This window comes from Schistocerca piceifrons, chromosome 1, assembly GCF_021461385.2.
Source record: "Schistocerca piceifrons isolate TAMUIC-IGC-003096 chromosome 1, iqSchPice1.1, whole genome shotgun sequence".
NCBI lineage: Eukaryota > Metazoa > Arthropoda > Insecta > Orthoptera > Acrididae > Schistocerca > Schistocerca piceifrons.
In genome coordinates, this window is record NC_060138.1 from 171,844,464 (window position 1) to 171,966,359 (window position 121,896).

General features: G+C 39.9%; 1 protein-coding gene across 1 annotated transcript; it reads right to left on the bottom strand.

The window, feature by feature from the left end:
• Positions 1-22,979: 22,979 nt before the first annotated feature.
• LOC124798045 (cell division cycle 5-like protein) lies at positions 22,980-121,324 on the bottom strand. The gene is made up of 15 exons (XM_047261270.1): positions 121,190-121,324; positions 112,370-112,635; positions 95,154-95,284; positions 75,148-75,263; positions 70,311-70,523; positions 70,095-70,229; positions 62,816-63,152; positions 54,117-54,289; positions 46,671-46,839; positions 46,444-46,565; positions 41,567-41,743; positions 28,694-28,801; positions 28,449-28,622; positions 27,514-27,642; positions 22,980-23,541 (listed from the first exon to the last, which is right to left on the bottom strand). Exons 1-15 carry the CDS (start codon positions 121,232-121,234, stop codon positions 23,434-23,436), a joined length of 2,403 nt encoding a protein of 800 aa, XP_047117226.1. The 5' UTR covers positions 121,235-121,324; the 3' UTR covers positions 22,980-23,433.
• Between the last annotated feature and the right edge of the window lie 572 nt (positions 121,325-121,896).

The following is a 121,896-nucleotide window of genomic DNA, read 5'->3' on the forward strand; positions in this document are numbered from 1 at the left end:
TTATTAAGAACGTAGAAGGTATAAGCATTGAAGCGGATAGTGGTTTATTTAGATGAAATGTGGTTTCATACATACTATTCAGTAACTGATAATAGCAGTGTGGTTATTGTCAAACAAAAGTGCTGGTCTACGTTAGATTACTGCGTTACGTAGAGCATTGTGTGAGGATCCTGAAATGTATGCTGGTACTACCTCTTCCTCCTTGTTCCTCAGGCATAAATAAAAAGGTGTTGCTGAGTAATAATTAAGTATCTAAAATGTAAATCGGGTAAAATAATGAACAAAACATAAACTAATTGTGTTGTCTGTCAATTTTTGCGACTTCTACTATAATATCTCCTTTTTATTATTCTCCCTACATTGATGCCTTTTGCCTCCTAATTAAGCCCTTTAACTATGCCTTTCTTCACTCTACTTGACTACCCCATCTGTGCTTTCCTTCAGTTAATTGCTCTTAATCTTCTTCTTTGAATCTCCTTCTATGACCGAATTTTCTGTGTTGTTTGATTTCGTCATACTTAATGGAAATTCTCGATTGTGTTTGTGTGTATTCAGAACAATTTAGTATTGTCATTCTCATCTTGCCATTCAAATTAATGTAGATGTAGATGGTTGAGGTACTCCCTTTCTCAACATATGAGTGCTTCTCATCTTTAATCCCCTGCATCATAAGAAAGTTGATTATACTACATTTTTCAAATTTCTTGCAAAATACTACTCTGATTTTCAGTACAGTCCTGCTCCGTACTATTCTGGCAATTTTGACGTACAAGAAAGTACCACTTGATGCACAGTGCTTTACTGTTTGGTAGAATATTGAAGTCCTGATATAAATTGGAATACCAATACATGAAGGCTGACTCTAGTGAGTAAAATGAAGAACAATGTGTTAATTAAAAAATTTCCTGTTTAAAGCAGATTCAAAACTGTTAGCTTTCTATAAGAATGATTTTATCACTTACCTGCAAGAAAACAATGTGTGTGATATTTTACTGAAAGATGATGTCAATTTGTCTTTCAGTTGAGGCATTTAGCATAAAAGTGGTTGAATGATACTAATTTATTACTGATGGTACCAATTAGTATTGATCAAATATAACATCTGTTGCCTCACATCCACCAAATTCATAATTCAGTTTTAAACATGACTATGAAACAGCAAGAATACAAGAATCTGACAGGTATAAAATAGCCAACCAGTTGTAGCAAACTTTTACCTTTGCCAGATTTCGACACATTATGGGTGTCTTCCTCAGAAAATCCACAAATACATGTAGATCTGATGAACAAATTTAAGAGCAATAATGCTCTCTACACATAAAAGACTTCATTAAGACATCAATATTAAAACCACATAAAATTAAAGACACTGTAACCGACTTCCTCATTGTCACTGTCGTATACTCTGTCTCTCAATATCAGTGCCCCCCTCCCCTGCAGTCGTGTCTCCTTCACTTTTTCTATAACACAACCGTTGTCTACTATCTTCCAGTATTTATTACTTTTCCTTCTCTTTGCCACTGCCAATGTCTTCTCTCTCGGCATAAAAAAGTGCAATATGTTTGCCTGCCAAACTTCATGGTAAAATTTTTAAAGGTCCTGGGAAAGGTAGGAGAGGCAGCTGGTACCTCACTTTTCGGTCTCAGTCTTTTAAATAAACAGGAACATATTCACATTTTTTGTGCTCCAATAGGAGCACTTTTAAATATGGTCTCCCTTTGTTCCATTAGTGACCCCATTTCAGTGGCCAACGTGGTTTCGACCGGAGCATCTCGGGGCTTTGCCAAGTACGTGTATTTTGAAAATGACTGATCTGTGATCACAACACATAGCTTATTGGCAATGGTTCAACATTCTGCACAACAATCCCAGTACTGACGCCAACACAATTCAATCCTGGGTTTGGCAGTTGGAGGAAGCTGGTAGCACACTATGAAGAGATACACATGACCACTGCAGAACCGTAACCAGGAAATGTGCAGCTGGTGAGAGCAGCAGTTGAGCAATCACTAAGACATGCTACTCGAAGGCTTGCTGTTGCATTGGAGATCTCAGACCACAGTTTGACGAGGATTCTGCATTTCAATTTCAATTTCCATTCCTTCAAAAACGATGGTTCAAGAATTGAGCCCACCAGACTACACCAACTGCCAAAACCTGTGTCGGCAATCCTTGCACAGATCCGTCTGAAGGCAGCTTTCTCCACTAATGACAAGGCACATTTTCACCTCAGTGGGATAGTAAACAAACAAAGTTTTCTCTACCTGACTTAAAATAACCCCCAAATTATTCATAAAATACCACTAAATTCCACAAAACTAATGGAAGGTGTGATCAAAATGTTGACTGTGACATGAATTTCAAATGTTGTCTTTCAATATGTTGCAAAACCTTGTGCACCCTAGAATGGAAAATACTGTTGAAGAAGAGGGAGTAGGGGACTTGTGCTCCACCAGGATAAGCTAGAAATCACATGGTCTGAAACTAATTTAATGTTTTGAGAGAAATGTTTCTAAGACGTCTCGTCTCTTTGAGGGGTGATGTGGGGTGTATCATGCTGTAACCCGATTTGAGTATTTGTTACTAATTTCTCTGGGGATATCTGAAAGAAAAGGTGTTAAAATGTTGCTATCATACCCTAACAGAGGTAAGAGTGCAAATTATTGAGGAAGCAAATGTCATACCCCGTGATATGTGTAAATGTGAGCTGCTCAAAGCTTCAGGGATTACCTCCAGATCAGTATTGCTTCTAAGAGCCATCATCTTGAGGACGTTATTTTCACCACTGAATGAATATAAACTGGTAGGAACTACCAACTTTGAAAACAAAAACATTTTTTCCTCTGTATGCCCAAATTTCTTTTTTAACAAAGAGATAGAGGGGCTGGCCAGTACTTAGCTCAGTACAGCCGATAGATACACACAAAACAGAACTGAAAATTTACATTCCTAGCTTTCGGAACTTTGTTCCTTCATCAGGGAGGAGAGAGGGGAAAAAAGGGAAGAAGGGAAAGTGGATTCAGTTACTCACAACCCAGGTTATGAAGCAGCAGGGAAAGGTAAACAGGGAGGGTAGCAAGGATGGAGGCATGGTTGTCAGAGGGAAGCCAAAGATATTCTACTGTAAGTACTGTGCCAGCTTCAAACCAAAGAGGATGCATACAGAAGTAAAGAGGTATATAGTATAAAGATAAACACAACTATGTAGGATGAAAAGATGCGTGAATGGCTAAAGAGGAAAGGGAAAGAGGAGAAGACTGAAGAGTGAATGGGAGTGAGGTTGTCTAACGTAGGTTCAGTCCAGGGGGATGGCGGGATGAAAGGATGTGTTGGAGTGCGAGTTCCCATCTCCGCAGTTCAGAGGGACTGGTGTTGGGTGGGAGAAGCCAAATGGCACATACGGTGTAGCAGGTTCCTAGGTCCCTAGAATTATGCTGGAGGGCATGCTCCGCTACTGGGTATTGGGCATCTCCTAGGCGGACAGTTCGTCTGTGTCCATTCATGCGCTCAGCCAGTTTAGTTGTTGTCATGCCGATGTAAAAGGCTGTGCAGTGCAGGCATGTCAGTTGATAAATGACATGTGTAGTTTCACACGTAGCCCTGCCTTTAATTGTGTATGTTTTACCAGTAGCGGGGCTGGAGTAGGTGGTTGTGGGGGGATGCATGGGGCAGGTTTTGCAGCGGGGTCGGTTACAGGGGTAGGAACCGCTGGGTAGAGAAGGTAGTCTGGGAATATTGTAGGGTTTAACAAGGATGTTGCAGAGGTTAGGGGGGCGGCGAAAGGCAACTCTGGGTGGTGTGGGTTCCTACCCCTGTAACCGACCCCGCTGCAAAACCTGCCCCATGCATCCCCCCACAACCACCTACTCCAGCCCCGCTACTGGTAAAACATACACAATTCAAGGCAGGGCTACATGTGAAACTACACACGTCATTTATCAACTGACATGCCTGCACTGCACAGCCTTTTACATCGGCATGACAACAACTAAACTGGCTGAGCGCATGAACGGACACAGACGAACTGTCCGCCTAGGAGATGCCCAATACCTAGTAGCGGAGCATGCCCTCCAGCATAATTCTAGGGACCTAGGAACCTGCTACACCGTATGTGCCATTTGGCTTCTCCCACCCAACACCAGTCCCTCTGAACTGCGGAGATGGGAACTTGCACTCCAACACATCCTTTCATCCCGCCATCCCCCTGGACTGAACCTACGTTAAACCTCACTCCCATTCACTCTTCAGTCTTCTCCTCTTTCCCTTTCCTCTTTAGCCATTCACGCATCTTTTCATCCTACATAGTTGTGTTTATCTTTATACTATATACCTCTTTACTTCTGTATGCATCCTCTTTGGTTTGAAGCTGGCACAGTACTTACAGTAGAATATCTTTGGCTTCCCTCTGACAACCATGCCTCCATCCTTGCTACCCTCCCTGTTTACCTTTCCCTGCTGCTTCATAACCTGGGTTGTGAGTAACTGAATCCACTTTCCCTTCTTCCCTTTTTTCCCCTCTCTCCTCCCTGATGAATAACAAAGTTCCGAAAGCTAGGAATGTAAATTTTCAGTTCTGTTTTATGTGTATCTATCGGCTGTACTGAGCTGAGGTAAGTATTGGCCAGCCCCTCTATCTCTTTGTTAGTATTTGTTTCACATCTTATATGAGATTTTCCATTAATCATTCAAATTTCTAATTCCTCAAAATTGCTTAATTCGTTCTGACACACCCTGTTAATTGTCGTGTGCAGCTGAGGTATCGAGAGGTCTTCTGAAAACCATATGGCACAGTGTGATGTGTTTGGCACTTTAGTTGTGTTGCCTATATTCTCTATTGGTGCTGAGGTGACCTCTCTTACTGGAGTGAGGCTTTATCTGTGCCAGTGTAGCAGAAGGAGGATGAGAGTGACTCGGGACAGTGATTTCAAGCAAGCAACAAGTGTGCATGTAGATGTATGGAAGGTCAGTTCAGACAACTTGTTTACTTACAAGAAATGTATTTTCAGTTGAGAATGTGGACAACCATCAGGTGTACAAGGGATTGATAACAATGTTAATCTGTGCCAGACTGGGAGTTCAACATGGATTTCCCACTTATCGCTAGCAGATAAATATGATATACATGTCCAGAGAAAGTTTGCATAGTAATTTGGAATAAGATAGGCACTGCAATCAAACAATGGAAAATCCAGGATAGAATGTAACAATATTAGAGAAGGAAAGTTGCTACTCACCATATAGAAGATGAAGAGTCACGTTAGGCACAACAAAAAGATTCACACAATTACAACTTTTGGCCATTAAGGCCTGTATCAGCAATACACACACACACACACACACACACACACACACACACACACACAATATGTGTAAATGTGAGCTGCTCAAAACTCACACTCATCTTGAGTGTGTTCCTGCATTGTTGCCTGGTTCATGAAATCCCCCCTAATGGCCTTACCATCAACTCTCACATATTTGGGTGTATTTTTGTGCGTTATCTCCCACACCTTTCCAGTGCTACACAATCTGGTATCTCTACCTATGAACCTCTCCCCACACCCCACACTTTCTCCATTCTATCCCTGTTCACACCCACTAAATCCACCTCATCCAGTCACATCTGCTGTCCCCCTTCTGAACACTTATCTGCCCATAAACCTGCTATCCACAGTAATATACATATATTTATTAATTGTTAGTTGTTCTCTACTTTGATCCTTGTGACTTCTCGCCAATTTTAGGGAGTTTTCACCTTCCGCTATCATCGTATTCCTCAGATTTTATCTCATTTTTTCCCGTTGTGCATCCACTTCATCCTTTTCGTGATTTTTCACACGGATTTGGGTGTTTTTTTCACACACAATTCTACTTTTTTACGTAATTTTTCTCATTTTTTGCACCGCCATGGATCCTTCCTCCTTTCATCTGTGTCAATACAGAAAAGTTTCCTTTTCCCTAGCCAGAGCCCAGTCCCACATACTGTTCCTGTGTTGTTTCTTGGCTCACGAAATCCCCCCTAATGCCTTACGATCAAATTACTCATCTCTGATTGCCACCCCTCCTTCCACAATGACCTCCACCTGTTCAGATTCCACCAATCCTTAGCCCTCTCGAACATAGTCCTGCAAAACCATATCAACCAAGCCCAAACCACCTTGCAGTACCTTCTCTCCATCTGCAAAATTCCCCTGCTATGTAATCCGAAATTCCTGGAACCCATAACACACACTGAAACTCTTGCCCTGCAGGAACTTGAGCGACGTGCATAACGCCTCTCACAGACCTACTACACTTACACCACCCTACAAAACTCCCTCCCACCACCACACAGAACCAAAATTCTAAACAGACCTGCAACACAGTCATGAAGCTTTCCTCCAGAAGTCTTAGTCCCACAGAAATATCAGTCCTTTCCAAAGGCCTCACCTTTTGTCCCACTCCCAAATTCAGTCATGCAAGACTTGTTAAAGACCTTCTCTCCTTCTCCTGGTCCCTACAGTGGAAACACTTTTTCGCCACCAATCCAACCAATCTGACTCAACCAAAGACCAATATTGAACCTTATCTACCTCAGTTCACTCCACTGTCCAACTGTGATCCACCCCCACTGCCTCCAACCCCCCCCCCCCCCCCCCGCCCCTGTTAACTTTCCAGAATTTCTTAAGCTCAAACCTTGCCTCACCATCATTCTCCAAATCCCTCAACATGCAAACTAACCTTACATCCACAGAAAGAACCGCAGTCCACCACCTAAAAACTCATCCCAACCTTATAATCCTACCTGCAGACAAAGGCTCCACCAATGTTGTTTTGAACCGCAAGCATTACCTGGCAGGACGACTCCATCAGCTGTCAGATACTTCCACCTACAAACCGTGCTACAGTGACCCCATTCCAATAATCCAGCAGGATTTCCAGTCACTAATCAAATCCTTAGGCCCATCCCAGAACCTCTCCCCAGAGTCCATCTCTCTACTTTCCCCTAACACTCCCCAGACTCCCACCTTCTACATGCTTCCTAAGTCCATAAACTCAACCACCCAGGATGACCCATTGTGGCCGGTTACTGTGCCCCCCAATGAGAGAGTCTCTGCTCTCGTAGACCAACACCTTCAACCTATTACCCGGAACCTATCCTCTTATATAAAAGATACCAACCATTTCGTCCACAGACTCTCCACAGTTCCTGTCCCTTTACCACATGGTGCCCTGCTTGTCACTATTGATGCCACCTCCCTCTACACTAACATTGCTAATACCCATGGCCTTACTGCTATTGAACACTACCTTTCCAGACGCCCTATGGATTCCAAACCAACAACCTCCTTCCTAGTCACCACTTTTCCCCCATTTTCTTCACCTGGTCCTACTCATCCCAACAAGGGACCTTCCTAGATGTTGACCTCCACCTCAGAGATGGCTACATCAGTACATCCATATCAAACCCACTAACCACCAGCAATACCACCACTTCGACAGTTGCCACCCATTCCATACCAAGAAGTCCCTTCCGTACAGCCTAGCCACCCACGGCCGTCGCATCTGCAGTCCCTCTAAAAATATACCAAGGCTCTCACTGAAGCCTTTAGTGACCGTAATTATCCTTCCAACCTTGTACAAAAACATATCTCCCGTGCCTTATGTTTTCAGTCTCCCACCACCTCCCAAAGTCCCACAGTCCGGTCACAGAGGAGGATTCCCCTCCTAACTCAGTGCCATCCAGGACTAGAGCAACTGAATTACATTCTCTGCCAGGGTTTCGATTACCTCTTGTCGTGCCCTGAAATGAGAACTTTCCTGACCACTATCCTTCCCACCCCTCATACAGTGGTATTCCACCATCCACTGAACCCACACAATATACTCGTCCATCTTTACACAACCCCTGCTCCCAATCCTTTACCTCATTGCTCATACCCCTGTAATAGGCCTAGATGCAAGACCTGTCCTATACATCCTCCTACCACCACCTACTCCTGTCTGGTCACGAACATCACCTATCCCATAAAAGGCAGGGCTACCTGTGAAACCAGTCATGTGATTTACGAGCTAAGCTGCAACCACTGTGCTGCATTCTATGTAGGCATGACAACCAACAAGCTCTCTGTCCGGATGAACGGCCACCAACAAACTGTGGCCAAAAAACAAGTAGACCACCCTGTTGCAGAACACGCTGCCAAACATTATATCCCTCATCTCAATAACTGCTTCACAGCCTGTGTCATATGGATCCTTACCACCAATAACAGTTGTTCTGAATTGCGCAGGTGGGAACTTTCCCTGCAATACATCCTACGTTCCTGTAACCCTCCTGGCCTCAACCTTCGTTAATCACTGTCCTCACCCATCCAGCCCCCTCCCTGTTCACATTCCAGCACTACACAGCCATCATTTCACTGCCACCCCCCCCCCCCCCTCCTTCCCCACCACCACTTTCTCTCCTGCCCTCCGTCTAAACTGCAGCACTTCACAGTCCGCCACCCCCACTATACTATCCCTGCCCCAGCCTCCTCCTTACCCCCACCCAGTCACCACTCCCGTCATGCACTGGTGCTGCTGCTTGCAATGTGGTTTCAGATGTCTGAGACTGCAGACGAGTGTCCAAGTTGTGTGTGTGTGTATATATACATATATATACATAAAAACAAAGATGATGTGACTTACCATACGAAAGCGCTGGCAGGTCGATTGACACACAAACAAACACAAACATACACACAAAATTCAAGCTTTCGCAACAAACCGTTGCCTCATCAGGAAAGAGGGAAGGAGAGGGAAAGACGAAAGGATGTGGGTTTTAAGGAAGATGGTAAGGAGTCATTCCAATCCCGGGAGCGGAAAGACTTACCTTGGGGGAAAAAAGGACAGGTATACACTCGCACACACACACATATCCATCCACACATATACAGCCACAAGCAGACATATTTAAAGACAAAGAGTTTGGACAGAGATGTCAGTCGAGGCGGAAGTGCAGAGGCGAAGATGTTGTTGAATGACAGGTGAGGTATGAGTGGCGGCAACTTGAAATTAGCGGAGATTGAGACCTGGTGGGTAACGGGAAGAGAGGATATATTGAAGAGCAAGTTCCCATCTCCGGAGTTCGGATAGGTTGGTGTTGGTGGGAAGTATCCAGATAACCCGGACGATGTAACACTGTGCCAAGATGTGCTGGCAGTGCACCAAGGCATGTTTAGCCACAGGGTGATCCTCATTACCAACAAACACTGTCTGCCTGTGTCCATTCATGCGAATGGACAGTTTGTTGCTGCTCATTCCCACATAGAATGCATCACAGTGTAGGCAGGTCAGTTGGTAAATCACGTGGGTGCTTTCACACATGGCTCTGCCTTTGATCGTGTACACCTTCCGGGTTACAGGACTGGAGTAGGTGGTGGTGGGAGGGTGCATGGGACAGGTTTTACACCGGGGGCAGTTACAAGGATAGGAGTCAAAGGGTAGGGAAGGTGGTTTGGGGATTTCATAGGGATGAACTAACAGGTTGCCGCCACTCATACCTCACCTGTCATTCAACAACATCTTTGCCTCTGCACTTCCGCCTCGACTGACATCTCTGCCCAAACTCTTTGTCTTTAAATATGTCTGCTTGTGTCTGTATATGTGTGGATGGATATGTGTGTGTGTGCGAGTGTATACCCGTCCTTTTTTCCCCCAAGGTAAGTCTTTCCACTCCCGGGATTGGAATGACTCCTTACCCTCTCCCTTGAAAAAACCCACATCCTTTCGTCTTTCCCTCCCCTTCCCTCTCTCCTGATGAGGCAACAGTTTGTTGCGAAAGCTTGAATTTTGTGTGTATGTTTGTGTTTGTTTGTGTGTCTATCGACCTGCTAGCACTTTCGTTTGGTAAGTCACATCATCTTTGTTTTTAGATATATTTTTCCCCACGTGGAATGTTTCCCTCTATATATATATTTAAAAACAAAGATGATGTGACTTACCATACGAAAGCGCTGGCAGGTCGATAGAAACACAAACACACACATACATACACACAAAATTCAAGCTTTCGCAACAAACTGCTGCCTCATCAGAAAAGAGGGAAGGAGAGGGAAAGACGGAAGGAACTGGGTCTTAAGGGAGAGGGTAAGGAGTCATTCCAATCCCGGGAGCGGAAAGACTTACCTTAGGGGGAAAAAAGGACGGGTATACACTCGCACACACACACACACATATCCATCCACACATATACAGACACAAATATGTCTGCTTCTGTCTGTATATGTGTGGATGGATATGTGTGTGTGTGCGAGTGTATACCCGTCCTTTTTTCCCCCTAAGGCAAGTCTTTCCGCTCCCGGGATTGGAATGACTCCTTACCCTCTCCCTTAAGACCCAGTTCCTTTCGTCTTTCCCTCTCCTTCCCTCTTTCCTGATGAGGCAACAGTTTGTTGCGAAAGCTTGAATTTTGTGTGTATGTATGTGTGTGTTTGTGTTTCTATCGACCTGCCAGCGCTTTCGTATGGTAAGTCACATCATCTTTGTTTTTAAATATATTTTTCCCGCGTGGAATGTTTCCCTCTATTATATTGATATATATATAAACAAAGATGATGTGACTTACCAAACGAAAGCGCTAGCAGGTCGATAGACACACAAACAAACACAAACATACACACAAAATTCAAGCTTTCGCAACAAACTGTTGCCTCATCAGGAAAGAGGGAAAGAGAGGGAAAGACAAAAGGATGTGGGTTTTAAGAGAGAGGGTAAGGAGTCATTCCAATCCCGGGAGCGGAAAGACTTACCTTAGGGGGAAAAAAGGACGGGTATACACTCACACACACACACACACACACACACACACACATATCCATCCACACATATACAGACACAAGCAGACATTATGTGTATTGCGGATGGCTATGTGAGTGTATACCTGTCCTTTTTTCCCCCTAAGGTAAGTCTTTCCGCGCCCGGGATTGGAATAACTCCTTACCCTCTCCCTTAAAACCCACATCCTTTCGTCCTTCCCTCTTTCCTGATGAAGCAACCGTTGGTTGTGAAAGCTAGAATTTTGTGTGTATGTTTGTGTTTGTTTGTGTTTCTATTGAACTGGTACTTTTCATGCAATGGGAGGCATCATGTGTGTTACTCCTCATGATGCATTGCTTCCTCAGAAAAATATTAAAAAGTTGAATCATCATCCCTCAGCTCAACTTGTTAGTGAAGCCGGAAAAAATGACATACAGACATTCCACAGAACACAAGTTGGAGGATTGAAGGCTATAAAAATTGAAGATTTGGACATAATTGCTCTTCACATTGTTTCATGCTCATGCAAGCTGAACTGTGGCGGAGCGTGCTCCTGCAGAAAAGTGGGTTTGAAATGTTCTTCAATTTGCAAGAAATGTATTGGGGTCAACTGTGAAAACGTGCCAAAATTTTTATATGAAGACAGTGAAGAAGATGTTATGGAGGATGTTGAGGAAACCGCTGACGAAATCAACAAACTTGCTGAGGCTGACTCGCTGTTTAAAGAGGAGGTCAATCTGGGATCAACTATATGTACAGACCCTGAATCCGTAACTCAAGGTATTTTTGGTGACACTGAGGAACCTGGCCCATCAAAACGTTGGAAGTGATGCTCGTATCTGTCTCAATTGCGCTAAAGTGTGATATTACCAGTATTACACACCCAGAACTGTCAACATTTTTTAGTAACTGACAATGCATTTTAATTGTAATAAAGCTACTTATTTTGGCTTTTATACACAAGAATAATTACCTACCTAATTAAGTTGCCTATTGCAGTTAATAATAGTTCAGTTTCCTGAGACCATTTATTTTGTGTGTGTGTGCGTGTGTGTGTGTGTGTGTGTGTGTGTGTGTGTGTGTGTGTGTGTGTGTGTATGTCTGTTAATGATGTATTTTTATACACTCCTGGAAATGGAAAAAAGAACACATTGACACCGGTGTGTCAGACCCACCATACTTGCTCCGGACACTGCGGGAGGGCTGTACAAGCAATGATCACACGCACGGCACAGCGGACACACCAGGAACCGCGGTGTTGGCCGTCGAATGGCGCTAGCTGCGCAGCATTTGTGCACCGCCGCCGTCAGTGTCAGCCAGTTTGCCGTGGCATACGAAGCTCCATCGCAGTCTTTAACACTGGTAGCATGCCGCGACAGCATGGACGTGAACCGTATGTGCAGTTGACGGACTTTGAGCGAGGGCGTATAGTGGGCATGCGGGAGGCCGGGTGGACGTACCGCCGAATTGCTCAACACGTGGGGCGTGAGGTCTCCACAGTACATCGATGTTGTCGCCAGTGGTCGGCGGAAGGTGCACGTGCCCGTCGACGTGGGACCGGACCGCAGCGACGCACGGATGCACGCCAAGACCGTAGGATCCTACACAGTGCCGTAGGGGACCGCACCGCCACTTCCCAGCAAATTAGGGACACTGTTGCTCCTGGGGTATCGGCGAGGACCATTCGCAACCGTCTCCATGAAGCTGGGCTACGGTCCCGCACACCGTTAGGCCGTCTTCCGCTCACGCCCCAACATCGTGCAGCCCGCCTCCAGTGGTGTCGCGACAGGCGTGAATGGAGGGACGAATGGAGATGTGTCGTCTTCAGTGATGAGAGTCGCTTCTGCCTTGGTGCCAATGATGGTCGTATGCGTGTTTGGCGCCGTGCAGGTGAGCGCCACAATCAGGACTGCATACGACCGAGGCACACAGGGCCAACACCCGGCATCATGGTGTGGGGAGCGATCTCCTACACTGGCCGTACACCACTGGTGATCGTCGAGGGGACACTGAATAGTGCACGGTACATCCAGACCGTCATCGAACCCATCGTTCTACCATTCCTAGACCGGCAAGGGAACTTGCTGTGTCAACAGGACAATGCACGTCCGCATGTATCCCGTGCCACCCAACGTGCTCTAGAAGGTGTAAGTCAACTACCCTGGCCAGCAAGATCTCCGGATCTGTCCCCCATTGAGCATGTTTGGGACTGGATGAAGCGTCGTCTCACGCGGTCTGCACGTCCAGCACGAACGCTGGTCCAACTGAGGTGCCAGGTGGAAATGGCATGGCAAGCCGTTCCACAGGACTACATCCAGCATCTCTACGATCGTCTCCATGGGAGAATAGCAGCCTGCATTGCTGCGAAAGGTGGATGTACACTGTACTAGTGCCGACATTGTGCATGCTCTGTTGCCTGTGTCTATGTGCCTGTGGTTCTGTCAGTGTGATCATGTGATGTATCTGACCCCAGGAATGTGTCAATAAAGTTTCCCCTTCCTGTGACAATGAATTCACGGTGTTCTTATTTCAATTTCCAGGAGTGTATTTATAGTTTTACAAATACCAGGGCTGAGGTGGCCCATACTGAACTTCATGTAGTGATGTAAGAATCACAATAGTTGGGTGCCCAGCAATCCTCATGTTGCATACAGAGAAATTGAATACCTGGAAGTGAGGTGGTAAATGTATAATGTATTTATACTACACAAACAGAAACTGAAAAAATAGTGTTCAAAAATAAGGTATCTTGCCACTATGCTCAAAATTTGAAAAATTGGTATTTTTTGAGGTGCTGTAGTGCCTTAGATATTGGGGGTAGAAAAAAATGGCAAGAATCAAATTTGTAGAGAATTTTGTGCTCTTTAAAAAAATAGACATTAAAGTGATAGGAGCAAAAACAACTGAGATATTTTGAAAAAACTGAAAAAATGCCAAAATTTTCCAAGTTATTTGACTGCAGGAAGTTATCCCAAGCGAAATTTTGTTGGCAAAACTCGGTTTTCTAATCTTTCCAACCATATGAACGAGTTGAAAAAATAAACTCTTCTACCCCACCTTTTGCAAGGTATATCTGCAATTTGACTGGACTATGGGAGCTATCCTTACGGCACATCCTTTGCTCCCATAACCTCCCTGCCTAAACCTAAGGTAACTTGCTGCCCCCCACCCACACCAAATAGTGAATATGTGTGTGTGTGTGTGTGTGTGTGTGTGTGTGTGTGTGTGTGTGTGTGTACACACACAACAACTTTCCCATTATCCCCACCCAATAAGTATCAGCTAGCTGTATGCTGCCATCTCACACCCTAATCTGTGAAATCAAGTGCTCAGCAATCTGCCACATGGCCCCTCTACCTGCACCCCTAGCTAGCGCACAGACATCTCCTCACTCTCCCACGAGCAGCTAGATGCTTTCTCCCAAGCCTGTTACCTGCCTTCTGCCTCTCTCCATCCCTCACCCCACACCACACTCCACCCCCACCTCACCTCATTGTGAGCCAGGAACCAGCCGAATGAGCACAGGCATATGCATGTGAGTGAGTGATGGAATGTGTGTGTGTGTGTGTGTGTGTGTGTGTGTGTGTGTGTGTGTGTGTTGAAGGGGGGGGGGGGGATGGGTGCACATGTTTTTCCTACAGCTTGAGAAAGGGATTCCATCCTGAAGGCTAACAAAGTAAGACTCCGTACCTTTTCTGTGTGTGTGTGTATCTGTCGACGGTGCAGCACTTCTGCCTTTAGGTGAGTTGTCTCCTTTAGTCCTAAAAAATTTGTTATTCTCAACCAGAACTGTGTTGTTCCAGGTATACTATGACATATTTTGTATACTGTATGGTTCTCATTGATTATTTGGGGATTTCAAGGCTACCATCAATGCTCAATTGCTGGTATCAACTTATCTTATACCCTGGACAGATGACCTCCTTGCAAAACTTGCTCGTGGGAAATACTACTCAAGATTGACATGGCTGATCCATACCTTCAGTTGCCATTAGATGAGGAATCTCAGAACACTGTTGCCGTCAAGGGACTCCCATTTGGCATTCCCTCAGACCCAGCAATTTTCCAGAGGTATTTGGAACAACTGATGCAGCACATTTCAGCTTGTGTGAATTACCTGGATGATCTCATGGTTACAGGACCCTCTCGTCAGGAGAATTTGTAAAATCTCCACACGCTCTGTCACCCTGCAGGATGAAGGTCAGAGTTGTCATTTGAAGAAGTATCAATGTTTTTCAAAGATGGAATCGGGCCTACTTATTGAAGTGTCGCCACTATTGATTCTCTTGCCCACTTAAAGGACCTAACCAAACTGCAGGTGTTTGTGGGCAGCGGCAATTATTATTCCAAGATCCTCCAACAGGCAGCCCACATTTCACAACCCCTCAATCATTTGCGTAAGGAAAGAGTACCCTACAACTGGACCCCTCCTTTGGCTGGGCTTTTAACCAATTAAAGACCATGCTGAAATCCACCCCTTGTCTCGTGCCTTTTTCTCCCGGGTATCCGCTAGTTGTGATAGCCAATACATCTGCCTCTGGCATTGGGGCTGTTCTGGTAAGCAGGACTGAGGATGGCTCTGAACAGCCAATCACTTATGCATTCACGACACTGACCCCTGCACAATGCAACTACTCGCAGAACAAAAAGGAGGTGACAGTGTTTGCCGTTAAAAAATTTTGTAACTATCTTTTTGAGGCAAAGTTGTCTCCCATTATGGATCAAATCCCTTGGTTACCTTATTCGGACCTCGTTCAAACCTTCCAGAGTTAACAACTCAATGCTTACAGTGCTAGTCACTGTTCCTGAATGCTTATAATATTACAATTATACCATCCAGTTGGGGCGTATGACACAACATTCTAACACCATACCTTGTTGGGTCTACATGCTGGACCGGATCCTGATTTTGACCAACAGGATGTCCTCTGCTTCCATACTGGTATTACATTATCACAAACATTGGATGGTTTCCCAATAATGGCTGCAAGTGTCCCTGCCACCATGTGCCACAAACCCAGCCTCCAGCAGGTCCTCTGATATGTGACCATGGATGGCCAACCTACCTCACCCACCAAGTGGCGACCAAATTCAAACCCTGGAAATTAATCTCTCACAGGCTCTCAGTTGTCGATGATGTTCTTCTCTTGGATACTGAGACTGACACACATTGCATTGTCATTTCTGCCAAACTGTGGCAACAAGTCCTGTGCCTGCTCCACCAGTGACGTTGGGGGATGTCCCGCACACAGGCTTTGGCTCGCCAACATGTGTACTGGATGGGTATCATTAGTAATGTCGGTCGAGTGAATGGTCTGTGGCTGCTGAGTGTGCACCCAGCAGCACTCCCTCAGTCATTTGTACCATGGCCAACAATCCCCCCTCCCCGGAACTGCATTCACCTCAATTTCACAGGGCCATCTTGGGGGTTGATGTGGTTGCTCACTGTGAATGCGTACTCCAAATAGCCATATATGGTACACGTGGCTTTCACCATCATGACCATTGCCTTGTACCACGGTAAGGCCATAAAAGGTTCACCTCACACCTTGGTTTCTGATAACAGCCCCAAATTCACAGCATCTGCTTTCAAGCAGTTCTGCGTGGCCAGTGGCATAAAACACGTTCTCAGCCCTGCGTTCCATCCTTCCTCAAATGGTGAAGCAGAATTTCTAGTTTGGACCTTTATGCAACAAATGACAAAGGTTGTCAAGTCTTCTGCCACTACTTTAGCCTCCACCCTATTTTTCGGCACCTGTCACACCACACTGACTGGCAGTCATAGCACAATCGAGCTGCTTCATGGGCAGCAATGATGGACACTTCGGTACCCAGTTCTTGGCCGTCCCAGGATTATGCACCTAGTGCGGCTGTGTGTGTCTGCTCCTAAAGGAGTCTTGCAGCTTGGACACCGGCAACAGTAGTAGAGACCCACGAGTGTCGAGTTACATCTATTCAAGCATGGAAGGCAAGCACCACAACCAGCTTGGCCTCAAGAACAGATGAATCACCCATCACCACTCCCTTCCCGTTCATCTCCACCTTCCAGTGACTACGAGGCCCCAGGGCCAGCACCGCTATTGTCTGCAGGCAACTCCCCATACACTCTCCAGCACTGCCTTCTGCTTCTGTGGGAATCAGAGGAACCCTTCAGCACCCTCACCTCCAGCAACACCACAATAGATGCTACCAACCCCCATCCCTTTTCCCATGCATTAGTCAAATGATCTGCATCATCACTAGACCTTGGAATTTTAGGTTCTAAAAACCTTAAATTAGGTACCTAAAATAAGTTCTATCAATTACAAAAATAGGTTATAAAAATCAGAAAATATGTGACCAAAATCTGACATTTCATTGCCTAGAAATATAAATACATTGACAAAAATCCACATTGCATTATTTTCCATGTCCATAATTACAGTCACAGTAAATAACTAACACTTTCCTCAGATTTTCCGTTGAGAAACTGCATCTCTTGTCTGTTAATAGCATCTTATATGCTGAGAATGAGCATTCTGCGTCAACAGATGTCACCGGAGCATATTTAAATGACGATATTAGGTGTAATGGAACGCACACTCACATTCTACTGATTTACCTGATAAGATGTCAGCCACTGTGCAGAGGGTGGTCAGCCTTTTTTTAAAAAAAAAAAGCACTGTCCTCAGTTTCTCACTAACCTTCATACCAATAGAGCCTGGGACCAAGTTGATTTTTTCTGTCACCTCTTCTATTAATCACAGTTGCATGTACACTGGTTTCCCTGTGCACCTTAGAGCTTTAATAATAGGGACCAAAAATGCGTAATGAGATTTTGTGTGTGCAATGGCATTGGAAACTGCTGGGTCCTTTAGAAGATCTTCAGCTGAAGTAATGCTCATTGCCTCTCCCCGCAATTTAAGAACAATGTTCTTAATGTCTTCCAAATGCTCGCTGTAATATTCCACAGCCTCTAGCCACGTTGCCAAGAAAGTAAGTATGGGTTTTGGTGGAAGTGGTACAGGGAAGATCCTCTTGAAATAACTGGATTCCTGTAGGTGCTCTTTGATGGTTGAAACTAGCTTATTTACACGTGGAAATTTGAGATGTATTGTCTCAACTACACCTTTCATGGCATGGGCAAGACATGTGATATGGGGCAAGGCTGGGTAATATACTTTCAAAAATTTAACAGCAGCAATCATGTTTTCAGCTACATCAGTGTAGATTACAAGTACTTTATTTTCATCAAGACTGTTGGGGAAAAGTAATTTGAAGGCTTTATTAATAAAGTGAGCAATTGTTTCCTGGTTAGTATTTTTTAGCTCCTTGCTGCAGATCAGATGATTTTCAGAACCAGTGTCAGGATCTAACTTGCCAGCAATCACATTAGTTGTCTCATCGGCAGAGATCGACGTGTATGAATCGCTTTTATCTTACCTTATCCTGCTCAATGTATTTTCATATAAAGTATCTGAATCGTTCTTTCTCAGTGTGGATTCTGATGGCATGCTGCAGTGACAGTATTTCTCAAGAAAACTTTTGAACTGACTATTTTCAACTGCACTGAATGGTATGGTTGCTGCAACAATGGCTCAACACGGGTCAAGATGAAATTCGTTTTTGTTTGTTGCATTTGGTTTAGTTACAAATGTTTGTTTCAAGTTTGATTTATTTTTTTAAATTTGCCTGGTGTTTAATCCCTGCAACACGCTGACTTAAATGTGACCTCTGTTCATAACATACCTAAAAACAAAAAGAAATGAGAAATACTTTGTGGAAGAATTTACGTACGAGATCTACTTAGCAAAATTAACCTACACATTAAGGGTTTAGAAACAATATTTTTGCATTCGCATGTGTCTGGTCCAAGTTAACTTGGGAAAAACCGTGGCAGTTCTCTGAGTTTGGCATAGCCGATAAAAGGTTATCATTTTACTTACATCTTTGTTGCACAAATGGTTCAAATGGCTCTGAGCACTATGCGACTTAACTTCTGAGGTCATCAGTCACCTAGAACTTAGAACTAATTAAACCTAACTAACCTAAGGACATCACACACACCCATGCCCGAGGCAGGATTCGAACCTGTGACCGTAGCGGTCGCTCAGCTCCAGACTGTAGCGCCTAGAACCGCAAGGTCACTCAGGCTGGCTTTGTTGCACACTTTGCAGTGAAAAACTCTTCTGTCTGTACACAAAGAGGAAACTCTTGTAACCACTGATGAATCAGAGATGATTTGGAACTTGTTACTTTCAGCATCTTTGACTTTCCACAAATACACTGTTGCTTCAAAATATGTCACCTCATCCAAGCAGCATGCTGACTGACTGAATGAAGACAGGGCACTGTAAGCAGATCACAAGGTACCTCCGTGCCCTGATGGTCCATTAGATGTTTCACAGCAAGCAACAACACTCTGCGGAGCAGGAAAGGGTGGAACAACCTGGCTTCTGCTGTCGTCGTCTGACTCACGACTGTCGTTCACGCATGCAAACAAACCAGTTATCATTCAATTACTGTTTTCTAAATAGCCGGGAAGACCAGAAGAATAGTTTTAGTCATACAAATTTTAAATGACTGGATTTTTTAAAAAATTAGACACAGTCAGGTTCTAACATGAAATTAGGTATTTTTAGGATTTTTAAAAATTAGATACAGTCAGGTTCTAACATTAAAAAATCCGAGGTCTAGTCATCACCAATACCTTCTTTCTACCCCCCATGGTGCCGTATCACCAGAGGGAGTGCTTCTGCCTGCACACGCCTGTTTCAGGTGGGGTAGAGGGAATAGTATTGGGTACCACAGATGTTGAATGCCTGTTTGAGGACATAGACCTCAATAGCTGATAGAGAATACTGCGGCCGCACTGGGCTCACATGGTGAGTGCACCACCATATCGCCACACGAGTGTGCCAGCTAATATCGTTCCATAGGGGATTTAGGCAGCTGTACAGAAAATAGCCAGTCAGTTTAGTGTTTGTGCTCAATACCTATGGATCGATCTTTGCTTTACTAGACCTGTTGGATAAATACATTGCAAGTCACCCAGTTATTCTCTTTAGTTGCATCTTGGATTTGTCCCTCCGCTGCTCATGATCTTGTCATTGTTGTAGCAACTGCTTTGCATAGGACCTAGTTGTCATAAGGTAGTTTGTCCTTGTCCTGATCTGTTGTCTTGCCTGTAGTCTGTCTGTTACATTTCGTTCTCCGTACCGTTGGTTTGGGATACTATTCTGTAGGCAGCTTCCTCTGTTTCTGCATTCGCCAGTGTGAACACTGATATCTGATTACCAAGGATATAACAAGTATAGGCACAGTAATTTACATGATCCATACCATTGGGAGTAAATCTGTAATCCATATTTCACCAAAGACGCATAACAGATGTTGTAATGCCTATGTGGTAAATGTCATCAAACCTTAGGGAAGTGTTATGGAGTTTGCTTCACTGCATGTTGAAGTCCTCTCATTGTAATGATGGTGTATAGAGAAAAGAAACAAGAGAGGGGGAGGGAATGACCCTTCACTTTGAGATCATGGGAATTTCTTGAAGGTTAAGAGATGGTGTGATTATTTTGTGCGCGAAGTTTTCTATCCAGCATGTGGCCACCTCTAATGTTGTCAGCATCCTTTCTGTTTCTTAGTCTCTTGCCATTCTACTGTATACCCATCCTATTAGAACTGCCAGCTAATGAGGCGCAAAATGATTGTCAAGCATTACTTTTGCAAGGTTTCAACATTCACTTCACCCTGGCATCAATATCTATGTATTTCAGACACTTCTCTCAATTCTTTCAGTACTAACTGTCTTAAAACAATTGGTTGAGAGCCACCGTCAGAGTGGGAAGTAGTCACTTCCTCTTTTGCTTATATTGAGTTTCCCAGCAGCATCCCACAATTTTGTCTGTAGTGAAAGTGATCAGGGTGAGATAAAATCTGGTTCCATAGTGTCTTTCAAAGCTTATCAAAGATTATAGTGATTATGTTGTAAGTCTGTCAAGTCAAAGACAAAAATGCATTCAGCAGGTGACTTCCATAACGAATAGACTTGTGTTTTCTGGATGAGGGGGTGAAAGGGACAGACGACAAAGCACGAAATGATTTCAAAACTTATAAGTCCACTGGGCATAGAATGAGCATCAGATGCGGGGTTGTGGAAGCCATTCAAACACTAGATAATATCAGATACCTAACAAAAGCAATCTGTTACATACTGTCTGTAACTCAGCTGTCCTTTGCCAATTATCGTCTGAATCACAAACACACCGATCAAGGCAAGGACGAAGATGTCAGTGATGCTAGATCCATGCCACAGCTGCAATATGGGAATAGAGGGACTTTGCGCTTGAAGAAGGCATGTGTCCCACATATTATGTCTCTTGTTTGCTTAAGTAGAATATGTCACGCATGTGTCACACATATTATGTCTCTTGTTTGCTTATGTAGAATATGTCACTTACCACTATCAGCCATGACACTTCACAATAAATGGAATAGAAATTCACTGAATAACTCACTAGGATCATGTTTAATACTCCAATGGCTGTGAGGTTCACAGTGAAGTGCTGTGAACACTACTGAACTCTCAGAGAATACAAAACATCAGTTGCGCAGAATGAGTATAAACTTGATGGCCATTGTTCATGACTCACAACAGGTGATCATTTTGGATATATATCAATAGTTTTAGTTGAGTACGGGAAGAAAATCCCCCAATGGGCATCTCACACACACTAGTAAAACTCACGCCTTTCAGATGCAAAAGCACTGAAAAATAATTAATATTTACACTGAGGTGACAAAAGTCATGGGATACCTCCTAGTATCATGTCAGATCATCTTTTGCCCAGCACAGTGCAGCAACTCGACTTGGCATGGACTCAACAAGTCACTGGAAGTCCACTGGAGAACTATTGAGCCATGCTGCCTCTACAGCTGTTCATAATGCCAAAAGTGTTGTCAGTGCAGGATTTTGTGCACGGATGACTTCTCCATTATGTCCTGTAAATGTTTGATGGGATTCATATTGGGCAATCAGGGTGGCGAAATCATTCGTTCAAACTGTCAAGAGTGTTCTTCAAACCAATCGCAAACAATTGTGGCTCGGAGACATGGCACACTTCATCCAGTAGAACGAGCATCAAATGTAGGGTTGTGGAAGCCCTTAGAACACAAGATGATGTAGATACTTGACAAAAGCACTCTGCTACATACTGCCTGCAATTCAGCTGTCATTTGCCATCGTTGTTTGGGAACATGAAGTCCATGAATAGATGCAAACGGTCTCCAAGTAGCTAAACATAGCTATTTCCAGTCAATGACCAGTTCACTTTGACCAGAGGACCCAGTCCAATCCCCGTAATCAAATGGCTCCATGGGGTCTGTACCATACTTGAACCCTACCGTCAGCTCTTACCAACTGAAATTGGGACTCACCTGACCAGACCACAGTTTTCCAGTCATCTAGTATCCAACGGATAAGGTCATGAACCCAGGAGAGCCGTTGTAGGCAATACGTTGCTGCTAGCAAAGGCACTCGCGTTGGTTATTTGCTGCCACAGCCAATTAACACCAAATGTCGCCACAACCTCCAAATGGATACATTCATCGTACATCTCGCATTGATTTCTATGGTTTTTTTTTCCCACAGTGTTGCTTATTGTTAGCACCGACAACTCTACACAAATGCCACAGCTCCTGTCATTAAGTGACGGCTGTCAGACACAGCAATGTCCATGATGAGAGGAAATGCCTGAAATTTGTTATTCTTGATACTATGGATTTCAGAATATTGAATTCCCTAACAATTTCCAAAATGCATCTAGCTCCAACTACAATTCCATGTTCGAAGTCTGTTAATTCCTGTCGTGTGGCTATAATCACATCAGAAATCTTTTCACGTGAATCACCTGAGTACAAATGACAACTCTGCCAATGCACTGCTCTTTTATACCTTGGGTATGCAATATTACTGCCATTCACATATGTCTGTATCACTATCCCATGATTTCTGTCACCTCAGTGTACCAACAAAGAAGTCACCATCTCACATTGAAATGTATGACGAAGGGCAATGTCCACTGGTTCTTATTCTCTGGTCCTGTCACAACAAGGAATTATAGTAGATTTTTATTTTTTACTTATCATAATTTAATCAAACTAGAATACAATGGGCAGTGTTTTAAGATATTTACAACAAATCAATTCTTTCCGCATCAATGTCATTTTATTACACGTGATCGTCAATGATAGTGCAAATACAATTCGAATTAAGAAAATATTCTTACATGTAAGATACAATGTGCCACATCTGGCAGAAATATATTTTGGGAAATTTAGAAAGGAAGTGTACTACATGATTAGGTAAGTTGTTAGTTAACTACTGACTGTTGCAAGACATGATTTATTCAAACTGCTGAGATTAAACTGATGACTTTTTACCTCTGTATTTATCTCTTCCTTTTCTACATGATCTGAAAGCCAAGACTTCAGTAATATATTTTGCACTTTACCTCTAGCTGCGTAATTAACATCATGTCATAGAATAAGCATATTATAATGATTTTCTAATATACATGCCTTTGTGGAAGAACCTATTTTTCCTTATTGTCTGGCAATGAACAAGTAACTCTACCTTTAACGAAAATCATAATTTCAATACAAATATACAGTGACTTAGCCTTGAGCTGAACGAAGCTGTTCAAGAGTTTCTTGAAGTTCACCATACTTTTTTTGTAGTGCCTTCTCTCTTTCTGTTTGCCTGTTCACATCCTCCGTTAGAGACTGAAAAAAATCATAAAATATAAAATTTACAAATAACAGAAAACATAAATAAATTCTAAACACTGTATAAACAAATACCCAATCAATTTCAACAGCTCTCCAATGAGGGAAAAACTCTCACTTTCCTAAAGTTATTTTCATACACTATAAAAGGACGAGTTCTTTCAATTACCACACACAGGCTGCTTAGAGTGCCCCTTCAGATATTAACTGCATTCATTTAAAGACAATGACTATAATAATATGTTTGCAGACAAGAACACTTGTTTATAAAGAAGAATAGTGTGTTGCGACTTCTAATTATTGTTTTAACATTGCTATCACCAATACAAAACTCCGTCCATAAAGACACTTTTGCTGTAATGATTAACATGTGAGGAAATTAACTCCTTTCTCATCTATGAAGGACAACAAATAAATTCAACAGCTAATACAGACAAACAACTTTTAACCTCCTATGGTATCTTTCTTTTCCAGTATGTTATTAAATATTTTATTATTTATTTCACAGAAAATGTTTTAAAAACTTTCCAATTCTATTTTTCTTACCTCATTTAATGTTCAAAAATCACAGAACTGGTTAATCATATAAGATATACAACTATGCTTCTGCCATTTAGCAATAGATGGCAGTAGCAGCAAGTGGTTGTGCAGGTGGTAGGTCGTAACTGTCATACAATAAGCTTTGGAATTTCTAAACCGAACGCCATCAACACAATATTCAATTTATGATTACATCATAAAGTTATTCTCGATTGAATATGTCAACTTCCGAGCCCAGTTTTCGTAATTTGTGAGAAGTTTTAAATTTCTGCTTTAACATGAAGAAATCTGCCACTGAGACTCATAAAATGCTGGGTTAGACCTATGGTGAGCCTTCAATTAGTGAAAGAATGTGCAGAGAATGGCTTCAATGCTTCAAGAATGGTGATTTTGGTCGAAGATTGGCACAGCATTAGAAGAGACATTTTTGAAGCTATTGGCACTGATGGAAACAATCACAGATTGGTATCAAAAGCAACTGATGTGTCTGAGCCGAGCACTGAAAGACAAATGGTCACAACACAGTGATAGACATGAAAAGGTGATTCTGCAGCATGACACTGCTCTACCCCATATTGCAAAACCCATCAAAACATACTTGGAAATGTTGAACTGAATAGTCCTACATGTGAGTTAACAAGCATTTCGTCCTCATTTAAATATGTGGCCAAAGGATTCAGCCTTCAGGAATTGTGAAACAAACCCTGTCGTCAAGGACCAAGTGCCACAAAGAGCGCAGATTCACCACAAGATGGGAAATTCACAGGCATCTATTGCGCTGGATGAGGCCTAAGAGCTGTAGTGTGCTAGTGAGACAGATGAGAACCTACATCACAGGGAAAACCCCTTAGGAGCCATTTGTGGACAGGGAGATATGTTTATGTTGTTGTTGTTGTTGTTGTGGTCTTCAGTCCTGAAACTGGTTTGATGCAGCTCCCCATGCTACTCTATCCTGTGAAAGTTTCTTCATCTCCCAGTACCTACTGCAACCTACATCCTTCTGAATCTGCTTAGTGTATTCATATCTTGGTCTCCCTCTACGATTTTTACCCTCCACACTGCCCTCCAATGCTAAATTTGTGATCCCTTGATGCCTCAGAACATGTCCTACCAACCGGTCCCTTCTTCTCGTCAAGTTGTGCCACAAACTTCTCTTCTCCCCAATTCTATTCAATACCTCCTCATTAGTTATGTGATCTACCCATCTAATCTTCAGCATTCTTCTGTAGCACCACATTTCGAAAGCTTCTATTCTCTTCCTGTCCAAACTATTTATCGTCCATGTTTCACTTCCATACATGGCTACACGCCATACGAATACTTTCAGAAACGACATCTATACTCGATGTTAACAAATTTCTCTTCTTCAGAAACGCTTTCCTTCCCATTGCCAGTCTACATTTTATATCTTCTCTACTTCGACCATCATCAGTTATTTTGCTCCCCAAATAGCAAAACTCCTTTATTTAAGTGTCCCATTTCCTAATCTAATTCCCTCAGCATCACCCGACTTAATTCGACTACATTCCATTATCCTCGTTTTGCTTTTGTTGATATTCATCTTATATCCTCCTTTCAAGACATAGCAGTGTTAAATATGGTGGATGGTGGACCTAAGATCAGCCTTAAAGGGAAACATTCATGAAAACTATTTAAATTCTGTAGCAATTCAGGGAATGAAGCCACAGTAATTTTAATCTACCATCCTTCATAAATTTTCATGGTGATCCCAATAAAACTTGAATATTGATCATATCTATAATAATTTAGGATTTACTGTTAAAGTGAAATTAACAAGTTCTGTAACAAAGACCTGAATGCTAAAATCTAAACGCTTTAGTCGATCTCAACGATCAACATTTCATATAGAAGTGCATCATTAAAATGACAAAAGTTGGAAATATCAACTCTGTAACTTTATTTATTTAAAAGATACAGTAAATTTATATTATCAGTATTTTCAGTTAAGCATCATATCATTATTTCCTCCACACAAAACACGTTGAATGATGACAGCATGACACCTTATTGAATCATTAGGTTATAGAATATTTGTTGTAAAGTTTAGTGCATAATAGTTACTTTTATTCTTTATTTATTTATCAGAAAGCGCATTGGTGCATGGCTACTGGCCGTGACATACAAAGTTGAGAAGGAAATTGTATTGGTTTTATGGAAAAGAATTTGCCATTTATTATGAAATGGATATTATTGTTACTTTATTTAGAATGTGAAAGTGGTCACACTTTCATTACTTAAATATGTTAAAATGTAAAATAATGTAGAGTAAGCTGTAGCCAATCAGTTGCATGGCTTCAGGGAAGGGAACTGCACTTGAGTTGAACGATGATGTCTGGCACGCGGGGGATGCGGCCTGAGACGGGCAGACAGACAGTTCTGATCTAGACACCAAAGAGAACAGTGCTGGTGGAGACGGGAAAGTGGACAGTCAGTCTTTAGGTAGCTAGGAACTGAAACAACTTAGAAAATTTCGTGTTGTGTGGTATTGTGGGACTTAGTCTCTCAGTGCTGAGCAGCCATGTGCCTCGTGTGGACTCTTAACTTTTCGCGTGGTTAACGAGGTGGAGTATTGGACCTGTAATTCACCATGAGATTGTGAATGATTTAACAGTGTCAAATGGATATACATTCGAGTGTAACAGTAATTCTAAATACAACCACTTTCGCTATTAGTTTGCTTTCTGAATAAACATTATTCTAACCAAATCACAACTCTGTGGCCTACATCATTTATGGGTCGTTAATTTAGCTCCTGATATTATTATTACTGTTGTTATATGTTATATTAACAGTGTATGTTTATACAATTTTGCAAACTTACCATCAGCCACACAATTTAACCAAAAGGTCACAAATGTCTAATTTAGGGTGTGTAATGTGACATGTGCGGTTCAAGCCCTAGACAAGTTTGAGCCAAGACATTTCGACGAAGAGGAACCACAAGTGAGCCCGAACATCTTTGGGATGTTAGCTCACATACCCCACCCGCTGTATTCTTCTAATATTATTCCCTCTGACTACCACCTTTTTTTTATCAACAGCATACAGCCTGTCTGACCAGCACTTCTGGTCATATGAACAAGTACAAAATCGGATTGATTCTTGGATCTCCTCAAAAGATGCTCAGTTCTTCTGCTGTGGGATTCGTATGCTATCCGAATGGTGGGAGGAAGTATTGGCCAGCGATAGCCAATACTTTGAATCATAAGCTTTTTTGTTAAGTTTTTCACAATAAAACTTCAATCTATGAGAAAAAAATGGCAGAAGTACAGTAGTAGACCAAATAATAAAAGGAAGAAACAGTAAATCAAGGTGCAGACATTAACTGAATAAAACAAGAGGGTCCTTTCTTTAAATAAAAATTAAATTAGTGCAAAATAAAATGGAGCAAAACTTCTCTCAACATACCTCTAATCTCCGTGGTATGGCAGCCATTTCTTGCTGCTGCAGGAATTTGAAAGTTGAAAGCTCGAGATACGACTGTTCCATTTGATCGTACAGGTCATGCAGCTGCTTTATAAGAGCTTGTGCACGAGACTGAAATACAATAATTAAAGACAATGCTTATGTATTGTGTTAGCATTCTAACTAAACTGCACACTTTCATAAGTTCTCTCTGCAAGCAGATGTACAGTGTACTGACAATTAACCCCACAATTCTCAAAGTGACATTACTGATCACAAGGCAGTTATCTAAGCTCTGTAATATATTACTCAAATGTCCTCTCTCATCAAATAGGATAACAATGTTTCCCTGGTTTTCTCATGTGCAGTAACATCTCTTTCATTTTAAATCTGCTTGCAAAATTTTCTGTACAATATACATCTTTCTTTCAGTATAAATACTTTTTTCTTGCTTAAAGAGAGCAGTAGATGTTCATGGTAGTTAAATTTTGCTATTAATTCCAAATATGAGAATGAAGCTGTTGCATTTTAATTCTGCAAGTTGGCTTAATTCACAGAAGAGCGAGGGTCATCTTTGTTCCAGAATGTTGGCAACAGTGTTATTTACTGTGCAGGCCTACAATGATCATGTAAGAAAATGACCTCACACTGCCTTCTTGTCAATATAATCATTACACTAAAAAAAATTATAATGAATATCTGAACGTTAAACTAGCAAAATTAGGAGCTGTTCACTCTGCAGTAAAATTAGTAATTAACAGCAATTGTGGAGCATTGAGGCAAACATAAATTCACTGAAACTTGTAGGGGGACGGACTGATGTTCAATTTACATAAAAATGTTACATGAAAGCATTCAGCAAAACACACGTACAACCATGTTAATTAGGAATCAGAATTCTGATATACCAATGGATAGTACACGTCTCTGTTGAATACCTGATATCCGCCAGTAAGTATTTTCAATTTCTTCTCCATTTTGGCAGCTCGCTTTGCTTCTCTTGTCATATGACCTCGATTTTGTTCAAGTCTCTTTTCCAATGATTCAAGACGATCTTTTTTACTTGCAAGATTTGCTCGTGTATATCTGTTTTGTGTGGGCAAGAATAATACCTGCAAATAACCATTTCATTATTACAGAATGTCACACTGAAAACCATTAGGAAAATATTTCTCGTATTTACCTGAGCAAGACATTCTTCCCACACTTGGGTATATGATTCTAGTGACAGTTCTCCATGGCCCATACCCTGCTTGACCACTTCCATTTCTCTCTTAAGAATCTCACGTGCCTGAAAATAAAAATAACTATAAATGAGCACCATCACCTATATCATGCAATAATAATATCACTGATACAAGGATAAAAAAGTATTAACTTCTATAAATGGGCAAAGGTGAATCTAAATATTTCATACACTACACCACCTCTTCCTCACTGATGGACACAATACAATTTGTCTATAGTACACAATACACACGTTTCTTTCCAAATTGACAATTCCTTGATGCCTCAGAATGGGTCCAATCAACTGATGATCCCTTCTTTTTCTTGACATGTACCATAAATTTATTTTTCCTTCAATTCAATTTAGCACCTCCTAGTTATCTGGTTTACCTACCTAATCTTCAGCATTCGTCTGTAGCATTGCATTTCAAAAGCTTCTGTTCTCTTCTTGCCTGAACTGTTTCTCATCAACACTTCACTTCCATACAAGGTGACATTCCAGACAAAAATACTTTCAGTGCTTTATCAAGTTCTTCTCACAATATCATATCACCCTATTTACAACCTTCTCTACGTATTCCTTCCACATTTGATGCAGTATCTCCTCATTACTGAATCTACCCATCTAATTTACAATATTCTTCCGTAGCACCACATTTCAAAAGCTTCTAATCCCAAATTTCGGTTCTGTACCGGGCTACACATCAGAAATGACTTCCTAACATTTAAATTTATAATAGAAGTTAACAATTTTTTTTTTTTTTTTTAATACACACCCTCTCTCATAGTCGTTATTTTGGGGTCAAAATAGTTAAACTCACTGATGATCTTTTTTTTGTGGATATTCATCTTATAACCTCTTCTCAAGACACTATCCACTGCATTAAACTGCTTTTGCAGGTCCTTTGCTGTCCCTGATAGACTCACAATGACACCAACAAATTACAAAGATTTTATTTCACCTCCTGAATTTTTACTCCTTTTCCAAATTTCTCCTTGGTTTTCTTTACTGTCTGCTCAATGTACAGACTGAATAACACCAGAGTATGGATGCAACACTATCTCACACTCTTCTCAATTACTGCTTCTCTTTCTTGCCCTCTTACTCTTATGATTGCAGTCTGGTTTCTGTATGAAATATAGAAAAACTTGTCACTCACTGTATTTTACCCCTGTTACTTTCAAAATTTCAAAAAATGTATACCAGTCAAAACTGTCAAAACCTCTCTCTATATGTCTACAAATACTACTAACATAGTTTTGCCTTCCTTTAACATATCCTCTATGCAAGTTGTACATTCCTCGAGAACCCAAACTGATCTTTCCTGAGGTCAGCTTCTGCCAGTTTGTCCGTTCTTCTGTAAGTAATTCATGTCACTACTTTGCAACAAGTAATTATTAAATTGGTGGTTTAATGACATTCTCACCTGTAAACATAAGCCTTCTTTGGAACTGGAATTATTACATCTTTTTGAAGATGACAATATTTTGCCTGACAATATTTTCCTGCACATGCTCTCAAAAAGAACTCAATAATTCTCTGGAAACGTTGTCTACTCCAGACACCTTGTCTCAACTTAGGTGTGTCAGAGCTTTCTCAAATTATTCTTGCAGTATCATATCTCCTATTTCATCTTTAATTACAAATCTCCCCTTTCTCTAATATTGTTTTAAGTTTTAGCTGCTTTTCTTTTCTCCAGACGTCTGTTTAATTTTCCTGTCCTCAGCATCTATCTTCCCCACAGTCATGCACACTTCTACAGCCTATCATTTATTGTCTAGTTATTCCCACTATGCACTTCCTGTCAATCTCATTTCTTAGACTTCTTAATTTTATCTCTCGTATTTTACCCCATTACTTTCAGAATTTCGAAACATATATTCCTGTCAACAGTGTCAAAAGTTTATTCTAAATCTATAAAAGCTAAAAACATATGTTTGCCTTTCCTCACTATCTTCTGAGACCATTCACACATTTCTCCAAAAGCCACGCCAATCTTCCCCATGGTTCATTTGCTGCATTTTTGTCTTTCATCAATTAGATTCAATATCTTGTGCATTATCTAGTGATTCCTACTTGGCTTTCTATTTTTTCCTATTTGATCCTCTGCTGCTTTGACTATTTCATCTCTCAGGGCAACCCATATTCTATTGTGTTCCTTACCCCTATATCAATTGTTGGCTAACAGTTCAAAACTCGCTATCAAAACTTCTGTCTTACTATGTAATCTCCAGGTCTCTATCACAGAAATTTTTCTTTCACCATTTTTGAACCGGTATTACCAATGATTAAAATGTGCTCAGACAAAAATTCTACCATGCAGCTTCCCCTTCCATTCTTCTCCCCTAGTCTGTGTTTCCTACTTTTTTACTACTGAATTCCAGTCCCCTATCACAATTATATTTTGGTTTCACTTAACTACTTGAACAATTTCTTTTATCTCCTCATCCATTCTTTCAATCTTCTTATCATCTGCAGAACTAAAACTTGCACTACTATGGTGGGTGTTGGCTTCATGTCTTACCTTGGCTACTACTGTGGGTTAACTATGCTTTTGATAGTAGTTTACCATACTCCCATTTTCTTGTTCATTATCAGACCTACTCCTGCATTAACTCTAATTTATTTTGTGTTGATAACACTGTGTTGACCTCAACAGAGGCCCTCTTATTCCTTCCACCACACTTCACTAATTCCTATTATGTTTAACTACATCCTATTCAATTTCTTTTTTAAATTTTCTAACATATTAACCCAATTAGTGATCTATTACTCCATGCTCTGACCCATACAACACCAGGTTTTGTTTCTCCTGACGACAACATCCTCTTGAGTAGACCCTGCCTGGTGATACAATCTGGGGACTATTTTACCTCCAGAATTGTTGTGACTCGCCGATCTTTCAAAGTGCCACCACGCAGTTACACGCGTCCTCTACATGTGGCGCTGTCTGCCAGCCATGCAGCAGCAGCTCCACCTAAGTGCCCAGCCAGCCAGCGGCCGCTAGACTTGGACTCAGTTATGATTTGACTGTTAAAGTGTACACGTCTTACTCTGTTTACTTGATCTGTGACTTTCATGTATTGCGTCTTCCTTGAAATATATTTGTTCAACTTGAAGTTATTACAAGAATATTTCACCCATGAAAATGTCATCATCATTAAGCCATACAGTACAGCTGTATGCCCTTGGGAAAAAATAATTTTTATAGTTTCCCCTTGCTTTCATCACAGCATGGCCATGATAGCCCTGCAACTACAGTAAAGGCTGCTGTCTCACTTTCGTATATGTTTTCTGGCCTCTCCACAGATATCCCTCCAGTGTGGTGGTAGCTACGGTATGGCTACCTGTATTGTAGAGGCAAGAAAGCTTCGCCACCTCGGCAACAGCCATGGTTCGTTTATTGATTACAATTCACTTACTTTCACATATATTTATCAACTGATAATAATTCCCAAATTCATTTCATTCCCTACAACTTACTATCCTGCTGACAAGGTCATTGGTCAAAATAATGACTGCTTTCAGGGCATAAACTTCAAAGCAGACTTCAATGCCCTTATTAATGACACTATAATGTCATATCCAAACTGTTTAAAACATGATACTTCCAGTAATGTACTGTAAGTACTTTGCCCCAGGTGCACCAAGAGGGGAGAGTTTTGGACATTTGACTATGGCTGCCACATGGCAAGGGCATGTGGACATCTGCACCCCGGCCAGGGCACAACTAGCGAATGAGTTTGGCTCTCTTGAGAAAAGCTACCTTGCCATGAATCCTGGCAGACAATGAGGATAACACCACTATCACGGACCTAGCAGGCACTGGGATAAGAGATATGCACAAGAACCCCCAGACCACACACAGAGATGGAATGTGAAACTTTGGAATTGCTTGAGGACTGTTGACCTGCACAAAAAAGTTTGGCAGTGAGAAATAGTCTTACAAAATCATGAACACCAGCAGACTATTAAACAAAGACATAAGACTATCCAGGCCTCAAGTAGAGATGGCTGCTAGAAACAAGTGAGTCTGTTGTTGTGTGGCTGCTTTCACAATAACTTGGAACACAATCAACAATGTACTTGAGTGATTACAGCCAAACACTGGGAACAACCATGGCAGAGAACATGTGAGAAGTTCTCGAATCACATACCAGCCCACAAAAGATCAGAAAATTTAACGCTGTATTGAGAGCCATAATCACAAAATGGTGGTCAGTCAATGTAAATTTGATCTGCCAATCAGAACACTGAGATGATGAAAAATTCAGGCAGCTGTGAGCTAACAGAAAAGCCAGGAGATGTGAAGAGCCCAGACGGTTGGACAGCTGAAAAGCAAGGGGACATGGAGGCATGTCAACGCATTACCTATTCAGTCTGTTAACTTTCATTCCAATCCTTAAGCCCATCTAACTGTTTGTAATTTTGTAACTTATTCTTTTCATGTTCCATGTTGAGTGGATGAATCCATGTGGTCCACTGCTTGGCACACTTGATCATTCAATTTAACATTGTAATTTCCTTGTCTGACATCTGCCTCCCAAAGCTGTGATAAAGTTGCTTCTGTGACAACTACCACAGCCAATCAACGTGGGAACTGTACCACCCCTCATCACATAGCTGCTAAACATAGAAGATGAAAGCCGCCGATTGCCAACGCATTGCCGTATTGTTACAAGGCGCTCTGCGCATCATGCCTGCCTTGCATCTAGCACACATACTGTCATGCGACTGACTATGTCCTACCTCTCAATAAGCGAGTCGTGTCCATGCCCAGTCAAATCAGACCTGAGATTTGTATTTGTATACAAGATATTGTAATAAATGTAAACATTCTATGTTTAAACCCTTTAATTAATCTGTTTTATTTGCTTATCAATCCTTTAAACTCATAATATTTTGGTATGCAATGTGGATGATCTCGTTGGTAATTTGCAATTTACTGCATTATGTTCCTGTTCTAATTAAATACATAGATTTTACTCTACTCTGTCCTCCCTGGTTTTCGTAAATTGAGATAACATACTTCATCTCTATTCTTCCTGTCAGATCAGTAGCTTACAGTTTGTTATGCATGGTAAGTAGGTCTGTACAGTGGTACTTCTACCTGACAGGAGTTTATCTCTTACAACTATGCCAAACAAAACTGCATAATTATCTGTCCGAAACGGCTGTTCATTATATGTTTGTTTGTGACATTACCATCATATAAGAAAGGTTAAACAACTTTCATTTCACACAACCACATTTTCAGCTTGATGTTTGTTGAGACATCAGCATGTACACCATGATTTTTGTGGGAAAAAATTCATAGACTGGTCAGACATTTGCTATGTGCAAAATTGTATTTGTGACCTTTAGCTCATCTAATCTTACTTGACAACTCCAGTGCCTACTATATTTTAACAAAAAAGCACGAAAAGCCAGCTAAATATAAACTGAAACATTTCTGAAGACATAATATTCATTATTCACTGGAATACAGTTCAATCATTCAGTACTTTAACACATTATGTAGCTATCATCAAGAAGGAGAACCTTCAAAGATGTGGAATGAGTCATGTTATACATTAATAAAAGACAATCACAGACACTTAACCCGTATAATGTGTTAACAATAAACTATCACTGTACTGCTTGAGGCTATTCATTCTGATGACAGCTTAATCTGATCTAGTAATTAGATGGAAAGCTACAATCTTTAAAAAAGTTGCTCCCTTCTCAGGTATATTAAACAGCTGCTGTTTATCTGCTATTCATCATCACTTAATATTTACATGACCACAAAAGTATTTTTCAAAGAAAATATTTACCTGCATCTGTAAATACTGAGTCTATTAACAGTTAATTACGATCTGTCATGTAGCTTTAGAAGGAACACTACTACTCGAGAAACCACTAACAGAACTTTTCAATCCCTGAACATTAAGTGAAAATATGCAGAATGAGGCAATGCTCTCATCTTTAGGTTAGTGCAATGAGAGATGCTTCTTAATGCAAAACATGCCGAACTGGGTTTATTGATTCCGTTTCATGTGTTTATATCCAGTTGGACCCCAATGAATTTTACACACTGTGTTTTATTTAATTTATGACCATAACCTAGAGCAAACAGATAATTACTATTTGCTTGAAAGCTGTATGATATGGGTCTTTGAAAGAGTCCTGATTAGTATGATTGTGCCATAAGCAACATTGCATTGCAACATGACATTTTGTTCAGAAGTGCCATGGTACACTCTTCGGTTCTTAGGGAAATGAAAGATGTAAATATCTTTGCTATGTGCAAAATTGTATTTGTGACCTTTAGCTCATCTAGGCTTACTTGACAACTCCAAAGCCTACTACATTTTAACAAACAAAAAAAACCAGGAAAAGCCAGCTAAATAAAAACTGAAACATTTCTGAAGACATAATATTCATTATTCACTGGAAAACAGTTCAATCATTCAGTCCTTTACCACATTACGTAGCTATCATCAAGAAGGAGAACCTTCAAAGATGTGGAATGAGTCATGTTATAGCCTTAACAGTATTACTGAATACTGCTACTCACAAAACTGTAGCAAGAAAGACTATTATTTTATTTGACTGAACTAGAGTAGAGCAAAACATGGTCATTAGGCTTCCGTTTATGCAAAGCTAAGAATATGCGCAGGTGTTGCACCTCCCATGGGCATTAGTGGTGAACGGAAGACATCACTTGCTGTGGTGGATATGTTATTCTGTGCAGCCACTGCATTCTTGGTGACAGCTGTGGACGGTGCTTCCTTTCTTCAAGAAAGGAGACGTTAATATCACTCTGTTCAAAGGAGAGTAAATTATGCATCAAATTAGACTGTTTCAGTAGTAATCGTAGTGAGAGACTAAGGAGGTGCGAACTTAGAAGCACGAAATGTGGCTGGTGAAAGTATCTACCAGCCACACACCGCGAAACAATTCATATATTTGCACCTCCCTTATGTGCCAGTGCTTAAATACTACTGTATCTCCAAAACAATGATGTTATTGGAGCGAGCTATGTTGAAGTTATCAGACTAGTGGACCTCCTAGATCTTTTCACTAATTTGGAATGTTTGGTTGCAATGCAGTGTTCTGATGTAGCCTTAACAGTATTACTGAATACTGCTACTCACAAAACTGCTTACTCTTCTTGAATGCTGCTAAATCAGCATCAGGTTTAACGATAAGGTGTTCTTTTTCTAGTATTGTGTAATGATAGTAATAATCACTGTATTTTCAGGGGTGACCAGCATCATTCATTGTGTAGGTTGTACAGGTGGCACACAAAACACTGGGCCCGAGTACTAGCCTGCTCATTGTCATCTGCGAATAGTCATCTATTGTTTTGAAGGTGTTGCAACTACATTTTGTACTGTCAATATGAAATCCACTGTGACTTGATCAAGAAGTGTGAAGTAAATATCTCTGTAAGATGTATTCTATGTAAGACAGAGTTGTCTTCAGTCCTGAGACTGGTCTGATGCAGCTCTCCATGCTACTCTATCCTGTGCAAGCTTCTTCATCTCCCAGTACCTACTGCAACCTACATCCTTCTGAATCTGCTTAGTGTATCCATCTCTTGGTCTCCCTCTACGATTTTTACCCTCCACACTGCCCTCCAATGCTAAATTTGTGATCCCTTGATGCCTCAGAACATGTCCTACCAACCGGTCCCTTCTTCTCGTCAAGTTGTGCCACGAACTCCTCTTCTCCCCAATTCTATTCAATACCTCCTCATTAGTTATGTGATCTACCCATCTAATCTTCAGCATTCTTCTGTAGCACCACATTTCGAAAGCTTCTATTCTCTTCTCGTCCAAACTATTTATTGTCCATGTTTCACTTCCATACATGGCTACACTCCATAACCTCAGGTGTTACACACACACACACACACACACACACACACACACACACACACACACACTCACAAATATATATCTGAGCATGAATGATCCAGAGTCCACAGATGTCGACACGTAAACTGTCACAACACGTGAATGTTTCAAGTAGTTCTTCTCACTGTGTTTTACACCATATAGGGATGATGCCCTAGATGTCCAAGAACTCAAGGGGGAAGATAAGGCAAAATGTGACTATGTCAAAAAATTCAAAGTGGAATGTTGGATCTGCTGTTGTATTTCATGACTGATGAAGCCTGGTTCCACCTGACACGACATGTGAGCTCCCAGGACACAAGATACTGGCCAACAAACAATGATTAATGAGGAATCTCTTCACAGTGAAAAAATCAGAGTGTGGTGTGTTGTGTCAGCACGTCAGATAGTGGATTCCATTTTTTTTAAACAACAGTAAAAACTGCTGTGTATATGCAAATCGTTGAGGGATTTTATGCACAGTTGACCCACACAAATGTACGAATGCTGCCATTCAAGAGGGTGGGGTGACTTGTCACCATTCATGCATGCCAGCCTTATGAATTCATGAAAGATTCACAGAAGAAAGAAGAAGGAAGCAGTGGCCCTATCGCCCGCCCTTCTTAAATAACCTGATTTCTGAAACCGAGACGAGAATACAAAACCGGGTGGATAAACTGGTGATGACCTTTGGCATGAAAAGGAAAACGAAAATTGCCTTTCGTAATATATGAAAGGCCTTTACATATGTCTGCTTGTGTCTGTATATGTGTGGATGGATATGTGTGTGTACCTGTCCCTTTCTCCCCCTAAGGTAAGTCTTTCGCTCCCGGTATTGGAATGACTCCTTACCCTCTTCCTTAAAACCCACATCCTTTCGTCTTTCCCTCTCCTTCCCTCTTTCCTGATGAAGCAACCATGGGTTGCAAAAGCTTGATATTTGTGTGTGTGTTTGTGTGTTTTTATTGTGTCTATCTACCAGCGCTTTCCCGTTTGGTAAGTCACAGCATCTTTTTTTAATATATTTTTCCCATGTGGAATGTTTCACAAACACACAAATATCAAGCTTTCGCAACCCACAGTTGCTTCATCAGGAAAGAGGAAAGGAGAGGGAAAGACGAAAGGATGTGGGTTTTAAGGGAGAGGGTAAGGAGTCATTCCAACCCCGGGAGCGGAAAGACTTACCTTAGGGGGAAAAAGGGACAGGTGTACACTCGCGCGCGCACGCACACACACACACACACACATATCCATCCGCACATATACAGACACAAGCAGACATATGTAAAGGCAAAGAGTTTGGGCAGAGATGTCAGTCGAGGTGGAAGTACAGAGGCAAAGATGTTGTTGAGTGACAAGTGATGTACGAGAGGCAGCAACTCGAAATTAGCAGAGGTTGAGGCCAGATGTGTAACGGGAAGAGAGGATATATTGAAGGGCAAGTTCCCATCTTCGGAGTTCTGATAGGTTGGTGTCAGCGGGCTTTTGCCAACACTATTTGGTTTTCGTGTTGGACCATGTGACAAAGAGAATGATGTGGGGATGGAAGAAAGGTGCACAATGGGGTATGTGGGATAGGCTCGAAGATCTAGATTTCGCAAACGACATCTGCTTAATGGCACAATGATTATATATATGTGTGTGTGTGTGTGTGTGTGTGTGTGTGTGTGTGTGTGTGTGTGTGTGTGTGTGTGTGTGTGTGACACCTGAGGTGCTGAAAACAGACTTGAACACCACTGTTGAGTTACTGTACATTCTCTTACAGAAGATATGGAGAGAGGAGAAACTGCCAACAGATTGGAAATGGGGTATTATCATGAAAATACCCAAAAAAGGAGACGTTACTAACAGCAACAACTGACAGGGCATTACCCTATTGTCAGTATCGAGTAAAGTACTTTCGAGGATCATTTTAAACCACACTAAGGATTCTATGGAAGCACAGCTGAGGAGACAGAGCACGTGGGTTTTAGAAAACATCGAAACTGTGTTGTTATCAATACTCTTAGAATTATCCTGGAACAAAGGGTAGAGTGACAACACACCCTCTACCATAGCTTCATTGACTTTCAAAAGGCTTTCGACTCTATCAATCAAAGAGTCACGTGGGATATACTTGCAAAATAAGGCAGTCTAACGAAGATTATTAACATCATCAAGGAAATGTATGAAGACTATGAACGCCAAGTACTACATAATGGAGAACTAACAGAGCATTTCCAAGTTAATTCAGGAGTATGACAAGAGTGTATTCTTTCGTCAACACTATTTGGTTTTCGTGTTGGACCATGCGATAAAGAGAATGATGTGGGGAGACAAAGAGAATGATGTGGGGACGGAAGAAAGGTGCGCAATGGGGGATGTGGGATAGGCTCGAAGATCTAGATTTCGCAGACGACATCTGCTTAATGGCACAACGATATCGAGACATCGAAGAGAAACTGGCCACGTTACGGAGAGAGGCAGAAGTTGCAAGCCTCAAGATAAATGTTTGCAAAATCAAAGCAATGCAGATAAATTCGACCATCACAACTAGGCTGGTCATTAATGGAGAGGACGTAGAACAGGTCCAATATTTCCTCTATCTCAGAAGTATAGTCAAGACTACAGGAGGCGCTGAGGACGATGCCCGTAGTCACATCTGCAAAGCATATGGTGCGTTTGTACAATTGTACCCTGTTTGGAGAAATAGGAACATATCAAAGAAGACCAAACTCCGGCTTTTCATAGCAATGTGAAGGCTGTTCTGTTGTATGGTTGCAAAACTTGGAAGGTGACTGACAACATCAAAAACCAGCTCCAAGTTTTTATCAACCGCTGTCTTCAGCTTATTTTAAATTTGAGATGGCCAGATGTAATGACAAATGAAGATGTTTGGAGGGAGACAAATCAGCAACCAATCAATATAAAAATCAAGGAAAGAAAATGGAACTGGATTGGGCATACATTGAGAAAACCAGATGGAGTCGTTGAAAGGGTGACTTTGGACTGGAACTCTCAAGGAGTTAGAAAATTTGGTCATCCCAAACAGACCTGGAAAAGGACAATCAAGAGAGAAGCTGCAGAGGATGGGAAAACCTAGAGTGAAGAGACGAGACTTGCTAGAAATCGTACCAGATGGAGGAATTTTGTCATGGCCCTATGTTCCAGAGGGAATAACAGCAACTACATCAGTCAGTCAAGTCAGTCCAACAACAAGTGTCAGCGTGTGAACCATTCAACGAAACATCATCTTGATGTGGGCTTTTGAAGCCAAAGCCACTACCCATGATGACTGCACGGCACAAAGCTTTACTCCTTGCCTGGGCCCGTCAACACCAACATTGGACTGTTAATGATTGGAAACATGTTTCCTGCTCGGATGAGTCTTGTTTCAAATTGTTTGGAGCAGATGGACATGTATGGGTATGGAGACAACCTTAAGAATCAATGGACCCTGCATGTCAGCAGGCTCTGTTCAAGCTGGTAGAGACTGTAGTGATGTGGGGCATGTGCAGTTGGAGTGATATGGGACCTCTGATATGTCTAGATACGACTCTGATAGGTGACATATATGTAAGCATCCTGTCTGATCACCTGTATGCATTTGTGTGCATTGTGCATTCCGACGGACTGGGGCAATACCAGCAGGAAAATGCGACATCCCACATGTCCAGAATTGCTACAGAGTGGCTCTAGGAATACTCTTCTGAGTTTAAATACTTCTGCTGGCCACCAAATTACCCAGATGTGAATATTACTGAACATATCTGGAATGCCTTGGAACATGCTGTTCAGAAGGATATCCACCCCTCGTAGTCTTAGGGATTTATGGACAGCCCTGCAGGATTCAAGGTTTCAATTCCTTCCAGCACTACTTCAGACATTACTTGAGTCCATGTCACGTCATGTTGCAGCACTTCTGTGTGCCCTTGGGAGCTGCTCTACACGATATTAGGCAGGTGTATCGGTTTCTTTGGCTCTTCAGTATACTATCACAGTAAGGATCGTATCCAGAAAATGTGACAGATGTAGTTAACATATAACAAAACTATTCGATGATGAACTGTTTTGGTTCAGAATATGTTGAATGCCATCACACATTTTCATCTAATAGGTATGCAAAGAAACCATTCCTTCAGAAGCATGCAGTTTTGTTCCAATTAACTTGCAGTTTCTAGACGGTAGTATAACACATGCACCTGTAACTACACAAACCAGTATATCTACCTACTTCTCTCAAAAATAAAGATATATATCGAATATCTCTATGATGATTTCACTAACTGCGGCACATACAGATGGAAATACTTCTGATGTCAGGCATCTTAAATAACCGTAAAAAAGTTCCAATCAAAATTGTACAACGAAGCATGGGGTGTACTAAAGACAATGCAGACAGTAACGATTATCCTGCAACAACTATAAGAAAAACTAATCTCAATTGGAAGATTGGGTTGAACATCGTCGTGCTTTACTACACAAGGTCCTACTGGAGATAGTATGGATATTGTCCTCAAACTGACATAACTATCCGGTTATAGAATGATCTTAAGTGAAATGTTGAGTCTAGGATCTGGTACATTTTGGATTTTTTCTCATTTACAAATCACTGCTGAGGACAGCAGGTGTTACAAGTGACAGAAAAAATACATGGAGTGATTGGGGATCGAATCCCAACTTCTGTATTTGTCATCTTACTGTTACGCACTCGGCCACCAAACCAACACAATTGCTGGATTCTAATAATGTTCATCACAGTGACTCTGTATGGCTGTTGCTTTTCATTAAACTCTGCACAGCTGATTCTGAGACAAAATCCAATACTATAAGTTATACTTCAGGAGGCAAAAGATTCCCCCACCCACTTTGTTGACTTACCCCTACATTCTGTAGTTAACTCAGATAAAAGACACAAGAATAACTGTAAAATTTAAATTTCAATAAATCAAGGAAGTATTACTACCTGTGCTACTTGGTCCTGAGAATAATTTGAATACGGGTGTTGCTCAAGGTATGCAAGATGTTGTGCCTGTGTCATAATCTGTCCTCTCTTCTTGGCTTCCTGCTGACTGGTGACGGGGGAGTAGACAGCATCATAGTGAAGCATTGTTATCATTTCACTTTTGATCAGCTCTTCAGCCTGAAAATTTATGCTATTATACAATCATCTTGAAGAAACTTTATTCCTTAAACTATTACATACACCTTACTGAAACACTTTTAACAAGGAGATACTCATTTGACACAACATAGTTTTATGGAAGGTTTTCACTTGGATGAGGTCAGAATCTTTAATTCTGTAGACATGGTGTACTGCCAGAATTGGAAACAACATAGTTATAACATGTTATAACTTCACCATAAATGCTTTTACAGTTACACTCAATAGATAATCAAATACAGTGTAAGCGAAACACGTTCAGCTTATGGTTTGCTAGTAACAGTGGCCATCATCACAAACAAAAAGAAACATCATACTTCAACAAATTCCAAACAACCCAGTCTTTTAACTTTTTATGTCTGGCAGACTGACTGTCACTTGCGATAGTAATACTTTTGTTTGCTTACTGCACCTGTTAGCTTTAAAGAGGAGCTAATATGGAAGAGCTAAGTGATGTGTAAGAGAAAGTCTGCTCTCGTAACCTATGACCAACAGTAAAATTGAAATAGGAAATAAAGATCAGAGATCAAAGCCTATGACTGATGAAGAAAAGATGAAAGTCAGAAAGCAATGAGCAAAAGTTTACAGAAAACTGTGAAAGTACATAATAAAAAGAATGAACATTGGAAGGAAAACAATCCAGTCTGTTTCTCACCAAATATCCGCATTATTGCATAGGAAATAACAACAGATGAGTGACAAGCCTATTACCAGGAATAATTTTAAGATAAACAACTTACCCCACAAAACTCTAAAAGATGATGCATAACCACAAATTTTATTACAACACCGAGTCCACACATGTGATGAGACTTCATAATTCACAGAACTTTCACCTACTGTATGATAATAAAAAGTTGACATTTGCTTATGACCTCAAAGATATTTGCTCCAGGAGACACATGGCTACAGATAGGTTTATTTAATGTACTACTTAAAAATATTTCTGGGGATGACCCCTGCCAGAATGTGTCAAGTTCAAAAATGTGTCTGAAATACAAAAGGCAATTCTTGATATAACCATTCTTCCTCAGAAATATTACAGATCAAAAAAGATCTCTTTGTCTGCTTCATAGGCTACAATAACGTGCTTCTCTGAAATCAAATTCAATGAGAATAGCAGTACAGAGGGCACCACTGGAAGAGAAAACATGCCACAGTCAACTCAAACTACGTCAGATAGATGGTGCAGCCACCGTATATCAAAGTTAAATCATGTCACTCCTGTTGTTCAACTTCTTCTTGGACAATACTCAACAGACCATCTCAAAACGCCATTTTTTTAAACTTAATGTCTCCCTCCAAAATACAATAAGGTATTCAATTAATAATCCCATAACGTGCAACACTTGTGAAGAACTTCCAAAATTATCAAAATGATTTAATAAATCAACTCACTGTCAAATTCTGTGGAGTTAAATTTAAGTATTCAGTTGAAATCTCTGAAAAAAATTTTAGTTTTTACAACATGTCCCAGAAAATCTAGGAGCAGAAACACCAGTTGAATGTGAAAACAAAGATAAAAGATCACCAAATATGAATATGCTGCTGCAAAAATAGTCTTAAATACTGAGTAAAAACAGGAAATGCATTCCAATTTCACTTGAATAATTCTTTTAAAAGAAATTAAATAATGCACCTCGAAAACAAGTTAAGTGAATTACCTACAGATTTTAGAAATGTGAATTCATTCATAATGTTATCTCTTTGTATAGATAATGAAGTTTATAAATGAGCTTTGGTAGAGGAAGGACTACTTTTAATGTTCAAGCAAATACACACACACACACACACACACACACACACACACACACACAAAACACTGGAACAAGTACCACTAACTCAATCTGATACCGTACAGAAAGACTGAAAGCAGGAATGGCACAGCAATTCCTATACTTGGATATCATAAAGTAATCAGTGTCTGCCGAACCATCCATATTTTGGAGAAAACAAATGCAGCTGCAGTTCCATACCTGAATTTGGCAAAGTATTTCAGTTCCTTTTCAGTCATTATTTACAATCATCTATAACTTAAGATATTTTAAGATACATTTCAACACAACTTACAGAAGAAAAACTTCACTAATGAAACAGCCCTAACACTGGAGCACAGGTGGCAGAAAAACATACCGATGCTTGCAGATCCTCACGCTATGGTGCTTGGAGATGAATGGAATAAAGAAACAGACATGGTGCGGCAAGATAGGAAATCATATGATAAACCATGTCGGCCCTTGAGCAATAGGTATGATGGTGAGGTATTACAGAGAAATGACATGTTGTGCATCGTCATGTTTTTGCAGCATAAAGACTGTTACATAACAGTTCGGTGTGCAACCGCATAAAATCAGCTTCTTCTTCTGGAGTGTTAGTCACCTCGGCTCACTCTGAAGATAGCTGGACGGTATTCAGCCAAAGTATTAGAAGAAGAAGCTGAATTTATGTGGCTGCACGCCCAAAATTTTATGGAACAGAAATAGCATGTTGTTATTCATACTGAAGGTATCGTATTTAATTTGTCTGCTCTATACTAAAATTGAATTGCTTATCACACAATTCTGACAGTATGAAATGTTACGGGGCTACAAAAATTAAAAAAGATATGATCCCTACTGAGAATGTTGTGACATCCATGTTAGAACGAGCTTGGGCACCGAATCCTTTTGTTTAGGAACACATGAGGAAAATCTGGAACAATATGAACAAGTATAAAGTGCTAACCTATATGGTGATATGACATCCCACGGTCCAGATTAGGCAAACTACAAATTCTTAAATATTTTTCCACAATACTGAGCAATTATATTTGTCATATGTACAAGAAACTCTACTGAAAGTCAAGGAATAATGCTATTACAAAGAAAAACTATTATCTGTAAGATAGGTATTATTATTGTCTTTGTTCTTTTTGGTATGGGAGGGGGGGGGGGGGGGGGGAGGGGGAAATGCGACACACTCTTGCTTGTTCTTGTTTGGATACGATGCCATTTTGTGCAATCAACATAATAAGCTGTGGACATGTTTTATTATTTGAGCAGTGAGATCCAATATACGAGGGTTATTCCAAAAGTAAGGTCCGATTGATTGCCAAATTGAAACCACAGTGAACATCAGAAATGTTTTACTTGTAACAATTAGCTACACCTTTCAGCTACTTCTCTACGCAGTCGCCGTTCTGACTTAAGACTTTTGTCATAGCGTTGTACCAACTTTTCAATAGCCTCATCATAGAAGGCAGCCGCCAGTGCTTTCCGCCAATTCTCCACGCTGGCCTACACCTCGTTGTCTGTGTCAAAATGTTGTCTTCAAAGACAGCGGTTCATGTGACCAGAGATGAAACTCAGGGGGAGACAATTGCGGACTGTATTGTGGGTAATCTCACATTTCCATTTGAAAACGATGCAGGAGCATCTTCATTGCCCCTGCAGAATGCGGCTGAGAATTGTCGTGAAGACGAAACAGCACGACAGTTATGTAATGTTGGCTGCATAGCTTCAGGCGAAATTTCTCACCAGGCCCTCGTACTTGGCGGCAGACACTATTTTCTAGACATCTTTACGCACTCACTGCGAGCTCAGAAATGAGAAGAGCGACGTGATGCTAACTGGGGTTATACTAGAGACACTACCCAACACATCTGTGCAAAGCTTTATCGGATTTTCATAGTCGTTTCCATTTCGCGACCGATCGGACCTTACTTTTGGAATAACCCTCGTATGTATAAAATATCGCTGTTAATTTTAACCATAACCTGCACCACATATCCCATTTGCTTATTCCATCATTTTTAAAAGAATTTCAGACGCTGCGCCAGTAGCAAGCTGAACATTGCTAGGCGGCGACAACTGGCTGCCATTAAGCGGCAATTTCAAATTATTGTAAGTATTATCCTGTTCCTTCCACAGGTGATGCTGGAGATCGGCGATATTATTTATTCCATCTATGATCTTTAGGAAACTGGCATTTTCAAACTACTTGACGATTTATTCACACAATTTATGTTACACAGACTTGGCCTGCATTAAGATGTAATTAAATCACACATAGGTCCTTACGTATTGAAAACGGTGAAATACTTTTTTGGTATGTGTCTACAGGTTATAACAATCAGCTGTTTTTGAGCATGGATTTGTCTAAATGATTTCAATAATTATTCAGGATCCCACACAACATTATATTGTCAGTAAAATCTATGAACGATCAGTGCCTTTGCATATCTTTGCAGTGGAACCCAAAATCAAATTAAAAATATCAATACAAACTAAATTAAATAAAATAAAGAAAACAAACACATTAATAGGTTATAGATAGATACATGACAGTGAGTAGCAATCTATTCTTCTCACAAGTAAAATAAGGGAAAAGCAGAGACTCATCTCACTAAAGCAAGCACGTACATTTGGGTGTCGTGTGTGTGTGTGTGTGTGTGTGTGTGTGTGAGTGAGAGAGAGAGAGAGAGAGAGAGAGAGAGCTTGAAAGCTAGTGTTATTACGCGTTGCTGCATCACACACTAGTCTTCACAGGTAAGTGGTGGTCTGTCCCTCATTTCACGTACTTTTCCATCTAGGAACATTGCTGTTATCCTTTTCATACAGTTGTTACACACAACACACACACACACACACACACACACACACACACACACACCTGGTGAGACATAGCACAGTTCCACTCACCTTTTGTAACTCTGTGAGAGGTGGGTCAGTGTGAGGCGGTCTTAACACCGCTGTGTTTATTTCTTGAGGACGAGGTAAGTCCCTCTGTACAGCCTGAGATCGTGCACGCATTTCTTCCTCACCTACCACACAAGATCCACTATTAGCTTTAATTTCATTAGCAAATGCATTAATATCAGGAAATATTCATTAGTTATCCTTAGATAAAAAATTAATTCTGAACTTACGTTTGGCCTGCAACTCAGCTGCATACCGAGCATCAACATCTGCCTGGTCTTCGATTGAATTTGTTGCTTCTGGTGCAACTTCATGCTCCTCTTCTTCAGGCACAACAATTTCATAGTCATTGCGTGGTGCAGGGAGTGACCCCAAACTCTGCCGAAGTTGCTCCTTCAGCTGAACAAGCAGCGTAATTTCACCTACAGGATGCTTTTACATATCTCACGCAAACAAAACTTTTACTAAACTATGAGCAGAAACAAGTTCAGAGTGGAAAAGCTTCGACAAAAACATAAATTCTTATAATAAATATATATCTCCTACCACAATATTTACATGTAGTTTTGGTACTGGATCTTTAATGATTTCTGAGACAAAGACTATCCCATTGACTTGTAATAAAAAACTAGGAAATTTTTCCTCTTCTCTTCTCTTCTTGTGCAGTTTATTTTTGAATGTGGCTTTAATTCCTTGTACCACAAATTAAATTTTTATCACCATCAATTAATACAACTCTTGATTTTAGGCTTTAATTCTTGATTCTCATCTGTTCACGCATTTCCAAAACAGAGATGCAATAACAGTATTCAATCAATTCCATTCTAGCAAGTTTCAACAATGTGTGACTATTCGACGTGGTGGAAGAACTTACACTACTGCACTTTATGAGGTATTCAGTCACTGTTACCCATGCAGCTGAAGTAGGTGAATTTCAATGTGAGCTTTATTAAATTTTCAAAGTGACTGAATAAACGTCAGTATCTGGAGTAATTTCCACCATATACTTTGCACAATCCAATGAACATCGAGGATGTCTTCATCTCCTACCACAACATTAAGTGAACTTTTGGTACGATCTGTAGTTATTAAGTTGAGAATCTTCATCTCAAGGTGCTCACAGGCATTGGACACCCTTCTATCTAACCCAGAAGGCTCAGCACTTGGAAATAAAGTGTGCACGCTGTTCACTGCACATGAATACACAATCAGTCTTGAAGAAAGTAGGAACAGTAGCTGTAAACTAACAAAGGATTATGCTATACTGAGCACCCTGAAGAAAGTGGTTCAATGATTGTCTGTATCAGCTCTTGTAGCATAATGTGAATGTGCCGTACCACACAAAAAACATTAATGTTTCTAGAAAAGTACTGAATTCAGACATTTACATATTCAGCTTAAACCCAGATCTGGTTTTATATGGTTTCTGTCTCTTCCCAAAAATGCCAGTATTGTTTTGAGGCACCTGCAGCAGTATGTTGCCTTATTAAGTGTATTGTAAATATGCTCACAAGGAAACTTATTCCATAACCTTTACAAAAGCTTGAGGCCTTCCCAAATTGTGATGCCATGGGCAGTGTCCACAGCTGCATTAGTTTGCATACAGGTTTCAATACAAACAATTCATTTGAAGCTGTACAAGTAATATACAGACATCACATCAGAATGAATGTTTTACATTCTCACATTGTAGTGCTCAATCCATAAAATTGCTCAATATCAGCCATAACCAAACTTTAGTCTGCTCACCGGTGTAATATTTTCGCTGTAAACCATTTGATCATCTTCAGGGTGCGCTGGAATGACAATGTTTCTGAACTGCTCTGAAGATGGCAAAATTATTTATAGGCGAAATATTAGCAGCAGACATGGTTTGGTTTTTCATTAGCGAAATCAAGCCAACAATGATGCAAAACTACTGAAATGTGTCATAACAGGTTGACAAAACACGGGTGTAGGTGTATGACGTCGAAATTAAAGGCTCAATCGTCCCAGTGAAGGCATTCTGGATCATCAAGACTGAAAAAAGTTCAGCAAGTGTGATTGAATGTGAAGGTTCTGCTCAATGATTTCTTTCACTTTAACAGCACAATGCATCATGAGTAAAAGGTCAAACAATCAATCACGAGTTCTACCTGAAAGTTTAATGCTGTTTGAGGGAAGCAATCCAAAAATACGCCAGGATTTGTGAGAAACAATTCATGGCTTTTGTGTCATGATAGTGCATCTGCTTACAGTTCATTTCTTGTTTGTGAATGTTTGATGAAAAACAACACTGTTATGATGCCCCAACCTCCATATTCACCAGATATGGTCCCATGTGACTTCCTTATGTTTCCAAAAATAAAGAGAACCTTAAAGAGCCATCATTTTACAAGCTTGGAAGAGGTTAAAAGCACATCGCTGAAAGAGGTGGGGGCTATAATATCTAAGGGGGGACTGCTTTGAAGGAGATAACATTGATGTAGATGAGCAGATAAAATTATTTCAAAAAAATGAAAATTCTTGATACTTTTTGAACACACCTCTGATACATGGTACTTACTTGAATTAAGGAAAACGTGGAAGGGAGGACCCACCAATATAAAATTCTTTTCACACAACCTGTTTATTTAACAATACATAACCATAAAATTTTCTTTAACAAAATAAACAAATTTACAAAATTCTTTTGACCTTAAACCTTAAGTTGAACAAGCTTTTGCAAAAGAAATCTGGAGTGCTGTATAGCAAAACAGCAAACAATATGACAATGATTACAAGACGGCCGGACCTGCAGCCCGCCCGTTATCGAGTGAAACAGTGGTGTTTTCTACCGCGCTGAACACAATCTGTCTTATTAAATGCCCTTCTGCAACACATAAAAACTATATAAGCACCATTGATGAGAAGAGTGATTCAACAGATGATGTAGCTTTTAATTTAAAAGCTGTATGTCGAAAGGGTCAGAGTTACGATGCACACCTGTGCTTAAAGGTTAAATAGATTAGGAAACAATATGACAATGATAAGGCTCACTTCAAAGCAACCAACTTCTTAATTTCAATTGGCAACCATGGTGTGACTGGATCCCATCTGATCCCCTCTGACAATTTCATTTTGACTAAAGCCCTGGTGACAGTTGGCTGTTGATATTTTCAAAGTTAACTCTGATTGTCAGTTATTAATGCTGCTCTCAAGGAACATCTTAAAACATTGTTCAAACAACTTTCGGGCTTGCAGCCGGTCGTCATTCAATACTTCGCACGATATTTCAACTGGGCACCTGCCAGTCATCTTCAGGTGAGCCGTCGCAGACTGGCGAAAACGTCCCCCGTTCCGCAATATATAGCATACTGTAACTATAAGAAGAATATAATAATTCCAATCCCAAAGAAAGCAGGTGTTGACAGATGTGAAAATTACCAAATTATCAGTTTAATAAGTCATAGCTGCAAAATACTAACACGAATTCTTTACAGACGAATGGAAAAACTAGTAGAAGCCAACCTCGGGGAAGATCAGTTTGGATTCAGTAGAAACACTGGAACACGTGAGGCAATACTGACCTTACGACTTATCTTAGAAGAAAGATTAAGGAAAGGCAAACCTACGTTTCTAGCATTTGTAGACTTAGAGAAAGCGTTTGACAATGTTGACTGGAATACTCTCTTTCAAATTCTAAAGGTGGCAGGGGTAAAATACAGGGAGCGAAAGGCTATTTACAATTTGTACAGAAACCAGATGGCAGTTATAAGAGTCGAGGGACATGAAAGGGAAGCAGTGGTTGGGAAGGGAGTAAGACAAGGTTGTAGCCTCTCCCCGATGTTGTTCAATCTGTATATTGAGCAAGCAGTAAAGGAAACAAAAGAAAAATTCGGAGTAGGTATTAAAATTCATGGAGAAGAAATAAAAACTTTGAGGTTCGCCGATGACATTGTAATTCTGTCAGAGACAGCAAAGGACTTGGAAGAGCAGTTGAATGGAATGGACAGTGTCTTGAAAAGAGGATATAAGATGAACATCAACAAAAGCAAAACAAGGATAATGGAATGTAGTCTAATTAAGTCGGGTGATGCTGAGGGAATTAGATTAGGAAATGAGACACTTAAAGTAGTAAAGGAGTTTTGCTATTTGTGGAGCAAAATAACTGATGATGGTCGAAGTAGAGAGGATATAAAATGTAGACTGGCAATGGCAAGGAAAGCGTTTCTGAAGAAGAGAAATTTGTTAACATCGAGTATAGATTTAAGTGTCAGGAAGTCATTTCTGAAAGTATTTGTATGGAGTGTAGCCATGTATGGAAGTGAAACATGGACGATAAATAGTTTGGACAAGAAGAGAATAGAAGCTTTCGAAATGTGGTGCTACAGAAGAATGCTGAAGATTAGATGGGTAGATCACATAACTAATGAGGAAGTATTGAATAGGATTGGGGAGAAGAGAAGTTTGTGGCACAACTTGACCAGAAGAAGGGATCGGTTGGTAGGACATGTTCTGAGGCCTCAAGGGATCACCAATTTAGTATTGGAGGAGAGTGTGGAGGGTAAAAATCGTAGAGGGAGACCAAGAGATGAACACACTAAGCAGATTCAGAAGGATGTAGGTTGCACTAGGTACTGGGAGGTGAAAAAGCTTGCACAGGATAGAGTAGCATGGAGAGCTGCATCAAACCAGTCTCAGGACTGAAGACCACAACAACAACAACTGTAACTATTCTGCGCATGCGTCGAAAACTTGATAGTTGAACCACACTGCCCGCCGGCAGCGCCCTCGCTGGTGGAATAGCGGAACTCAGTCGCCTTCTGCGTTGCTGTTTGCCACGGCCATCGACACACTCTGTCGTCTTCGATTTGAGCAAATCGTGGAGATGATGGGATTCCATGCACTGTCCAGCTGGTAGCCGCTGTCATGGTTTAACAGATTTTCCGCCAGTCATATTTCTACAGATTTCTAAGTATTGAACGATGACTGGCTGCAAGCCCAAAATTTGTTTGAACAGTCAATTTGCCAGGAAAATTTTAAAATTCACATCTTAAAACATTACTTGTGGACACTTATTACAAGAGAATTCACTCGGCAGAACCACAAGATCCCGCTAAAATACACCAATAATGATCCGGTCTTTCAAACACAGCAACGTACAGCTTAATACAACAGGTTGTTCAGATTATAGCTAATGACTGAGAAATGCAATTACAATCAAAGAATTGAACCAGTTAACATCTAAATCTAACCAAAAGGTCTCTCTTTTGTTTAACAGCAACCTGTGCCTTAGTACAACTGTTCCGGCTGTATTTACGACCAGGAGCTGAATCATTAGAACATAATGATTGGGTACAAACCAGAAAGGAAAGGCAATGTAATAGTGGGACAAATTTTCAAATGATAATTAGTGTCTTAGTGCAATACTAAGGCCTATATTTATGACCAAAGAGCCGACCGAGTAAAACTCTGAGGGTCGGGTACAAACCAGAAAATAATAAGGAGGGCACACAGACAATGACACAAATCACCATGAGGATTACAAAATGTAACTCCCCTTTGTCAGCAAGCAGTTCCATGGATCCATGGTGCGTCACAGTGGTTGCTAGTGGTGCTGATGAAACCCATGTAGAAAGGACAGCCAGGCCATGAGCGGTCGTCCAACACGAATGTGTCCAACCAATCGGCGGTATGTTGGTCTGCTGCTTGTAGTCAACACTGACCACGGTGAAGTACACCAGTATCTTTGCTCTGCGCAGGCCCTCCTTGGGCAGCTGATGGCTTTGGCCGCTCAGACCTCGTGACCAACTCTTGTTTGCGATGCTACCACCAATCCCCAAACCTTGTGCTTCCATCTTGGGCCAGCGAACCCCGTATATATATCGGCAAGCAAAGACTTTCTAAGGACACAATCCACAGATACCATCTCTTCCTCACAGATATTGGCAATGGGGCCACAAGATAGATAGTCGATACTACACCTGAGCCAGTGGCGCCAGACAGAAGAGTCTACTAACTCAAAGGCTCATCTTCGTATGAAGCCAAGACATTGTTAGCAAAAATCTTTAAAAGTTCTTGACTGATTTACTTTAAATTTTTACAACATATTCCAATAAACATTCAGTCAGAAGTGTAGGCTATATATTAAAAAAAATATTGTACAGGTTTTCTGTTAACAATGACTGCAAGAAAGAAAATGCTGTGCTCTGCTGTCCTGTGAAAATATATAGTTTTGATTTCTTTGATACAGTAAGTTATAACTACGATACCATGCCATTAAACTATTAGAGCATTTTTTCTCATTATATCATATTAAATAAAATTTTATATACATAAATGTGCTGTTTTGTTTTCTTCCTCACATTCAGTTTTAACGGAAAACAAGAAATGACTTATGATTAGAATATTACTATGGACTATGAATTGTCTGAATCTTTGTGATCCTACCTATTCACTGATTAAAACTGTGTTAAATACTGTCATTGAAGCTACTATTCTCACAGATCCAGCAACTCAAGAAGTCTCTCTCATACCCCATACTCCAATGATCCCAACTAACTTACCCATTTATTTTAAGCAATTGTAATTCCCAATCCATGTTTCATTTTCAATAACAATAAACACAGCCCCAAGGTCAGAGAGGGGGGGAAGAGGAGATGGACAGAGAGGGGGGGGGGGGGGGAGGAAGAGATGAACACAGAGAAGAGGGGGATTAGGATGTATATCCAGTTCCATACATATTTAGCAATTGCAAAGCTTGCCAGGTTTGCTAGTATACATACACATGAGTCCTCACACATACTTGTAACTCGAGTACCCACTCTCCTTTCTGTGCGCCTGACAACAACAGAGTCAAGTGACAATTTTTCGGTTAAATGGAATAATGGCGAGACTCATGAGTTACCCTAAGCATTTGGAGATGGCTATTTTGCAGATGATGTCATAGTACACATTGGCGAGCTTAAAGTTAGTATATGGAACCCATTTCTAATCTCTAGTTATGTATATAATTCAATCATTATGTGACATTATTCACTGTAAAATCCCAAATGAATTGTCTCCATTTAAAATGGAGCAAAAATGCTCCAAAACCCATCTGCAAACTAAACATATTTAGTTACCCCTTGTGCATATCTCTACTAAACGGTTTGAGATGAAAGCATACAATCAGTGAAGGGGAGCGAGTTGGGCACGGGGAAGGGAGGAGGGAGGGAGGGATTGGGGGTGAACAACTGTGAGACAATCATTTTTTACAGTATTGAAGCAGTTGCCTCACAAATGAGTTGCATATTCCTGATCTCTGTTCTTTGCATAAATGTTCAAACTACCACAATACTTAAATATACTATTCTAGCATGTAGCTGAATGTCAACGTTCCTCATTTGTCCTACACATTCATCTCTCAAATCTTTGTAGGTTAAAGAAGTAATCTGTCGTTTTTTTCTCAAGGACATCTGCCTCACATGATGACAGAGCGTACTATTTTATTAGTGTAAGCACAAGAACTTTGGACAAGGCATTTCACCAGCTCCTTACGCAAATTTTCACTGAGGTTAAAGAAGCTTAACATAAAGCAATTTTACTTTACAATTCGACAAGCATAGTACATTACAGTTTGCTCTCGCATGCAAGTGTCAAAGTTGTTGACACTTGCATATGAGAGGAAACTGTAATGCACGCTGCGGGCAACAGAACTTTCTCAATTGACATACCTGCCTTTGATAGTCACGGAAGGCCTGTGGTGTATCCCCAACATCCAAACCATCCTCTGGGTTAATACTGAGTTTGTCACGAACTGGTGTAGGGTTGGTTCGTGAACTCCCTAAGAGAGCAACTTCTGAACGTGGTGTGTTGAAACCCCCAGTTACAGATCCTGGAGTATGAACTGTTACAAAGATACTCTACATTAAACACAAGCTTGCTTACTAATTATTAGTTGATAAAAATATTGTGTGTATGTGTGGGGGGGGGGGGGAGGTCTTTTTTTCTTTCTTCATGCATTACTCGTTAATATTTTAGTATTTTATATGAAATAAAACAAGCAAACTCAACAAAATAGTTTCCTGCTTCTCTTCAATACTTGTAATAATAGGTACTGCAGATGTTGCTATGCTAAGTCATTTCTTTTATTTCCCTTTACCATGATTTCCTTAACTCAAAGTCAAGATAAGAACATAGTTCCATAAAACAGAATTTTCTTCCAATGTTACTATCTGCAGGAAATATCTGTGTTTAATATTTGCCAATGCTACCTTCTTTATGTGTGAATGGAAAGACTTATAAGAGAAAATTACTTATGACAGTATTTTGTACAGTTTTGTGTGTTGATATATCTGTTTAAAAACAATAATAGTTTTTCATACTTCATAAAAATTACTGCTTTGTTCCTCAATAAAAGTGTGATATTCACATTCAAACAGGAAAAGCAGATGCCCTATGACTATCACATTACCTCACCCCGCTACCTTCCAAAGCACCTGCAATCCAAGGCAGTAAAAATGAAAAAAACTTACTCCAGTTTGCAGGTGCAGTTAATGTCAATGGGCCTGCAGTCTTTAAAACTCATTTTCTATCCGGTTTCTGACCGCAAAAAGTGTCAGCAATGTTCTTACTTTTGGGTGGGTCCCTGATTTGTTTGGGTACTGGGAACAGTGGGAGGATGACACAATGCTAAGACAGAGGTAAGGAGTAATAAAAACATAAGATACGTTCTGAAATCAGAATTGAGTAGAATATGAGGCCTGTTCAAAAATTTTCAGAACATTCGCAACTTTGCACCAATCGTGTGTTGGAGAGAAATGCACTCTTCGACATCTACTGAAGGGTTTCATGTCAGGAGTGTCAACAAAATTGTGCATGCCAATCGAAGACAGACTGTCCAAGAGACTGCAGAAGAATGTAATGTTTCAGTTGGATCACGTCATGAAATCCTAACACAGCATCTTGGAACGCACCTTGTTGCCACCTAGTTCGTCCCACGGCTCACAAGTCAAGACCAGAAAGACCGTCACCTTGCAATATGTAAAGAGCTCGTACTGTCTCACTCGCCATGCTCTCCAGACCTGGTCCCTGCAGACTTTTATTTATTTCCAAAGTTGAAAATCCCTTTGAAAGGACAAAGATTTGCAATTATAAATGGGATAGAAGAACATTCACAGACAGTGCTTCACACAATCCAGTAAGAGGCGTAACGAGACTGCTTCCACAAGCTGAGATGGCATTGGGAGTGGAGTATCAATTATGGAGATATTTTGAAGGAGACCATGCACAATAAGTAAGAGTTAAGCACAGAAAAAATTTTTGGACAGAGTTCTGGAATTTTTTGAACACATCTCGTACATTATTGAGCCAAGGGCAGCCTTCACTGCTGTTACGCAATGATAAGCAGTAGAGAAGATGTATTGAATCATATCATAGTTAGATACACAGGTCGACAATCAAATCAGAGGAAATGCTGAACTATGAAAAGCAGACCAAGGTGACAAAGGACAATCTTACCACAGGGTTGGTACTGTAGGTTTGAAATTGTAGTGTGAGCCACTCGAGCTTGGCAAGCGATCGAGTCAGCGAGTGAACTCCAACAACATTGCTGTGATTTGTTGAACGTAATGACCTGCTAACCTGCTACTACTGCATGGTGGTAAGTGCCTATAGCAAGACATGGTCATGAACAGTGACAAGGTGTAGCTACTCGTCCTTCTTAAAGCTCAAATTGATTAAGGCAAACATGACAACAGTCAGTCCTTTTATGAGCCGACTGGCACCACAGTCTGGCAGTCTGTTTTTTTTTTAAAAAAAAAGAGCCTGTGAACTGCGTGAAGGCCAACGGACCAACCCTGCATCCTGAGACATGGCAATTGATCACATCCTTTTTCAGGTATAAGTTTCCTACATTGGCACAGACCCAACCATTGAAATGTGTGTTTTCACTGTATCATGCCCCATATGAAGAAGAATATGACTGCTGACGACATGAGCAGTTTCTAACAGCTGCTATCATTTGAGTACGTCCTCTCAAAATGACAGCAGCCAGAAACTTTCCAAATTTCAGTTCCTCAATACGCTAGTAATCATTATCATACAGTTACTTTTCTCTTCGAAGTTTTGTTAATGGTTTAAATCAGAACTGAATTTTTAGGTAACTTGAAATAAGTTGATAGGGAAATTATGCATACATCAGAAGGTTGTTCATTGGCAAAGGGTACTGAACCTGTCTCCTGACTGAGTGAAAATAAATCCCACTCACCTCTTACTTTGTTTGCGAATGCCCACAGGTGTGTCTCTGCATCTAGTTGTGTCGTGGGAAGGCTCATACTACATGGTGTTACACCACATCCTTTTGAATTCCCCTACAATTCTACTGATGTACAAAAATTTGATTCAAGCTGGAAGTTTTCTTTTACATTAAACACACTAGAAACCACTTGCGCTATTAATTCCATAAGAGATCAGCTTGCATCATGCACCAAAAAAGTATAGAATGAGTAAGTTACTCAGAGTTAGAATATCTAGAAAAAGAGAAGACAATATTGTGAAAAGGATAGATTGCTGCTCAATCTATCGAGGAGATGTTAACTTGCACACAGGCAAAAGATAAAGACTGCAGAACAAGTAAGCTTTCGGTCAAAAGGCCTCCTCCTAAAGTAGACAAAACACACACACACACACACACACACACACACACACACACACACACACAAAACACATTCACATAAATATAATGCAACACACACATAACCACTGTCTCTGGCCACCAAAAACAGACTGTGGGCAACTATGCATGACTGGAGAAGCAATCTGGGTGGTGGGGCTATGTTGGAGGCTGGGACAGTGAGAGGGAGGGATGGCAGTGTAGGGTGTGAGAAACAGTAAAGGGCAAGGGATGCTTGTGGGAGCGTACAGGGCCATGGTGGGGAGAGGGCAGGGCAGCTAGGTGCTCTCAGGAGGTTAGACAGATGGCAGAGGAGGGGGGGGGGGGGTCATGGGGGTTAGTTGGGAGAGGGATAAGAGGGGGGGGGGGGGGGGGAGTGGAAAAGTAAAGAAGTAAAACGACTGTGGGCGTGTTGGTGGAATAGAAAGCTGTGTAGTGCTGGAGTGGGAAAGGGGATTACTGGGTGAAGGATAGTGACTAACAAACATTGAGACCAGGGGTATTATGAGAACATAGGGATATTTTGTAAGGAGAGTTCCCACTTGCACAACTCTGAAAAGCTGGTGTTAGTAGGAAGGAACCAGATTGTACAGGATGTGAATCAGTCATTGAAGTGAAGAATGCCATGTTGGATAGTGTGTTCAGCATCTGAGCAGTCAGGTGTTTCTTGGCCACAGCTTGTAGGTAGCCATTCATGCAGGTACACAGCGTGTCGTTTGTCATGCCCATGTAGAATGCACTACAGTGGTTGCTGCTTAGTTTGTAGACCACATGACTGCTTTCACAAGTATTCCTACCTTTGATGGTATAGGTGATGCTTGTGATCAGACTGGAGTAGATGTATGGGGCAGGTATTGCATCTTGGTCTATCACAGCAGTACGAACCATGACTTATGGCGTTTTGGAGCAAGCTTTGTGTGGAGATGGGCAAGGATACTGTGTAGGCTCAGAGGGCCGCAGATTACCACTGTGGAAGAGGTGGGAATGACAGTGTTTAGGACATTCCTCATTTCAGGGCACAATGAGAGGTAGCTGAAACCCTGGCGGAGAATGTGATTCAACTGCTCCAGTTCTGGTTGGTACTGAGTCATGAGGGGAATACTCCTCTGTGGCCAGACAGTAGGTCTTTGAGAGTTACAGTAGGTCTTTGAGAGTTGGTGGGTGATGAGAGATAAGGCATGGGAGATTTGTTTCTGTATGGGGTTGGGAGGTCTTAGAAGACCTCAGAGAGACCCCTGGTATATTTCAGCAGGGACTGCTCGTCACTACAGATGCAATGTACACAGGCAGCTAGGTTGTACGGAAGTGACTTCTTGGTATGGAAATGGTGGCAGAGCCATCTTTGAGGTGGAGGTCAACACCAAAGAAGGTGGCTTGTTGGGTTGAGGAGGACTAGGTGAAGAGAGAGAGAGAGAGAGAGAGAGAGAGAGAGAAGGTGTTGAGGTTCTGGAGGAGCATGGATAGGGTACCCTCACCCTTGATATGGATCATGAAGATGTCACTAATGAATCTGAACCAGGTGAGGGATTTGGGATTTTGGATGGTTAAGAAGGATTCCTTTAGGATGGCCCACGAGCAGGTTGGCATGGATGGTGCCAGATGTAATTGTGTGTGAGGATATAGTTGCTCATGGTGACCAGGAAGGAGGTTGTAGGTTTGAAATCCATGGGTGTTGGGAAAGGTAGTGTTCAGCAGTGGCAAGGTCATGGGCATTGGGAACGTCGGTGTAATGGGAGGTTGCATCAACTGGTATGAGCAAGGCACCATGTGGTAAAGGAACGGGAACTGTTGAGAGTTGGTAGAGAAAATGTTTAGTGTCTTTTCATATAAGAGGGAATGTTGCTGGTAGTAAGCTGAAGACTTTGGTCTACCAGAGCAGAGATTCTCTTGGGGGAAGGAGGGGGGAGGGGGGGGGAGGGGGGGGCATGTTGAGAGAGTTCGGGAATGATGGTGAGGCAAGGTACAAGGTTAAGAAATTCCGGTAAGTTAGCAGGAATGAATAGGTGGCAGTGGGGGTAAATCACAGTAGGATGGAGGAGTGAGATGAGTCTGGCAGGGTTCAACATTGGCTTTGGGTTGAGTCCGATTGGTAGGCTTGATGACGAAAAAGTGTTTCCACAATAGGAACCAGGAGAAGGAGAGAACATCTGTAGTTAAGTCCAGCATACTGAATTCTGAGTGGGGCAAATGGTATGGCCTTTGATGAGGACTAATACTTCTGTGGGACTAAGGCTTTTGGACTAAAGTTCCATGATTGTTTTTTGGGTTTGTTCAGTTTCTGGATTCTCTATGGTGGTGGGAGGATACGGTGAATGTAGTACATTTGTGGGGCTGTGTTTGTAAGCTATGAGGGGATGTTTGGGAGGTTTGGAGGCTGCTGTACAGGAGATAGAGAGTAGGTGCACAGATTGGAGAGTTTTTTTATATTGTGGTGTTCACGTTGTTCTAGTTCCTGGAGAGCAAAAGTTTCAATGTGACAGACAGGATACAGGAATTTGAGATTGCAGTGCAGGAGCATTTTACAGACTGAGAGGAGACATTGTATGGATGTTTTGGGCTAATTTGTATGGTTTTACAGGATCCAGATCGCACAGGCTGTGAAGCAATCATTTGGTGAGAGCTAAGGACTGATGGAATCTAAATACCTGAAGCTTATTATGGAAAGAGGAGTTGCAGCCAGACATGAGTTATTTGGTGGTAAGGCCATTTGGAGGGATTGCACAAGCCAATCAATAATGCAGGAACTGGAAAAGAGAAGCTAATGTAGATCTAAACTTAAAACAATAAATGAATAATGCTTTTTAAATGCCTGTGATGCATTGATTACAACAAAATGTCACTTTCACATGTCAAATCTAGAGAGACAACAGAAAAAACAAATTTCTTTAGGCTTCCTGTGACTTAAATATTTCCATGACTTATCAATAGTTGCAATATCTGGATAGTAAATAAAGGGTGAAAAATACAGAAAGAGTGAAGAAAGAGAAACAGTACAATTTCTAATTCCCTAAATGAAGAAAGCCTCGAAGAAAAGCTAAGAGGCAATGGAATAAACCAACATAAAAGGCATCAAACAAGGCTCCACTCTCTCTCTCTCTCTCTCTCTCTCTCTCTCTCTCTCTCTCTCTCCTTCTCTCTCTTCCACACCAACAACCAGCTTATGTAGAGATAACAGAGTGGCACTGTCATCACTGGCACTCCTTGAAGACCGATAAGTGAACACTGTGATCAAACCAGAAGTGTTATGGATAATGTGATATACCAAAGTACAAGAAGAAGACTTGGTGAAAGCACAGCATTTAGTGCAGTTCTGAGGGGCAAACATCAGTTTGTCAGAGTCAGTGTGTCATGATGCCCCAAGTAGTTATTACACTGTTGAAATAACAACATGTTGCTCAACAGGTGGACATATAAAACGCTGGTATCTCCTGATTGGATCAGCTAACTAACTAAAGCATTTGCACAATTTTCTTTCCAAAGCTGACCAAGGCTAATAAAGCATTTCATTTTTCTTGGAGGAACTTCAAAAACAATGCAATAGAGCTCTGTAATGATTTCCTGAGAGCACTTTGCTGGGGTGTATTGGCAGACAATATTTCTAAATTAGTGAATTGTGACATCACAAAGGAGCACAACACTGATTCAGTAAAGTTAAAAAGGAATCTTCAGTCCTACGTTGTCCTGATGTTGGTGCTGTAGTCAGTAGCCAAAAGACAGGTTTGATGCAGCTACCTATGCTGGTTACCTTGTGCAATTCCTTTGCTATTGTCAAAACTACTGAATGTTACATGTAGTTGAACCTGCTTACTTTAGTCAAGCCTTGGCCTCCTTCCATAATTTTTACCCCCTTACACTTCCTTCCATTACCATGTGAACTACTATTCATTGCCTCTAGATGTGACTTGCCAACCTATCATTTAATTTAATCAAGGTGTGCTATAAAGTTCTCTTGTCCCCAATTCTATCCGGTACCTCTCTGACAGGTACTCAATCTTCCACATCACAACATTTCAAAAAATTCTGCTCTCATATTGTCTGTACTGTACCATTCATTGTCCACATTTCATTATAATATACTCCCACACTCCACAACACCTACACCTATCAGACATCAGCAAATAGACCTTTGTAAATAGTGAGATCAAGTAGTGCACCTCAGGCCTGTGATTCTGCATCATGTCCATCCCTAAGGCATATATGTCACATTTTGAGCAGTGTAATGTGGAGTGCCACATGGGACTAAGAGCCATCTGAAGGACCCTTCATGTTCGGCAGTACCTTGACTGCATCCTCCAGCTCTTCACTGACATGTCAGTCAATATTTCATACTTCAGGATGACAATGGGCACTACATATGGCTTCCTAACCACCTTGTCTACACTGCACGTAGAACATGCATGGAATGGTTGGCAATGGCTGCAGAGGTGAACTGAATTGTGAATTCCTGAGACATCCTGAGAGTGAAAGTGCACTAGTGGAGGAACCTGCCTCACCTCCGCTACTGACTTTGATACGGCTGCTGCCACTCCACAACCTTGATAGCATGTCATAAAGACTGAAATAATGTTGCATCATATTAGATGGCAGAACATTATATTGAGTCAAGGGGCAAACAATATACTGTACAGTTCAATGTAATAACATTTCAAGCAGTGCAAAAGAGATCAGTCAGCATTCTTTTCATTAGTATTTTATTCATGATGAATTTTGTTGAATTCTGTGTCTATTTTTCATTTAATGATTGTTGACAGAGAGTGCAATCAGCCTTAAACACTTTTTAAAGCTTTGATTTCGTTGCGATTACAAGTTTTCAGTTCCTAAGTGCATCTCCATAAAATAAGGTTAAGGCAACCAGTCACCTATAGCAGACTGATGTGTGGTGCACAGAGAAACATAACAAGAAACAGCATTTACAGAATTTCTAGAATACAGTATCAACTGTATAAAGTGGACTGCATGCTTTCACTAACGTACCCTAGATACCATAATTGCAATCAAAACAGTGAAAAATTGGCTTCTTTATAACCAGTAACAAATGTAAAGAATTCAAGGTGTTCTATGTGAATAACAATAGCTCTTTATTTTATACCTGGTAATGTGGTAATGAAATCAGCAACTGACTCAGAGAATCTCAATGATTAAATCAGATTCAAGGGGAACAGGAGCTATTATGACTCTCACAAAACATTAACTGATGCTGTAGATATGTAGTGAAACCTCAATTTGTAAAAAATGCTCGCCATCACAGGTACATAAAAGTAGCAAAACTTCAAAACTTGGTAACATATTAAAATATTGTGCTGAGTGTAAATGCAAACCTGGACACTCGCTTGTAACAGTGAGTAAGAGGATTGCCTGTGTCAGGAACACACAGTTTTAATATATAAGTGAGTTTCACAACAATATAACTATTCTGCAGGATATGAGATTCATTCTAAAAACAGAGCTTTAACTGCTTAAAAATGATCTGGCACCACTGAACTTCTTTCAAGGATTTTTTTTTTTTAAATTCACAAATACAAAAAGACATCAACAGGAGCTATGAACCCCAACAAGACAATTATCTCTCAAAGACATTCAAATAAAAAATGACTCTGTTATCCACTGAGATATCATAAATTTTTAGGAGCTGCACAAATACTAAATTACAAATATGTGAGACTAAATAAGTTATGACAAATAATGCTTAAGATAGTCTTCTTCATTGTAAATCAAAATAATGCTACCTCTCAAACAAGTAACAGACATTTATTTCCTTACCATCACTACGCTGGCTACGAAATGGAGTGGCTAGAACAGTGTTAGGTGTCTGAACAACTTCCCTCTGGGGAGTGATACCACTGAAGTCAGAACTGTGGAGTGGGGTGTTGAGGCCACCCTTCAGCGGTGTATCGACATGTGTGAGAGCCATCATATTCTGTGCCTCCTGCAGGACTCTGTCTGTGGCAGGTGCCGGTGTGCGCGGAGTCCGAGCTGCACCTGCAGGTGTCAGTGAGTAGTCGGCCAGCAGGGCATCAGATGGCTGCTGCCCACTTTCTGTCGCCACTTCACGTGCCGTCTCACTTGCTCGGCCTAATTTCACCACTTGCTGCAGCTCCTACAGAAAAGAACACAATATGCAGTTCATTACTAAAACTGGAAAGTGTTATCTGGAAAACAAAGTAAATTCTGAACAAATATTTCCAACACGGTCAAGAATCATCATTTATTTTACACTGCTTCAAACAAAAATCATTAGAAATTCATTCTGATTACCTCATTAATTATGTGAGCAAATAATGGCATAGAAGGAAAGACAGCTGCAAAGAAATCCAAAGAAAACAAAACACTGGCAATGATGCAACAGTTATACACTGAAGAGCCAAGAAATTGGTACACCCACATAATATCGTATAGGGCCCCTGCGAGCACACGGAAGTGCCGCAACACTATGTGGCATGGACTCAACTAATACCTGAAGTAGTGCTGGAGGGAAATGTCGCCATGAATCCTGCAGGATTGTCCATAAATCCAAAAGAGTACGAGGGGGGGGAGGAGATATCGCTTCTGAACGCACGTTGCAAGGCATCCCAGATATGCTCAATAATGTTCATGTCTGTGGAGTTTGGTGGCCAGTGGAAATGTTTAAACTCCAGAAAGTGTTATTGGAGCCACTCTGTAGCAATTTTGAATGTGTCAGGTGTCGCATTGTCCTGCTGCAATTGTCCAAGTCTGTTGGAATGCACAATGGACATAAAAGGATGCAGGCGATCAGACAGGATGCTTACTTACGTGTCACCTGTCAGAATCATATCTAGACAGACCAGGAGTCCCTTATCACTCCACACCATTACAGAGTCTCCACCAGCTTGAACAGTCCCCTGACGATATGCAGCGTCCATGGATCATGAGGTTGTCTCCATACCCGTACACATCCATCCGCTTGACACAATTTAAAACAAGACTCATCTGACGGGCAACATGTTTCCAGTCATCAACAGTCCAATGTCGGTGTTAACGGGCCCAAGGGAGGTGTAACGGTTTTTGTTGTGCAGTCATCGAGGATACATGAGTGCGCTTTTGGCTCTGAAAGCCCATATTGATGGTCAGTTATCCAAATTGACAGTCACAATCACATTATTTATTTTGCCGCTAACCGGTTTCAACCCGCGATGGGGTCATCTTCAGGGCAATTTACACCATTTGGTCACTCGCTGGAGTCGTCACCCTGCCTGTGCACAGTTGGTAACTGTGCATAGTTACCAACCGTGCACAGGCAGGATGACAACTCCAGCGAGTGACCAAACAGTGTAAATTGCCCTGAAGATGACCCCCTCACAGGTTGAAACTGGTTGGCGGCAAAATAAATAATGCGATTGCGACTGTCATTTTGGACAATTGATTATAAGTAAATTAATCACTGTTATCTCCATACAATTATGTTGTCTAAAAACATATCAATGAGGTTTCATTGAATGGTTTACACGATGACACTTGTTGATGGCCCAGCATAGAAATTTGAAGGCAATTTGCAGAAGGGTTGCTCTTCTGTCATGTTGAATGATTCTCTTGAGACGTTGTTGGTCCCGATAATACAGGATCTTTTTCCAGCCACAGCGATGTCGGAGATCTGATGTTTTACCAGGTTCCCGATATTCTCAGTACACTAATGAAATGGTCGTATGGGAAAATCCCCGCTTCATCGTTACTTCTGAGATGCACCAACTAAATACCACATTCAAACTCAAATAAATCTTGATAACTTGCCACTGTAGCAGCAGTAACCAGTCTTACAACTGTGCCAGACACTTGTCTTATATAGGCATTGCTGACCGCTGTGCCACATTCTGCCTGTTTACGTATCTCTGTTTTTGAATATGCATGCCTATACCACTTTCTTTGGCACTTCAGTGTATAACTTGCCTTTCCAACTGTCAATGTTAGTATGAATGGATTAATTTAGGTCCTTCAATTCCATTGCTTGTGGGTCCCCAGCAATTCAAAATGAATATAATGATTCCAAATGCCTATGGTGGTACACTGTTAACAATTACAGAGGATGTAAAAGACAGTTCAATTTTTACTCCCCTTCATCACACATACAACATTTAAGAGCCATTTCATGCCATACATTCTGAAGTGCGAGGTGACTGCATTAAAATGCATATTTTGAATTCTGGAAGTGTTTCAGGAAGAGGAGGAAATGAGGGTTTTCAGTCTGGCGATAGTGTCAGTAAGAGTCTGTCAGATAATAGCCCTTGTTTTGTTACTTAAGCCAGTTTTTTTTTAATGATTTTGAGAAGAGTTGTGTGGTCAACTGAACCGTAAGTATTTTTGAAACCTGCAAAGGTCAAAGCTTTTTTTTACTTCTGTTTTATGTAGGAATACATTTAAGATTTGTGATTTGTTCAGCACTTGAATGTCCTTCCCTGAACCCTTCTTGGTACGCAACTAACTGTTTTTCTGCCTAATCCTACAGGTTTTTCAAAAGAACTGTGTGAGTTATTAAGAGAAGAACAGGGTCATGAGAGTCATTCAAGTCCATTGCCACATTTCCTATGAAGTGTAAAGATCAGTGTGGAGGACTAACCACATGGAAATTCGTTTCACAGACGTTATGGGTTTTCTAAGTTAGGTTATCAGTCACCTTGTTACCTGCATCCATTTTAGTCTTACTGGAGCCTAGGATAAACCTTTCCCAGTCTTTCCTTCTCATCCCATCCAATAAGTCTCCCCTGACCCGGGATTCTGGGCAACTTTCCTCAATCACACCATTCCTTTTCCCTTGTGTCTTTTCCTCCCCTTCAACCTTTCTGCCAGAAGAAACATCCAATGGCTCCGAAAGATTGCAAATTTCAATACCTTTATATGTGTGTTCTTCCACCAGTGCTTGACGAGTTCATTTTCTATACATCCAATTACATTCTATTTTCAATCTGTTCTAGGCAATCTTGGTCAAAAGCACATTTCACCCAGTGAGTTATATCTGTTGGTTTTTTAATGCTTTCTGCAGTTATTTCCATTTATCTGGAACTTGTAGCTCCAGGGTCTAGATGAATTTTCTAGTAGATCTGAACTTATCTGAATCAAACCAGTTATTTTTTTCTACTAGGCCCTCACAGTCTTCCTTAGAAGCAGTTTACCTTTCATCTTTCTGATATGGTGATCTAAGTTGAGACTTGCACTTCCCAGAACTTTGAAGTACTCTGTCTCATGTTGATCTCTTTTTCTATGGAAGGAATGTTGATCTCTTTTTCTATGGAAGGAAGCTCAGGTTACGGCTGGTTGAGGAAGGAAACTGGTAATGTCCTTTCAAAGGAACCATCTCGGCAGTCACCTTAAGCAATTTACAGCAACATAGAATACCTGAATCCGGATGGACAAACAGTGATTTGAAACACCACTCTTCTCAGTCTAGTGTCTTACTGCACACCATGTTGTTTGGTTTCTTTATACTTCATTCTTAATATTTGTTTGTTTCTTTCAATTTGCTGATTATATACTATTTCAGTTTTATTATAACTGATTCGCGGGTCTACTTTCCAAGTTGTTCTATCAACTTCTAGTTGCTGTTGAAGTTTATCCTCAGTTATGATGAACAACACAATGTCAACAATAAAATCAACTTACAGAACAAAAATCCACGTCAGCTGCTAGTAATTTTCTAAATTTATTCCATGCTGGTTTCAAATCTTAAGGCTTCTCATCTTCAGGTGCCACCAAATAATTATGAAATAATAAATGTGTGGCAGTTGGGCAAGTCATTGAGGATCACATCTATGACACGCAAACAGATGGGAGTGTAGTACCAGCAACTACAGCACCCACCTAGACAGCAGGACATGGAAATGACTCAAAATTGAGGTGGTTCAAATATTTTCCTTGAACATGTATTCCTTTCTTGCTTTTGCAGCTTGAGTTCTTATATCTTCCTCTGGGGCTACAGAGGTTAGTTTTGATAATATGGAATCTCTGTGCCTGACAGGCCTTCAGGTTCTGAATTTCACACACACAAAGTATAATGGGAGCTGTAGCAGTAATGTATATTTTCTTCAATATACTAAAAGACATTAAAATAAAGAAAGTATGGTGTTGTTTCAGTTTTGGGAGATTCTCCTTTTATCGCAGATATCAAGTTAACTAATTTTCAAAGTTACCCCTGTATCATTTTTTCCTTTAGCTTTAATCATTTCGATCAGAATATCATTACCTCCAGGTGTTTTTCCTTTCTCCATTCCTAACACATTTCACTTGGCATTATTTCAAGAGAATTATTTTTTTCCTCATTAAATAAAATCTGTTTTTGAGTCATCCCTTGACCTACTCAAATATTTAAAGATGTCTTCAAATTCTTGTCCCTTTTATGTGAAGTTAACATCTGTGCCATCTTCTTAACAACTGATATGTATCATCTTCTCAACATAACAATATCATGTAAAGGAAAGTTTCTGCTCACCACACACACACACACACACACACACACCCACACACACACACACACACACACACACACACACACAGATTTCAGTTGGCTGAGACTGCAGTCAAGTGTGTGTGTGTGTGTGTGTGTGTGTGTGTGTGTGTGTGTGTGTGTGTGTGTCTACACATCTATTGTTGATAAAGGCCTTAATGGCCAAAAGCTTTATTTGTGAGAGTCTCTTTGTTGTGCCTATCTGCAACTCAGCATCTCCACCAATGGTGAATAGCAACTTTCCTCTTCATAATCCTGTTACATTCCATCCTGGATTTTCCACTCTTTGATCTTCTCAAAGTAAGTATCTTTTGCTTTTCTGTTACTCTTACTGCATTTAATTATATCTCTAATCAAATTTTTTTGTGTATTTTCTTCTGTCTCTCTGATAGCATTTCTGAACAGGAGGAGAAGAGGAGGAGATTAGTGTTTAACGTCCCGTCGACAACGAGGTCATTAGAGACGGAGCGCAAGCTCGGGTTAGGGAAGGACGGGGAAGGAAATCGGCCATGCCCTTTGAAAGGAACCATCCCGGCTTTGCCTGAAACGATTTAGGGAAATTACGGAAAACCTAAATCAGGATGGCCAGAGACGGGATTGAACCGTCGTCCTCCCGAATGCGAGTCCAGTGTGCTAACCACTGCGCCACCTCGCTCGGTATTTCTGAACAGCTCTGTTTAATTCAGTATATTCTATAATATTGCTATTATCTCCTTCCTAAGCTCTTACTTCTCTTTGTTCCTATTATTACTGGTTTGAAACTTTCACTTTCTCTTCAATAGTCGTCTTGCTCCTTTCACATTTTTAAAAAATTTTCCATGTTAACAGAATCTTCCGTCAGTTCTTGGTAGAACAGCATTAGAATAAATGAAAACCACCAGTCTGCTTTTGTTCTGCAATATTACTTTTATTGTTAACCGGTTTTCGGCTTACAAGGGCATCTTCAGACTCTTACTGAGTATTATCACCAAACAAGTTACAATGTTTTGCAAACATTGTAATTTCTTTGGTGATAATACAACATTGCAAACATTGTAATTTCTTTGGTGATAATACTCAGTAAATGTCTGAAGATGGCCTTATAAGCTGAAAACTGGTTAAAAATAAAAGTAATATTGTAGTACAAAAGCAAACTGGTGCTTTTCATTTATTAAAAATTTTTCCCTCTTCATAACTGCAGTATCTTTTGCAGCATTCCAAGCACCTTTGTTAAATAATTACCCCTTTCATCTACATTGGCACAATCTTCATTATCTAAGTTGCTGAACTTCTTGTTTAATTTTATCTAATACACCTCCCTATTCCAAAATAAATTCTCATAATCTACATTTGGGCTGAGTTATTCGTCTTTGTGTTTATTTTTGTTTTGGAATTCGCTAGTCAATGAGCACATGAATTTCTAACATGATCTAAATTCCTGAACAATTTCCTGTGCATTTCTTAAATGTCCTTCACTGATGTGTTGTGTATATTATTTTGTAAACAGTTTTTTTCGCATTTACTCACTTCACCGCTTCTTTGGTTTTGTTAGAGTATACCAGTAAATGAATGGAGAAACATTACAAGACACACTAATAGCTTTCACTTTGCTACTGACACCGCTGCTCACTTGAGACCAGCAGTAGTAAAGTAGAAATTTATTTGCACCCTACAACAATAAAGGCGTTTAATGAGGCAGTAGATCAATTTCAACTTGACTCTGTGCAGAAACAGATAAACTCTTGAACACTGTTTCAGCCATTTAAAATAGTGGTCCTTTTCTTCGTTGTTTCCTATAGCTATTATCTGACTATTATAGTATATGTGGTTATTTGTATGTTCGTACAGGCATAGACTTCTTGCACCACTTTGTCTCACCTTAATGTTGCGCAGCATTAGAAAGTAGTTTACATCCAGCACTTAAACAGTGATAATTTAAAAGTATTTTATCCACAACAGATGCAGCTTAACTCCACAACTGTTCCTTTCTAGGGTGTGACTGGAAGCAGTTATTATTCTATACACTACTGAGATAATTTGTATCATGAATACCATATTTGCTGTTGGTAACCCTGTTAAACAGCAAAATTACATTACATGACACTTCAATTCAACAAATCAGCCTAAAAATAGTCAATCAATGGAAAGTCATTGTTGTTAAAAATTGATTATTTTTAAATAGATTTTTAATGAACCACTGCCTCAAAGCACCACATTTTGCAATTGATTTACATATTGCACAAACTCACACCAACAAAATTCTGCAAGAGAATCACTAACACTGTGTGTATTATTCAAAAGTCATACAAGTTGCAGTCAACAATTATATCGCACACTATGTTCACAGTTACAGCACACAATGAGAAGACTATCTTGCTTTTTAATTTGATGTATGACACTTTTATATTTTTCACATTGCATGTTTCAGTTTTCTTACATGGAAAACCAAATAGGAAAATGATTAAACTGCCATGAAATTAATCTCATTCTGCCATGAAATTAGTATAAAACTGACAACAAGCAGCCAATTAAAACCGTCTCTAATTTAGCAAAAGACCCAAAAATATCTTCATTGGAGGGATCATTCAATCAAAATCAAAACACACATACCTGGTCAGATATCTGGGGCTCTGGCAAGACAAGCTTGCTTCTCTTCTTTGCTGGCTCCTGATTTTGTAGCATAGCCACTGGTATGTCATTTTCTTTACGCTGTTTTAACTTCTGCTTGTCCTTTCGCCTTTCTCTCTGAAAATGCATAAAGAAATAAGTAAAGTCATATCATCCACAAAAAAGTGAAACCAGATATTTAATGTGATAAATCTTTACCTCTTCCTTTTCTGTTCGTAGTTCCCCGTCCAAGTGCTGCTGTCGTAATCGTGAAAAGTCTGGAGCTGCTGGATCTATTTCTTCTTTACTTGTGTCATAAAAGCCCGGAGCTGGGCGCTTTTCAAAAGGTATTTCTGCATTGTAATCAACACCGCGCTTTTTCTTCTTCCTTGCAGCCAGTTCAATGCCTGCTGCTCTCAGTTCCCTCCTTTTCTGCACACAAATAACATACCATGAAAACTCAACACAAGATAACGTCAAAATTACTAAAAGGTAAAACAAAATAAAAGATGGAAGTACCAACAAATATTATACTGACTATTTGCTGCTTATTAAATAAAGTTTCACTGTTTTCATTCAATGAAGCACATATTCCCCTTCATTTCTTTGTTGCTTGTGATACTTGTTTGCTTATAATACAACACTGGTTTCAGTTGTCAGTAGCAGTTTTCCACACTCCCAATATAGCTTTCAATTTTTTAGCAGGTCAGAGCATTTTGGCAAATTATTCTCTCTCTTTTCACTGTCTTGTCATATTTATATTCGTAGTACAAGGGTGTGCCGAAAAGTAATGCCTCCAAACTTTTTATGTGAAAACTCAAAACTTTTAAAATAAAAGAAACTTTATTAGCATTCTTCATCTTCATGTCAACATATTTAGTTCTCAACAGTCACCCAAGTGATGAACGTATTTCCTCCAACAACAGACCAGTTTGTTGATATCACCACTATGGAATGTTTGGCTTTGTTGACAGAGACATAACCTCACCTCTGCTTGCATCACTTCATGAGGTTGTTCTTGAAGTTTGGGAAACAGATGAAAATCAGATGGGGCCAAGTTGGGGCAGTATGGAGGATGCTCAATGACAGTGAACCCAAGACATCGAACTGTTGCAGATGCCACAGTGCTCGTGTGTGGTCTGCCATTGTCACATTGAAGGATAGGGTGCTCCATGTGTGGACAAAATCTTTGAATTGTTCTTTCAGTTTTCTGAGAGTGTCACAGTACCTTGCAGAGTTGATAGTGCTACCAAACCTTGAACATCCAAGAATACTGTGTGCATGAATTTGCTTACTGGTGGCATGCTGGTGATCTTTGTGGCGGAATTCCATTCATGCTCTGTTGTTTTCAAGGTCAAAATGGTTAATCCAGCTTTCATCATCTGTCACATGTTGCTAAGGGACCCACCACCCTCACACTCACAATACAAAAGAATTTGTTGACAGATGTCCAAGTCTCCTCCGTTTCATGTCAGGAGTGAGCATTTAAGACACCCACCATGCATACCATTTTCTGAACCGCAGTTCTGCAATGATGGCTTGCACATGCTCTCACGATATGTCACATTTACCAGTGTGTGTGTGTTATCCAAAGATTTTCTGTGATGATTTGATCAAAAAGAGTCTGATAAAGTCTTGTCGGCTAACGTAGGTGATCTTCCTCTCTGTCACATACACTGAGATTAGCACCACTGTTTTCGTCATAATGAGCATGTACAACCCAATGTCACACATTTCTGTTGTCATCACTGTCTACAGTTTTCATTGTTATATTGATTTCAATTGGAGGCAATCGATTTACAATTTGTTGTTTCTCATGCAGTGACATAGTTATGTTACACACTGCCATGTTAGATACTACAATTCGGAGCCCTCTAGCAGCAGAGCGTTGCAACTTGTGTCAGCAGGAAAGTCGCCCGAGTAATATGCATTGCAAGTGATATCTCAACCGATACAAAGAGCAGAATAAAAAATCTAGAGACGTTACTTTTCAGCACACCCTCATAGATAAAGGAAAAAATGCACAAAATAAAAAAATTAGAATGACCTACTCAAAACTATACAAATGTAACACTTTTTTCTTTGCTGACAAGTTTTCCTGCTGTGAGTGAGACAACATTTTACCCAAGAACTCCAGTTTCTTTATCATTAAGCAATGTTTCAAACAGAAAATTAGTTTTCAACAACCTGAGATGTGACTGTGTTTGCACATAATTTTCTTGCCTAGATCATAAGCTTATATAATGTGTTCGTCAGGTACTTACCATATCTTTTAAGTTATAGATGTTTTAAGAAACTTTGTGCACAAAATTTTAGTGTTATCGCTCGTGTGGCCAAACTGTTTTTTACACTGTAAGAAACAAATCTTCAATTGGGTAAAAAAAGGGGATTTCGTGAAAAACAAAACTATTTTTTGTAATTTATTTGTCTTTATTATATTTTAATGAAGAATGTGTAAGTTTTAATATGCTTTTGTTTGATTTTACACATTAAAAAAATCAATGCTGTTATAAAAATAGTTGAAAAAAGTCATGAATTCACTTTCTATCAAATTCAGGGTACACTTATTTTGTACATCAGTCCATTTTAATACCATCTGTGAAAAATACCTTTCTATGAAGTATTGGATCTAGCGATACTGAAAAAAATGGTAAGATGTGAAAAATGTTACAGGTTTCATTCTCGGAAAAGCCTTCCATGATTTTCTTCCATTTCCTAATCGCACCTTTATTTTTGTCATCAACAGACCAGGCCATGTCCAAGCTTCTTTCGATTATTTGAAATTCTTCATATAAGGAGTTCACATTTAGAGGACTAATCTTTAAAAAGTTCCGCAGCTCTTTTAAAATGGTCATATCTTATTTGTGATTTTAAGTTTGAAAACAACATCTTGGAAAGGATGTTGCCTTCTCAAAAATCATATCTTGGTAACAAATATCCTACAAAATTGGTGTAGAACAGTAGAAAATCATTCTGAAGACATTGTTTTGCTTTAGTGCTTAATTTGTCCAATATTTATCTTCTTTTACTTCCAAAAAATCTGTCTTTTCATCTTTGCTCAATCTTTTGGCAAATCCTGTGCATTTCAGCATGAATCTCAACAACAATCTGATTCAATCTTCTTCATTGCTGTATCTACTGAACAGATTACATTATGCACAAGTGACAAATATGCCAAAGTTTTTTCTCTCTTCTTCTTCTTCTTCTTCTTCTTCTGCTTCACATGTGATTATCTTATCTAATAGACGAGGACATTCACTGCAGAATTCCAGAAAATGAGATTTTAGTGCAGGCCATACTAATACTCTTTTGACAGCAGAACCAAGAGATAAAAATTTCATGGAAACATCTTCTATTATTTCTTTCCATTGCATCTCATTCACTTCAAATTAAAGTTGCAAGTCCACTCTTCGTTTAACAGCCCTACTGAAGTGACTGTATATTTTCAGTATCAAACTTTCTACGTCCGCATCCAGTTTATTAGTACTGTCTTTTGCAGCATCACTTTCAGCTAAAAAAGGCGTATAAATGGAATGGTTTCTGCCGAAGTTTACATTACTGTCATAAGTAGCGAATGCTGGAACTTTATTTAAATACAATCCATTCTTCTCCAATACGTCTATTAATAACTTCAAAACTTGATATGCACATTCCACAAATCCCAGCAGATGGTTTACAAACTCAGTATCATACTCAAATAATCATAAGCAAATTGGTAACTTTTTTATTTATTTATTTTTTTAATTACTTGCATCAGTCACTACAGAAAAGTATAGATTTTTTCCTTGGATGATCTGTAAAATATTTTTAGCAGATTTTTTAACCAATACTTTGCATACAGTGGCTTCCACTTTTGTTTTTCTTCAGCTAACACTTTGAGCAAATTTTTAATAAATGCAGATATGTGGTATAGAATGTGTAAACAATCCCTACTATTGTAACTAAGAGAATGCTTTATCATGTGATAAACAGATGCGAGTTCTCCAGCATTAATCTTATATGTCTCTGAGCCAGATGGTTCAGGCTTCAAGAAATATTTGGAGAAGGTACTCGATGCTGTACTGCTAACAACAGACATGTGAGATTTAATAAATGCATGTTGTTTTACATCAGCAAAGCCTCCATGAGAACACGAGAAATCTATACTGCACTGGAGACAGTACACCTTCTATAAGTTTTCTTTTACTTGTCTTAACCAGGACTACTTCCCCAGTTCAGATTATACTGAAGAAGCCTTTTGACTTTCTTAGAAGGTATTCCACCACTTCTAGGTGAATTATCAGTGTCACTGTCACTTAAATCATTCATTTTGTCTATAGTTTTAGAAATAAATCAGAAGTGTAACACATTCAACGTTCAGCAGTTCTTGAAAAACAATAAATGACATTCAAAACAATCAAGATTGGAACTAAAAAATCTTTCTAGTATTTGTTAACACACCTTGACATAGCATTTAAACAAGTTATCAAATGAATGAAAATGTTAAACACATGATTGTAGAAAGAAAGTGAGAAAGATAATTTACAAATAGAAGAATGTAAAATAAACAGACACATGGGAACAGAGTTGCATGGCCCACGAGAGGGTGGGAAGCAGTGAATAACGGCCCTTGTCTGGCGTTTTCATAGACATAGCCACTGAGCTAGTCGTCTCTTCGTGCGACATCTGCATAGATAACAGGTACTTGCCAGCTGTAGCATGAAAGTTTTTGTAACAATAACCGAACAACGTTGAAATATGGGACAGAGCCTGTCCCGGTGGGACACCTAAAATTATTTCGGAATATGAGATGTCTGGCAATACTAGTTAACCCCCTTTCTGAAACCTGAACCAGATAAAATTTGCTTTTCTTCAGCAATAACATATGAAGTACTGTGTTATAATGAGGAAAAAGTCAAAAACAACACAGTAATCAAAAAATTCTAGTACAATACAAAAGAATTATGTATTACACATGAAGAAATGGATGGAAAACGTACAAAAACTCCTATAACACAGTCGTTAAAAAGACTATAGTAACAGAAGAGAGAGAGGGATACAACAGTATTTATCTTACCTGTAAAGCAGCTAACCTTCTTGCTTCCTCCAACTGCTTTTCTCTTGCTTTCCTCTTTGCTTTCTTTCCTTGAGTGTTTGCAAGACGTGCTCTAGCTTCAGATAACATTTCCAGTTCTGCAAAAAAAATAACATAGTAATAGCAATAAGACTTATTTTGATAAGATACAATTCACAATGACAAACACACAAGTACATAGAATTACATTTCATATAAAACATTACATATAAAACCATTATTACAACTGTTATTTTATAAACAGTATCAGAGTTATTAAATAATTTATTTCTTGCAAAACCAATGTTTTGTTAAACAGAGAAAGGAGAGACTAATCAACACATGTGAAGCCTTTGAACTGAAATTGCTGTCAACACATTTTGTGGTATATCTTAAGAAGAAGAAGAAGAAGAAGAAGAAGAAGAAGAAAACTTAGAGATCTTCAAATTTTTATCTTAGAGAATTTCAAATAGACCATATAGTCAACTCAAAGAGAAATCAAAAAGAAATTTTGAACATAAAAGTAAAAAAAATGAGTCTTCAATTCTGATTGCCAACTCTTGTTAATTAAGTTTAAATTCCAACCAAATAGTAACAAACCAAGTATTAGTAGAAATCCAAGAATTAATCCAGAATAAACAAAATTCAAACATCTTCCAAATAAACATTTTCAGACAAGATTCTTTCAGTTGGCCGTAAGTTAAAACTTACTCTCTCACAAGCTTCCCAAATTAGTACTGCTTCACCCCAAGGAGACATAAACATAAGTGCTGGAATTACATCTGTGACAAGGCCACAGAGCACAGAATTAGAGCCTGGAAAGATTGGAATGCCCATAAAACCACATAAAATGACATTAATTCACTAAAATCCAGAAACAGACTTATAATCATTCAATCTGCAAAATGACATTAGGATAAAACCAGACTAGCAGAAACAGAACAAGAATTCACGAAAAATATCGTAGTATTTCCATAGAATTTTTAGAAAAGAAATATCAGCACATTAGGCATCCAGCCTTTGTTTTAGACAGCCAAAATAAAGAGAATTGTATATTCTTAGCAAACTACTTTAAAGTTCTTTTAAACAGTGAATCTCCCATAATTGAATTCACATTTGAAATGCCTGAGTTAAACACAGAACCCCCAGCAATAAAAGAAATTGAAAAAGCAACATGTCAACTTCAAAGCACTAAAGTTTCACAGAAAGAAGGAGAAAGACAAGACAGTCAAACAAACAAACATTAGCTGCTACCAGCTCAAAAGTTAAATTCCAAGGCAATTTGTTTGAATCTTTTGATACAAAAACATAGGGGAACAGGAAGATGTATTATCCCATTTACTGTTCAGCCTTGTATTAGAAAAAGTAATAAGGACATGGGAAAGAGAAGTAAAATGAATAACCATAGGCAGACTACGTAAAACTAAAACATATTTATGATCTGGTGATCTTTTCAGACAACACAGAAGAAGCTATTAATTTCCTTGAAAAACTGCATGAAATAGCAGCTAAAAGTAGATTGAAAATTTCTTATGAAAAATCCCAGTACATGGAAGGTTCTTCTCAATACATAAATGGACAACCCATGTTCACACAGTTTGGCAAAATATCTCAAGTATTCAAATTTAAAAACCTAGGAGAAATCACCCACTTTCTGGATTAAAACGTGAAGCAAACAGAGAGAGAAGCATTAAATCAAAAAAAAGCTTATCAGGAGGAGGGGGGGAGGGGGGGGCAGAAAAATGGTCAATATTCAAGCGTACAAGAGGAATAATCATTTGAAGCAAAAAAGTCTGGTAAATACAGACTCTACAATTCATAGCTTAAGAGCTAAGAGCACTTGCTAAGTAGAGGAAATATGTTTTACAGTAGTGAAGATGAACAGGTGCTCACAGCTCTTACGGTATGCAATTTGAAGCATATGTTGACTGGACATTTTTTCTTGTTTTGGTTCATACTATCACCTCACAATGTACAGCGAGCAAAGAGCTTGTAATAGAAGATATTTGTTTCACAGTGTTGAAGATGTACAAGTGTTCATGGCTCTTAAGGAAGCTGAAGTGTCATATGCATTGCACACTGTAAATACTGGAGACAGATTGTTGATTGGCTCTGAGCACTATGGGATTTAACATCTGAGGTCATCAGTCCCCTAGAACTTAGAACTACTTAAACGTAACTAACCTAAGGGCATCACACACATCCATGCCTGAGGCAGGATTCGAACCTGCGACCATAGCGGTCACACGATTCCAGACTGAAGCGCCTAGAACGGCTCAGCCACACCAGCCAGCAGACAGATTGTTGACTAAAGTACAATGAGTTATATCAAAATTTGGAGAAAATCTTGAACAATTTGAGGAAAAGAAGATTAAATTTTACGGCAAGTTGTCAGAATGAACAATAACAGGCCAGTGAAAAGGATTCTCAACCTTGTCCTTTCAATGAAAGTTAAAAACAACTGGATGCTTAAAACTGGAAAAAATCTTCAGGAAATAGGAACTACAAACAATATTTACAGGGCAGAGCTGCATTCACAACTTTAATTGATGACCATCAGCTTAAAGTTGAACTAAGTGTTACATCTGAATGAACATGGATAGAAGAACATAAGAAAAACCACTATTAGCAGATGATAAAATAATGGGAAAGGGCTAGTGGGGGCGAGGAGTAAAGGTAGCAACTACTGTATATGTGAATACATACAAATGCCAACATTACCAAACTTTAACACAAATTCTTCTTCACAGCAAACAGATTACAAATACATACATATACACATGCACAATTACATTGTCCTGGCAGACCACATTGGGCTGGCACTGCAAGTATAGTGGGAAAGTGCAGAAAGGAAGTGAGGGTGAGACATGAACACTGGGTAGAAAGAGCAGTAAGTGCACAGAATACAAATGTACCATTGGTGAGCTCATTCTCGCCACAGTCAGGAAGAGTAGTGCACAATGTACAATAACACGGACTGGATTGGGAGGCAGAGAGATAACAGAGGAAAAGGGAGACTGAGCACTAGAAGGTGCAAGAGTGCAATGAATGAAGTTAAGGCAGAGAGATAACAGAGGAAGAGGGAAACTGAGCACTAGAAGGTGCAAGAGCACAATGAATGAAGTTAGAATCGTGAGACAGGGGTGGATATGACTGTGAGGCAGAGACTGACGCCAAGAGGATTATGACGTTGAATGATCTGTCCGATCTCTAAAATTAAGAGAGGGTGGTTGGTGTTGGGGGAAAGAATGCAGATGGCACAGGTTGTAAAGCAGCCACTAAAATTGAGCATGCTGTGTTCAGCAGCATGTCCCATCACTGGATGGTCAGTAATGTTCTTGGCCACAGTTTGTCAATGGACTGCAGATTGGTGGTTAAGTCCACACAAAATGCTGCACAGACGTTACAGCAGAGCATACCAGGTCTGTTTAAAAAACTTCAGAACATTTGTAATTTTGTGCCAATGGTATGTTGGAGAGAAATGCAGTTGATATACCTGCACAGGCCTGTGTTTAATGTGCTGGAAGTTTCGCTGTTGTATGTTAGCTGTTGTTCAGTGCTGTATTGACTAGAGCGTTGTGTTGCACAGTTTGCGGATTTTGACATGGCAGACTTAGAGGTCCAACACATCTACATTAAATTTTGCATGAAACTCAAGGAAACCTTTACAGAGACACACCAAATGATGCAGAAAGCCTACGGTGATGAGTGTTACAAGCGGTTCACACAGTTTAAAAAGGCCAGACTGAAGTTAAACATAACCCTCACTCAGCACACCTTCTGACGCCTACCTATTGCGCTCATGTCAGGAACATCAATGATATTGTGTGTGCCAGGCAAAGACTGATAGTTCAAGAGATAGCAGAAGAACATAACATTTCAGTTGGATCATGTCATGAAATCCTGACTCAGCATCTTCGTACGCATCATGTTGCCGCCAAGTTTGGCCCACGGCTCATGAGTCGAGACAAGAAAGACTTTCGCCTTGCATTCTGTGAAGAGCTTTTGGATCATGCAAATGAGAATGACATATTCCTTAAGGGAATCATAACTGGTGATGAAATTTGGGTCTACAATTATGATGTTGAGACTATTGTTTAATTTCAGAATGGGTCAGGAAAAATTATCCAAACCCAAAAAAAAGCTCATTACAGCAGGTCAAATGTTAAAGCCATGCTGACAGTTTTCTTTAATTTTGAAGGATTAGTTCATCATGAATTCGTGCCACAGGGACATAACTGTTAATTAATGGTACTATTGGGACATGTTACAATGACTGCAAGAAAATGTGGGAAGGAAGCAGCCTGAAATGTAACGAGACAATTCATGGTTCTTTCATCATGATAATGCATCCACATATTCATTTCTGTTGGTGTGTGACTGACTGCACAAAAAATGAAACCACTGTGCTGCCTCATCCTCTGTGCCCTCCAGACCTGGCCTCCGCGGACTTTTTTTATATGTCCATAATTGAAAACCCCACTGAAAGGACGAAATAAAAAAGCTTTGCAGACTGCACTTCACATGACCCATCAAGAGGTGTACCAGGACTGCTTCTGGAAGTGGAAACGGCATTGGGAGTGGCGTATCAATTGTGGAGGAGAGTATTTCAAAGAAGAGCACACACAATAAGTAAAAGGCAAGCACAGGAAAATTTTGTGGGCAATGTTCCAAAATTTTTGAACAGATCTTGTATGATATGACTGTTTGCAGAGACGGCCCAGCCTGTGACCACAATAGAGAAGAATGTGCTGGTTGTTTGAGTTGGACAGGTCTTGTACCTGGGTATTTTATAGTGATATGACACATGCAGCAACGGGCATCCAAATCTTTCCGGCAGACCCTGGTTTTCTCATCCTATCAGCAGAGAAAGGATCCGCCACTCTTATGAAGATGTGCAGTGATTACCAGACGGCAGGACTAATTGTCCAACACTGCCTACAAATGCTACACAGGGATCCCATCCCATAAGCTCAACACAATCTCCAAACCCGTTTGGAATTCTTACGCCTATCACATAATCTCTCCCCCTATCTGCCTTCTTGCACTAATTACTACCAACACATCCATCTTCTTTGTCGTCCCCAAAATCCATAAACCTAGGAATTCCCAGACCTACGATATTTCTGAATGGCGGCAAAAACTTAATAGTGGCACCCCCCACCTCATCAAGCATTTGAGATAGGACACCAAAATTTTATAACAAAATCAATTTTTCAAAAATATGATCATTTTGTATGTTCTTCTTTCAGAAGAGTTTGATGTATAAAACATATATGTTCGAGGACATGTAAGATGTTATCTGGTCTTATGGGTGCCAAAGTGCAGTGTCACATCTCTTCGCACAGCATTCTTCTATCACACATCACTAAATTTTGCTCCATGAAATTCAAATGTGTATATTTTGTAATGGAAGCCATCAAACCTATATTCACAACAGTGGAAATTAAAATGTCCTGTGGTGCCTCTCCTACTCCTAGTTGGCTGGTTTGACATCCCATCCCTTAAATAAAAACACTCACATGTAATATGAAAATTTGATCTCTTTCTTGCCTATTAGCTAATAGCTTTCTCTTCTGTGTGACATAAAATTAAATATAGGAGACATAAAATCAGTACAGACAAAAGACAAGCAAGATAGTACACATTTCTTCAATCCTAAGGTAATGGAATTTTTTTCTCTCTAATCTTCCTACAGCTTTATACGAGTGCTTTCCTTTCTGTGAAAGAATCTATTACCTCATTAAAGTTCATCAAACGTTTTGTTACTGAAAAACCAAAATGTCATTGTCTAATACTAAAAAGCTGCTAATATGAGTAGTACCCACAACTGGTGTGGCTTCTCAATTTAATTACATCTATTTTGTCACTGTCTGCTGAGTAAAACGAAACAGGTCTATCTAATATTGCAGCAGTTATAGCAGTGAGACTGTTTTGACACAAATTGTTATTTTTATCTACCTCATTTACATAAATAACACGACAAGATATAATTCATGAAGTACCAATATCAAATGCTTATTATACCTACTACAATTAAAAAGTTTTATGTTAGGAAATTGTTTCACATTTCATTAATACACTCCAGTTTCTCAAGCATGATATCAAAAAGTAATAATACAAAATTTTTATACAAATTCGGAATCGTCATATTCTTCCACATAATTTGTGTGATGTTCCTGTTTCTCCTCTTTCCTCCTTCTGACAAACAATCTTGTCATTACTAATTCTGTAACTATTCCTGCCATTGTCAAAACTTATTCTCCAGTTAACTTCACTAACTCTGCCAGAAACACCAGCTTAGTTATCCCACATTTATTATCTGCTTGGGCATTGTTAAGTGTACAAACAACACATTTTCTGCGTGGTTCCGAGAATAGAACTTAAGCAATCGCTGACCGGGGACTGTACAGCTGGCGCTTAATTGTGTAGCAATCTGGCAAAAACTTTTTGTCAAAATTTCATTTTCTTGGGTACACCGAGAAGATTAATATGTAATCTTTCTTGCCTGTTATTAATGTTAATCATTTATTTCCACTCTGGTAGCCTGAATTTATGGATTTCGCTAATAATTGTAACAACACTAGTCATTTGCACACAAACAAACACTGACTGGCATTTGCCAGTTCGGGTTTATTCGGCTGAACTCATATAGCCTGGTCACCTTTTGTCTGCGGGAAAGGTTTTTTATTTCTGGATGTGTCACGGATATCCCTGGCAGAGACATTACATCCACTATGCACGCATTCCAAAATCAACTTATGATTCACTCAGAAATCAATTTAGAATGTGTTCAAAAACCAACAGGGATGCATTTCAAAATCATATGAATAAATGATAGACCAACATGCACTGGATTTTAGGCATGAATTTAGCACCCCCTGCAATTGTGACCAGGACAGATACTGCAGTTTTCCCCCTCTTAGATCCAAGCCTGGGCATTCCAGATGCCTCGCTGCAGCTGGTTATTGCACTCACGCTGAAAGAATCTTGGTCCTTGTTGAACAGTTATGTCTCCCCATTGTTCACAGCCCAAGCTTGCTATATCACAGTTATAAACCACTCCCTCCACTGCCTCTGAAACCATCCCCATTACCAATTGGATTGCTTCTTGTCTCTGGTGATGGCATCTCCCAATACACACTAACATTCCCCATGTCGATGGGCTTGCTGCTGCAGAACACTACCTCTCCGTACATCCTGCCGATCCCAAACCCACCACCCCACTACTCACTTAAACACCTGACAAACTACATCCTTATGCAAAACTACATGGTGTGTCTCAAAAGACGCACAACAGGGGTCCGCAGGTCCCGTGGCACAGCCACCGGTCACTGCCACCGCATCCGCAGGCCACCGCCACGCCTGGCTCTCAGACACTTATCTGCCATATGCAGCTGTTTGCTTGCTTTCCCGGAGTTATGCATAAACAATGTTGCCATCTGATTAACTTAAACTTACATTTATTTACAGCAGATGCTCAAAATTTGTCCCTCTAACATATCCTGAACACATTAGCAAACAATCAACAAATTTTGGCTGCCGAAATCTGGGAAATTACTGGCCAAACCTTGCCTTCCGTCTCTTCATGCATGTGGTGATTGGTTGCATACACCTTACCTTTTTAACATTCCCTCAACATAAAAATAACACGGATTTAGATCTGGAGAATGAGGAGGCCAGTCAACTATCCTATAATCAGAAACACTTTATACTGCTGTCATAGAGGCATTGGAGATGTGTGGTCTTGCACTGTCACATATGAAATAACCATACATCATTTTGTTAGGCATTAGGTCTCAAAAAAAAAAAAAAAAAAAAAAAAAAAAAAAAAAAAAAAAAAAAAAAAAAAAAAAAAAAAAAAGGATGCAGTATATTGCTCACATACCTGTCAGAGCATATTGTTTAATTTGTCTTGCACTAATTGCACACCACGCCCATTTTCACATCATGCAGATTTTTGGAGCTCCAACGTCAATTGTTCTGAAAATTTATGTACCCTGACAAATGCAGTCATGCTTAACCAGAAAAAAAGCATCTCAGGATCAAGTTCCCCATTGTGCACAGACTGTAACAGCCAGCTGCAATAAGGATGTCGAGCAACAGTATCCGAATTCCCCAGTTGATGCACTACCTTTATTTTGTATGGCTTCAATTTCAGTTTGTGCACAGCTATGAGCACATGCTATTGACACACCAGTCTGAAGTACCAAATGGCGCAGAGATTTTCTCGCTTCTTTCTAAGGCCTCTCCTATCTCATCTAACTTATTTTCAGTTAAACACTAGATTCTCTAGGACTTAGTTTGTGTAACACAGATCCAGCCCCTTGGAATTTCTTCACTAACCTGCATGTTGTCAAATCATTGGGAACATGCACACCAGTACATTTTCATATGAGTTTAAGCCGACATTCCACATACAATTCTGTTTTTGCATAGTTCAACACAAGAAACACTTGTTGATCCTTAATGTATACAATACTGGATGGAAACTCGACAGGAAACTCAAAACAAAACACCTGTACACTCAGTCGCACAGTATACACAACACTCACAATGACGTTCCTGTCCGATGACTGGGCCCAGCGACATAAGGGAAAGGAAAGCCCCAGACTCGGCGCACTTGCAATAATGATGTCTAGCAACAATATTTAAAGCAATTAAACCTGACAAAAAAAACTCAAAAGAAAACACCAGTACACTCAGTCGCACAGTGCAGAGGGCACGTGCGAAGTAATGGTGTCTGAGAACTATGCTTAGCGACAACCAGCAGATGCAGCGGCAACAGCCAGCAAACATGCCGCACGACCGCAGACCCCACCAGGGCACCTTTTGTGAGACACCCTGTACATCTCCCTTGAGGGGAAGACATACAAAAAAATTTCACAGTGCAGCCTTGGACACACTCTTATGCCAGTTTGTTTATAGGCTATCTCGAATAAATGTTCCTAGCCACTTAAAGGCCCACACATCTTGTATAGTTCCTGTTTATTTATGATTCTTTTATGATAAGGACCTAGGGCCAAGACACTTCTTTCTTCCACAGTCTCAACAACTCTGCTATCCACTTCACTTGATCCTCCTCAGCCCAGAATGTCATCTTTTTGGCGGTTGACCTCCACTTCTCTGATTGCTCCATTAAAATCTCTATCCATATCAAATCCACTCAGCATCATACCAGCATTTTGATAACTTGCATGCCTTCCAGACTAAAAAGTCTATCCATTATAGTCTTGTTACCCATGGAACAGCACATCTGCAGTAACGTATAACCCCTTGCCCAGTATCCTGAAGGTCTTATTAATGCCTTCACAGACAGGTATTACACACACATCCCCTCCTCACATACTGATTTCCTTACAAACTTTTAAATCGTTTTAAATAAAATATAAGATTGGACAGAAAACTAAGATAAATTTCTGTGAACCACCGTGAAATTTTGTTAAGTGGCACAACTGAAGATAGGTGTGGTTTTTGTAACAGTTCTGTTCAAACTTTGAAACAAGTGAAATGGCAGCTGTTTTAATTTACTGGTGTTATACATTTCCCTGAAATCAGAATTGTGCATTAATAAATATTTTCATCCAAGAAAAATAGACTGCTGCCTGACTATAAAGTGTATTACAAGAAACTCATGTGAACTTTTACCTGCACTCAATATTATGTACTGCTAAATAAATTAATTTAATGTGAGAACCGTAAATCAGACACATTCAGGATGCATTGTTGAGCTTGCTTCTCAAGAAATAGTTGATAAAATTCATGTTCTCAGTGTATATCATTGCATTCAGATTTGAGAGACCGATGAGATGATGAGTGTCTCATATAAATATTTATTTAATAACCTGAATGAAGTATTACATACGTAGACTGAATGGACAATGAGTGTGCTGTATGTCCACTCAGTAGCAAAAAATACTCAAGGAAATGTGTTGCAAAATCAGGTCTGGAAGAGCTGAAACAAAATTTTGAAGGAGTTCTGGCATAGCTATGGGGGAAAAAAAAGGGTTTCTCCATTACACCTTGTACACAAATTCGCATCAAAACAGAAGTTTGATGAAATCGAAAATATAGCAAGAAATTTGTAAACAAAGTGATGGCAATGTCATTACTGGTGCTCACAATTAACATAATTTGGAAAAGGATAAGACAGTGACAGGCAGTAAAATAATAAAACAGTGACTCACTCTTATTATATATATTTACTAGACAATTTCCATAATGAACTGAAGTGGGAAAACCTGCAATAAATATGCAAAAAATGTATTGTTTCACCAGGACAATTTGACAGTTTTATCAAGGGCCATTGGAAGGAAAAAAAGGATGCTAGGGTTCAACACGCAGTTCGCAAGAAGATCATTAGAAATGGTCTAAACATTTTAAGTTGATGAACAACATTATATGTATATAACAGAAAAGGCTGCTAATTTTAATATTTATTTTTATTTTCACTTGACTGGTGTCTGGCTACATGCCCATCTTCAGATGACAAATGATTCACTATTGTTTCCTTGAAGAATTTTTATACTTTTTTTTCAAATTTTACTTCAACTTTTTACTGCTTTTTGACACATCCTTAGTCTGTTATCAGGATGTGCTGATAACCAATTTAAAGTAAAAGTAAAAGTTCAAAAAAAAAAATAAAAAAATAAAAAAAAAATAAAATAAAAAAGGATACCTTTGCAAATTCTGTGGCGGTAAAACAGTAAATTATCTGACTGCTGAAGTTGAGCATGTAGCCTGATATTGGTAATGTAAAGATAAAATAACCAAAAAAAAAGCAGCTTTGCCTGTGTATGATGTATGTTCATAATTTCATATCAATGGTGTGTTGGAGCGAAATGCGGTTGGCACCCTTGCACATACCTGTGTTAAATGTGTAACTGCCAGAAGTTTCAATGTTGTATGTCTGTTATCTATTGTTTAGTGCTGTATTGAGTAGAACATTGTGTTGCATAACTTGAAAATTTTGAAAGCCGGAGTTAGAGGAACAATGTGTCTGCATTAAATTTTGCGTGAAACTCAAGAAAACTTTTACAGAGACACGCCAAATGATGCAGGGAGCCTACAGTGATGAGTTCTTAAGCCATACTCAGTGTTAGGAATGGTTCACATGGTTTAAAATTGGCCAGACATAAGTTAAAGATGATCTTCGTTCAAGATGCCCTTCTACATACACCGATGACGCCCATAAATAAATTCTCAAATCTACAAACAGCTTTTAATATCCACCATTCTTTGTCGTACTTAGAAACAAAGTTGCTTTGCTACCGCAAATCACATGAATGTTTATAGAATTTCCATTATTTCATTGGTACTGTTAAGTTAAATGAGCATTCTCTAATTAAAAATGCTGTATCTTTTGTAATGGCAAAACTTCACTGGACTGGAAATCCATAGTTAACGAACTTTGCTAAATTCACAGAATTTATTTGTAACTAACTACTACTCAAATAGGTTTGGCCATCAATAGAGAAATGCTTAAAAATGTATTATTCATCAGCTCCAGTGTAACAGGCACCAGCATAATGTATTTGTTAGCGTAACTGTCCGAAGTCCACATTTGCCTGGACACAAGCATCATCACAACTGATTATTATTTAGGAAAGTATTCCTTTATGTTCTCTCTCTCTCTCTCTCTCTCTCTCTCTCTCTCCCTCCCTCCCTCCCTCCCTCTCTGCTGTGTTAGATTATTAGATGGCTTGTATGTATTTCAGACAAATGGATAAATTGAAATTCTATGTCTTTTTTTATTTTAAATCAAATATTACCACCTAAAATTCATACAAATTTGGTGAAGAATAATACGGAAAAGGAATAGACTTCTAGAACTGTTACTTATTAACTCACAAACTAGTTCTTGGATTCAAGGAATAACTTAAAGTTACAACCACAGTAAAATAATGCACGACATACTGAGATACTGGTGACACAGATACAGATTTCTTATAAAGGAAAGCATTACATTTCGAAAATACACAGTATATTATTACATTTTAAGGTTATTAGCAAAGTTTATTTTGATTTGTTATCTGTTTTTTTGAAACATACATAATTAAAATTTTACTGAACAGTGAGGAAAAAGGATACTGTGTTTGTTAATTTAAAACTAAACTAGCATTCAATGCCATATGTTTATTGGTTTCAAGTACGTCCAGTAATGGCACATTTATGCTTTTTTTTAAAGGTATATAGAATACCAACTAAATGCACATTGTATGGATGGTTGTCTGTTAAAACATGTTCCGCAAACATTGCATCTTTGTTTCCTAGTCTTTCCTGTCATTTTCCTGCCATGACAACCTAACTGCCACAACTCTGTCTGGCTGACCCACACATACTTTCCTGTTCTCGCACATAATCTTACATATAGCAGTTTGTACCAAAAGTTACATTGTGTCTCTAATATTGAATACTACCTTCCAATGTTATTGTCAATGTAAAACGTTGGTTCATTCTTATAAGATTTTCCCTTTTCTGCAAGGCTATCTGAAATTTTACCAACCAAAATCCCATGGATTTTAAATGACTTGATGCAGCTGGAAGCTCGAGAGTATGTTATCAGTATATATTGCCACAAAACCATGAATTCATATGTTATCAGTCACATCAGATCTATAGCCATTACTGAAAGTGAAGAGTTTGATTGTTCAAAATACTGTTTGACATTCCGATTCAGATAATGGAACAGATATGAGGTGATGCACCATGGAATTGTAAGCTGCATGTTTTTGATTTCTTGTGTGCTGTACTATAATATGCAATTTCCCAGCAGTATGGGCTACCGATAACTCATAACACGTAATATTGTTTGTGGAGTCAACTATTAAACACTTTCTGAAAACAAAAGTGGAGACCGAGTGAGGTGGCACAGTGGTTAGCACAATGGACACATTCAAGAGAACAACGGTTCAAATCCGTGTCTGGCTGTCCAAATTTAAGTTTTCCATGATTCCCCTAAATTGCTTCATGGAAATGCCAAGACGGTTCCTTCAAACGGGCATGGATGACTTCCTTCCCATCCTTCCCTAATCTGATGGGACACATGGCCTCACTGTTTGGTCTGCTCCTCCAAATCAACCAACCAACAAAAGTGGATATACATACAGAGAATTTTATAAGACTTATTACTTCAGAACACTTGTTTATTGCTGTCAAACACGGAGGTGAATCACCGCATGCCTTAATAAATAACCAGAGTACTATGAAGAAAAAGACGGATTTTTAACATGCCATTGATGAGCCACTACAACTGACAAACACATGGTGCTTCATAATGGTAATGAACCAATGTAGCAACTGAAGCTGATTACTCATGGTTGATAGAACATGTAAATGGTCTTTTGCCAGCATAATCAGTAGTCAGCTACCTTCAACATTTCCAGGCTACTATTGTTCATTATTTTAACCAGACACTATACACACAACTTCATATATCCATATTGCATCTTGCTGAACTTTCAGAAATATACATTACAACCAAAAAATAACTGATTATTTCTATCGCTTGCTGCTTCTTTGTTTGCCAGTGGCAATGACATCTCTCTCCATATTGGTATTGTATTATTATACACACTAAAGCTTGCACAGGATAGAGTAGCATGGAGAGCTGCAGCAAACCAGTCTCAGGACTGAAGACCACAACAACAACAACAACTTTTTTCTTCATTGCTTAAAATTTTTTATATGCTCATATCACTCCTTTCTCCTCTCAATTTTTGAAACATCTCACATATCAATTATGAATTTCAGATAAAATTGCGATATATATCCTTTTAAAGGTACCCTATTACAATGAACTCCGGATTTACAAACTTCAATACATTTCATTGTATCGTGAAAGCAGTTCTTAAACAAAATAATCAAACATAAGATTCAATTTTGGAGTCTGAATTAATGCCTTTGTAAAGTGTGGTCATGTTCATCTGGAATTTCAGAAACAAAAAACTATAATTTCAACCTTGTAATTTATCAGTCTGGTAACTTGCCTTTAAACTAAATAACTTGTTGCCAAATTTTTCGTTACATAGTATAATGATAAATATTTCTGCAACTGAAGTCTCAATACAGATACACATTATCCCTCAAGTGCTAGTCAGCAATGTGATATTGATAACAAGACTTGAAAGAGAAATTAGTCACTCATGTAGTTTTCATCTTTTCATATTAAAATACTAGTCTAAATTGTTATAACCCAACTTCTCACTAGATTTCAATGACTTCAGAGTGTTATTCTTGAAGCAGGTTCTTGCATTTCACCCTTCTTGAACCTTAAAACTTCAATTCTGTGACGTTCATTTTTTAATCTGTAACGCAGTATCTGTGGTTCATGGTGTGGGTTCCTGTAGTCATGTCCTAGTTCATGAACCACGGGCAACGTATGAGTGGCCAAGTAAGTGGTCCCGACAGTCGGGATACCGGTTACTTTGGAATAAGGCTGGGCATCTCGGACATATTCTGAGTCGTGGTCACCTTTGTGCTCATACGGCAAAGACTACCAAATCCACTGGTTAGTCCCTCAGCCGTTAGAGGTCAAACCCAATGGGACTCAGGGCAAGTAAGGCTAGCAACCTGCTTCTCTGGTACTTTAAATATGAAGCTGGCAACAATCAGAGCAAAATGCCTCGGACCTTTGGAGGTGACGGAATCCCACCTCTAACTGACAAACCTGGGACTCCTAAGATACGACTTGGCAAACAAATGGTAATGAGATGGGGAGCTATTAATATCAATGGGGACTACTCTGGGAAGAAGGTAGAGCTGGCAGAAGCTGCAAGTAAGATGGGGCTGCACATTTTAGCTGTTAGTGATAAGGGGTGAGAAAGAAGAGGAAGTGGGAGAATACAAGCTCTACCTGTCAGGAGTCAAAGCAGGAATAGCACATTGGGGTGTAGGGCTTTATATCAGGAAAGAAATGGAACCCAACATAGTTGTAATAAGGTATGTAAACAAACGACTGATGTGGATAGATTTGACAGTGTCTAGCAAGAAAATTAGGATTGTGTCAGTATATTCGCATTGTGAAAGGACAGATCAAGATAAGATGGATAGTTTTTATGAGGCACTCAGTGATGTAGTTGTTAGAGTAAAGGACAAGGACAGTGTTCTGCTCATGGGTGATTTTAACGCCAGGATTGAAAATCGAACAGAAGGGTATGAAAAGGTTGTGGGTAAATTTGGAGTGGATATGGAGGCCAACAGGAACGGGAAACAACTCTTGGATTTCTGTGCCAGTATGGGCTTAGTAATCACAAACTCCTTTTTTAAACATAAGAACATTCACTGGTATACTTGGGAAAGCAGGGGAACCAGATCTGCCATTGACTATATAATAACAGATCAGGAATTCAGGAAGGCTGTTAGGGACACATGCGTATTCAGGGGATTCTCTGATGACACTGATCATTATTTAATCTGCAGTGAAATTGGGATTGTGAGGCCGAAAGTGCAGGAAGTCAGGTACATATGTAGGAGGATAAGAGTGGAGAAACTTCAGGATAAGGAAATCAGGCACAAGTACATAACAGCGATCTCAGAAAGGTACCAGTTAGTTGAATGTAGTCAATTACAGTCATTGGAAAATGAATGGACAAGGTACAGGGACACAGTACTAGAAGTGGCTAAAGAATGTCTTGGAACAGTAGTGTGTAAAAGTAGGATGAAGCAAACAGCTTGGTGGAATGACACGGTCAAGGCAGCCTGTAAACGGAAAAAGAAGGCATATCTAAAATGGCTACATACTAGAACTCAGGTAGACAGAGAAAGTTATGTTGAAGAAAGAAACAAAGCCAAACAGATAATTGCAGCATCCAAGAAGAAATCTTGGGAAGACTTTGGAAACAGTTTGGAGACGATGGGTCAAGCTGCTGGAAAACCATTCTGGAGTGTAATTAGCAATCTTCGAAAGGGAGGTAAGAAGGAAATGACAAGTATTTTGGACAGGTCAGGAAAACTGCTGGTGGATCCTGTGGATGCCTTGGGCAGATGGAGGGAATATTTTGAAGAGTTGCTCAATGTAGGTGAAAATACGATCAGTAATGTTTCAGATTTCGAGGTAGAATGGGATAGGAATGATGATGGAAATAGGATCACATTTGAGGAAGTGGAGAAAATGGTCAACAGATTGCAGTGCAATAAAGCGGCTGGGGTGGATGAAATTAAGTCGGAACTCATCAAATGCAGTGGAATGTCAGGTCTTAAATGGCTACACAGGATAACTGAAATGGCCTGGGAGTCGAGACAGGTTCCATCAGACTGGACAAAAGCAGTAATCACACCAATCTTTAAACATGGAAACAGAAAAGATTGTAACAACTACAGGGGTATCTCTTTAATCAGCATTGTGGGTAAAATATTCTCAGGTATTGTTGAAAGGAAAGTGTGAGTATTAGTTGAGGACCAATTGGATGAAAATCAGTGTGGGTTTAGGCCCCTTAGAGGTTGTCAGGACCAGATCTTTAGCTTACGGCAAATAATGGAGAAATGTTATGAGTGGAACAGGGAATTGTATCTATGCTTTGTAGATCTAGAAAAGGCATATGACCGGGTTCCTAGGAGGAAGTTATTGACTCTTCTACAAGATTATGGAATAGGAGGCAAGCTTTTGCAAGCAATTAAAGGTCTTTACATGGATAGTCAGGCAGCAGTTAGAGTTGACGGTAAATTGAGCTCATGGTTCAGAGTAGTTTCAGGGGCAAGACAAGGCTGCAACCTGTCTCCACTGTTGTTCATATTATTTATGGATCATATGTTGAAAACAATAGGCTGGCTGGGTGAGATTAAGATACGTGAACACAAAATAAGCAGTCTTGCATATGCGGATGACTTAGTTGTGATGGCAGATTCGACTGAAAGTTTGCAAAGTAATATTTCAGAGCTAGATCAGAAATGTAAGGACTATGGAATGAAGATTAGCATCTCTAAAACGAAAGTAATGTCAGTGGGAAAGAAATATAAACGGATTGAGTGCCAAATAGGAGGAACAAAGTTAGAACAGGTGGATGGTTTCAAGTACTTAGGATGCATATTCTCACAGGATGGCAACATAGTGAAAGAACTGGAAGTGAGGTGTAGCAAAGCTAATGCAGTGAGCGCTCAGCTACGATCTACTCTCTTCTGCAAGAAGGAAGTCAGTACCAAGACTAAGTTATCTGTGCACCGTTCAATCTTTTGACCAACTTTGTTGTATGAGAGCGAAAGCTGGGTGGACTCAGGTTACCTTATCAACAAGGTTGAGGTTACGGATATGAAAGTAGCTAGGATGATTGCAGGTACTAGTAGATGGGAACAATGGCAGGAGGTAGTCCACAACGAGGAAATCAAAGAAAAACTGGGAATGAACTCTATAGATGTAGCAGTCAGGGTGAACAGGCTTAGATGGTGGGGTCATGTTACACGCATGGGAGAAGCAAGGTTACCCAAGAGACTCATGGGTTCAGCAGTAGAGGGTAGGAGGAGTCGGGGCAGACCAAGGAGAAGGTACCTGGATTCAGTTAAGAATGATTTTGAAGTAATAGGTTTAACATCAGAAGAGGCACCAATGTTAGCACTGAATAGGGGATCATGGAGGAATTTTATAAGGGGGCTATGCTCCAGACTGAACTCTGAAAGGCATAATCAGTCTTAAATGATGATGACGATGCTGACGACGATGATGATGATAATGATGATGACGCAGTATCTGATAAGAGTAATTCCAAGGCAAGCTGTTCTCTGATTTTCAGTCTTCCTTTAATCCCTGCTTCCTCCTCCATGGATTCTTCTTTCCAGGTTCTTATTCTGTCAGTAAATCACAGGAAAAAACAAAATCAGATTATAGAGGAGTTGTAAGTTTTCTGACCGTATATACACTGTTACAATTCTGCTTATCTTCTCTACTTGGTTTTTGTATATTAGCTAAGTATAGCAACTGATCTACCTCACATTTTAAAAAACTGTGATAACAGAGCAAATCCTCACACCAGTGTATACCCACACTCAATTACAATAAAGTTAAAAGTTCTTTCTTGTATGGTTGTAAGTTCATTTGAGTCAATAATAGCTTTTAAATTATTGAAATTTAATTTTGGATGTTGGCATTTTCAAGGAATCTTACCATATCAACCTTTCCTGAAGATCACCATTCCTATAAACCCTTGTCTACCATATTCCACTTTCTGTAAACACAGACTGAATCTGTGCACAATTCCTAACAGAATACCAGTCTACCTACTCTTCTTGACTATCTACCAGTTTCTTAATAATGTTGTCACTAGCATCTTAACTGCAGATCTTTATTTATTTATTTATTTATTTATTGTAACAGTTCTTCCATCTCTGTTAGTTGTTTATCCTGCTACTCAAAAGTTTGCTATGCCAAAATCCACTGACTTATCTTCCAACATATGCAGCTGCAGTCCTATATGCCAAAACGTCTTAAGTTCTAAATGAAACATGGATTACGGATTTGCTTTAAATAAGTTTCAGTCTCTTCAAATACTGGTAATTTTGGCGTAGGACCTCAATTATATTTCAAAATGTTGGACTGTTATTGTAGTCTGTCACGGTAAATAACTGTACTGACTTCAAAAATATAAATTACACCAGTGCTGGCAATTCTAGCATTATGAACAAAGATATAAGTGCTACCTGGAATCCAACCTCCGTTTCCATGTGGCATGGATAGTAGTGAAAGTCACTACAATGACACAAATTGTAAATTAGTGTGCTTGCAGCTACAGTAACAAAAAGCCCCATTGCCTTTCATTCAGTTAGTGTAGCAGAATTGCCAAAAAAAAGCCAAATATACAATCTGTTATGTAATATGGTTTTTATGGGCAGAAGATTACAAAGCTGCTGACAACCATCACAACATTTGTGCTGTGTACAGACTAAATGCAATAAGTGAAGTAGTTTAGCATCATCAGTGGTGTCATTTGTTTAGGAGGTGAAGAACAGATGATCAACATGATGACAAAAGTGGCTGTCTGTCAAAAACTAATATAGTAAATTGATCAAAAATTATGAAAAAAGCATTTTGCGACTTTTCAATGTTTTGACAACTTTCAGCAGATTTCTGTGAGTATTTTAAATGGAAGTGTGGTAGACAGTATTGTAAGCTCTGTGCTTGTTGGATTCCTGAATAGAACTGTGAGTAGTGGATATGCTTACTATGCTAATTAAAAAGCATGTTAAATTCAGTCAACCTGAAAAGTTACAGCTACCATTTTTGGGATGCTAGTGGAATTTTGTTTGTGGATACTACGGAACATGATAGGATACACAAAACAGCAGTTTACTGTGGGAGATCAAGAAAACAACAAAGCTGTCTAAAACAAGTGATGTTGTTTTCGAATTAAGGTGTGATGTTTCTGCATGGCAATGTTCAGCAACACTCTACCCTGCAACCACCAGGAATTGTTATATCAGTTCCAGGCTATGACCTGCCTCTCAGCTAAACCTCGGTTCCAAATAATTTCCACCACTTCATGCACATGAAAAACTGAAATGGCTCCAAACTTCTTGATTAATAAAGTACTTCAAAATGCTGTCAAGAGTTAATTGCATTTTAGGTGGCAGAACTTTTTGCAGGTGAAATTTGTCAACTCACTAAAAGATACAATTCATGCTTGAATCTGAAAGGTGAATTCAAAATTTTTCTTATAAATTTGTTTCTACAATTTCAGTATTATATTTATAGTCAATGGAGGAGGTTACTTTCCAGGGCATACTGAAGCACCAAATTATACAAAAAGCACAATTTTAAGATTTTTCTGATCACTTCACCTGGAATATTCTAGCCCTTTCTTTACAGCTTAACAGAAATTACAGCCAGCATAACAGCAAGTGAACGTCTAAATATAATTCTTATATCAGCTATTAAATGTCTTTCTTACAATTACATTTCTTTTTGATTAGTACAACTAATAAGGAGCATGAGCCAAACAAGTATACTGTGGCAGCCCATACATGGACAGGAATCAACACATTAAAAAAAGGAAAGAAAACAGAAATGTGGACCTAGAACCCACCATCCTCATCCATATCCTTTGGATCAGGTCTTGCTGGTTTTGTTTCAGGGTTTGGGTCAATCTCTCCTGGCTTTAATTTACGTGGGTCATCTGCAGCATCCTCCCCTTCTTCCTTCTTCTGTGCCTGGTCCCTTTAAAAAAGATGGGGAAAAGCTGTAAAGGGAGTATTTTTGTTTGGCATTTGGGTCATTCCACAACATATTATTCAGACAAGCTCACTCACCACCCTAGAATTGGATGAACTGTGTTATTTGTTCTCACTTTGGAGATGATTAACCATAACAATTTTTACCATTTTATCTCTCTGATTCTATTTTACGGCATTTCAAAATGTGTTGGCACAGAATGACAGTGTCAAACAATGAAGCGTTACTTTTGAGGTTCTGCATCTAATTCGGTAAAAATGGAACCATTTAGGGTCACTTTCCATCTGTCTGTCCGACTGTTAAAAACTCTTTCTCTCATTATCAGGTGGATGTATTACGTTGAAATTTATGTCACATACCAAGGCCTATGGTCACTTGGTAGTGTAAAAATATGGAAACTGCATGTCAATGGAATCAAAAGACACAACTATTTATGTCACATATTTTGCTACTCACAAACTCACTCATCAAAATCTGTAAAGTATTTCCCATTGACTTAGAATCAAAACATTTGGGAAGCAGCAAGCTTTTACTGTAAAAGTAAAGAAAAATCCAAATATTGTTAATTTGTAATTATATCACAAGAAAAAAATATTTTTTTCTCTAATCATATCCAACTGTCTGTCTGTTAAGATAACTTTTCCTCAAGAACAGGTAGAAGTATCAAGTTGAAACATATGTCACATACTAAGGCGTATTGACCGTTGAAGTGTATATGCTTCTAAGTCAACGCAATAAAAGGATAAGGCAACTTATGTAACAAATTTTCGTACTCGCAAATTCATCCATTAATACCTATACAATACTTCCCATTCCACAGTGTCATGAAATTTAGCAAGAAACAAGGTTTCACAGTACAAAAAAGGAAAAATAAGCAGAAAATTCTTATTTTGTTATTAAATCATGCAAAAAACATATTTATATATAAAACAAAGATGAGGTGACTTACCGAACGAAAGCGCTGGCAGGTCGATAGACACACAAACAAACACAAACATACACACAAAATTCAAGCTTTTGCAACAAACTGTTGCCTCATCAGGAAAGAGGGAAGGAGAGGGGAAGACGAAAGGAAGTGGGTTTTAAGGGAGAGGGTGAGGAGTCATTCCAATCCCGGGAGCGGAAAGACTTACCTTAGGGGGAAAAAAGGACAGGTATACACTGGCGAGTGTATACCTGTCCTTTTTTCCCCCTAAGGTAAGTCTTTCCGCTCCCGGGATTGGAATGACTCCTTACCCTCTCCCTTAAAACCCACTTCCTTTCGTCTTCCCCTCTCCTTCCCTCTTTCCTGATGAGGCAACAGTTTGTTGCGAAAGCTTGAATTTTGTGTGTATGTTTGTGTTTGTTTGTGTGTCTATCGACCTGCCAGCGCTTTCGTTCGGTAAGTCACCTCATCTTTGTTTTTATATATAATTTTTCCCACGTGGAATGTTACCTTCTATTATAATGATATCAAAAAACATATTTATTTTGTCATTTATTCTCCAACTTCCAAGTTAAAAATAAAACATTCTCGAAAGTGTTGGAAACCCCAGGACCAATATCTTACCAGTATCAGTATTGATAAGAGCAATAATCTTAGAGATTCTCAGTTCCAAGGATGAATGAACTGTCTACAACATAATTAAGTTTGTACGAAACCATCAGAGCTCGAGTCCTACTTGCACATGGCCAATTTTTTATTTATAACATGAAATTTGGCAGTTGTGCACTCTATAGTATAAAGGACTTACATTTTTTGTATTTTATTTTGCAAAAAAATATGATTCACCACAGCAATGAATATATCATAATGGGGAACTGATGATTCTCACAATTTTCCTGCAAAGTGATCCTCAGATCAAAGTCTATCACTTGAGAAAATAAAATTAATGTTTTTTTGTTCCTTCATTATTTATTGGTTTTGTAACAGATAATTAAAACAGAAAATAAAATTAATGCCTTTTTGTTCCTTCGTTACTTGTTGGTTTTGTAACAGATAATACAGGGTGATTCAAAAAGAATACCACAACTTTAAAAATGTGTATTTAATGAAAGAAACATAATATAACCTTCTGTTATACATCATTACAAAGAGTATTTAAAAAGGTTTTTTTTTTCACTCAAAAACAAGTTCAGAGATGTTCAATATGGCCCCCTCCAGACACACGAGCAATATCAACCCGATACTCCAACTCGTTCCACACTCTCTGTAGCATATCAGGCGTAACAGTTTGGGTAGCTGCTGTTATTTCTCATTTCAAATCATCAATGGTGGCTGGGAGAGGTGGCCAAAACACCATATCCTTAACATACCCTCATAAGAAAAAATCGCAGGGGGTAAGATCAGGGCTTCTTGGAGGCCAGTGATGAAGTGCTCTGTCACGGGCTGCCTGGCGGCCGATCCATCGCCTCGGGTAGTTGATGTTCAGGTAGTTACGGACAGATAAGTGCCAATGTGGTGGCGCTCCATCCTGCTGAAATATGAATTGTTGTGCTTCTTGTTCGAGCTGAGGGAACAGCCAATTCTCTAACATCTCCAGATACTGTAGTCCAGTTCCAGTAGCACGTTCGAAGAAAAAGGGACCAAAAACTTTATTGGCTGAAATGGCGAACAAATGTACAACTAAATGAAACTTTATAGCTCCCTTAATTCGCCGACAGATAGTGCTTAGCTCTGCCTTTTGTCGTTGCAGAGTTTTAAATTCCTAAAGTTGTGGTATTCTTTTTGAATCACCCTGTAGTTTTTCATTTTTTCTTGAGAACATAAAATAATCAACTGAAATTTCGAAGGTCCTGGATAATATCCTCTCATTTGGGCCAACAGAAATAACTGTAGAGGTCCCAAAGGACGCACGCATCACATGGTAATGTCATTTCATGCTGTGATTTACATCTTATAAAACTGAAGTAATTTTATCTATTGAAAGGAACTGTAACTGAGTGTTTCACTTACTAACATGAAATACTGAAAAGGGAAAAAAAACAATAACAATAAGATCATGAAAAGATAGACTGCTACTCACCATACGCAGGAGGTATTGAGTTTCAGTCAGGCACAAGGAAAAGATTGTTATACATTTAAGTTTCTGGGCAGAAGGCCATCTTCTGAAGTAGAAAATAGGCACACATTCGCACAAGCACAAAACTCTCTCTCTCTCTCTCTCTCTCTCTCTCTCTCTCTCTCTCTCTCTCTCTCCCCCCCACTTACACACACACACACACACACACACACACACACACACACACACACACAAAATCTGCTGTCTCAGGCCACTGAGGCCACACTGCAGACTGCAATTGCACCTGGTCACCTGATGGGAGAAGCCATCTGGCATGGGTGGTAGGTGTAAGGGCGAGACTGGGAAAGGGGGGAGGGGTGGGGGAGGATAGCATGGCAAGGCTGGAGAGGTGTAGTGCTGCTTGCTGGAACATGTAAGGATTGGTGGGGACAGGATAAGGCTTCTAGATGCAGTTGAGAGATTTAGGATTGCGAAGGGAGGGGGAAAGAAGTGGAAAAAGAGAAAAGTAGAGAAGAGGAAACAAGACTACCGGGTATGTCAATGGAATAGGAGGCAGTGAAGTGCTGGAGTGCGACAAGTGAACAAGTAGGTGAAGGTTGAGGCCAGGGAGGTTATGGTTCAAATGGCTCTGAGCACTATGGGACTTAACTTCAGAGGTCATCAGTCCCCTAGAACTTAGAACTACTTAAACCTAACCAACCTAAGGACATCACACACATCCACGCCCGAGGCAGGATTCGAACCTGTGACCGTAGCGGTCACGCAGTTCCAGACTGTAGCGCCTAGAACCGCTCGGCCAACCTGGCCGGCAGGGAGGTTATGGGACAGCGTGTTGCAGAGAGAGTTCCCACCTGCACAATCCAGAAAATCTGGTGTTGGTAGCAAGCATCCAGATGGCATGGACTGTGAAATAGTCACCTAAGCACATCACATAGTGTTGTGCAGCATGTGCAGCAACTGTGTGGTTCAGCTGTCTCTTGACCATTGTTTGTCAGTGGCCATTCATGCTGACAGACAACTTGTTATTTGCCACACCTGTGCAGAAAGCGTCGCAGTGGTTGTGGCTTAGTTTGCAGACCACATGACTGACTGCCTTCACAGGTAGCCCAGCCTCTGATGGGACTGGAGACGACTGTGATCGGTCTGGAGTAGGTGGTGGTGTGTGGATGTATGGGACAGGTATTTCATCTAGGTCTACAGCAGGGACATCAGCCATGAGGCAGTGGGCTGGGAGCAGGGAAGGATAAGAATACTGCGTAGGTTCGGTGGATGGTATAATACCACTGTGAGAGAGGTGGAAAGTATAGTGGGTAAGGTATTCCTCATTTCAGCACACAATAAGAGATAGTCAAAACTTGGTGAAGAATGTGATTGAGTTGCTCCAGTCCTGGGTGGTACTGAGACAGGGGGATTGCTACTTTGTGGCTGGATGGTGGGTATGTGGGAGGTGGTTGGGGACTGGAGAGACAAGGCAAAGGAGATCTGTTTCTCAACAAGGTTGGGAGAGTAATTTGAGTCTTTGAAAGTATCAGAGAGAGACCCTTGGCATATATTAATAGTTTTGCAGTATGTCACAAAAATTTGTCATCTGAGAAAAAGAGTAAACTCTGAAGTTTCTGCAGAAAATTTTCATAAATCTGCTGTGATTCAAATTACAACTAAATGAATCTGCAATTAAAAGAAAAGTATTCATACTTAATAATAAAACTGGAAAGATTAATGTGGCTTACACTTTGGTGTAAAATATCATTCCGAGCAAGCACAAATTAGCAAACACAAACTTCTTCAGAATACAATCAAAATGCCACATCAGGTCAATAAAAAAGAATAAATTTAATTTTAGGAAACTACGTCTTCATAAAAGCAATTTTAATCTCAGTGCCGAGTGGCCATTTTTGCACTTGGGTGTGAAAAAAAGAAAAAGTGTGATGTCACAGAATGGGAAGTTCAATGATTAGCTCAAAAGGAATATTATCTGCATAGATTTGTTTCAGTTTTGTAACATTAACATCACCATATGTAGTTTGTAAATATTTAAACAGAACATGATGTTAAAATACAATTTATGGATCTTCAGGACCTTCACCATCATTCCATTGGCCCAAATGACAACTTCTGCCCTGTTCCCATTCATCATGTGTTTGATGATACAGAAAAGCATATGTGGTCTATTCAGAAAAAACATGTTACTGTTATAAATTATGTCCACCATATGGAGCGCTATTTAAAAACTGAATTAACTTGGCCTTTCTTTAAATACTGTTGGTTGAGTCTGTTTCTTTTATAAGTTTAATCACTTACAATTTCAATTATGTCAAAAGTACATTACTGAGAAACCTCGAAATTTTGATTATTTATCTTGTGATCTCAAGAAAAAAATTAAATATAATTATTTGCCATAAAAACAAAAAAATAACAAAAATAAATTAATTATATTTTCTCATGTAGTAGACAATGATTTTCGAATCATTTCACAAATAAAAAATTTATGGAATATCCCTTCCTCTTTGTTTCATATTTGATATAATGGTAAACTGTGTTTTTTACAAAATGAAATACAAAAGTAAAGTGTAAATTTTTTTCTAGTCTTCGTGGTTTTACTTAAAAGTATGAGCTTTTTCCCTACACTTCTTATACCGTGCAGTACACAACCTGCATATTTCACTTTATTTGGATGATAAATAAAAAAAAAGATAATTTATTTTTAAAAGGCATCAAATGTTATTTTGTGCCATAACAATGTTAAAAGCAACAAAGCTATCAAATTTTGAAGTTGCATAAAATAGAAAATGAGAGAGAGGAAATGTTAAAATTCGATATGACTGTTAATCATATCATATCCAGAGGGAGAATAAATAAGCAAGGTTTCATCAAAATCTAAAATAGTGTGTGAAAAACTGCTTTTTTTTCTCGTTGGACTAACATACAACATATAGGCAATAGTGAACTCTCAGGGTGCTTCCAGTACAGCTACCACAAGATAGGCCATGACTCATGCACATGAAAAATGTCAACTCAAATGACAGTACAGGAAACACAATAACACTTTAAAGAGCATGTATTTCCATAACTACCCATTTTTCCAGAATAAAATATTTTCAGTTCATTAGCACATTATTTCATCACGAAATCCCAATTTCCATTTACCACTGTTAATAGTAGAATTTATTACTGTTGCTCAATTTTCATTTAACAATGGAAAATCCAGGATGGAATAATGAGAATGTTATGGAAAGGATACTTGCCGCACACAACATAGTGGAGATGCTGAGGAAAAGCAAATTGGGTGGTGTGGGTAATGATGAGGCGGGGCAGAGAGGGGGACAGATAGCAGGATAGGAGTGGTGGACAGTAAAGTAGCGCTTGTGGGAGCATACAGGAGGCCAGGAAGGTTATGGGAATGTAGCAAATATTGTCGGGAGAGTTCACACCTGCACAATTCACGAAAGCTGGTGTTGGTAGGAAGGATTCAGATAGCACAGGCTATGAAGCAGTGTTGCGCACTGTGCTCAGCAACTGGCTTGTACAGATGTTTCTCGGACACAGTTTGTCGGTGCCCATTCACGTGGACAAACGGCTTGTTGGCTGTCATGCCCATGTAGAATGCAGAACAGTGGTTGCAGCTTATCTCATAGATCACATGACTGGTTTCACAGACAGCCCTTCCTTTGATGGGATAGGTGATGTTTGTGACAGGACTAGAGAAGGTGACAGCAGAAGAATGTGTGGGACAGGTCTATTACAGGGATCTGAGTCAAGGCGCAAGGTGTTGGTAGCAGGAGATGTGGGGATAGAGTACCACTGTGGGAGGGGTGGGAAGGGTAGTGATTAGAACATTCCTCATTTCAGGTCATGATGAAAGGTACTCAAAACTCTGGGGGAGAATATGTCCTGGGTGGTACTGAGTCGCAAGGGGAATGCTCCTCTGTGGTCAGACAGTGAGACTTTGGGTGTATTTGGGTGACTGGAGAGATAAGGCATGGAAGATCTGTTTTTGTACAAGGCTGGGAGGGTAATTATGGTCTGTGAAGGCCCCCAGTGAGACCGTTGGTATATTTTGAAAAGGACTGCTCCTCATCACCACAGATGTGATGGCCACAGGTGGCTGAGCTGTGTGGTAGGTAATTCTTGGTATGGAATGGGTGGCTGCTGTCAAAGTGGAGGAATTGTTGGTGGTTGGTAGGTTTGATATGGATGGAGGTACTGATCTAGCCATCTCTTTGGTGGAGATTAACATTGAGGAAGGTGATTTGTTGGATTGAGGAGGACCAGATGAGGTGAATGGGGGAGGAAGTGTTGAGGTTCTGGAGGAATGTGGATATCCATATAACAAAGATGTCATCAGTGAATCAGAACCAGGTAAGGGTTTTGGGATACTGGGTGGTTAGAAAGGGTTCCTCTAGACGGATCATGATTAGGGTGGCACAGGATTGTGCCATGTGGTTGCCCATAGCCATACCCAAGATTAGTTTGTAAGTGATGCCTTCAAAGAAGAAATAATTGAGGGTGACAATATACTTCACTTTGGCAGATTAGGAAGGAGGTTGTAGGTTTGGAATCCATTGGATGTTGGTAAAAGTAGTGTCCAATGGCAGCAAGGCCATGGGCATTAGGGATGTAAGTGTAAGGGGAGGTGGCATTAATAGTGACAAGCAGGCCACCATATGATCAAGGAACAGGAACTGTGGAGAGCTGGTGGGGGAAATGGTTGGTATCTTTTATATAGGGGGGCAGGTTGCAGGTAATAGGCTGAACGCATTGGTCTACAGGAGCAGAAATTTTCTCATTGGGGGGCACAATAACCAGCAACAATGGGGCATCTGGATGGTTGGGTCTATGGTTTTTAGGAAGCATGTAGAATATAGGAGTGCAGGGAGTGGTAGGTGTGAGGAGAGAAATGGACTCTGGGGAGAGGTTTTGGGATGGGCCTAAGGTTTTGAGGAGAGACTGGAGATCCTGCTAGATTTCTAGAATGGGGTTACTGCGGCAGGGTTTGTAGGTGGATGAATCTTGCAGCTGGCAGAGCCATTCAAAATGACAGTGATGCTAGCTTTGTTGGCAGGTAGGATTATAAAGTCAGGATCACTTTTTGGGTGGTGGACTGTGGTTCTTTCTGCAGAAGTAAGTCAGGCAGGGTTCAACATCAGTCTTTGGTTGAGAATGGTAGGGTTGGTGGTGAAAAACTGTTTCCACTACAGGGACTAGGAGGCAGAAAGAAGGTCTTTAACAAGTCCTGCATGACTGAATTTGGGAGCAGGGCAAAAGTTGACGCCGTCTGTGGGACAGATGCTTTTGGAGGAAAGGCCTTTTTAGATTCTGGATTCTGCATTGTTGCAGGAGGAAGATTTTGAGGTTGGGGCAAATGTAGTAGGTCTGCAAGTCAGGGTTTGTCAGCTATGGGGGATGTGAGGGAGGTTTGGAGGTTGTTGTAGAGGTGATGGATAATAGTGGTCCAAAGTGGGAGTAGAAAGTGAATATGGTGGAGAGTTTTTTGATGTGGCATTGTGCACGTAACTCTAGTTCCGGGAGGGCGAGAGTTTCACTGGGTGATATGAGATCCAGGAATTTAGAATTTCATAGCAGTAGAATTTCATGGATGGAGAGGAGGTACTGCAAGGAAGTTTGGCCCTGACTGATATGGTTTTGCAGGACGATGTTGGTGAGGATTAAGGACTCGAAGAATCTGAACAGATGGAGTTCACTGTGGAAGGAGGGGTTGCAGCTGGTGATGGGTAATTTGATGGTAAGACCATCTTGGGCAGGGGCAGGGGGGGGGCAGAGGGGGGGGGGGATTCCATGAGCCAAGCAACAATGCAAGAACAGTATGTGAGACTGGGTTCTGGCTAGGAACAGGGAAACTTTTTGTATTGACACAGATGGGAGGAGTAGGGTTTCCTGGTGGAGGATAAAAATGCGAAAAATATGTAAATAAAATAGAAATAAGTCCACAAAATTCACAAAAATACACCAAAAACATGACAAAAATTATGAAAAGGGTTAAGTAGGTGAAGTATGGGAAAACCAGATGAAATCTGAGGGCGTGAGCCAATAGTGAACGGCAAAAACCAACTGAAATTAATATGAAAACATCTTGAATTAAAGAAAAAAATAAATAAAAAGATTGTAATGTGGGTTGCTGGTCTGTTAGTGGATGAGTGTGAAGAAGGGAGTTGGCACCTGTGACCAGACTACATGAAGTTAGCATGTGCGGAAGCTGGAATAGAGAGGAGGAGGAGTGTGGGTGTGGGGGAGGGGTTGGTAGGGTGGGATACAACTTCATATGCCACAGGAAGGCACAGAAAATAATACCCAAAAATACAAAAGTGTGTCACAATAAGAGTGATCAATTTGATGGTCTAGTTCACGAGATGCTGCACCAACATTAAGAGTGGTCCTGTAGCAATCCATTGCACATAGCCAAGATGGTTAACACACTGTGGCTCATAAGTAGAGTGTATAGTGCGGTTTGGTAGGTGGTAGGAGAAAAAAGGACAGACACTGAGTACAGTCATGTATTAAAAAATAGTTACAAAGGGAAACAGCACTGGGTTACAAGTTGAAAGAAAAGCCACAAGGCAAAATCAAACAATGGAAAATCCAGTACAGAATAATGAAAATGTTATGAAAAGGATAGTTGCTACCCACCTTATAGTGAAGACACTCAGTCACTGATAGGCACAACGAAAAGACTGTCAAACAAAGCTTTCGGCAAAACAGGCCTTTATCAGAATTAGACAAAACACACACACACACACACACACACACACACACACACGCGACCACACTCTCTGGCTGCCAAGACCAGGCTGCAAGCAGCAGTGCATATGATAGGAGAAACTAACAGGGTGATGGGGGTAAGGAGGAGGCTGGGACAGGGAGGGGGAGGGATAAGAGGCCAAGGGTGGGGGACAGTACAGTACTGCTTGTGGGAGCATGCAGGAACGAGATGGGGAGAGGGTAGCGCAGCTAGATGCAGTAGGGAGGCTAGATGGTGGGCAGAAGGGGGTTGTGAAAAAGGAGAGATGTAAAAAGACTGTGGGTGCGTTAGTGGAATAGAAGGCTGTGTAGGCTGGAATGGGAACAAGGTAGGGGATAGGTGGATACAAGACAATGACTAACAAAGGTTGAGACCTGGAGGGGTTATGGAAATGTAGATTATACTGTAAGGAGGGTTCCCACCTGTGCAATTCAGAAAAGCTGGTGTTGGCGGGAAGGGTCCAGATGGCACAGGCTGTGAAGCAGTCATTGAAAAAAACATCATGCTGGGCAGCGTGCTCAGCAACTGGATTGTCCAGCTGTTTCTTGGACACAGTTTGTTGGTGGCCTTTCATGTGTACAGACAACTCGTTGGTTGTTAAGCCCACATAGAATGCAGCACAGTGGTTCCAGATGTGGTTGTAGATCACATGGCTGGTCTCGTATGTAGCCCTGTGTTTCATGGGACAGGTGCTGTTGAGACTGGACTGGGGTAGGTGGCGGTAGGAGGATGTCTGGGACAGCATGTAGGCCTATTACAGAGATATGGGCCATGAGGCAAGGGGTTGGGAGCAAGGGATTGTGTAGGGATGGACACGGATATTGTGTAGGTTCGGTGGGCGGCAGAATACCACTGTGGGACGGGTGGGAAGGACAGTGTGTAGGATATTCTGTATCTCATGGCACAATGAGAGGCAGTCGAAACCCAGGCAGAGAATGTGAGTCAGTTGCTCCAGTCCTGGGTAGCGCTGAATTATGAGGGGAATGGTCCTCTGTGGTTCAAATGGCTCTGAGCACTATGGGACTTAACTTCTGAGGTCATCAGTCCCCTGGAACTTAGAACTACTTAAACCTAATTAACCTTCCTAATTAACCTAAGGACATCACACACATCCATGCCCGAGGCAGGATTCGAACCTGCGACCGTAGCGGTCACACTGTTCCAGACTGTTGCACCTAGAACCACTCGGCGACCCCGGCCGGCACTCCTCTGTGCCCGGATGGTGAGACTCTGGGAGGTGGTAGGTGACTGTAGAGATAAAGTATGAAAAATCCATTTTTGTACAAGGTTGGGGGAAGGGGGGTGGGGGTGGGGAGGGTGTATTACAGTCTGGGAAGGCCTCAGCCTTGGTATATTTCGAGAGAGACTGCTACTCACAACAGATGCAGCATCTGCCAGCTGTCAGAGTCATCCACCCACAAACCCTGCCACAGTGACCTCATTCCAGAAATCCATCAGGATATCCAGTATCTCCTTAAATCATAAGGTCCATCCCAGAACCTCTTCGTGAATCCATCTTTCTCCTCACCCTACCATCCCCCGCAATCCTTCCTTCCACATGCTTCCTGAAGTGCAGAAACCCACAGCGCCCCATTGTGGCTGATTAATGCGCCTGCACTGAGAGAACATCAGCTAGTGTAAACTAACATTTTTAGCCTATTACCTGCAACCTACACTCCTATTTAAAAATACCAACCATTTACCCCACTGACTCCCCACATTTCCTGTTCCTTTACCACATGGTGCCCTGCTCGTCACTATTAATGCCAGCAACCTTTACACTAACATCCCTATTGTCCATGGACTTGCTGCTACTGAACACTACCTCTCCCAATGTCTGACGGATTCCAAACCTACAGCCTGCTTCCGAGACCCTCTGATCAACTATATCCTCACCCACAACACCTTCTCCTTTGCAGGCATCACCTACAAACAAATCCAGGGTATAACTATGGGCAACCATATGGTGCCATCCTATGCAAACCTATTCACAGTCCATCTAGAGCAATCATTACTAGCTACCCATAATCCCAAAACCCTTAACTGTTTCAGATTCATTGTTGACATCTTCATGATCTGGATCAAGGGCGAAGACACCCTATATATATTCCTCCAGAATTCAACACCTTCTCCCTTATTCACTTCACCTGGTTCCCAAGAAGCCAAATTCCTCAATGTTAACCTCCACCTCAAAGATGGATGCATCAGTACCTCCATCCATACCAAACATATCAACAGTATCCATAGCTGTTCTATCTGTAGTGACAAGCAGTCTCTTTCAAAACAAACCAAGGGTCTCACTGAAGCCTTCACACACTGTAATTGCCCTAACAACCTTGTACAGAAACAGATTTCCCATGCCTTATCTCTCCAGACACCCACCATCTCCCCAAGTCCCACTGTCTGGTCACAGAGAAGCATTCCCCCATGACTCAATACCACCCAGGATTGAAGCAAAGCAACTGAAATGAAGAATGTCCTATCCACTATCCTTACCACCCTTCCACAGTGATATTCTCCTGTCCACTGAACCTACACAACATCCTTGTCCATCCCTGCACAACTCCAGCTCCCAATCTCTTACCTCATGGTCCCTATCCTTCTAATAGCCCTAGATGCAAGACCTGTCCTATACATCCTCCCACCACCATCTACTCTGGTCTGGTCACAATCATCACCTATCCCATGAAAGGCAGGGCTACCTGTGAAACTAGACATGTGACCTACAAGCTAAGCTGCAACCACTGTGCTGCATTCTGTGTGGGCATGTCAACCAACACACTGTATGTCCACATGAATGGCCATTGACAAACTGCGACCAAGAAAGAACTGGACAACCCAGTTACTGAGCACGTTGCCCAACACAACATTCTTCACTTCAATGACTGCTTCACAGCCTGTGCCATCTGGAACCTTCTCGACAACACCAGATTTCCTGAATTGCACAGGTATGAACTCTCCCTACAATATATCCTATATGTCCATAATCCTCCTGGTCTCAACCTTTGTTAGCCATTGTTCTTTACCCACTTCCCTGTTCCCATTCCAGCACTACACAGCCCTCTATTCTGCCAGTGCACCCACAGACTTCTTACTTCTCTCCTTTTCCACTGTCCCCCCCCTCCCTCCCTCTGTCCACCATCTAACTTCATACTGCATCTGGCTGCCCTACCTTCTCCCACTTCGTCCCTGTACACTGCCACATTCAGCATTTTACTGTTCCTCACCCGTACCCTGCTATCCGTACTCCTCCCCTCCCGAGCCTCCTCTTTACTCCCACCACCCAGTTTGCTTCACCCATCATGCGCTGCTGCTTGCAATCTGGCCTCAGCAGCCAGAGACTGTGGTCATGTGTCAGCTGCGCGCGTGCGTGTGTGTGTGTGTGTGTGTGTGTGTGTGTGTGTGTGTGTGTGTTTTTGATCGATTTTCTCACACAGGCAGCATTTCTGAATGGCCAGCAACATAATCACTGAAAAAACTAAATACATTTTAAGCCATCTACATGCCAAAATAGCCTTGTAGTTTTTGTACCACTTCTATTCTCCCATCCACTTCCCTCTCAAATGGTCCAAAAGAAAAATTACTCTTGGTGAACAGCCATGTGAGCTCACATTACTCTGACTGTAAGTTATTTTATGAGGTATGCATAGCAGGAATAAAGTGTTGTCTGACTCTTCTTGGAATATCTACTCTCAGAACCTTAGTGGTAAACCTCTTTGTGATCTATTGTGTGTCTCTTGCAGCATCTGCCACTACATTCGCATGCACATGAGAAGGCTGGTGGTGACGCAAAGTGCACTAAGAAGTGTACCACATGCTGCATCAAAGAATAATGTATTCTGCCCATGTCTTCTGTGTATGTATTTCATGGCATTTGTAGAATATTTAGTGCTGGTTTTTGTTAGACTAAGCATGGTGAGGGTATTTCACCACTTTAGCGTTAATTGGCAGCATAAAGGAAACTCGTGAAGCATTGCAGTAACAAGTGACAGCGATAGCTTTCCAAGCATATAAATTTTTCTAGGGAAGGTCAGTAGCAGATACAGTGACCCAGTGTGGTTCTTAGCCCAACACTGCCAGCTACCAGGGAGAGATAGCACACTGGCAATGCCACAGGGTGTTCTCTATCTCTCTCTGTACAGAAAGCATCACACAACTGCCTTCTTACATGCACACAAGCTGAAGAGTTGGACAAACATTTCTGAAACTCTCTCACACTTCTACCTTCAATTTAGATAACACATAATGTAGTAGATGTACTGGAAAATGCAACTGCAATGAAATACTCTGTCCTTTTTAGGCTCATCCCTATCCCCTGTAATGATCACACCTGGTGATGGTCAATACTGACAAGACAGTATCTATAATCCCCCAAATGACAGTTTTGTAAGCTACCTCCTTCACAAGTGCTTATATTTTCTTTGGACTCTTCAAATGAATCTCATTCTGGGGTTATTCCGTTTTAAAATGCCATGGATACACACTTCTAAGTATTTAATACCCGTTACTGTTTCTATTATGAAAAGGATAGACTGCTACTTACCATATGGTGGAGATGTTAAGCCACAGACAGGCACAATAAAAAGACTGATAACCAAGTACGTAAAGTGCGTGCGTGTGTGTGTGTGTGTGTGTGTGTGTGTGTGTGTGTGTGTGGTTTTTTTTTTACCTACTTTAGAAGAAAACCTTTTGGCTGAAAGTTTACTTGTTTAGCAGTCTTTTTGTTGTGCCTGTCTACGACTCAACATCTTCATTATTTACACACAATATGTTACATTTTTTGAGCTGAATGTCAACTGCTTGGCCCTGTATCAAGTGTTGAACATCTACATGTCTTCCTACGCTCCACTACAATTTTATAGCACTGAAACCTGCTTATATCCAATAGCACTAACAGCAAACAGTCCTCTAGAGCTTCTGACATTATCATTCAGGTTACATCAAGTAGCAAGTCATAAATCACAGCCACACATTCCATAAGGCTGAATTCTTTTCAATAGGTGACAGAGCAGAACTATGTCAAACACCTTAAGGAAGAAAAGAAACGTAGTCCCACTGAATTAACAATCTATGTTGAGGTCTAAGGAGGAGAAAAGTGCTAACATGCAAGCATAAAACTTGTTCCATAATTCTACAGAGATGTGGTCATCAATCTAAGCCTATAGTTTTGCACACCTGATTAGTGGCCCTTCATGAAAGTTGACCTTTCTCCAATTATTTTTTAGTTCTGGTGAAATGTGAGTAATTGCTGATATAAACAGTGTGTATTCCTCTTCACAATCAATATAGAATCATGCAGGTACCCCAACAGCTCTAGCAACATGTTCAATTGTGTGTGTGTTAGCTCAGTATGACATCATGTGAAAGTTAAGCATTGTTTTTTGTTTTGATTACGTGCCTATCAACCACTCAATGCCTCAATTATACAGCGTGCTGTTACCTTTACTTCTACTATTTACCCCATTATCTGTCATTTGAGCACTTATGCTAAGATGGAGACGAGGAAACAAGATAATTCTCAATAACTTTCACAAGCTAGAATTCAATACTTTGCTCTATCTGTATCATTAATTGGTTTTTCTTTTTCCTCCTTATATGTAAACGTAAACGAACAAACAAAATCACACTTCAGAAATCAAGCTATTGTCTTAGGTAACAGCTTGCATATTTTATAAACTTTTAAAAATCTGTATTGCTCACAGCTTAATTTATGGAACGAATATCCAGCTCTCTATTGGGAACATCTCATTTAATAACATGATTAATTAAAATTTCTGTTCAGTGCCAAGAAGCTACTGACCAAACTTTATGGTGTTACGTAACTACTTTGGATCAATCTACATTTATGAAACCACTTGTCTGCTTTAACCTATGACATAATTGTGTTATGGTGTGTGACATCTTGGTGGCGCTGCATACATATTTGAAAGGGATCAGGTTTGCAAAAAGCATGTTAGGATATGCGGTGGTGCTCATTATGTGAGATGGTTATGTTTCTAAATTTATTGTGAGTACTGTAAGTGATTAATTGGATTTCTTGAGCTTTGTTTATGCGAATGACATTGGTTTTTGTTAGTTACAGATACAATGACAAAGTTTGATGGGTAGGTCCTGGTACGCCGCAATAGGGGAGAACATGACAATCATGACTAAATTCCTACACTTCTTTGGTTTAATTGTGGAGTGTGCGAAGTGTTACACTTGTGGAGAAAGTATGACATTGCCCACAGCTGCTGCATCTCGCATAATGGATCAGAACATGTGGTTTTTATCTGTGGTACAATGTAGGGCATTCTATCCAGAAAGGTTTCTTTTTTGAGAAATCTAGGTTAGCCATTTGAGAGATTGTGTTGATGACAGATTATTTTTATTATCACTAGATTGCTAGACTTGCGTGTCAGCTGACTGGTTGCAAGAACATATTTCTGTTCTTTTTTTGTTGTTGCTGTCCATATTTGTTGTGTGTATGGTATGTATGTATGTGTGCATGTACATATGTGCATAACTGTGTATTCTTGTATACTGGAACTGGTGTTAACGCAGTGTTTTATGACATTTGGATTGTGGTTGTAGATATGATGGAGTTAGTTATATGTAGACTGCTAAGGTTAGGTTTTCCATAATAGTTGCATGACAAGTTTTGATTTTGTGGTACCACACACATTGTTTTAGTTGTATATGTAAAGTATCAGATACCAAAATTGTTGAGATTAATGTGATTTTCTATCATAGATTTCGTTTGTGCTATATCGGTCAGGTGAAATTTCTGGTACTGGGTTTTGGAGCTATTTGTGTGTGTTTTGGCATCATGCCCTTCATAGATGAGCTATATAGCTCAAGTGAAATTTCTAATACCAGCTTTTTCAGCTTCTTCTTCTTCTTTTTTTAAAAAGGTACTGTTCATTACGGAGGACTTGATTTTTGCTTCAGTAATTTGTTTTGGTATGTCTTCATTATTGGAATTGTCTTATATTTAGTTTGTCCCCATCCAAACCCCTCCTAATTCCTGTGGTTGTTGCATTAGTTATGTATTATTTCTGCAGTACAATATTTTTTGTACTATTTGTGTCTGTCCGTATGTGTAATGAGTGACATCATGATCGCCATATTACATAAGCTTGACACAGGAGTATGCGTCATCCTGATGATCTGATGGTACAAAGCTAACAGGTGATATCCCAAGTCTCCTGTTTTGTCACTATTTAACATGACAAAATCATAATGTGATGTAGGCAGTTAAATACTGAATAGTGTAGAGAGAAATTGATTCTTTTTTGACACTGTCATATAACTAAAGTAAGATTTCCTTACAAGAGATATTCATATCTTTCGAGGCATTGTGCTGCTGTTCTCCCAATTATTGGTGCAATAGTCCTCCACTGAGTGGGCATTAGCTTTGCTAAATGTAACAGCTTTTCATCTTCTTCTCGGCTCCATTCAGTCTTTTTTATGCTTGGGTCAAGCCACTCATACCACCGAGCCTTACACTGTTTCGCCGATTTTCTGTGCAACAGTGATGCAATACGAGACCACTGGTTTTTCCCATACTTCATAACCGCTGCTTTCAGAATCTCATCCTACAAGAAAAAATGTAAGATTAGCAAATATTAATTTGTCATTTAATATAGTTCAAATCTACTACATAGTTAAACATACTACCCAGCTTTACAAACAACACAGTTTCCAAAAGTAGTAGTCAACAATGGTTTACAGGATCACAAGCTTTGCAGGATCACAAGCTCACTTTCTAAAGCGGCGCACAGCATGTTTTGCATGTGTCAACACATCAAATTTTCAACGATTTATCCCTAATTACTGATCACATTAACAAAATATATTTGCTTTATCGCCAGTGTTATGTTCAAAAGTCACTCTACAGAAGATGTAATTTTTATAACCCATTACTCATTAACTTTCATTCTAAGACAAGTAAAGTGAACAGTTACAGGAACTGTACTGCTTATTACCTAAAGATATGTCCACCCACTGACGTGTTACTATTTTATTAACATTTATAAATCTATCTCAAGAACGATGTAAAGAAGTGCCCTTCCACTTATTATTCTGTCAATATCATATTTATACAAAAACAAATTTAACTTTGTTCACATTTGAACACACTTCATAGCAGTGTGAATGTAGCCCACAGGGTGCTGAAGTTAGCAATGTCTGAGTTCATTAACATGCTGAGTTCGTTGAAAATTTGAAGTGCAACTACGCTGACAATAGAAGGAAACATTTCTCACTCACCTTCTTCCTTGGCACTGGAACAAAGGAAGATTAAGGTTTAACATCCCACCTATGTTAAAGCCTTTCAAGATGGAGCACAAATTGGGACTGAGGAAGTAAATAAGCAGTGCCCTTTTTTAAAGAAACCACCCTAGCATTTTCCTTAAGATATTTAGGAACAAATGGAAAACTTAAATTTTGATAGCTAGAGGACGATTTGACCAACACTCTTCAAATATGAGCCCAACGTCTTCTTCCTGGATGACTTAGTCAAACACAAAAAAATATGTTTTGGAAACAAGTGTCATATGTCTTTGGCCATTACAATAGCCTTTCACCATAACACTCTCTCTCTCTCTCTCTCTCTCTCCTGCCATCATACCTGGGAGTGTAGACAACTATTTTCCAACCCCACAATCGAGAATGGTTATCATCTGGTGGCATATCTGTGTTTTGTCTTTCTGCTTCCATCAACATTACAAGTATACGGCTGGCTCACTTATGATTCTCACCCACACTTTGTACTGATTGCTTTCAATGAATTTCCAACAACTGATCTCCTTGCTTCGGAGAACACTTTATCCTTATTATATAAATTTAGTAATCAACAAGAGGAAATAACGTTGAAAATTTCTTATTTCTATCACGCAATTTCTCCCATACATTACAGCTTACAACAACCCACCACCATGCTCTTAATCCCCTTGTGCTCTTGAGATGACATAACTCATTTCAGCTCCCTGCCTCTCTTTCTGGAAACTATCATCTTCAACCTGCAATATGTTCGCAGAAATTTTTACTAGCTAGCCTGTCAATATGGGAGCTGTTTCCCCTTCCAGAAAAACAGAGTAAATTATTGAGAAAAGTCTATACTCTTATGTCCACAACTAATATTTCTATCTACATCTCGTTCACTGTCATTTTCATTTTCTGTCTATTCTCACATAACTGTCTACACTAACAGTTTCAGTAGTTCTCTTGTGTTTACTCATTTCCTCTTCATAGAAACAACAGACCAATTTGTAAAAGATCAAAAAATTGGCGCACCAGTTCTGTTTCTGTAAAAGTAAAACCACAGGACCACCATGAGTAACCAGCTGATGCATTTTCTATATAAAATTTCCCTCTCTCTGTTTCTTATCATGTGATTCTGCACCTTTTATGGATCAAGCAAACCTACAGTATGTTGGCTTCATCCTGTAATGCAATGATAATATGGTGTGTGATGCCATATACGAAAAATGAGGAAGACAACAGAATAATGACAGTATTTCTTTTGCATCTATATTAATTTTTGGAAAGTAAGTTGTGCTGATGGACTTATCAGTAGCACAGCCTGAGGTCTGACAGTTTGGTTGTGCGTTGATGACGCCAAAAAATGTGAATATGAAATTTTAGACATATCTGTATTGCAGCCTGAGGACTATGCTGAGTTGAAAGACGTCAGTTTGCACATGAGTTGGCAACGTACTTCGAAACACGCCAGTTAATCCCCTTTTACTGTATACTGTAATAGGGACACTACCCAGTTCAGAGTCTGGTTGCTGTGACTCAATCAATAGTGCAACGAACTGTTTTTCCTAGGCTTATTATATAGGCATAGTCCATATCAATTCAGGCAGGCTAGGAAAAAATCTTACTTTCATAATCTCGGATATTATTGAAATTAGCATATGTTAAAATGAAGGAAGTGTTCGATTCCAATTTTGTTGGTTTGTTGTGTATTTTGAGGTAGTGATGATTGTGGACAGGTTTTAGTTTTGAGTTTCATGATTTGGTCTCTGTAGTTTCTGTTGACCTACAGAGGTCAAGGGAAGTGTTCGATTCCAGTGGATGTTGTTTTTAGTTGATTTTGGGAAGGTTGTGGTTGTTTTATTTTATCGTTTTTGTCGTTTGGTTTAGTGGCACGTGTTTATTTTTAGTTTGTACCCACCCAAAAACCCCCAATTTCCCCCACCTGTCCCGTTGGTTTCATTATATTTTTGGAGGAATATGTATTTGATGGTTTTTCGATTTATTTTTGTGTTGTCACGTTTAAGTAATGACATCATAGTCACAATATGGGAGTTGTTGTGAATGGTCGTTTCCGCCATATTGGTGACGTCACTGGTCAAAGCAGACGGGCAGAATCGGACGTTTCCATTAAACCCAAATGTGCACCTGTCGGCTACATCATTTAAAGCAGTCGGTTCTGTACTTCCACACCCCATTTTCCAGCAGTGTAGCAATGCAGTAAGTTGACACCAAGGACGATCAACGAAGAAATAAAGTAGGCAAACCGTCACGTTTGATTACCACATTACCGCATAACAGGCTCATAAAAATCTAAGCCTAGCCTTCTTTAACACAATTTTAGTTTTGAAAGATGAGTAAGAGGCCCATTTTTCAAACATTTTAAATAGTTCCAAAATGTATGTGAAAGGTCCAAAAACTTAAAAAGGTTTCAATTCATACAACTTCTGTGCACTCTGTTTTGTATTGAAATTAGCCAGTCTATGAACTAAAACTGTGTTCCACTGCTTCAGTTTCTTCCTTTGATCCAGAGTGATGCCCTTCTGTTGAACCAATAGGAACTGGAGCACTTACAATCTTCAAAACAATGTGAACAGGAACTGAGCACTGATGGCATTGTTGCTGTCCTTCAGCTGGAAACTTGTGTCCGGCACCTGGTCCATGTGGTAGCATAATATTCACTACAATTTCGTTTAACTCATAACTGGTGTCTATAATCTCCAGAATCCACAACTCACTGTCATACACACACACCTCAAACATCCCCCTTCTCAGGTTGTGAAATTGAATATTATCCTGCTGTTTCTGAGGCATTGGTCAAACAAATGAAATTTCTTCTTTCTTGCTCTTTAAAGTGTGTGCAATATGATTTCGCCCATCACTTTGAGTGATGCTATGTCTTCCAGGCCAAGGGTCTGTAAAGACAGTCCTCCCTTTCCAGGGCAGTCACCACATTCTTGAAACAGACAAGTCTCTCACTTTACGTCACAGACTACTAATGACTTCACACGCCCAATCAAGTTGTCATATGTCACATGCTCCAATAAGTTCTTCAAAGTTACCACACAAAGTTCAAAATTTGCACAGTACACACATAAACAGACATGTCTAGGTGGGTATGGAACTACCCACTTAGGTCATAGTGCATAAAATTTTGATCTTCCAATATGAGAAGTTGTATAGTTGCTCTTATAAATTGCAAAAGTTCCTTTAATACTACTAGTCATGTATCTCTCCGCTTTCACAACTTTTGACCTTCAATTGTTACAGTTATAGTGTCTTTTATGTTGGCACTCTGGCAAGAAGAGTCCCATTTATCTTCCAGATAAAATGATTGCACTATCTCAACTTCAGCTGCTTCTTCAGGATGACCGTAATAGGGATATGGTCTTCCAAAGACCCCTTTTACAGACCTTGTACTTTGATATGATGGAATGTGGTTCAAAATTGGTTTCTTTGAAAATGTCTCTGGAATAATAGTTAAAACTTGCACCTTTTCACTGTAGGATGCACAATATTCAACAGCTGAACTGATATTTGTGAAAAATTTCAGGCAATTTTCTTCTGAAGATGGAATTTCTATTTTGAAGAGTGTGGTCAGTTTTGCTGTAGTGTATTCATCCATAGCTTTAGCAATTTCTCTGCACTTTCTTGATTCATGGTGCTTATGACTCGACTTCACTGACCACAGTTCCTTAACAGGACTAATACCCGCCTCTGTAGTTGACTGATTTAGGTTATTTAATTCTTCCTCTATTGATGCAAAATTTGCATTATCTGCACCACGGGAGGCTTCGCCTTGTTTAGATACTATCATTGACATTATTCTGTCAAAAAATTTAGAACACGAAAAGTTGTCACTGCAAACATCTTCACTTTGAAACAGTCTTCAAATGAAAACACTTATTCCCAACATGAACAAAGTCTGTTTCTTTGTTTGTCTTATATATCACTCTTTTATGGATATGCAAATAGTGGGTTGACCGAAGCGTCCGATCCCACTTGTCGGGTTTGCCCCGTGATGTAAGGCCGTTGTGGTGTGTGACGTCACGACGGCATGGAATTTAGTTTGTGAGAGTGGCGTGTTTGTAGGTGTCGTTTTGATGCGATCGGTGGTGCTCTCTGGTGGTGTTTCTGGTTTAATTTGCGAGTGTGGCGTCATTTGTGAATTTTGGTAAATTGCTTTTTTTATGTTTTGGTAGGTATAGATATGACCGACAGGGTCAACAGTTTTCGGTTGTCGGCTATGATGGGGGACAGTAGGTTGCCTCTAATAAAATTTCTTCAAGTATTCGGGTGTTTGGATGAAGTCGTGAAGTGTTCAGTATGTCGTGAAGAAATGAGGCTTACTTAAAGTTCTGGCGTCTCGGACCAGGGACGGCTGTATGTGGAGATGTCGTAAGGATAACAGGTCAAGGGAAGTGTTCGATCCCAATGTGTGGCTGTGAATGTTGGTATTGGTATCGGGAGATGTTTTTGAGCTATATAGGTCAAGGGAAGTGTCCGATTCCAGATGATATTGTGTTTAGTGGTATTTGGGGAGTTTTGTGATGTCAGTTTTTTCGTCATTTTGCGTGGTTTTGTATGGGGGTGGGTGTCTAAATTTGCTTATATTTAGTTTGTCCCCACCCAAAAAACCCTATTTCCCGTGCTTGTCCTGTTAGTGTCATTAAGCTTTTTGTGGAACGTGTGTGTGTTTGTTTTTCGATGTATTTTCGTCCCCATAATGTGTACGTAACGACTCTATATGCGCCATATTGGAATTGTGGTTTATGGTTGTTTCCGCCATATTTGTGACGTCATGGGTCAAAGCAGATGGGTGGGATCGGACATTTCCGTATTTCCCAAATAGTCAGCACACTTCACTCTCCTGTGGCCCCAGTCAGAAGACATTTCAAACAGTCCTCACAAAACAAACTGCAACTGTGTCAACTGGCAAAACCCTCACTAAAACACAGAACTCATTGGATTGTCTCAGTTTTCTTAGAAGCCTCTTCAGTAAACAAATTAGCACTGACCAACTACAATACAGAAACCTGCAATGAACAATCACGACAAACAAACTGACAAGAAACTACAACAAAGTGTAAGAAATATCTGCAACAATGAAAGTGAAATGAAATAACTGCAACAAACAAAGTGATAAGAAATAACTGCAATAAAGACAATAGAAATAAACATTGTAACAAAGAAATTAGTAAGAAACAACTCCAGTGAAGACAAGTTAAAAAATAGAATGTGTCCAACTTAAAAGTGAAATCTCTCCTTTTCAGGGAATGTAGAACAATGTGGTACTAATCAACAGGAAAAAAATCAAATTTCTGTGGTTTGGCATTTTTCAATTTTTTTTCTGTAAATTATAAAAAAAAGTTCAGAACGCTACAGTGAAAAAACTTTGACAGAGAAGTCAAAATGATGGATTTCTTTGTAAGCATAAAGCAATTATCTTTCAAATAAAAAAACAAACAAAATAACTAGAACTGTTCCAGAGATACAGCATTTTAATTTTTTTTCATAATTCACATCTTCAAAATGGTGTTCACAGTGTCATCTTTGGAGGCCTGTATCTCAAGGCAGGAATTTATCGGACAAAACAAAAAAACACGTGAAACTTCCTGGCAGAGTGAAAATCTCATTCTGGAAAAAAATACGTGTTTATTACTTACTTAACATACGCCAAATTCAACAACATCCAAGACTATGATGGTAACACCCCTGCCTGAAGTGATACGGATTATGCCTGTAGGTCCTTAAAGCTCAATAATAAAACCTAAAATAAGTTATTTTCTCTTTAGAAGAGACCTTTCCCCATCTGAAATTTCAGTATTGATCATCAGCTTTTTTTACTCATAATGTAATGACCTTGAAGTGTGTGTTGCCATTTATGAGTGACATATTTCAAATGCAATTGGTGATAAGGTTTTTTGTAACATGTGGGGACACTATTTAGTACATCATTTCAATGTCTGGAAAATTGTTGGTTGTGTTGTTACTAGTAAACAAGTTATTCTGTTTGATGAGACACTATGGATCCAACTTTTATACACAACAGTTGAAGGTTGAATTAAGTTATAGTTGATACGAAAATTTATGCTGGAGGATTTTATCATCACTTGTCACTGTGCTTTTTTTGCCCAAGAGGAGGACATTAGTGAGTGCTTTGTTACTGACTGTTAATTATTTTGCATATAAATGTGTTCTGACTTCATTAAGTATAAGCGTAGACTAGAGTCCAGATGTTGCTGAAATTGATGAATCAGTATCTGAGAAAGTTATGAATGGGAAAGTTTTTTGGGGGACCTGGCAGCAGCGTGCCATCCTTTCTAGGGAGTGAGGTAGTTCAGAGTATTTTTAAGGCGGTCAGGAAAAGAACAATAAGGGTGATTGGAGGACTATGCTGAAATGAGATAGAGTCAAATATTATTTGTGATTCTTTTGTACTTTACATAGATTTGGGGAAACGTGTGTAACAACATTTGATGGCAAATAATAGACCAGACTTTAAAAGTTGCAAGACTGGGACTTGCACTAACATAACAGAAGGGCACTGGAGAGGGGGGAGGAGTGGGGAGGGGGGGAAGGGGGGAGAGGTGGCGGTTAAATCTGTTTTGAGAAGGGGCAAAATGCACTCATCTACCTTGTGGATTCGTTGAGATAAGTACTACTGGTAGAAGAGTTTGTCTGACAGTTGCTGTGCATTTCATAATGAGTAAAAACTTATTAAGAAAATGTACAGACCAAAGATTAGTAGTTGAATTTGAGGGGTGGGGGTTGTTGGGATGGGTTTGGTTAAGTAGCTTAGTATTTCTGGATTGGGATGGTGATGTAGTATTTTTAGGGGTCTACTGGGATGGGGACAGCTTAGGGTGGATTTGGGGGGAATTAAAATATTAATGTTTGTCTGTTTTTGTTTTGTTTATTTTGAAAGAAGTGTTTCCATTTTTTTTAACTGATTCAAGTTTTACTGGAATTTACTGTGAAAGAATGTCTACTGTGTGTGTGTGGGGGGGGGGGGGGGGGGGGGGGGGGGGGGGTGGGGAATTGGTGGGAACATGGGTATATTTGTTTACCGAATGGTTTTTAATTTTATTGTATTCATTGGTCAACGTTTTTTGATGACACTGTCGTTTGGTTGCTAAGTGCCATGTCGAAAATTTTTTTTAATAAGAAATATCTTGTTATGTGTTGGCTAAATGCAAGAAATTATTTTAATGAGTTGGTGTTACAACTATAGGCCTACTTATTATTTTCGACTACTCCCCAATTTGATTGTTATGACATTTTAGAGTGATAGTTGATGTGTGTGAGGAAAAGCCACCAAACTGTCCGGCCACTGGCATACTGCAGGTAAAGATAAAATTCACGACAAGTAGTCCAGCATAGAATTACATTACGGGTTGCGGGGCCAATGATCTAGCAAATGAATTGGATCACACGTCACATAAATGTAATCCAATGGGAGCTTGCTGCTGTTACTACCAAAGCAAGCACAACCCGTGGCTTAAGTAGTTGTCCACTTAACACCACGTCTAAAAAATAATTCCATGCAGCTTTAATAACAGGAAATAAGGATTCTGCCCACATATATGTTGTTTTTCTTTATTATATATGAGTAATAATCAAATTTATCTGATTAATAACATATATTTGACTAGATGTCTCCCCAATGATAAATACAATGTAGCAAACATACAAACAACAAGAAAATTGACAATTTTACAATTACATTTCTCAATATCGGGGGATTGCAGTGACGAATGACACAAATAAAAATTTGTAGCTGAATGGCAGTGTAATGAACGGTCAGTACCATAATGCAGATTTTCGCATCAATCGGTTCCAAAACAACGTAGCTGGTAACGGGAAACTATTATTCAAAATAGTATTTACCTCAGTGTTCCTCCATACACCACCCTTTATCATAATTCGCGGCATGATCGCTGTTGTATCAAATTTTCACACAAACACTAAAATTACAAAATCTTTCACTCCGCTTCCAAACGAAACACCCTTCGAGAAACAACTGACAAATGTCAACAACGCAAACAACTTCGAATGAAGATGTAAATAAACCTTGCAGGTACAAGCAAACTAGAACATGCACACTCAGTGACATTTTTATTTATTTATTTATTTATTGTGACTATTGGCCTGAAGGCTATACATCCAGCTCTCGGTGTTTCGGAGTTTTACAGAATAAGGTTGGATTTATCAAAGAATTTTGTAATTAGTTTTAATGTTGCGATATTATTTTTACGAAGGAGAGTTGGTAATGGTTGATTAAATTGGATTAGTTGAGTGAAATCGACTTGCCGGTATGCATACAGTTTACATTTAAAAAAATATATATGTGATTGATATTCCATAGTCCATACTGTTATTCCATCAGCATTTCTGAACATAGAGCTTTAAAAATGATTATAAGGAATGAGAACAATAAGAAATACAAAGTCACTGAAAAATATGTACAAAGAAGAATTATTAATGCAAACAACATAAGGGTATTTAATAGTATCCTAAAGAGGGTGCAATGAGGCATAGAACAAACTGATGATGTAGACAAAAAGTATGACAGTTTTCTCACTGATTATAAATTT

Excerpts from the sequence above, each read along its gene's own strand:
- LOC124798045 (XM_047261270.1), bottom strand. The coding sequence starts at position 121,234 with ATGCCGCGAATTATGATAAAGGGTGGTGTATGGAGGAACACTGAG. Across the intron at positions 75,264-95,153 it reads AAAGGATATGGATGAGGATG|AACTGGAAATGTTATCTGAA; the intron begins GTGGGTTCTAGG and ends TTTTTTTTGCAG. Across the intron at positions 54,290-62,815 it reads TCGTAGCCAGCGTAGTGATG|TTCATACTCCAGGATCTGTA; the intron begins GTAAGGAAATAA and ends TCTTTGTAACAG.